The sequence below is a fragment of the Heptranchias perlo genome, chromosome 13 (genome assembly GCF_035084215.1).
Source record: "Heptranchias perlo isolate sHepPer1 chromosome 13, sHepPer1.hap1, whole genome shotgun sequence".
Lineage (NCBI taxonomy): Eukaryota > Metazoa > Chordata > Chondrichthyes > Hexanchiformes > Hexanchidae > Heptranchias > Heptranchias perlo.
Genome location: NC_090337.1, coordinates 46,892,121 through 47,036,299, shown reverse-complemented (window position 1 = coordinate 47,036,299; position 144,179 = coordinate 46,892,121). Strand labels below are relative to the sequence as shown.

The 144,179-nt window shown below is 41.1% G+C and overlaps 1 protein-coding gene across 1 annotated transcript; it reads right to left on the bottom strand.

The window, feature by feature from the left end:
- Window positions 1–31,027: 31,027 nt before the first annotated feature.
- On the bottom strand, window positions 31,028–124,959 carry LOC137331556 (ephrin type-A receptor 4-like). Its single transcript, XM_067995422.1, has 18 exons — window positions 124,761–124,959; window positions 122,735–122,802; window positions 118,697–119,360; window positions 84,845–85,000; window positions 76,745–77,080; window positions 56,583–56,707; window positions 55,871–56,030; window positions 55,136–55,247; window positions 48,757–48,821; window positions 46,704–46,817; window positions 45,993–46,178; window positions 43,804–43,865; window positions 43,466–43,675; window positions 43,202–43,351; window positions 40,501–40,697; window positions 37,894–38,049; window positions 35,440–36,307; window positions 31,028–32,015 (listed from the first exon to the last, which is right to left on the bottom strand). Exons 1-17 carry the CDS (start codon window positions 124,849–124,851, stop codon window positions 36,193–36,195), a joined length of 2,967 nt encoding a protein of 988 aa, XP_067851523.1. The 5' UTR covers window positions 124,852–124,959; the 3' UTR covers window positions 31,028–32,015; window positions 35,440–36,192.
- Between the last annotated feature and the right edge of the window lie 19,220 nt (window positions 124,960–144,179).

Below are 144,179 nucleotides of genomic sequence, written 5' to 3'. Positions count from 1 at the left end.
GGGAATATGCAGTCAATGGAAGGATGCTGAAGAATATCAATAAACAGAAAGACCTAAGGATTCAAATCCAGATTGTGCTGTTTGTAGAGGAATTGGTGATTCAAACAATATTTGATTTAATTTGTAAATTGTGAAAGATTAATGTGCATTGCCAGCAATGTTGTATTTTTGTTTTCTCCATTGCTGGCAGTTTCTTCCAGAAATCCTGCCAGTTATAGCTCCTGGACGGCCAGCTGTAACTACATCTGAGTGAAACAGGTGTACTTGCCGTACAGGGCTGAATGTGGGCCCCACATTGCAGCGTTCAAACTGAACTCAGCTGAACCCAGTGAAATCACTTGCCATATGGATTGGGGGAGGGCTCCCAGGGAGGGAAGGTCAGCAAGAAAGATTGCAGGTCTTCAGATGTTGGGCTAGACTGGCCTGTGGCCCCTCAAAAGACCAGCAAGGTGTCAATCTGATGTCCTAAGTCTACTAGGTGGGTGCCTCTGCAATGCTAGTACTGATGCAAGTGCCAGCCCCAATATGTAAAAGACCCTTGTCCCTCGGATTCAGAACAGGGTTAATGGAGCACAGAGCAACAGGCAAAAGTTCCACCCTGAACCGCTGCACTTATGGAAAAAACATTTTTATTCCTGGTATTCAAACTGTACAGATTTTTTGTTTAGTCAGCCGGTCTAAAAGGTGTGGAAAGCCATTACCATGTTTAACAATTTCCCAAGCCAAGGTACTGAGAAATCTGTGCAGCTAGAGTTTCAGTTTACTCAATATAGAGTATCTTTTTTCCTGTAGGAATACACCTTACTTAGGCCAGAGATCTTAGGTGCAGATTGTCAACAGCCAAAACTTGGGGGTCCCCATGTGTGCACATCAATACTGCTGGAGTTTAGAAGGAAAGAAAGTCTTGCATTTATATAACACCTTTCATGACTTCAGGATGTCCCAAAGGGTTTTACAGCCAATTAAATACTTTTGAAGTGTAGTCACTGTTGTAATGTAGGAAACTCGGCAGCCAATTTGCACACAGCAAGATCCCACAAACAGCAATGTAATAATGACCAGATATTCTGTTTTTAGGTGTTGCTTGAGGGATAAATATTTGCCAGCACGCTCCTGCTCTTCAAAATAGTGCCATGGGGTCTTTTACGTCCACCTGAGAGGGCAGGCAGGACCTCGGTTTAACTAGCTAACACCACACAGTTTACCAACACACAATACTGGTAAGGTTCCTACTGCATGTTTAGCTAGGACTGCTCTATTCATTAGAGCATTGGCTGGCAGGATTATGTAGAGATGAGTTGAAAGAGTCTTAGCACCTAGTGATAAATTTACCCCTCCAGGTTTCATTAATTAGCCAAGCTGACTAGTCTATCATCAACAGGACCCTGAAGTATGACAGACCTGGCTGGCTCAGGTATCAGATTTAACAAATCTGTCACAGAGGGTTGAATCGGTTCCAATCTTCTGTCGCCAGGCATGTCATCATGGAGCCAAAGTGCACAGACAACAGTTTCTTTTTTATAGGTGACATCTGTGTCTGAAGTGTTTACAGTTTACATCCCACCATTAGAGGATAATTGCAGGTTACTCTGTGGGAACCCACCCCTGCATCCTGACTCTGCATAGCAATGGTAAAGGTATGGCTTGATTCAGAAGAAAAGCAGAGCCAGAACATTTTGTTTCATTTCAGTTGTGGGTGGAGGGGAGGGGAAAACAAATGGGGCAACTTTTCCTAGATCAGGTAAATCTGGACAATGGCTATCTCCCTATATAATCCAGACTTTTCTTTCTGGTATTAGGTGGGCATGATTGATCTAATCCTGTAAATAATTGTCCCATTGTAGTCAGGTCTTCCAGGCCCTTTAGCACATGAAATAAGAATGCGCTTTAACAAACTTGGAATGTGGGCATGCTTAAATCAGGAATCCAGGGTCACAAACAGCTGCTGAGGGTAAGTGGTCATTCAGTGTTTAAAAGCGTATGGTAGTCAGGAATTTCAGCTTTGCAAGCTATAAATTTCTTGTTGCTAAATCCCCCACTCAGATGATTACACAATGTCAGTCTGGTGGCACATTAAATATTGTCATTATTGTCGAGGTCCAACTCATGAATATAAAACATTCTGTACTACAGGAATGGCTTATTGTTAATCATTTTCATTATACCACAGGTAAAATACAATAAAGCAAAATTACATTTTCTTACAATATTGGTTGCACTTCATCCAGACTGTAATAAAGGTGCAAGATGCTCCAATACCTCTTAGTCCTTTATGTGAAGTGGCTCTTGCCTCTCCTGAAGGTGTTGGCTGCTAGTTTTAAAATTTAGGAATTCTTAACACTGTGCTAATAATTTATCTGTGCATGGTCCTGAAGATGGATGAGTCTTTTAAAAGCTGCATTGTGTACGAACAGCATGGCAAGACAAAACCTGCTAATATTTAAACATTTTAAAAATTCTCTGAGTTTTTATTCTGACCCACTGGGCTGGAATTTCCTTTTCTCACCCCTATAAGGTTGGGACTGGATGTATGTCCACCATCAGACCCCACCTTGACCTGAGCCTAGTTTCCAAAGTTAGGCATCATTATGTATTTGTGGTGAACTCCTGGTGGGTTTCTCCCCAGCAAACAGGAGACCACCATTGGTCCCCCAGGAAGATCCAGGCTGTGCTCAGCGAGACCACTGCTGCAGCACTAGAAGTGGTGGGAGACAAGATTAAAGGGGCCACAGAGCTTTGAATACTGCACCAATTCTTTTACTGATGGTCTCGGTGAAATGGAGGGAAAAGGAGGCCACTACTAGGCCCTCTACCTCAATTTACAACATTTGGGGCTGTTACCACCTTTCACCTAGCAGTCGTGAGCAGCGATGGTAAGGGTGCAGATGGCAGTTTAAAACAAAAACAGAAAATGCTGAATACATTCAGCAGGTCAGGCAGCATCTGTGTGGAAAGGAAGAAAGTTAATTTGTGTTAAAGTTATAAATTATGAGCCGATTCAACTCTAACAATTTGAACTTTTCAATTTGTCGTAGAGATGGCGCTGACTTTTTGGCACTCTGAATTGGTGTAAGCAAGATGAAGTAATTAGTGCCAATATGCACCCTTACTACCAATCGGAAGTAACAGGGACAGTTACTTCTTCAATTCCTCACCAAACATCATCAGTGCTCATGTTTCACAAAGATGGAAACTTAAATTAGAGCTGAGCCAAATATAGGAATATAAGCAGAAGTCAAAGACAATTATAGGCCATTTTGCCCATTGAGCTCACCCCTCTAGTCTTCCAATTCACCCAGCTATGCATCCAGTTGCATTGTGAACTTCTCCAATGTCTGGTACTTCACTACCTCACCGTTATTAATATATCTTTTATATATCAACTGAGGACTGAATTTTTAAAAATAGTCCTCGCCCTTGCATAAATTATGCAAATGAAATTGTTGAATAACAAAAATGTGTTCAGTTGTTCCACTCCTGAGTCACTAATCAGCTTTTGGGCCAGATTTTGCTCTGAGTGGTGAACGAATGGCGCCTGCCATTCATTAGACTTGGACTTGCCCATAGACTTTTCATGAGCTTTTGCACTGCAAGTTCCTCTTATCGGGCCTTCAATCCAGCGCGACGCCCTCTCCCGAGCATCTAGGACCTGTGTGAATGGGGCAAGCTGCTGCGTATCCCCTTAACCAATGTTAATAAGCAGCGCAGACACAGAACCAGGAAGTGTAAGTTAGAATAGCAAATTCAATATAAAATCAGGTGCAGAAAGTGAAATAAAGAGAGGGTAAGAAATATTGACTTGAAAGACACAGATAAAAGAGACAGAAAGAAAAAGTTTTTAAAAAGACCATAAGAACATAAGAAATAGGAGCAGGAGTAGGTCATATGGCCCCTCAAGACTGCTCCACCATTCAATAAGATCATGGCTGATCTTTCACCTCAACTCCACTTTCGCATCAGATCCCCATATCCCTTGATTCCCTTAGAGTCCAAAAATCTATCGATCTCAGTCTTGAATATACTCAACGACTGAACATCCACAACCCTCTGGGGTAGAGAATGCCAAAGATTCACAACCCTCTGAGTGAAGAAATTTCTTCTCATCTCAGTCCTAAATGGTCAACCCCTTATCCTGAGACTATGACCCCTAGTTCCAGACTCTCCAGCCAGGGGAAACAACCTTACAGCATCTACCCTTTCAAGCCCTCTCAGAATCTTATATGTTTCAATGAGATCACTTCTCATTCCTCTAATCCCCAGAGAGTATAGGCCCATTCTACTCAATCTCTCCTCATAGGACAATCCTCTCTTCCCTCTCATCCCATGAATCAATCTAATGAACTTTCATTGCACCACCTCTAAGGCAAGTATATCCTTCCTTAGGTAAGGAGACCAAAACTGTACACAGTACTCCAGATGTGGTCTCACCAAAGCCCTGTGCAATTGCAGCAAGACTTCCTTACTCTCGTATTCCAACTCCCTTGCAATAAAGGCCAACATACCATTTGCCTTCCTAATTGCTTGCTGTACCTGCATGTTGACTTTCTGTGTTTCGTGTGCAAGGATACCCAAATCCCTCTCAACACCAACATTTAATAGTTTCTCACCATTTAAAAAATATTCTGTGTTTCTATTCTTCCTACCAAAGTGAATAACCTCACATTTCCCCACATTATACTCCATCTGCCTCCTTCTTGCCCACTAACTTAACCTGTCCATATCCCTTTGCAGACTCTTTGTGTTTTCCTCACGACTTACTTTCTCACCTAGCTTTGTATCGCCAGCAAACTTGGATACATTACTCTCGGTCCCTTCATCTAAGTCATTAATATAGATTGTAAATAACTGAGGCCCAAGCACTGATCCTTGTGGCACCCCGTTAGTTACAGCCCGCCAACCTGAAAATGACCCATTTATTCCTACTCTCTATTTTCTGTCCATTAACCAATCCTCGATCCATGCTAATATATTACACCAACCCCATGAGCCCTGATCTTATGTAACAACCTTTTGTGTGGCACCTTATCGAATGCCTTTTGAAAATCTAAATATGCTACATCCACTGCTTCCCCTTTATCTACCCTGCTAGTTAGATCCACAAAAAACTCTAATAGATTTGTCAATCATGATTTCCCTTTCATAAAACCGTGTTGACTCTGCCTAACCATATTATGATTTTCTAAGTGCCCCGTTACCAATTCCTTAATAATAGATTCCAGCATTTTCCTGACTATTGATATCAGGCTAATAGGCCTGTAGTCCCCTTGGTCCCCCACTTTTTCTGGTATGTTTTTTGTGCCTTCTACTGTGAAGAGAGATACAAAATATTTGTTTAATGTCTCTGCCATTTCCTTATTCCCCATCGTAATTTCTCCTGTCTCAGCCTCTAAGGGATTCACGTTTACTTTCGCTACTCTCTTCCTTTTTACATACTTGTAGAAGCTCTTACAATCTGTTTTTATATTTCTTGCTAGTTTACTCTCATATTCTATTTTCTCCCTCTTAATCCATTTTTTGGTCATCCTTTGCTTGTTTCTAAAAGTCTCCCAATCCTCAAGCTTATCACTCTTCTTGGCAACATTATAAGCTGCTTCTTTTAATCTAATACTATCCTTAACTTCTTTAGTTAGTCACAGATGGATCAATTTTCCCATGGAGTTTTTATTCCTCAATGGAATGTATATTCATTGAGAATTATGAAATATTTCTTTAAATGTTCACCATCATATCCTTTAATCTAATTTCTGAATCAACCTTAGCCAACTCGTGTCTCATACCTATGGAATTGGCTTTGTTTAAGTTTAAGACTCTAGTTTCGGATTTAAGTACGTCACTTTTGAACTCGATGTGAAATTCTATCATATTATGCTCACTCTTCCCCAGAGGATCTCTTACTCTGAGATTACTAATTAACCCTGTCTCATTACACAAGACAAGATCTAAAATAGCCTGTCCCCTGGTCGGTTCCACAATGTATTATTCTAGCAAACTAGAATGCATTCCATGAACTCATCCTCCAAACTACTTTTGCCAATTTGATTTGCCCAGTCTATGTGAAGATCAAAGTCCCCCATGATTATTGCATTACCTTTGTTAAAGTTCCTCTTACTTCTTGATTAATACTCTGTCCAACAGTATAACTACTATTAGGGGGCCTATAAATTATTCCCACCAGTGTTTTCTGGCCCTTGTTTTTTCTTATCTCCACCCATACTAATTCTACTTCCTGATCTTCTGAGTCAAGATCCTTTCTCACCTATGTCTTTATGTCATCCTTTATTATTAGGGCTACCCCCCCCCCCCACCCTTTTCCATTTTGTCTGTCTTTTCGAAAAGTCAAGTAACCTGGGATATTTAGTTCCTAACCTTGGTCACCTTGCAACCATGTCTCAGTAATGGCTACTAGATCAAACCCATTTATCTCTATTTGTGCCATTAATTCATGTATCGTGTTACGAATGCTTTGTGCATTCAGGTAAAGCGCCTTTAATTTTAACTTTTTACTATTTTTCCTTGATTTGACCTTATGATGCACTATTACTGTTAAACGCTCTGGGCGCTATATTGGGCCGCATAGCGCCCGTTGTTTCGGCACTACATGGACTCTTCGACATCCAAGATGGCATCTTGGATGCGCATGCACGTTTCCTGCTTGACATGCACCAGACGCCATCTTGGTATAGGAATTTGCGCAGGCGCAGATAACAAATGGCTTCAATCAGTATGCAACGCTGATTTACAGTGATAGACACCATTTTGGGACTTAACGTTCAACTCAACGCACAGTCTTAACTCCGACCATCTGACCGTGTCTTAGAGTGCCTGGAGGACCCCTCACGGTGCTATTTAAAGGGACCATGCAGGATTTACAGGTTAGTGGCTGGATTATCGCCTCTGGCTCCCGAGACATTTGTAGTTATTTTTGGAGGTCTCCTACACTTGAATACTAGGATGTGGGGACGTAGCCTAACATTTAAAGCCGGGATGTGCAGGAGTGAATTTAGGAAATGGTTCTACATGCAAAGGGTGGGAGACGTTTGGAAAGCTCTTCTGCAGACGACAGTTGATGCTAGCTCACTCGTGAATGTTAAGACCATAAAACCATAAGAGATAGGAGCAGGAGGAGGCTATTCAGCCCCTCGAGCCTGCTCCACCATTTAATGAGATCATGGCTGATCTGATGTTTACCTCAACTCCACTTTCCCGCCCTTTTCCCATATCCTTTGACTCCCTTGCTGATCAAAAATTTGACTAATTCAGCCTTGAATCTGAGATTGATAGATTTCTGTGAACCAAGGGTATTAAAGGATATGGGGCTAAGACAGGTATATGGAGTTAGGTCACAGGTCCACCATGATCTCATTGAATGGTGGAACAGGCTTGAGGGGCTAAATGCCATGGCCACTTGCTGCCTCTTGATATGCGCCACCTTTTCCTGCAAGAAAGCGGAATGTGTGTCTGGGTCATGTGCCTGTCAAGGTTGAACAGGTGCCAGTGTGTGGCCTGTGAGTTGTGGGTGGGCGGCTTGAAACAGTGGTAATGTGTAAGGATGAGAGGAAGCATCTGATTGGAAGAGTTGAGTACTGATGGAAAGAGTTTATTGGTATGTGGGTGATGGGGGGTGTAGTGTGTGGTGCAGTTGGTAGGAGACGCCACTTGATAGTTGACCTCACTCACCTTGACCACTCATGTCAAAGCATTGAACTTCTTCCTGCACTGCATCCATGTTCATGATGCTGTGTGCCTGGCATTGACTTCATTCCCCGCTGCCTCCCACTGTTTTTTGAGCATATATCTGGAGGGCCTCATGCACCACCCCCCCCCCCACACCACCCCTCCCTGCGGATATAGGATGTCCCTCCTTCTGTCCACCTCTTGCACCCAAGGTCTCGAGTGCATCAGCAGAGAACCTTGGTGCATGCACTCTCGCAGGCCTGGTACCAACTCAGATCTGCAGATTGGTGAGGTTTGGTGTGTAGATTGGAGGATGTGGGATTTAGTAGTGCGCAACCTTTATTCAATGTTTTAACATAACTCATCAGTGTGTAAACATGGGGATGGAATCTGCACCTGTGTTTTACATGTGAGATGTCTGATCTCCGTTCAGACTCCGTGCAGACAATAGACTGTTATTTTCAGCAAATAACAGGTACCAGCTACCTTTAAGAGATTTCTAAGAAACATCCTCCCTTTAAGAGATTGAGCTCCCTCTGGTGGTGGAAAGTATGAATTGCATTGATTCCACGTGCAAGGCCTGGAAAGGAAGGCTGATTGCAGGTAAGTGCTCCCTTGGGTCCAAACTTGCGCCTTGCCTGCCCAGGGTCTGTCAGGCGCGGGATGTTAGTGCTAACACCGCCCAAAATGAACCCTTATTGAATTTTTCCCCCTCCGACCCTTCCTGACACACTCTGCTTATCTTTACCCAAATCGCTACACTGATTTATGGCCTTGACTTTTCTCTTTAGATTTATAAATTTACTCTTATCTGAACCGTCTCCCCTACTTTTTAGTTTAAAGCCCTATCTACCGCCCTACTTATTCGATTCACCAGAACACTGGTCCCAGCCCAGTGGTAATGTGTAAGGTTGAGAGGAAGCATCTGATTAAGTGGAGCCCATCCCAGCAGAACAGCTCCCCCTTTTCCCAGTACTGGTGCCAGTGCCCCACGAATTGAAACCTCTGTCTCCCACATCACTCTTTGAGCCATGCATTTAACTCTTTGATCTGTTTGACCCTATGGAACTGAAAGTCGATAAATCCCCAGGGTCTGATAATCCGCATCCCAGAGTACTAAAAGAGGTAGCCATGGAAATATTGGATGCATTGGTTGTCATCTTCCAAAAGTCGATAGATTATGGAACAGTTCCTGCAGATTGGAGGGTGGCAAATGTAACCCCACTATTTAAAAAAGGAGGGAGAGAGAAAACAGGGAACTACAGACTGGTTAGCCTAACATCAGTAGTAGGGAAAATGCTAGAGTCTATTATAAAGGATGTGATAACAGGACACTTAGAAAATATCAATGGGATTAGACAAAGTCAATGTGGATTTATGAAAGGGAAATCGTGTTTGACAAACCTACTGGAGTTTTTTGAGGATGTAACCGGTAGAATAGATAAGGGAGAACCAGTGGATGTGGTATATTTGGATTTTCAGAAGGCCTTTGATAAAGTCCCACATAAGAATTAAGTGTGCAAAATTAAAGCACATGGGATTGGTGGTAATATACTGGAATGGATTGAAAATTGGTTAACAGACAGGAAACCGAGAGTAGGAATAAATGGGTCTTTTTCGGGGTGGCAGGCAGTGACTAGTGGGGTACCGCAGGGATCAGTGCTTGGGCCCCAGCTATTCACAATATATATCAATGATTTGGATGAGGGAACCAAATGTAACATTTCCAAGTTTGCTGATGACACAAAGCTAGGTGGGATCGTGAGTTGTGAGGAGGATGCAAAAAGGCTTCAAGGCAATTTAGACAAGTTGAGTGAGTGGGCAAATACATGGCAGATGCAGTATAATGTGGATAAATGTGAAGTTATCCACATCGGAAAGAAAAACAGAAAGGCAGCGTATTATTTAAATGTTGATAAATTGGGAAATGTTGATGTACAAAGGGACCTGGGTGTCCTTGCACACCAGTCACTGAAAGCAAACATGCAGGTATAGCAAGCAGTTAGGGAGGCAAATGGTATGTTGGCCTTCATTGCAAAAGGATTTGAGTACGGGAGCAAGGATGTCTTACTGCAGTTATACAGGGCCTTGGTGAGACCACACTTGGAGTATTGTGTGCAGTTTTGGTCTCCTTGCCTAAGAAAGGATATACTTGTCATAGAGGGAGTGCAGTGAAGGTTCACCAGACTGATTCCTGGGATGGCAGGACTGTTGTATGAGAAGAGATTGGGTCGACTCGGCCTGTATTCACTCAAGTTTAGAAGAATGAGAGGGGATAAGAACATAAGAAATAGGAGCAGGAGGAGGCCAATCGGCCCTTCGAGCCTGCTCCGCCATTTAATAAGATCATGGCTGATCTGATCCTAACCTCAAATCTAAATTCATGTCCAATTTCCTGCCCGCTCCCCGTAACCCCTAATTACATAAGAACATAAGAACATAAGAAATAGGAGCAGGAGTAGGCCAATCGGCCCCTCGAGCCTGCTCCGCCATTCAATAAGATCATGGCTGATCTGATCCCAACCATAAAACTAAAGAACACACGAAGTAGTAGCAGGACCCGGCCACTCAGCCCCTGGGCCCTCTCCGCCACCCACAGGGCATTGACCGATCCGAACTCAGCTTCATGTCCAATTTCCTGCCCGCTCCCCATAACTCCTAATTCCCTTTACTTCTAGGAAACTGTCTATTTCTGTTTTAAATTTATTCAATGATGTAGCTTCCACAGCTTCCTGGGGCAGCAAATTCCACAGACCTACCACCCTCTGAGTGAAAAAGTTTCCCCTCATCTCAGTTTTGAAGGAGCAGCCCCTTATTCTAAGATTATGCCACCTAGTTCTAGTTTCACCCATCCTTGGGAACATCCTCACAGCATCCACCCGATCAAGCCCCTTCACAATCTTATATATTTCAATAAGATCGCCTCTCATTCTTCTGAACTCCAATGAGTAGAGTCCCAATCTACTCAACCTCTCCTCATATGTCCGCCCCCTCATCCCCGGGATTAACCGAGTGAACCTTCTTTGTACTGCCTCGAGAGCAAGTATGTCTTTTCTTAAGTATGGAGACCAAAACTGTATGCAGTATTCCAGGTGCAGTCTCACCAATACCTTATATAACCGCAGCAATACCTCCCTGTTTTTATATTCTATCCCCCTAGCAATAAACGCCAACATTCCGTTGGCCTTCTTGATCACCTACTGCACCTGCATACTCATTGAATCTCATTGAATCATACTCATTGGATCTCATTGAAACATATAAAATTCTGACAGGGCTAGACAGACTGGATGCAGGGAGGATGTTTCCCCTGCCTGGGGTCTAGAACAAGGTGGTCACAGTCTCAGGATATGGGGTAGGACATTTAGGACTGAGATGAGGAGAAATTTCTCCACTCAGAGGGTGGTGAACCTGTGGAATTCTCTACCACAGAAGGCCAAGTCACTGAATATATTTAAGAAGGAGCTAGATAGATTTCTAGACACAAAAGGCATCAAGGGGTGTGGGGAGAGAGCGGGAATATAGTTTTGAGATGGAGGATCAGCCATGATCATGTTGAATGGCGGAGCAGGCTCGAAGGGCCGAATGGCCTACGCCTGCTCCTATTTTCTATGTTTCTATGCCAAATCGCATGTGGCTCAGAGATTATTACCTTTGAGGATCTGATTATTTATTTGGACCCAAGCTCCTCAAACTACATCAGCAGAACCTCATTCCTAATTCTACCTATGTCGTTGGTTGCTACGTGGACCAACAAAAACTGGATCCTCCCCCTCATGCTCCAAGTTTTTCTCCAGCTGTGAGGAGATATCCTTAACCCTGGCACCGGGCAGGCCACACAACCTTCGGGAGTCCCGGCCGTGGCCGCAGAAAACAGTGTCTGACTATACTATCCCCTACCACTACCACATTCCTTTTAAATCCCCCCACTTGAATGGCCTCCTCTACCATGGTGCCGTGGCAAATTGACCATCCTCCCTGCAGTCTTTGTTCTCATCCACACAGGTAGCAAGTACCTCGACCTGTTCGATACGATCAAAGGTTGAGGCTCCTCCATCGCTGCATCCTGGGTCCCCATACCTGCCTGACTCGCAGCCATATCCTCCTGTCCCTGACCACTGACCAAATCTAAACCATTACCTAACCTGGGACGTAGGGGTTCAGGTACATAGATCATTGAAGTGTCATGAACAGGTGCAGAAAATAATCAAGAAGGCAAATGGAATGCTGGCCTTTATATCTAGAGGACTAGAGTACAAGGGGGCAGAAGTTATGCTGCAGCTATACAAAACCCTGGTTAGACCGCACCTGGAGTACTGTGAGCAGTTCTGGGCACCGCAACTTCGGAAGGACATATTGGCCTTGGAGGGAGTGCAGCGTAGGTTTACTAGAATGATACCCGGACTTCAAGGGTTAAGTTACGAGGAGAGATTACACAAATTGGGGTTGTATTCTCTAGAGTTTAGAAGGTTAAGGGGTGATCTGATCGAAGTTTATAAGATATTAAGGGGAAAGGATAGGATGGATAGAGAGAAACTATTTCCGCTGATTGGGGATTTTAGGAGTAGGGGGCACAGTCTAAAAATTAGAGCCAGACCTTTCAGGAGCGAGATTAGAAAACATTTCTACACACAAAGGGTGGTAGAAGTTTGGAACTCTCTTCCGCAAATGGCAATTGATACGAGCTCAATTGCTAAATTTAAATGTGAGATAGATAGCTTTTTGGCAACCAAAGGTATTAAGGGATATGGGCCAAAGGCAGGTATATGGAGTTAGATCACAGATCAGCCATGATCTTATCAAATGGCGGAGCAGGCACGAGGGGCTGAATGGCCTACTCCTGTTCCTATGTTCCTATATTCCTATGTGTGACCGCTTCCAGGATCAAAGCGTCCTGATAACTCTCCCCCTCCCTGATGCATCGCAATATCTGCATCTCGGACTCCAGCTCAACAACTCTGAGCCGAAGTTAGACGAGTTGCAGACACTTCCTCCAGATATGGTTACTCGGGATCTCGCTGGTCTCCACAAACTCCCACATGCTGCAGTTACTACACACCACCTGCCCTGCCATCCCTATCTAACCTTGTCTTATATCTTTAATTAGTTAAAGTTTTTATTAACTCGATATTTTTAGTTTTATTAACTAATTAGTTGATATATTTTAAGTTATTAATTTAATAAAGTACTAGTTAAAGTTTCTCAGCACGTTGTTTAACCCACTGCCCTAGCTTAAAGAGCAAAACAAAATTGTAATACCTGCCAGCCAATCACCTACCTGCTGTCCTGTAACGTCACCTTTTGACTTTTTTTTTGATTTACCAGGTCCGTTCCTGCCTCTCTCCCCTCCCGCTTAATGTGTGGGCCGCTCGCCTCTCACACTCAGGTCCGCCCCTGCCTCTCTCCCCTCCCGCTTAATGTGTGGGCCGCTCGCCTCTCACACTCAGGTCCGTTCCTGCCTCTCTCCCCTCCCGCTTAATGTGTGGGCCGCTCGCCTCTCACACTCAGGTCCGTTCCTGCCTCTCTCCCCTCCCGCTTAATGTGTGGGCCGCTCGCCTCTCACACCCAGGTCCGTTCCTGCCTCTCTCCCCTCCCGCTTAATGTGTGGGCCGCTCGCCTCTCACACTCAGGTCCGTTCCTGCCTCTCTCCCCTCCCGCTTTATGTGTGGGCCGCTCGCCTCTCACACTCAGGTCCGTTCCTGCCTCTCTCCCCTCCCGCTTTATATGCGGGCCGCTCGCCTCTCACACTCAGGTCCGCCCCTGCCTCTCTCCCCTCCCGCTTAATGTGTGGGCCGCTCGCCTCTCACACTCAGGTCCGCCCCTGCCTCTCTCCCCTCCCGCTTAATGTGTGGGCCGCTCGCCTCTCACACTCAGGTCCGTTCCTGCCTCTCTCCGCTCCCGCTTTATGTGTGGGCCGCTCGCCTCTCACACTCAGGTCCGTTCCTGCCTCTCTCCCCTCCCGCTTAATGTGTGGGCCGCTCGCCTCTCACACTCAGGTCCGTTCCTGCCTCTCTCCCCTCCCGCTTAATGTGTGGGCCGCTCGCCTCTCACACTCAGGTCCGTTCCTGCCTCTCTCCCCTCCCGCTTAATGTGTGGGCCGCTCGCCTCTCACACTCAGGTCCACCCCTGCCTCTCTCCCCTCCCGCTTAATGTGTGGGCCGCTCGCCTCTCACACTCAGGTCCGTTCCTGCCTCTCTCCGCTCCCGCTTTATATGCGGGCCGCTCGCCTCTCACACTCAGGTCCGTTCCTGCCTCTCTCCGCTCCCGCTTTATGTGTGGGCCGCTCGCCTCTCACACCCAGGTCCGTTCCTGCCACTCTCCGCTCCCGCTTTATGTGTGGGCCGCTCGCCTCTCACATCCAGGTCCGCTCCTGCCATTCTCCACTCCCGCTTTATATGCGGGCCGCTCGCCTCTCACACTCAGGTCCGTTCCTGCCTCTCTCCGCTCCCGCTTTATGTGTGGGCCGCTCGCCTCTCACACTCAGGTCCACCCCTGCCTCTCTCCACTCCCGCTTTATGTGTGGGCCGCTCGCCTCTCACATCCAGGTCCGCTCCTGCCATTCTCCACTCCCGCTTTATATGCGGGCCGCTCGCCTCTCACACTCAGGTCCGTTCCTGCCTCTCTCCGCTCCCGCTTTATGTGTGGGCCGCTCGCCTCTCACACTCAGGTCCGCCCCTGCCTCTCTCCCCTCCCGCTTTATGTGTGGGCCGCTCGCCTCTCACACTCAGGTCCGTTCCTGCCTCTCTCCACTCCCGCTTTATGTGTGGGCCGCTCGCCTCTCACACTCAGGTCCGTTCCTGCCTCTCTCCGCTCCCGCTTTATGTGTGGGCCGCTCGCCTCTCACACTCAGGTCCGTTCCTGCCATTCTCCACTCCCGCTTTATGTGTGGGCCGCGCGCCTCTCACACCCAGGTCCGTTCCTGCCACTCTCCGCTCCCGCTTTATGTGTGGGCCGCTCGCCTCTCACACTCAGGTCCGTTCCTGCCATTCTCCACTCCCGCTTTATGTGTGGGACGCTCGCCTCTCACACTCAGGAACATAGGAACAGGAGTAGGCCATTCAGCCCCTCGTGCCTGCTCCGCCATTTGATAAGATCATAGCTGATCTGTGATCTAGCTTCATATACCTGCCTTTGGCCCATATCCCTTAATACCTTTGGTTGCTAAAAACCTATCTATCTCACATTTAAATTTAGTAATTGAGCTAGTATCAATTGCCGTTTGCGGAAGAGAGTTCCAAACTTCTACCATCCTTTGTGTGTAGAAATGTTTTCTAATCTCGCTCCTGAAAGATCTGGCTCTAATTTTTTGACTGTGCCCCCTACTCCTAAAATCCCCAATCAGCGGAAATAGTTTCTCTCTATCCACCCTATCTGTTCCCTTATAAACTTCGATCAGATCACCCCTTAACCTTCTAAACTCTAGAGAATACAACCCCAATTTGTGTAATCTCTCCTCGTAACTTAACCCTTGAAGTCCGGGTATCATTTGAGTAAACCTATGCTGCACTCCCTCCAAGGCCAAGATGTCCTTCCGAAGGTGCGGTGCCCAGAACTGCTCACAGTACTCCAGGTGCGGTCTAACCAGGGTTTTGTATAGCTGCAGCACAACCTCTGCCCCCTTGTACTCTAGTCCTCTAGATATAAAGGCCAGCATTCCATTAGCCTTCTTGATTATTTTCTGCACCCGTTCATGACACTTCAATGATCTATGTACTCGAACCCCTAAGTCCCTTTGGACATCCACTGTTTTTAACTTTTTACCATTTAGAAAGTACCCTGTTCTATCCTTTTTTGATCCAAAATGGATGACCTCACATTTGTTTACATTGAATTCCATTTGCCACAGTTTTGCCCATTCACCTAATCTATCAATATCGCTTTGTAATTTTATGTTTTCATCTACACTGCTTACAATGCCACCAATCTTTGTGTCATTTGCAAACTTAGATATGAGACTTTCTATGCCTTCATCTAAGTCGCCAATAAATATTGTGAATAATTGAGGCCCCAAGACAGATCCCTGCGGGACTCCACTAGTCACATCCTGCCAATGTGAATACTTACCCATTATCCCTACTCTCTGTCGCCTTTCGCTCAGCCAATTTCCTGACCAAGTCTGTACTTTTCCCTCGATTCCATGGGCTTATATCTTAGCTAACAGTCTCTTATGTGGGACCTTATCAAATGCCTTCTGGAAGTCCATATAAATAACATCCATTGACATTCCCCTGTCCACTACTTTAGTCACCTCTTCAAAAATTTCAATCAGGTTTGTCAGGCACGACCTACCTTTCACAAATCCATGTTGGCTCTCCCTGATTAACTGAAAATTCTCGAGGTGTTCAGTCACCCTATCCTTAATTATCGACTCCAGCAATTTCCCCACAACAGATGTTAGGCTAACTGGTCTATAATTCCCCGGTTTCCCTCTCTCTCCTTTCTTAAAAAGCGGAGTGACATGTGCAATTTTCCAATCCAGAGGGACAGTTCCTGAATCTAGAGAACTTTGAAAGATTATAGTTAGGGCATCTGCAATGTGCTCACCTACTTCCTTTAAAACTCTGGGATGGAAACCATCTGGTCCTGGGGATTTGTCACTCTTTAGTGCTATTATTTTCTTCATTACTGTTGCTTTACTTATGTTAATTTTATCGAGTCCCTGTCCCCGATTCAATATTAGTTTTCTTGGGATTTCCGGCATGCTATCCTCTTTTTCTACTGTAAATACTGACACAAAGTAATCGTTCAACATGTCCGCCATTTCCCCATTGTCAATGACAATATCCCCACTTTCAGTTTTTAAGGGGCCAACACTGCTCCTGACCACCCTCTTTTTCCTAATGTAACTATAAAAGTTCTTCGTATTGGTTTTGATATCCCTTGCAAGTTTCTTTTCATACTCTCTTTTTGTAGCTCTTACTATCTGTTTTGTGACCCTTTGTTGATCTTTGTATCTTTCCCATTCGCCAGGATCTGTGCCATTTTTTGCCTTTTTGTATGCCCTTTCCTTATGTCTTATACTGTCCCTTACCTCTTTAGTTGTCCATGGCTGTTTTTTTTCAGCAAGTAGAGCTCTTGCCCCTCGGGTATAAACCGATTCTGTATCACGTTAAATGTTTCTTTAAACATTTCCCACTGATCATCAGTTGTTTTACCCATTAACAGATTTGCCCAGTTTACTGTGGACAGTCTCTGTCTCATCGCATTGAAGTCGGCCTTACCCAAGTCGAGAATCTTAGCAGCTGACTCACTTTTTTCCCTTTCAAACACTACATTGAACTCGATCATGTTATGATCGCTATTGGATAGATGTTCACGCACAGTTAAGCTGTTAACTAAATCTGGTTCATTACTCATTACTAAATCTAGTATGGCTTGCCCCCTTGTTGCCTCCAGGACATACTGCTGTAGAAAACTATCCCGGACACACTCAAGAAATTCACTACCTTTCTGACAGTTGCTAGTCTGCTTTCCCCAATCTATGTGAAGGTTAAAGTCCCCCATTAAGACCACTATGCCTTTCTTACACGCTTGTCTAATCTCTGCATTTATACAATCTAGCACTTCAGAGCTGCTGCCAAGGGTCCTATACACAACTCCCACTATAATCTTCGATCCTTTCCTATTCCTCAATTCAACCCATAAGGTCTCTGTTGGCTGCTTAGCTCTCGTTATATCCTCCTTTATCATTGAATCGATTTCATCTCTCCGCTCCCATTTTATGTGTGGGCCGCTCGCCTCTCACACCCAGGTCCGCCCCTGCCTCTCTCCGCTCCCGCTTTATGTGTGGGCTGCTCGCCTCTCACACCCAGGTCCGCCCCTGCCTCTCTCCACTCCCGTTTTATGCGTGGGACGCTCGCCTCTCACATCCAGGTCCGCCCCTGCCTCTCTCCGCTCCCGCTTTATGTGTGGGCTGCTCGCCTCTCACACCCAGGTCCGCCCCTGCCTCTCTCCACTCCCGTTTTATGCGTGGGACGCTCGCCTCTCACATCCAGGTCCGCTCCTGCCACTCTCCGCTCCCATTTTATGTGTGGGCTGCTCGCCTCTCACATCCAGGTCCGCTCCTGCCACTCTCCGCTCCCATTTTATGTGTGGGCTGCTCGCCTCTCACACCCAGGTCTGTCCCTGCTCTCTCCACTCCAGCTTTATGTGTGGGCCGCTCGCCTCTCACACCCAGGTCCATCCCTACTCTCTCCACTCCTGCTTTATGAGTGGGCCACTTGCCTCTCACAACAGGTCTGCTCCTGTCCTCTCCGCTCCCGCTTCATGTGTAATTTTTTTTACATGTCCAACAATAATTAAAATGTGAAGGAATGAGATTCCACACTTGTAAAAGTAAATTTTCAGTGCCAGAAAGTTTGTGTGGCAGTCATTAAGACTTACCACGTCATTAAAATTTTGGTCAGATAAAAAAATTTGACTTATCTTTTTCTGGCGATATCACTTCATTTCCATGAGGGCAGAAGAGGAGCTTTGCGCTGTTGCAGGCATTCAACGTTGAATCAGCTGGCAAGACGTCCTTCCCATGAAGCTTCTGGAGGAGCAGGACATCTGGTAGAGGAACTTCCAGATTTACACGTTTAACTGCACATATGCGGACGCCGGAAATTGCTCTACCATTTGTGCTGAAATAACAGTGAGCGCTGTTAGGCTCGCCGTTATTTTTAGAGCAAAATCCGGCCCATTAATTTTTATTGTCATAACAGTGTTGGTTTAAGAATGTCATATAAGATGGCTTTAATTAAAAATATTCCAGCAAACTAATAATGAAGTATCTGAATCCATCAGTACAGAATCACCTTCACTCGCCTTTTTGTGGCAGCATTTAATCACTAGTCACACCTGATCAAGTTACAGATACAGATGTTACAGGTATTTTCATAATATAGTAAAAAAAATAAAGACTTGTATTTATTTATCACCTTTCACAACCACAGGAAGCCCCAAAGCACTTTACAAGCAATTAAGTACTTTTGAAGTGTAGGCACTGTTGTAATTTAGGAATGAACTGTACACTGAACTATGGAATGAATGCATCTAGAACCAATTATCCTAGCAAATTAACAATAACATACATTTGTATAGCATTCATTACACACAGAGAGATATCTCAAGAGCACTCATTACATACAGAGAAGTCTCAGGGTACTCATCACATACAGGGAGATGTCTGTGAGTGCTCATTATATAGAGATGTCTGAGCACCCGTCACATAAAAAGAGATGTCTTGAGTGTTCATTATGCACAGAGAGACATCTCAGAGTGCTCATTACATACAGAAAGATGTCTGACTGCTTATTACATATAGAGAGATGTCTCAGAGTGCTCATTACATACAGAGAGACATCTCTGTGCTCCTTACATACAGAGACATCCCTGGGCTCATTACATACAGAGGCATCTCTGGGCTCATTACATGCAGAGACATCTCTGGCCTCATTACATACAGAGACATCTCTGGGCTCATTACATACAGAGGCATCTCTGGGCTCATTACATACAGAGACATCTCTGGGCTCATTACATACAGAGACATCTCTGGGCTCATTACATACAGAGACATCTCTGGGCTCATTACATACAGAGACATCTCTGGCCTCATTACATACAGAGAAATCTCTGGCCTCATTACATACAGAGAAATCTCTGGCCTCATTACATACAGAGAAATCTCTGGCCTCATTACATACAGAGACATCTCTGGGCTCATTACATACAGAGGCATCTCTGTATTCCTTACATACAGAGGCATCTCTGTACTCCTTACATACAGAGGCGTCTCTCTGCTCCTTACATACAGAGACATCTCTGTGCTCCTTACATACAGAGGCATCTCAGTGGGCTCATTACATACAGAGACATCTCTGGGCTCATTACATACAGTGACATCTCAGTGGGCTCATTACATACAGAGACATCTCTGGGCTCATTACATTACAGAGGCATCTCTGGGCTCCTTACACACAGAGGTATCTCTGTGCTCCTTACATACAGAGGCATCTCTGTGCTCATTACATACAGAGACATCTCTGGGCTTATTACATACAGAGACATATTACGGTGCTCATTACATGCAGAGAGACATCTCTGGGTAATCATTACATACAGAGAGACATCTCAGGGTGCTCATTACATAAAGAGCCATTTCAGGATGCTCATTACATGAAGAGCCATCTCAGAGGGCTCATTACATACAGAAACATATTACGGTGCTCATTACATACAGAGAGCCATCTCGGGGTAGTCATTACATACAGAGAGACATCTCGGGGTAGTCATTACATACAGTGAGACATCTCTTGGTAGCCGTTACATACAGAGAGCCATCTCGGGGTAGTCATTACATATACAGATGTCTAAGATCACTCATTATGTCTCAAAATGTCAGCTTGGCTCAGTGGTAGCACTTTTGTCTTACAGTCAAAAGTTTATTGGTTCAATTCTCACTCCAGGACCGAAGTGCTTAATTGCGGGAGGTGCTGTGTTGCAGATGAGATGCTAAACAAAGGTCCTGTCTGTCTGTTCAGGATCTCATGGCACTATTTGAAGATGTGCAGGAAGTTCCACCATTTCCTGACCAATATTCATTCCTGAACCATCAAGACCAAAACAAATAATTTGGTTATTTATCGCATTTGCTGTTTGTGGGACTTTGCTGTGTGCAAAGTGGCTGTCAGCCTACATAACAGAAGAGAATTAACTTCAAAACGAATTAATTAGTCAGTGAAGGGATTTGGGGCATCCTGAGGATGTGAAAGCTAAATCTTTCTTTCTTTACAGGGCAATGGGTAGCAAGTGGGCATCAGTTTATTTACAGATTTCAGCCTCGGTTTTCCTTACCTGATTTTCAGGTGGTATTGTGACAGCTTTGTGCCTTGACAAGTTTTCCACTGGGTGGGACCAGTGGCAGTAGAAGTACCTGCCTCAAACAACTGTGCACTGTGCACTGTGCCATTGCTCGCAGTTCTGGCTTGCAGGACACCTGGCATTTGAGGTAGGCATACAAGGTTGCACGTTGGTGGTTAATATCTTGGAGCTCATGTAAAGGATACAATGGGGTAGATCTTGACTTTGTGCGATAGTGTAAAACGGGTGATTGTGAGTCAGCAGTCCATTTTACATCTCTCCCGATTTTTATTTCCACTGAAGTCAAGATCTACCCCAATGATATAAATCTGAGTGCATTGTAGCCATTTTTTCCCTTTTATTTCTATTGGCAATTAAGTTTTTTGACCTTTGAGATAATTGATATAGGCTATTTATATTTTCCCCTAGCATCACTATGGGCACCAATGGTTTCCCAACGGGAATCCCCCATCTGAAATGTGTGACTGAGGATGACTTACTGAAGGATGGAAGCAGGTCTCCATGCCCAGCAGATGTTGTGCCACCCGCTTATACCCGCACACTTACATCTGCCGACAAAGGTGAAAATAACTTATGTTAGGTGATTAGTGCCAGCCAAGCTTCCTCTTCCCAAAGCATGCTGGGACAGCAGACCCAATGCCATCATGAGATATGTGAATGCCTGACTAATTGTAATTCTTCAGAAATATTCCGATCACATTATGTCATGCTTTCAGTGCCACTGCATGAAAGAAGTCCTGCCCAGGTAATGAAGAGCCTACGTTCCTGACGGCTGTACCCACCAAGATGCTACCAACTATTTCTGTTGGCCCTGACACTCCAACCTGGTAATGGCCACGGGGATAATTTGTCTCAGGATCTGGGTCAGCAGAGAGGCAGGTTCAAAGTTGTGCCATCTGCTGCAAGGACACTTGCAGATACTGAGCAGCAAGGTGCTTGCATATCCAGTGACAGCAATGGCTAACTGTGGTCTTAAGTTTGGCTCCACCTCCCTGCAGGCCATGTTGCAGTGCTAACCTATAGAGATGGTACCATGCAGCAGCACATAGAGCAAACTTTCTCACCGTCACCTCACGCAGCACCACCTCCATTTCATCACCTATCAAACAGGGAGTTAGCTGTTTCGCTGCTCCGTCATGTGCCTGCAGATTCAAGCCTTGGCAAGAGCTGACAATGGGCTGTGATGCCTTCTGATGCTCTCCAAAACCTTTCAGAATTTTTGTCCCCTTATTATGACATTCTCCTTTAATTATCCCCATTTATTTAAAGTTCACTTAGACTTAATTTCTCTCTCCCATTCGTATGAGCTGACCTCAGGAAATTGGGTGTAAACAACCCACCTTTGAAAACTCATCGATAGCCAATCTGGTGGAAAATCTAGGCCTTTGAATCTTCAAGTCATATTCCATACTGCAAGGATTAACTATCTAATATCCAAGATAATATAAAACCCCCAAGGTGCAAGAATTGGAGTGCAATGTTATTTTGGATTTAATCTTTGTGATTTGGTAATTGTACAGCTAAAGCACATGATGCTACAGGGAACCAAGTGATCATCAGTATCATTGGGTTAGTCACTGACTACCATCCAGGCAGCTTCAATAATGAGGTCAGTTTATTTGTTCTAGAAGTGGATGTTTACCTCAGAGACAGCTGCTGGTAACCAATCAATGTCTTAATCATGTTTTTAAGCAACCACAAAATCCTACAATTATCCAAACACAGGAGAGTTGTAATGGATGCAAATGGGGAAAATGGTAAGACAGCATTAACTGAAAGGGAGAGCCTTTAACACAAAAACCAGCTTGTTTTCAATCTGCTCAACATTGATGCAGTTAGATCAGGGCATGCAGTCAGTTGAATCTATATTATCTATTCCACCTAAATAAACCTGGTGATTATGCACCCATTTTGTCGTTATTGCATTAACTAAAAAGTGACCGTTGACGTTTAGTGGGAGGGCCACAGTCTGTGCATGATAGCAATACCAAATTGTGTTCTGGCTAAGTTCCCTGCTGAAGGGAGAAAGGGTTGCGTCAATAGGAAGTTTTCAGTTCTGGGCAAAAGGCCACGAATAGCCTGGAGTGAAAGCTCTGCTATAATGTTGGCCCTCTGGGAAAATTTGCATTGCTATCAGTGTTTTTACACTCCCCCACCCAGTTCCTCCATTTTCTATCCTTGTCTGTTGAAAGTGCTGGAACATTCTAGATTATACTTCTGGGGGGTGGGGGGGGGACCTGTAGCTCTCTAGGACTGCACCAAAGTGACCACACTTCATGTGCGAGCTTAAAGGAGTGGTGATTGGCGATTCGGCTCCGGTCACTGTTCTGGTTAAGCCACTCAATGTCGGGCTACATTGGGGGCAGGGGGGTAACTTTCACTTTCGGTGAGGGGTGGAAATCTGGCGGTAGCCGATCAGCTGCCATTATACACCCCGCCCGATTTTTCCTTTCCGTTTTCTTCAACGGAAAGGAAGATCAGTTGGGGTGTAGAATGGGCAGTCGATCCACGAGCGCCCGTTATTTGCCATCATTGAAAGTGAATTTGGCCCCATGGACAGAGCATGTGTGGCACACACTCTGCCCACCTGAAAATTGCAGTCAGGATCCTAACTACGTCATAGGAACCCAATTTGGAAAATGAAAAAGCCTAATTCCTGAAACAGACACACACTCATGCTGCTCAAGGGACGGCCTCTTTAAAAATGGCAGCAGCCGAAGCAACGATGTTGACAGGGCAATAAGTCCACCGATCCCACTTTGACTTGACTGCCCTGTTAACGTTGATTTTGCTGGAGCTCCATGCTCTGCCTAGCACACCAGGAGCGAACAGTTCTTATGAGCCAGAACACAAGCTAATTAACAAATGCGAGAAAATAACCATCAGTATGGAGTCTTCTATTACCATAGAATGTGGATTTGCCTGAATTTATTACTCCGCAATGACTGCAGTTTAGCCAGACTTTAGGCTGAGTGGTCTCGTATCTAGCTTACACTCAGTCCCAATACACAGTTTAACATTGACATCTGCTGCTGCCTCTCTACGGGGAACCTTCAAGTAAAATTATTAATTCATTTTTGGCAGAAGACGTCTTACACATAGATCAAAGAGTTAGGAGGGAGTGACAAAGCATTGACACAGTTCCAGGTTTTCTCCTAGTAAACTGGTTATTTTATATAATACTGTATTTACCGAATAACTTTTATGGTGTAAATTTATTCCTAGTGACTTGCTGTTGTAGACGATATTTAGAAATAGTGACATAATTGAGCAGACGTGAAAAACTTTTTTTTCCCATCAATTTTCTTTCTTTCCTGAAGGCATTGATTCTTTTCTGGGGCACAGTTCCACAGACACCCTCCTCTATCTCACACAAGTAAGCTTTGACAGTGAGTACTGGCAAATTATTCAACTACAGGGGGCATCACAGCCAAGCCCAAACCTGCTCTTACCACTTGTCCACACATGTGGATGATGATTAGGAGTAGGAGTCCTGGCCAGTTTTGTGTGTGAGAGCCACTGGAGCTGCAAATAAAGGGGCTCTCAACTCAGTTCAGTGGGTCAGAGGATCTTTTTGCTGCCAGGCCGACGACGTTATGGGGGCTTCCCATCTCCCGCTCGTCCGATTCAAGCCTGAGTTAAAATCGGCCGTTTGGAAGTTCTTTTTGTTAATGATTTCATTTTAGCAGGGTACTGTGTAAAATTAGGCAGTCAGGACCAGGAAGATGTGTATTTATTGTGGTTACAGTATGCTAGTTCACGTATGTGAGGCCAAGTATTCAAATCTGAACAAACACACCATCAAGTTCATTACCCCGAGATTAGGGCTTTTATGGTAACATTTTAAACTTTCTTGCAAGCAGAAAGTTTTACGGTGATGTTAAACAGAAGTGTTTTGCTTGTGGGCAGATTTTATGCCTACTGGATCAGTCTGCAATCTTCTGAAAATTAAGACCTTTTTCTTTTGGAGGAGTGGGCACAGAAAGCTGATTTATTTATTTAATGTATGTGGCTCCCTGTAGAACACTCTAACAAGCCAGTTAGGAAAATTATTGAAAGCTTGCAGGTTAGAAGGTTTGAAATCATATTGAAAGCTCTGTTTGATTTAAGTAGATGCAGAGAAAAGCTCCCTCTACTCTGCCCCAACAATTTACCTCAATCCCAACTTCAGAACAGCACTTTCTACTGCACCAGTGTGATAGTTTCCACTTTTCACACCAGCCACCCTGTGGCTTCGGACTGAGATTGCTAATTTAGTATTAATTGATGCTTTCCAATTGATTACTTTCCTGTTCAACATCAAGTCCTGGATGAGCCAAAGCTTTCTTTAAGAAAGGACATAATTGCTTTGGAGGCGGTTCACTCGACTAATTACTGGGATGAGGGAGTTTTCTTATGAGGAAAGGTTGGACAAGTTGGGCCTGTATACACTGGAGTTTAGAAGAATGAGAGGTGATCTTATTGAAACATATAAGATCCTGAGGGGACTAGAAGGGGTAGATGCTGAGAGGATGTTACCCCTTGTGGGAGAGACTAGAACTAGGGGCCACATTTTAAAAATAAGGGGTCTCCCATTTAGGATGGAGATGAGTAGAATTTTTTTCTCTCAGAGGGTCGTGAGTCTGTGGAACTCCCTTCCCCAGAGAGCATTGGAGGCAGGGTCATTGAATATTTTTAAGTTAGATAGATTCCTGAGTTAGATAGATTCCTGATTAACAAGGAAGTCAAAGGTTATAGTAGGTGGACGGGAAAGTAGGGTTGAGGTCACAATCAGATCAACCATGATCTTATCAAATGGCAGATCAGGCTTGAGGGGCCGAATGGCCTACTCCTGCTCTTAATTCGTGTGTTCGTATGTATGTTTAACTCAATCTTAAGGAATCTTACAACACCAGGTTATAGTCCAACAGTTTTATTTGAAAATCGCAAGCTTTCGGAAGCTTGTGATTTTCAAATAAAACTGTTGGACTATAACCTGGTGTTGTAAGATTCCTTACATTTGTCCACCCCAGTCCATCACCGGCATCTCCACATCATAACTCAATCGTGGCAAACCTGAAGCCATGCTTTGTGGGTCCTACAAGGATTTGCGCAGCTCTGGCCCTGATGCAATCAAACTGCCCGACTGTCTCTTTCAAGCAAAATCCAGCGATTTAAACCTTGACATCCTGCTTCAAGATAGAGTTGTATTTTCAACCTCATATCCAGTCAATTGCCAAGATCGCATTCTTCCACCTCGACAACATTGCCTGCTCATGCCTCTACACCTCCCCCATCACCGCTCCCCTCCCCCGCCCCCCCCCCCCCTCCCCCCACCACCACCCCACAGCTGCTGAAATTCTATTCCACACATTTCAACACTCAGGATTTCAACACTCTCCTCATTGGCCACCCTGTTACACCCTTCATAAATTCCAGCAATTCTGGATCTCTGCCACCCAATGTCCTCTCCCACACAAAGTCCTACATGCTCATCCTTGCCAAGCTCCACTGCCTCCTTGTATCCTAGGGAATTGATTTGAAGATCCTTTTCTTATCTGCAAATCTCTCCATGGCTTCACTCCATCCTGCTTGAGTAATCTGCTCCAGTCATACAGCTCTGGCAGGACTCTCCACTGACTGCAAGAGTTTGCTTGTTCCCTGCCATCTCTGCTTCACCATTAGGGGCTGATACTTCAGTAACGATGACCCTGTGCTCCAGAATTCTCTCCCAACCCTAGTTCAATACATTACCTCCCATCCTGACTTCAAAAGCCTCTTAAAACATTCCTTTTTGACTGTGCATTAAGTCCTCTTCCCACCCACCCCACCCCCATACAAATATAAGTTGTTGTTGAATTAAAGGCAATTCTGTGCTGTGAGCCAAACCCACAAGGGACTGGATTGCGAATAATCAAACTTGTTTTACATAAGACCCTTACCAGCCAGCAGAAGAGACTTTCATTTGAACCGAGAAATGAAAAGCCCTTTTAACCATTGCACAGCTATATTTTCAGTTGCTGCATACCCTTCATCATTATAGTTCTGCAGATCAGTGAAAGGTTTTAAAGCTGAATGAAGCACAGCATTACTCATCACGGGTTTAATATTTTACCTGGCAGCAATTGTAAATTGCTTTTGTTACTGGCAGTCATCAGTTACTGCTGAACTGTCAGAATTGGGTGTGGGGTTTGGCAGAATTATCTACCCAGCATCTAGAGCTCACATCGGCTCCATTTTGATGAAAGCATAGCCAATAAAATACAAATGGATTTTGCCTTGAAATAAAGAAATACTGATTAAAACCAAATTCCTATTTTAATGTTATCAACAATCACTCAACTAAGAATGCCACTAAATTATAGAGGAAGTATAGCTGGGTGGGACTGCTCTCGTCTGGTTCCATTCCTGTCTATCCAATTGTAGCCAGAGAATCACCAGAATCACTTCTGGGAGACTCCAGAAGTAATAGTGCAGAAGTGGGAAGAGAATCACTCTGTGCATTTGTTACCTCTAGACTTGACTATTCCAATATTCTTCTGACTGGCCTCCCATCTTCCACCTTCCATAAACTTCAGCTCATCCAAAACTCTGCTGCCTGTATCCTAACTCGCATCAAGTCCCGTTCATCCATCACCCCTATGCTCGCTGACCTAAATTGGTTCCTGGTCTGGCAACGCCTCAATTTTAAAATTCTCATCCTTGTTTACAAATCCCTCCATGGCTTTGCCCCTCCATATCTCTGTAACCTCCCCCAGCCCTACAAACCTCCGAGATCTCTGTGCTCCTCCAATTCTGGCCTCTGTGCATCCCTGATTATCATTGCTGCACCATTGACGGCTGTGCCTTCACCTGCCTAGGCCCTAAGCTCTGGAATTCCCTCCCTAAACCTGTCCACCTCTCTACCTCTCTCCTCCTTTAAACCTCTTTGGCCAAGCTATTGGTCACCTGTTCTAATATCTAATGTGGCTCCGTGTCAGATTTTGTTTGATAATGCCCCTGTGAAGCACCTTGGGACATTTTACTACATTAAAGGCGCTATATAAATGCAAGTTGTTGTTGTTGTTGTTGAATGAGTGTTATAGTTGCCCGCTTATTAAATGTGGATAAAGATTTCCTCTGTGCGCTAGCTGCAGTGAAATCCTAAATCTGTTTATAAAATACGTGTTTACGATTTTACACTTTACCCAGAGGAAATCTCCCCCAGTAATACTCCTATTGTATATGTTATTCATTGGATTGTTTCCATAATTAGCATATAGCCAGTACAATGTCTATTAAAAAAATTCAAGAATGCTGCAGTTTAATTTTGCCACAGTTATATAATATAAATTGTTTGCTATTAAGGTTACAGTATACCTTCAATTGATATGGTTCATTTATCAAATAATCACGGCAATCGATTCAAAATGGTTAAAGAATTCAGACAGAGGGAATAATTTTAACCTTTATCTCCTGGCAAATAACAGGCAAATCGACTGGTTGTTTTAGATTCCCCCCAATTTTTTTTCCATTAAAAATGATGGTCGGGCAGGGTGTAAAATGGGCGGCCATTTTTCACCCAGCGATAAAAGTTAAAAATTGTCTCCGGACATTTTTTTTCTATTTTTTCTATTTCAGTATAGGCTTGATAAGTTCCCTGCAAATAAAATAGAAAGAAAAGAAAGACTTGCTTTTATATAATGCTTTTCACAACCTCAGGATGTCCCAAAGCATTTTATAGCCAATGAAGTATTTTTGAAATGTAATCACTGTTGCAATGTAGGAAACGTGGCAACCAAATTGCACACAGCAAGATCTCACAAACAGCAATGAAATAAATGACCAAATGTATAACTCTTTAGCAATTTTGGCTCCCCAATGGCTCACCTAGATTATTCACGGACTAATTGAATCGTACAGATCAGAAGGTCCCAGGTTTGATTCCTACTCTTGTAACCTTAGCTAATCTCAGCCAGGGTAGTGGTAGGGGTTGGGGTGCTACAATTGTCCTCAGTGCCCTTAGATTAGGGAGAGGACAATTGTCCAGGGATTTCTTCCTAATTACTGTTCGACGACCCTTATTGGAGTGCACCTGTCTGGAAGTTAGCTGTGAGGCTCCCTACAAGAAAACAGCCTGCTGACACAGTCAAGGATCACACATGAATAATGGCCACTTGACAACGTACTACACCATAGTACAAGTACAAAATACTAGGACCTACACAATTTATTTCCCAATAAGTAGTCAGCACTTTAGGAGAGGAAGGAGATTGCAGGAAGCAGGTGGAAAAAGGATGAAAATATATTTTACAAAAATCTATTCAGCTGTGAATTGTTAGGAGATAAGTAGAAAAGGAATTAGTTCTGAAAAAATTCGTAGAACTCAATGGAGTCACGGGCCCTGATAGCAAGCACATTGAGTATGTGGTTGAATGAAGTCAGAGAGGAGGAGGCAAAAACAGAAAGCGCTGAAAACACTCAGCAGGTCAGGCAGCATCTGTGGAGAGAGAAACAGAGTTAACATTTCAGGTCAATAACCGTTCACCAGAACTGGAAGAAGTTAGAGATTTAACAGCTTATAAACAAATACCGAGCCAGGGAAAAGGAGCGGGGGGAGGAGGAAAGAACAAAAGGGAAGATCTGTGATCGGGTGGAGCGCAGGAGTGATTAAATGATCAAAGGGATGATGGTGCAAGGTAAGAAGGGTGGTAATGGGACAAGTAAAGAAACAAAAGATGGGTCCAGAGGAAGTGTAAATGGTAACAGCAGAACCATTATCAGCACCTGCTGTCCGAGAAAGTGGGAGCAGTGCTTACGACCTGAAGTTGTTGAACTCAATGTTCAGGTCGCAAGGTTATAAAGTGCCTAATCGAAAGAAGTGGCGCGTTCCTCGAGCTTGCGTTGAGCTTTGTTGGAACAGTGTAGGAGACCAAGGACAGAGAGGTCAGAGTGAAAGTGGGATGGAGAATTAAAATGGCAAGCGATCAGAAGCTCAGGGTCACATTTGCGGATTGAATGGAGGTGTTCAACAAAGCGGAGGAGGAGGGAGCAGAAGGTAACTGATGTAACCATGATGTCTCAATCCTCCTTAGCTATGCAAAATGTGCTAACGAATTGGAGGGTAACCAATGTAACACCTCTGTTCAAGAAAGCAGAGAAGGATACATCGGGTAACTATAGACCAGTTAGTTTAAAGTCACATGAGTAAATTTGTAGAATCCACCATTTGAGATCAAATTAGTGAGCATTTAGAGATGTATGAGATAATCAAGGATAGCCAGCATGGATTTGATAAAACCAAATTTTGTTTGAATAAGTGATAAAGGGAATGCAGTAGTTGTACTGTGTATATAGACTTTTAGAAAGCAGTCAATAATGTGTCTCAAAGAAAGCTTGTTATGAAAATTCATAAAGGAAAACATAGGCATGTTAGCGGAGTTGATAGACAAGTGGCAGATGCAATTTAATGTGGAGAAGTGTGAGGTAATCCACTTTGGCAGGAAAACTGAGAAATGGGAGTATAAAATCAATGCAAACCTGCTGAAGGTGTGAACGCACAGAGAGCTATGGGTACAAATGCATAGTTCCTTGAAAATCTGACTGCAGGTAAAGCCATAAAAAAGGCCATTTTTGGATGTCATAAACAGAGGCCTAGAATACAAGAGCAAAAGGGGTTATGATAAATTGTAAAAGGCAATAGTTAGGCCACAGTTAGAATGCTGAGTACAGTGTTGAGCACTCAGTTATACAAAGGGCATTAAAGCCATAGAGAATATATCGTTTACCTTCACCAGGCTGATGCCAGGATTACGCTGCTGAAGCAGAGAAAGCTAAGAGGAGATTTAATAGAGGTTTTAAAAATTTTGAAGGGTTTTGACAGTGATTAAGCAAAAACTATTTCCTCTCATTGGGGAGCGAGTGATAAGGAGTCATCAATTTAAAATTGTCACTGAGTGAAGAGAGAGGTTAGAAGAAATTTCCTTATGCAGAAAGCTGTTGGAACATGTAATGCTTTGCCATGGAGTGGTTGAGGCAGAGATCATTGCATCTTTTAAGGGAAAAGTGGATAAATATTTGAAGCTGGGGCGATACAGGGCCGTGGGGAAAGAGATGGGCTATGGGATTAGCTTTGGATTGCTGTACCAAAGAGCCAGCAGAGATGTGATAGGACGAATTGTTCTCTGTGCTGTAAACTTCAATGGTTCCTTTGTTTTCCCTCTTTTTATGTTTATCTGTGCCATACAAAGTACCCTGAGTGGGCAGGTAACCTGTTCCCAGACTTTAGCCAGTGTCACTCTTGTGCTGATCTTGAGGTGCACAAGAATAGTGAAAGTAACCCATCCCTGATACGTTTTCCTCCCTCATCTTTACCCGTCAATACCTGCCCTCTCCCCCCACACCACCAGTAGCCCAGAAGGGACTGGAAACTTGACCTGCAAGGAATCAAAGTGCAGAAACCAATATTGTACCAATCTTTGTGTTAATCATTCTCCCAAGCCAAGTATTGTGCTGTAACTACTTTATTTTGAATGCACTTTCTGTGCACTTTTTGTAACTATTATTTTACAATGTACAAACTAGGTACAAAAAGATTCTCAAGACCATAAATAAATGACATAAGTTACATGTACCTAAAATTCAAATAAAAAAAATACAAATTAAAACAGCAAAAAAAATTAATCTATGCCTAACTCATCAAAAAAGGGTACAAAAGAAAATATTGGACTGTTAGAAGAATTCCAGTTTGAACTAAATTAAAATACGCTGTACATTTTTATTCAGAAGACCACAGTCTTGCATATACCCAATCAGGTCCAAGCAGGAATACAAAAAATAGATCTATGTCATTTGTTTAAAATTAGCATTTAAGAAGAACACTGCTCAGGACAGAAGGATGTGAAATGAAAATGTCAATTACAGTTTATGATAACTTTGAAAGAATGATGACATATTGTCATATCTTAGAACAAAAATGTGCACCAAGCTGTTAAGTTTCTAGAAAAATGGTCTGAAAAGAAAATGATCAAGACTGTTGAATGACTGAGAATTTTCTGACATTATCAAATGTATATAAAACAATGGTAAATTCCAATGGCACAATTTGAAATGCTACTTCAGTAAAATACACGTGTACAGTTCAGTGAAAGGTCCAGGGATCTGTTCCTATATAACAGATTCCATACATTATTAATACCTAATAGTATTTTGAACAGGTTGTCACACTAGGCGCAGCAGTGACATGCAGAAGTCCACAAAGGTTAGTTATCTTACACAGTACATTCCTCTAGTGATTTTCCAGAACAGATGCTGAACTTTATATACTTAAGTCGTGAGATTTTAACATTTTTTTTGCTTTGAATTTGGGCTTGTCTGAAGCCGGTGTTTTTGGAGCTGAAGTTCCTTCCCTGGATCTGATCTTAATGGGACTAGGTCCTGTGGGATTTTCCATGTTCATTGTTGTTCTGAGTTCCCAGCGGCTGCATGCTGAGGTTGATTAGGCAGTTGAGACAGTTCTAAAGCAAAGTAATGGATAATTGATTTATTTTAATTGTTGTATAATATAGTAATGATGATTACACAGCATATATAAAGATTAAATCAACTTTGTTTAGTTTAGCATGAATTCTCTTTCATATCAATCTGCATTTATAGAACATTATTCGTTAGAAACAATTTTATCAGCTACATATGATCCCCAGTTTATCGTCAAAGTCGCCACTGTTAATCACAATGGGCACAAGTCACATGATTTTTGTTTTAGTTTTTCCGTAATGGCAACAATAACAGTTTTGGATTATTGTAAGCAACTCCTTAAAGGGGATTTAAAAAAAACAGTATTTCCTAGTTGTGAAGAACAATCTTCTAACAAATTCAGTCACTAGGCTGCCAGGAGAATGGTATTTATATAGAATGCACAGCACAGAAACAGCCCATTCGGCCCAACAGGTCCATGCCATTGTTTATGCTCCACACGAACCTCCTCCCACCCTTCTTCAACCAACCTCATCAACATATCCTTCTATTCCTTTCTCCCTCATGCTTATCTAGCTTCCCCTTAAATGTATCTATGCTAGTCGCTTCAACTACTCCTCGTAGTAACGAGTTCCACATTCTAACCACTCTCTGAGTAAAGAAGTTTTACCTGAATTCCCTATTGGATTTATTCGTGACCATCTTGTATTTATGGTCCCTAGTTCTTGCCTCCCCCGCAAGTGGAAACATCTTCTCTACATCTACCCTATCAAACCCTTTCAGAATCTTAAAGACCTCATCAGGTCACCCCTCAGTCTTTTCTTTTCTAGAGAAAAGAGCTCCAGCCTGTTCAATCTTTCCTGATAGGTATAACCTTTAAGTTCTGGTATCATCCTAGTAAATCTTTTTTGCACCTTCTCCAGTGCCTCCAGAGCCTTTTTATTATATGGAGACCAGAACTGTTCACAGTACTCCAAATGTGGTCTAACCAAGGTTCTATACAAGTTTAATATAACTTCCCTGCTTTTCAATTCTATCCCTCTGAAGATGAACCCCAGTGCTTTGTTTGCCTATTTATGGCCTTATTAACCTACGTTGCTACTTTTAGTGATTTGTGTATCTGTACCCATCAATCCCTCTGCTCCTAATCGCGTTTCTATTGCTAAAGGGATCAAGGGATATGGGGAAAAAGCAGGAACAGGATATTGAGTTAGACAATCAGCCATGATCATTTTGAATGGCGGAGCAGGCTCGAAGGGCCGAATGGCCTACTCTTGCTCCTATTTTCTATGTTTCTATGTTTTTCCTCTACCCCATTTAGACCCTTATATTCCAAGGCGTATGTGGCCTCCTTATTCTTCCTACCAAAATGTACCACCTCACACTTATCTATATTGAAATTAATTTGCCAATTACACGCCCATTCTGCAAGTTTATTAATGTTCTCCTGTATTTTGGCTCAGTCCGCCTCAGTATTAACTATAGCTGTCTGGCAGTCCTCTGGCACTATATTCCCTTTTCTAATGAATTTATATATAAATGCAATAGTGCCTCTGGTATCTCTTCCCTAACTTCTTTAGTGAGAGGCCATGTTATAGAGGTGGAAATCGGCAGCATCTTTTGATGGACATGACTTGGAGTTTATTCAGCTCAGGTGCAACAGGACATTGAGGGTTGTGCAACATCAAGCCTAGCCTGAACAAATATCTGGAGAGGGGGATGGAACTGGGGGCTAGGTTGCAGAGTTTCTAGAACTTCAGTTAGGTTAAAAGCAAGGCGGGAAATGGAGAGAGGATAGAGAAATATTTTACACAGAAATGATTCCTTCCCTCCCTCCCAGTAACGATCTCCAAATTTGAAAATCACAGTTCTACAGCTAATATTTTTAATGTAATACACTGAATAATACATTTGGTTTAATCAGGGTTTTTACAGTTCGGGTGAGCCATTTACTTTTAAGGAATACATCCAGCCCTAATTCCTCTGAACAGTTACCGCTCTTAAAACTGCTAAGATGTCTTGCTCGTAACTGAAATCCAAGTTTTGAGATCTGTTAAAATGTTTTGCAATTTATTTCTCCATTGAAAATGACCAAAACACCAGCTCCAACACTTCTTTTCTCAAATGTAAATAGCTGGTTCCACTGATGGCTCAGCTGGTAAAAACAGGGAGTAGCTGAGCCATACAGACCAGGAGGCTGTGGGTTTGATTTCTGGTCTGTGCTTTGTTAGTTGATCTCAGCCAAGGTGGCAATTAGCCTCAACGTACTTTGACTATGAAGCAGAAATGTAAGCTGCTTTTGATCATCATCCAGCGATCCCTTCTGGAATGTATTTATGTTGTCTCCCCTTCCCCTCCTCCCCCCTGAAGAGCCTGCTAATGCTCAGATATGAAGAATGGCCATTGGGTGTAGCGCTGGAAGGCACCAGATGTCAATGAAGCCATACCGCAGTAAAGAATCAATGCCTTTGGGAGAAGGAGGAGAACAAATTGACTTCATGGACCTATCTAACTGATTCATTGAGTTTGTATGGGTTTGTGTTGGGTGACCTGTATTTGTTCCCATGTAAGTAATATTTTTTCTCTCAAATATTTTTGTGCGAAGGAAAAGGATACAATGTATTTGTAAAACTAGGCAAAATTATGGATAGAATTTCATAACTTATTATCTAACAGTTCCATAAAAAACAAATGGGAAATGATGCTGTTATTACATAAAGAAATCGGACTTAATTTTGACAGACATTTAATTTGCAAAAATATAATGGGCTCAGTGCTTAAACGAGATTCCATCAAATTAGGAATGATCACCTTTTCGCTGGTGCTTTGTGTTTATTACACAAAGGTTAGTTACATAGCACTTAGTTCAGGCTGGTGTGATGCCCAGCTCTACCTGCTGAGATGGCCTGATGTTGTTGACAAGGTACAGCACCATGTAATGTGGAGAGCATATGTGGCTAGTGGGATGCAGCTGTATGATTTCATAGTATGAAAATAGGCTGCTTTTCTAAATATCACCACAGATATTAAAATTGGCTCCAGAAATATGTTAGAGCAACAGACCAACTCTTAAACATAGATCTCAGAGCACAGCACTGCTTCCAGGGAAGCAAACAATCCAATAGGTTTAAATCTTTCTTATCACTATTTGCAACCAGCTCAATGGGCTTTTTGGATTATCATGCCCCTCCCTCTTGTCCCTTGGTCAAGTAGCCTGCCAGTACTTACTGCCACTTGGATGAGGTACCACGGGGCTGCTGCGAACTTGTGGAACCATATCCAGCATGAATCAGAATCTTCAGCAGAGGAGTAGGGGGAGAAAATTGTTTTTTTGGTGGTGGGGTGGGGGGCGGGGAAGAGATCTATGTTGTGGCATCATTCAAAGCAATTTACCACATAACATTAATTTCAAATGATCACACTTGTGTGATGACTCAGTTAGAGTTTGACCGAGTTTCTATTTACCTTGTCGTCTTTTGTAGTTGGTTGCAGCAATTTCCCTTCAACATTCAAAGGGACTGAAAATTGGTAGTTCCTTAGCCAAAGTTTGGTGGTCTTCCATTCCAAAAATCTACCTAGACATTTCTTGATGGAAGGAATCTCCACAATGTTTGTGTAGGGAACCACTGTTAGTCACTACCAGAAGTTACATTACATTAAAAGTCATTACTGTTCAATAATGGGAATCCACAAGGCTGCCTGCTCATTTCAGCAAAAAATTGGAAGAACATAGTGGCAGTTTACAGAAACTTCTATAGGATGCAGTCATTAGAAGGGCTTCATCGTTCATCAAATCATTGCTCAAATCAAGACTGTGTCAACTGGAATGTCTTGGAGAGCTTCAAATCAACTTGTACGATTCCTTCATTAGCAAGCCCAAAAATGAAAAGTAACCTTCAATCCAGTGATTATTTAAAAAACATGAAATCTGATAGTAATTATGAAATTAATAGATTGGCTCCTTCATGAGAGTTCATCCAAGAGATGCAGGATTTTGAAAACAAATATATATGTGATCCAGTTTCCTCTTATTTAGATGAAGGTCTATGCATATGTCATACAGTGGTCATAAAGTTCAGCACTCTGTCCTCAAATCAGGCAAAACCACTGACAAAATATCCTTATATCAAAGGGCAAGAATGAAGTAAAAAGTGCAGTTTTTTTCCTGTTAAAGTGCATGGATGAGGTAAACTAATTTCATTGAGTTTTTGCACTGGCTCAGACAGGAACCATTCTTCCCTGCATCTGTTGCATCTGGGTCCTCATTCCCTGGACACTGCTCAGGAACTTGCTCTGATGCACCACTGTTGTGATTCCAATTCGGGCCAGGTCACTATGGTAACAAATAATGGATGATAAAAGTCAGAACCTTAGTCATGTCAAAAGCATATGTACTATTCATAAAACACAAGACATCTGGATATCCTAATTCTCCCCAAGCAAATCAGGTCCAGGGGTCTACCATATATTTTCATTTAGAACTTCGGTGACGGTGGTCTTTAAAATTACAGACCCAGGTTTTGTACTGTTAGACATTGTTGGGAATTGTGACAAACTTGCAAGTAAGCTTACTCTCATAACATTCTTTAATCTCAAAGTACTGGATTTTCTGTCCATTCATACTCTAAATAGAAAATTCAGTCCATGTACTCAGATTCTGCATCATAAGTATCAGAAATAACTGGAGGAGAAAGGCTATTCTCCTCACCTCACCTCAGCACTATAAGAAGCGCCTTCAGTTGTCAGCCCACCCATTGATTCTGGGAAAGGAGGAATTGGAAAATACCGTACACTAGATAACTGTAAGATGGTTGCAACACAAATGTGATCAGGTCAGTATATTTTACATGAAATTTTGAGCTGAAGTGTCGGCCTTGGCTCAGTGGCAGTATTCTCAATTTTGAATCCCTACTCCAGGTAGTTGAGCGCATAATCTCGCTGACATTTCAATGCACTACTGAGAGTGTGTTGCGTTGTCAGAAGTACTGTCTTTCAGATGCGATGTTAAACCAAGGCCCTGTCTATCCTCTCAGGTGGACATAAAAGATGCCATGGCAGTAAATGAACAAGAGCTGGAGAGTTCTTCTGGTGTCTTGTGCAAACATTTATCCCTTAACCAACACCATCAAAAACAGATTAACTGGTAATTTATCTCTGATGTTTGTGGGACCTTAGTGTGTGCAATTTAGCTGCCACGTTTGCTGACATTACAAGAGCGACTACACTTCAAAAAGTACTTCATTGGATGTGAAGCACTTTGGGATGTCCCAGGACATAAAAGAAGCTATATAAATGCAAATTCTTTCTTTCTTATCAAGCTGAGGGATATTAGTGCTGGGGAATGGAACTTGCCCATTTCTAATGACTAGTGTTAGGACCAAATGCTTCCAGATTAGATATTGAACAACTAGAGGCAGAAATATGTCCTGTTTACTCTGTCCAAAATAGAATAGCGGACACACCAGCCACCCTTATGGCCTCTGAGTGAGATTGCCTATTAGCATCAAATTAGAGTAGTTTGTGCTCCGAACCTATACCCACTATGAACTGGATTAAGGCTGCGCAAACATATTTCATGTGGGATCTTTACTCCCAACATTCAGGGGCCTTGCTATTCTATCGGTCTGAACTGGATTCAAACCCATGCCCAAATGGTGTATCCTTGACCACACAATCACACATGCTAAATTCTTATTTGCATGTGTACAGTAGGAGAGACTTAATTGGGCACTCTTAACGTGAACAAAATTATACGTGGATATTCACTGGTGCGATTTAAGTGACTTAAATTTAAGTACAACACATTTGCCAGTGCTTAGGTTGTAGCATTTTAAAATTTATTGGACAGTAGTTGTGAAACTCTAACAGCAAATACATAAGTGATTCATTCCGATCTTTATATAACATCTCGGTACTTACTCTTGGTTCATGTGGACCACTGCCTCTAGGGAGGTGTATCCTGCTGCTGTAAAGTTATCTTTGTATCTGTCCATCTTAATAACTTGAAGCCAATCACCAACGGAACCCAAAGCAGAGAAGTCAGGTGTGCCTGGGTCTAACAATGCAGTGGAAGGTCTGTATTTAAAAAAAATGAAACATCTTAGCTAAAATAGTTCAGCGAAGTACATTAGTGCACTGTATTTATCTATAATCTATACTATAGGGGATGTAAAATGATAAACAGCAGCAGCAAATAGTGAGTATGCTGCAGTAGCAGATGTATGGGACAAATTGCCAACTTATGCAGTGAATGTTCATTTGCTGCATACCTTCAAAAGAGAGCTGGATTAGTTCCTGGCTGGGGCGGAGATCACATCATACAAAAGGTAGGTGGAAAACTAAGTAAATCAGGGTCGATGTTCACTCCTGGACTAGTTTTGATTGGCTAAGGGGGTTGGAGAGGAATTTTCCAGATTTTTTCCCCCTAAATTAGCCTTGAATTTTTTATCTGTTTTTATGCCTCTGCCAGGAGATTGCATGTGGGTGGGCATTTTGCAAATCATGGTGCTTAAGGCATCATAACAGTGTGGGGCGGGCTCGATGGACCAGCTGGTCTTTGCCGATCCATCACTTTTGTAAATTCGGAAGGTAGCAACAGTCCTGTAATCATGGCTATTTGCCGAGTCATGTTCTATGAATTGAATTACACCCTTGCTCCTGTATCATTGCATAATTCTTCCTGACATGGTTACCAATGATTTGAATATCAAAGAAAATGGCCAGAAAACATTCTGTAATTTTATAACAGTGCATTCTATAAAATTAAACTTCTAATATTATCTGACACCTACTGCCAATTGTTTAGTGACAGCAAAGGATCAGGTCAGAAGACAAAAAGCAGGTAGAAGGCATGAAGGTATAGACAATGCAGACAGGCTATGGAGCAACTGGAGTATTAAACTTCAATAGACTAAAAAGCCCCATTATATTCTCTGTATGCATAATGAAAGACACTGGGAGTGAAATTCAACTTCAGTGAAGGCACAAAACAGGCGGTAGCAGATCGGCCGCCCGTTATAAACCCTGCCTGATTTTCCTTTCCATCGAAGTCAGTGGAATCAGGTCGGAGTTATAACGGGCAGCTGATCCGCTGTCGCCCGTTTTGCACCTCTGCCAAAATTGAATTTCATGCCAATTGTTTTAAATTATGTGCTAAAGCCAAAATCCATAAATTATAATATCAGCATTAAAACATATTGTATTAAGTGATTTAGTCATACTTATAATCCTTCATGACACTCAATAAAATTAACATTATAATATTAACCTTTGCAATCCATAATCACAACAGCCCATATCCTCCTAACTGTAATGATGTGGAGATGCCGGTGATGGACTGGGGTTGACAATTGTAAACAATTTTACAACACCAAGTTATAGTCCAGCAATTTTATTTTAAATTCACAAGCTTTCGGAGATTTTCTCCTTCCTCAGGCAAACATCTTGAAACATTTGCCTGAGGAAGGAGAAAATCTCCGAAAGCTTGTGAATTTAAAATAAAATTGCTGGACTATAACTTGGTGTTGTAAAATTGTTTACAACTCCTAACTGTAGACATACTTTAAATGGTTATGATGAAAGAAAGGTTATAAATTTACTCGTGCTTCTATTGATGATATTCTGTCATATTTAGTGTCTGGAAGCAGAAATGTAGGAATTCTAAGGCAAAAATCTATTCAGTTAAATAATGCACAGTGATATTAAATATTTATTATTTGTACTCTGAGTTGGGATTTAGGGCAGGCTTACAGGTTTAAGTATTTGACTGGATAACTTATTTAGTCTCTCTGAATAATTAACTTGCATCATGTGGACGGAAGCATGTAGGGCCTCTGCTCCGCCACAATTAAATCAGTTTGAAGGAAGATGTGCCAGCTAATGGCCCCAAGGTGGTTGTTACCTGTTCAAATCATGTAAAGGTCAATAATGGCCTCATCGAGCTAGTAATGATATGTGACTGCTATGTAAAATGACAGCGTCAGCACAAATAGTCTGCCTAGTGGCATTTCTCACTGTGCATTTGTGTACTGTAAGGATATCCATTAAGATCTGAGTTGATAATTACCCCAATCATTTCACTGGGTACGAAGTGAATTTAAATGATAATGCCCACTAAAACATTAATACAAGACAAACAACAGCCCCTACACTAATTAAATGCTGAAGCTTTTGTTGAATTGTTGAATTAATTCTGGATAAGTGGAAGTTATCAATATTGTAACATCTTACGAATTAAGGATTTAATTTAAGAGTATCTGAAGGATTGAGGAGGTGGTGATTTAGCTCACAACAGGTTAGTGGCTGTAGGAATGAAAATTACTGGTAATCTTATGTCAGTCCCATGACTAAACATTTTGATTTAGTAGAAAGTCTAATTTTTAAAATTAAATACACAGCGGCAATCCCAATGTATACAAGTGTGGTGAAACAATAATAAATGATTTGCAGAGAGGAATTTTAAATCTGTCTTTGTACTCGGATATACCTACAACATGTAACACTATCCAAAGCTTCTTAAATACTCGCCTTGTACTCTCGTTGACTGCTGTTCTTTTCAGGCTGCTTGGGTTTCGAATCAGTTTGTCCAGCATGTTTACAATCTGCACAAATTTGGGTCTGTCATTGCGCTCTTTTTGCCAGCAGTCCAGCATTAACTGGTGGAGGGAGACTGGACAGTCCATGGGAGGAGGTAATCGGTAACCTTCCTCAATCGCTTTAATCACCTGAAATAATGGATATGATTTAGATCCATCTTTCCCACATTACAGTCATGTTCTTTGATTTTAACTAAGACTAATTTCATATGAAAACAATTTAGCAGATGTCAAGTTACCTTCTTGCAATTTAAATTACTTTATTCTTGATTTCACCTGTTATCCCTACCTTCTTGAAGTCAATGACATATAATGTAATATGTCTTCATGTGCACTAACTGATCAGTAGTACCTCACCCAAGTATACGTGAGCATAGACCAGGAGTGCCAACAGGCTATTCCACTGCGGGGGAATTGAAGGCATCATAGCCAAGCCTGATCCTGCCCTCTGATACGCACAGGTATGCACTTTGCAACTAGAGTCACTGAATAGCGATCAGGAGTAAGAACAACAACTACTTGCATTTATATAGTGCCTTTAATGCAGAAAAACTTCCAAGACATTATCAGACAAAAATGAACATTAAACCAAAAGAAGGATATATTAGGAGGGGCAATTAAAAGCTTGGTCAAAGAGGTGGGTTTTAAGGAGGATCTTGAAGGAAGAAAGGGAAGCGGAGAGGTCTAGGGAGGAAATTCCAGGGTGTAGGGCCAGGACGGCTGAAGGCATAGCTACGAATGGTGGGACAAAAGGAGCAAGGGATGCACATGAGGCCAGAGTTGGTGGAAGACACAATTCTTGGAGAGTTGTAGGGCTGGAGGAGGTTACAGAGATAGGAAGGAACGTGGCCATGGAGGGATTTAAACACAATGATGAGAATTTTAAATTTGAGGCTGGGTTCTCTTCCTCCTTCCCCAGCCCAGGAACACCGAGGCCAAATATTGCATCCCCTTCATCACAGAGATCAACTAGTTCAGCACAGACCAATAATCAACACTGGATCTTACCTGGTCTGTGTAGCTCAATACCATCCCATGCAATCCATTTACCCAGTCAATCACTGAAGTAAGGAAAAACTATTTCCATTGGTCTGAGTCAGTAACTCGGCGATATAAATTTAAGAGATTGGGAGAAAAGTTTTGTTACAAAGAGGGTCGTTCGGACATGGCATGGCTTTGACACCAAGGCAGCATTTGACCGAGTGTGGCACCAAGGAGCCCTAGTAAAATTGAAGTCAATGGAAATCAGGGGGAAAACTCTCCAGTGGCTGGAGTCATACCTAGCACAAAGGAAGATGGTAGTGGTTGTTGGACGCCAATCATCTCAGCCCCAGGGCATTGCTGCAGGAGTTCCTCAGGGCAGTATCCTAGGCCCAACCATCTGCAGCTGCTTCATCAATGACCTTCCCTTCATCATAAGGTCAGAAATGGGGATGTTCGCTGATGATTGCACAGTGTTCAGTTCCATCGCAACCCCTCAGATAATGAAGCAGTCCGTGCCCGCATGCAGCAAGACCTGGACAACATCCAGGCTTGGGCCGATAAGTGGCAAGTAACATTCGCGCCAGACAAGTGCCAGGCAATGGCCATCTCCAACAAGAAAGAGTCTAACCACCTCCCTTGACATTCAATGGCATTGCCATCGCCAAACCCCCCACCATCAACATCCTGGGGGCCAGCATTGACCAGAAACTTAACTGGATCAGCCACATAAATACTGTGGCTACTAGAGCAGGTCAGGGGCTGGGTATTTTGCTGTGAGTGACTCACCTCCTGACTCCCCAAAGCCTTTCCACCATCTACAAGGCACAAGTCAGTGATGGAATACTCTCCACTTGCCTGGATTTGTGCAGCTCCAACAACACTCAAGAAGCTCGACACCATCCAGGGCAAAGCAGCCCGCTTGTTTGGTACCCCATCCACCACCCTAAACATTCACTCCCTTCACCACCGGCACACCGTGGCTGTAGTGTGTATCATCTGCAGGATGTACTGCAGCAACTTGCCAAGGCTTCTTCGACAGCACCTCCCAAACCCGCAACCTCTACCACCTAGAAGGACAAGGGCAGCAGACACATGGGAACAACACCACCTGCACGTTCCCCTCCAAGTCACACCATCCCGACTTGGAAATATATCGTCGTTCCTTCATTGTTGCTGGGTCAAAATCCTGGAACACCCTACCTAACACCACACGGACTGCAGTGGTTCATGAAGGCGGCTTACCACCACCTTCTCAAGGGCAATTAGGGATGGGCAATAAATGCTGGCCTTGCCAGCGACGCCCACATCCCATGAATGAATTTTTAAAAATTAGCAGCAGTGATGGAAGCAGAATCCATAATAACTTTTCAAAGGGAAGCTGATAAGCAATTGAAAAAGAAAAAAAATTACAATTAAAAGGTTTTGGGAAAAGGGCATGGGGATGGGCCTAAGTGGATAGCTTTTTCAGAGAACATGCACGATGGGCCGAATGGCTTTCTGTTCTGTAAATTTCTATGAAGGGAGGCTGCAATTTTAAGAGATTACAATTGAAGAAGAAAAATGATCAGTGTTGAGCACTTTTTAAGCATTTAAATTCATGGGCTATTGAGTCACAAATTAAACAATGGGATTATGCGAAATAAACTTACATCCTGATTGGACATATCCCAGTAAGGCCGTTCTCCATATGACATTACTTCCCACATAACGATTCCATAACTCCAAACATCACTTGCTGAGGTAAACTTGCGGTAAGCAATTGCTTCAGGTGCTGTCCATCTGATTGGGATCTTACCACCCTATAAACGAGAGTTCAGTTATCAGTGAGGAGCTGTCGGTGGACTCCGAAGATCTTACATTGGCTTCCAGCACAAAGTTCTAACTGGTAATTTCTCAAGTGTGAGCTGCCTTACCCGCGTGGTGTAAGCTGCCTCTGGATCATCTTCGAGAACTCGGGACATGCCAAAGTCCGAAACTTTGCAGACTAAATTACTGTTCACTAGAATATTTCGTGCAGCCAAATCTCGGTGCACGTAGCTCATATCAGAGAGATACTTCATTCCCGAGCCAATTCCTCGCAGCATTCCCACCAGCTGAATCACTGTAAACTGGCCATCATTCTTCTGTAAACAATACAAATCACATTCACTTTTGACATACAATGCAGCAAACTAGCAATTAAGATCCTACATTTTGGAAAGTGGTTGTTTCTGAAAAATGCACTTTCTTCGGAGTCTGATGGATGACTCACCCTGAGGAATGCATCCAAAGATCCATTTTCCATGTATTCAGTTATGATCATTACTGGTTTACCTAGAGTTTCAAACGAAAACAGAATTACTTGCCAAATGCATCCATTAATGAGATGAAAATGAGATATAGAGAATTACACTAGCTGTACCTTCATTCATCTTGAGAGATCTAATTTAATTAAAAATGTCAAAATCTATGCCCTAGATGCATAGTAGTCTGGATGATTTATGGAACAACACGTTAGACACCATCTGTCAGATTAACCGTTACTAGCCATGTATTTACAAGGTCTTGTGCAATTTGGAGACTGTCTCCAGGGTTTAGTTGCCTGAAGAAGCTCAGCTTTCCCTCCCTTACTTTACCCTGACTCCAGGGAGCATAATTGCACCTCTTTAGGACATGACATGTTGCCAAATTGATTCCACAAGTCCCCTTTGAAGCTGCTTCTATTCACTGGAGCCGATTTTCATTTTATGGCGCAGGCGGTAAACTGGCGATTACGGATCGGAAGGAAAATCGGGCGGGGGGCATACCAGATGGCCGATCCGCGACCGTCAGTAAACCACCCGCACCAAGAAGGAAAATTACCCCCAAGGGCAGAGGGAGAAATTGCAATGCAAACTTTTAGATGCCAGCGATTTTGATCAATGCGCATTTGCTGAGCCAAACTGCTTACATTCAAATTGAAACGTGATGTTGAACATTATACACATGCATGTAGTTCCTGATACCTTACTGAAGATATTTTTTAAATACACTTTTATTAAAAAGAATAATTTTTTTCTCGCTGACTCCAAATTTCTCTCCTCTTTTCACATCTTACTCGTGTTAGGGTATGGTTCAATAAGGACCAGCAGCCCTCCAGCACCTCATCCAAATGGCCATTCTTCATATGTGAGACCAGCCAGTGTGTGTCAGAAGGCTATTTGGCCATGGGGTGTATCACAGACGAGAGTAATCCTGCCATCACCTGATGCTCACACACCTGCACTTGTTCAGCAGAAGTCACTGGATGACAACTGGAACTAGGAACCCTGACTGAATTGGCTCCCCTTCCCCAGTTCAGGGGTGCTAAGGCCAACTGGAATATTCCCCACTACCACCCCAGCTGAGGCGGCAGAGATTAAGGATTGAACCTGAAACCTCCTTGGTCTATATGGCTCAGTACCACAGCAGGCAGTGCATTTAACAAACAAGCTTACTCTTAACCCCAATTACAAACTTCATCATAGGAATTTCCAAGAAAAGATTTACATTACTCAGGAGATTGATGCACAAGCAGCAGAATCTTTTCAGGGCAGTGAAAAAAAGGTGATTGCACATTTCAGCCTGGCACATGATCCTAGCTATGCAGACCAGGTTGGTATTCACGTCAGGAACAAAAGTTGCTGAAGCGACAGCTTGGAATCAAGTTTGAAAACAATGTTCTGCACTTCATTTGCATTTTCATTTTTGTTTACTAAATATTGTCATTTATCGTACCTATCAAAACCCAGACAGGAGCAGCTGAGATGAATGCTTTATTAAATGACAGTCATTAGAAAAGTGAGAGCTTAGGGAGACTCTGCTCATTACTGTTGGGCACTGTCTGCTGGGAATCAGGCAAAAAGACATAATAGGTCAGCTTTCACATACCGCAAATTTAAATGACAGTTTTTTTTAATTTACTGCCAACTACTTATGCTAATGAATCATTTTCTGTTACAAGTCATCTGTAAACATAGCAGTAATGTTTAATTATTGTAGGTTTTTCTGGATTTTCTGAAGCTCAGTGTATCAGTCGCTGGGGAAGAAAGGAATTCTCATGCAGAATATTTATACTTTCTCATTCTCTCACGGGCGGATAGTCTTAGGTATGGTTTACAAAAAAAAAGAATTGTTTTGCTACTTAATATCGAATTGCTTACCATCTGTTTTCACCTATCCTATGACACCCAGCCCAGTCTGTCATAGTTTCAAAAAATGTCCTGGCCTACGTAGACCTAGATATTAATTTCACTGCAAATCCTAGTACAAGCTGTCTAAGGATAGAATGTCAATTTACACCATAAACTCATTTAAATCTGCCACAAAGATTAATGACTTGTAGTCCAGGGCTTCTTTCTCGTTATTTATCAATACATGTCCATCTGTCATTTTTAGATGAATACATGCAACTTTTATGCTCAGCCCTATCACTGGACTTACATTTTGTGACTACCCCCTCCAGGTGGATGATGTTGGGGTGATCAAACTGGCCCATGATGCTTGCTTCACTCAGGAAATCTCGCCTCTGTTTATCAGTGTAGCCAGCTTTCAGGGTCTTGATGGCAACAGAGATCTCTCTCTTGCCTGGCATTTTCAAACGTCCACTACATACTTCACCAAATTCACCTATGAAGAAGAACGGGGTTAAAAAATTGAGTTATTTATCATAAAAACCTTAACTCAAATCCAGTCCAGACTAATGGGATGAAAGTCTCTTTTATTTGTAAGGCTCTTATGTGGAATGAAGTCGGGCAGTCTTATTCTGATATTTAGTAGGCCTGGGCTCACACTCTAACTGTCCCTACTTTGGCATTAATTGGCAACCTCACTCAGAAAGGTTGCAAGATGGCTGATGTGAGAGACAGAAAACATCTGACGCATGCATTGAGGTAGGTTGTTCTGGGATGAGCAAAGGAAGTTTTACTCTATATCTAAATGTGATATAGAATACCTGACCTTGGGGTGCTTGATCCTGAAACTGGGTGTGCGCTAAACTAAAGTTGTTCCAATCCCGAACATTAACATCCTGACTTTGATGAAGACAAACTTCACGAGAGTTTTTTTTCCCCAAAAATCTTAATTCTTATCGGAAAGCTGATCATAAGTATATTTTCTAGTTCCATTTTTAAATGACCTATCTCAATAACTTACCTACACCAATTACCCTTTCAATCTTTATGCACGATGCATCAATTTCTTTGGCAAATTCACGGACAGCTTGATTGGGATCCTCATAGGTGAAAGGGTCAACATACGTCCTTACTCCTTCAAAATATACAAAAGCATTTTTACTTTTATTACCTCAATTTGCATTATCAGCAGTAAACTATCAAAACTTTGTTATTTTTGCACTATTTTAAAATGTACAGCAAGGTCAACATTTTCCAGGTCATTGAAAGAGAAGAATCTCTCCTCCCTAAATTTCTCCTCTGTTCTCCCCTGCTCTCCTGAAGTACAGCTGCATGTCTCCAGTACCTCATTCCTCATATGTGAGTCCAGATGTGAATGCCAGCTAGCTATTCAACCACAGAAGGTTTATAGCAAGCCCAATCTTGTTTTCATGTGACATCTTGCAGCACGGGTAACTGGATAACAATTTGGAAAAGGAACCCTGGTTGATTTTTGTCCTTCCTTAGCCCAGGGGCCTGAGGTAAACTGTAGAGCCCCAAAACTGCCCTAGTTGAGGTCAGCTAACTCAACACAGGTCAGGCATCTAACCTGGGATCTTCTGATCTATATGCTTTAGTGCTAGGATGGGCAGTGTTTTTACCTACCACAACAACAACAACTTGCATTTATATAGCGCCTTTAAGATAGTAAAATATCCCAAGATGCTTCACAGAAGTGTTATCAAACAAAATTTGACACCAAGCCACGTAAGGAGATAGTAGGACAGGTGACCAAAAGCTTGGTCAAAGAGGTAGGTTTTAAAGAGCGTGTTGAAGGAGGAGAGAGAGGTGGAGAGGCAGAGAGGTTTAGGGAAGGAAGTCCAGAGTATAAGGTTTAGGCAACTGAAGGCACGGCCGCCAATGGTGGAGCGATTAAAATCGAGGATGCGCAAGAGGCCAGAATTGGAGGAGCACAGAGATTTCAGAGGGTTGTTGGGCTGGAGGAGGTTACAGAGATAGGGAGGTGCGTGGCCATGGAGGGATTTGAAAACAAGGATGAGAATTTTTAAATGGAGGCATTGCTGGACCGGGAGCCAACGTAGGTGAGTGAGCACAGGGGTGATGGGCAGAGCAGGAAGAATGATTTCTGGTCTCTATATCGAAAACATTCTTTGTTTTTTTCTTCTTTTACTATTTAACAATACCTTTGTTGAATAGATGTTATGTGTTATAAAGCAGATTTCGGTCTGATGTCGCTTGTGTGAGGCACCTTGGGAATTTTTTTACAATAAAGGTGCTATATAAATGCAAATTGTTGTTACAAAGCAGGCTGATAAAGAATTGAACTGTTGTGATATTACCTTATGATTTGAATGGACATCAGTAATGACATAAACTCGGTACCAATATTGTAACAGACAAAACCACTTGGATTGGAAGCAACACTCATACAGCTATTCTGACTGGACCGTCAAAAACAGTGGTATGCTATGTGTTAGTAATGCATTGGTTTTGGTGTAACACAACAGCCCAGAAACTGGCACGCAGTATGACACCCCATCCCAGAGAGCAGAATTCAGTGTGTGCAGCCTTAGGAAACAAGCTGATCGCTCAGACCACTCCAAATTTCTCCTAACCTCAGAGTACCATTGAATATATACGAGTATAACATGATGGATGCAAGTGAGGTGTCACTAACTTTTGTACTGTTTCAATTCAAATCCCGGGAAAATGGTGCCTGTGAGCCAACTACCTTACGCTGCTGAATCTGGCTCCCTTATCTGGCAGCAGACTCATAAATCCTATTTTTTTGTGGGTTTACAACCTGCCAATGGGACTAGGAAGCTGGATTTAGCACCAGGGACATCAGGAGGCGGGTTGTGGACATCTTCCAAAATAAAATGGCGCCAGTATAAAAGCAGCTATTGCCCTGTATGTTGCTATTATCTACTGTAGTAGAATTAGAACAAAGAGTTAATCTACAATAGCGTGCTCTGTAATATTTTTAACATAAATTGCATAAATGCAAAAAGGCTAATACCTGCATAGTCTTTCTACAAATGCAATAAACTAAAATGTTGCTGATTATCACATACCTTGTCCATTATGTAAATGCTTCTCTTCATCTGCTTCCTGCTTGGCTTTACTGTATTTTCTGCGCCTGCAGGAACAGGGAATAAAGCATGAAGATTAATGACAATGGGGGAAATTAAGAATTCAGGACCACCTGCTTAGTTGAGAATGCACCATATCTTGCTGTTCAAACATTCAATTGTACCTGATTGCCTCATAATTACAGGTCTGAGTCTCACCCTCCCCCCCAGTCCCTACCTGCATGACTGTCACCTGCTGAACTCTGCCTGGGGCATGACCGCTATCATTAACCACTGAGAAAGCTGCAGAACTCATTAGCCAGTCATTGAGCAAGGGAAATGAATGCTAATAGCCGGTTGGAGACTTGGAAAATAAATTGACATTTGGAGATGGCTTACCTGACTAAGCCTGAATGAAATAAGGAAGCCTTTGTAACGGTTTGAATTATGTAATTAGAAAGGTTTATGCGGAATGACAGGGCACAGGTAGAGAGTGCTTTGATAAGCAGCAGGGGTCAGAAAGGCCACTAGGTCTGGAGGTGAGACAGAGGGGGGCATTCTCTTCAGGCTACTGCAGCACAACACAAAAGGGCATTAACATGGTATTTGTGAATTCACTCAATGTGGCAGAGCTGTTGGGGTTTCAAGCTCCAACGCTTTGTTGTTGGTGCCATTATCATTCACAAAAGCAAAGATAATGAACAGAATAAAAGATACCGGGGATGGGTAAACAGTTAGCTGATAACATTGCCAAGCCTCCCACTTTTATCTGCTCTGCTAAAACAAAAAAAAAGGTAACTTTGATTACTGTTGCTTTGATTACTGTAGCATGTTGATGAAAGATTAATTACTGGGATACATTCTATAGCAGATAATTGCTGGTGAAAGGAGTTTTAAACCATAAATCAAGCTTCTACAAAATGAGGTTTATGTTGTTAATTTTGTCAATTTTGATGTAAAGAGACTTTTTCTCGTTCATTTGGGAATGAAGAGCCAAAATAGTTATATAGTATTTTTATACCCAAGGTTAAGAAGTGATGCATTTACATGAAGTCTTTGTTTGCATGTTCAAAAATTGGTTTCGCAAATATCTTTTCATGAAGCTGTTACTCTTTTAATTTATGTGAAGTAATTTACAACCATCAGACAGTACATGTGCTTTACTGATAGAATTCAGTGTGGATCAGATATTTTATTGGTTAAGCCATAAATACGAAGATAGCAATGGGAACAGAAATAAAAGTCACACCATCTAAGTGTGTTTTATGCTAACCAGAATTAATTCTCTGTACACCTGCCCCCCCCCCCCTCTTCCTGCAGTATAAACAGGGCACCTATCTTGAAGACAGTCGTGATTCAAACTGGGGCACAGTTCCAAAGGCATCAGCAGGCTTTGATTGCTCACTCAATTGGCCATCGTTCAAGTGTGAGTCTAGACAGTGAATGTCAGTCGGATATTTGAGTGTGCGGGGTATCACAATGGAGCCTGATTCTGTCCTCATCCACAGGAACCACTGGATAGCAATCAGGAGTGAGAAAACCTTGAGATGCTAAGGCCAGTTGGAGTAACCTACTGCTGAATTCGTTGCAAGTAGCTAATTCAACACAAGCTAGGAATCAAAGCTGGGCCCTTCTTGGTCTGTTTAGCCAAGTATCACACACATTGCTTTTTAAATTTGGATGCCACAGGAGACCATCTTTTAATTCCTACCAATTGAAAAGGACTGATTTGACCTGTCAACTATTCTGTCAGAAGAAGCTGAACTGAACCAGAAGCAGATAGTAGAGGGAGTATTTTAACCGCCCTCCCCCCACCCAGCAGGAACGGTGTGGATGGAAATTAAGGTGGTGGGGAAGTTCAAGCCATGTTCCTGCCCCCTCACCATTTTAACGAGCCTGAAATCAGGTATGGGGAGACTGTCCACCCCAGAGAAGCGGGGCCCAATTTAAATGGCAAAGTCGCATCCCAATGACCAAATGCTAGAGTCTATTATAAAGGATGTGATAATAGAACACTTGGAGTGCATTAACGGGATTGGACAAAGTCAGCATGGGTTTATGAAAGAGAAATCATGCTTAACAAATCTACTGGAGTTTTTTGAGGAGGTAACTAGAAGAATAGATAGGGGAGAACCAGTGGATGTGGTGTACTTGGATTTTCAGAAGGCTTTTGATAAGGTCCCACACAAGAGGTTAGTGTGCAAAATTAAAGCACATGGGATTGGGGGGAATATACTGGCATGGATTGAGAATTGGTTGACAGACAGGAAACAGAGAGTAGGAATAAACGGGTCTTTTTCCTGGTGGCAGGCAGTGACTAGTGGGGAGTATAGCAGGGATCAGTGCTTGGGCGCCAGCTATTCACAATATATATCAATGATTTGGATGAGGGAACTAAATGTAACATTTCCAAGTTTGCAGCCGACACAAAGCTGGGGTGGAATGTGAGCTGTGAGGAGGATGCAAAGAGGCTCCAATGTGATTTTGACAAGTTGGGTGAGTGGGCAAGAACATGGCAGATGCAGTATAACGTGGATAAATGTGAGGTTATCAAACTTTGGTTGTAAAAACAGAAAGGCAGATTATTATCTGAATGGTGATAGATTGGGAAAAGGAGAGGTGCAACGAGACCTGGGTGTCCTTGTACACCAGTCGCTGAAAGCGAGCATTCAGGTGCAGCAAGCAGTTAGGAAGGCGAATGGTATGTTGGCGTTCATTGCAAGAGGATTTGAGTACAGGAACAGGGATGTCTTACTGCAGTTGTACAGGGCCTTGGTGAGACGACATCTGGACTATTGTGTGCAGTTTTGGTCTCCTTATGTGAGGAAGGGTGTCCTTGACATGGAGGGAGTGCAACGAAGGTTTGCCAGACTGATTCCTGGGATGGTAGTGTTATCAGACATATGAGGAGAGAGTGGGTCGACTAGGCCTATATTCACTAGAGTTTAGAAGAATGAGAGGTGATCTCATCGAAACATATAAAATTCTAACAGGACTAGACAGACTAGATGCAAGGAGGATGTTCCCGATGGATGGGGAATCCATAACCAGGAGTCTCAGTCTCAGGATACGGGGTATGCCATTTAGAACCGAGATGAGGAGAAATTTCTTCACTCAGAGTGTGGTGAACCTGTGGAATTCTCTACCACAGAAGGCAGTGGAGGCCAAGTCATTAAATATATTCAAGAAGGTGATAGATATATTTCTTAATGCTAAAGGGATCAAGGGATATGGCGAAAAAGCGGGAACAGGGTACTGAGTTAGACGATCAGCCATGATCATTTTGAATAGCGGAGCAGGCCCGAAGGGCCGAATGGCCTACTGTTGCTCCTATTTTCTATGATTCTATGACGTCATCGTGACGCACTCTCATTTTAACTGCAGGCCCACCTTTCAGCCGCACAGTCTCAAGCCTGCCAGTGAAAGGTGGGAGGCAGCCAGGATCATGGCCATAGGAGGCCCAGGTGTGGAGTTCCTCATGTGTTATTGCTAACTAGGCTTAATTACTGCTTCTAAACTACCAATGCACAAGGGAGTTGAGTTTTATTTATAGTTTAGATTCCCACCCAGGAATGGTAAGGCCATTTGGAGTACCCCACAGCTGCTCAAGACCAGCTAACTCATGTCACACCAGGGATTAAACTGGGACCTTCTTGGCATGTGTAGTCTAGTATAACATTTGATGTATTTTATCTATAAGGAAAGAAAAAATATCAAAATGATACCAGTATGGCATAATGTCCAATACCCTTCTTGCATGATGCTCTTAATTAATCATCTCTAATATCTCCTACCTCTACCTGCAACCACCAGCTCATCACTCTACTGTTATATAGCTTAAGTTGCCCTATAACACTGCTTAGTGTTTTTCTAGGGTCAAGTGGAGATAGTACAAAAATTCCATATGCTCATCATTACAACCTACTGAAATTCTAGTGATAAATCATCAATATTTTCCATTGATCCTCAAATCCTCATCTTCAGTAATTTAAACATGAAAAAGCCACCAAAAAAAAATCAGAACTTAGTTCACACATTTCTTTTCATGCTCAGCTTTTTCTACATCACATCCTGTGTAGTAACAGCACATAGGACACCTGCCTGTAATTTAAAAAAAATTGAAAGTAGCTTTGGTTTATCTCCAGAGTGTCCCTGTCCAATGCTATTACTTATTCCACTATTGACTTGTCCCACAGCCTTGCATACATTTCCCATTTGTTTTTCCCCAGTTTATTACAGATTAGTGCTGCTGTCAATTTTTGGGTTTTGACAGATTAGTTGGCCCACCAGCAGGGAAACAACACTGAAGTTCTCTAAATACAAAGCAATCTTTAAAAGGCAAAGAGCAGAATTCAATTGATTTCTAATCCTTGATTTATTGCAATCCATAAGCATGGCTGTTATCACCAGATTTACGGCTCTTTTGCAGTAATATAAACAGTAGTTCACCTTTGAACACAAGGTAACTGAACCCAGAACAACAATTACTATCTGCACTGGCAAAGTTGCCCCTGACTGCTTGGTCCACCGCCAGTTTTCCTTTGACAATTTTCTGCCTGATACAAAAAAATCAATGAGAGGCCAAAGGTTGACACTTCATTTTCTAAAAGTGATCCATTGAGAGTCAATCGTCAGATCCTGTTTATCAGACACTGGAAATGACAGTATTTATAACACAGAATTATCATCTTCTACACCCAATGAATCTCAATGCACTTAGGTGGCGAATCGTAATTAGAATTCCAATGAATCATGCCATCAATCCTGACTTAAATAATAAAGCCATCAATTTGAATGGATGTGATATTAAGCTATCATGCTTGTCATTACTAGTTCCTATTACAGTGGCTTTTAATACAGATGTCTCACTGAATTATGCTGTCAGTTACTTTTTGCTTTTTTTCCAAAAAGAGCTTCAGGTTAGAATAGCTCTGTATAATTACTATTCACAGTACTATATTCTATATAATGGAACTGCCCGGACGTTTCAAGGTTAAACACAATGATATACAATCAGAGCCATAGCTTGGAAAATATATTTTATGTCAGTAAGCTGCAGAGTATTTTGGAAATTTTAAGAGATCGAGGTAAAATTGTGTTTTGTTTTGAGATGGTTTCCCTAGTGTATGGAAAGAATGTTTTTTTGGTATAGTCAGGCCTAGGGAATAATCGGAGATCTAGAGAATGCTGAAGTCATGAGGGTTTAGACGAGTTTTTCTTTGGTAACATTTTGAAATTTGCTATTTAAAACCTCACACAACCTGCTGTATCCTGGGCATAATATGTTATTACTTTCCAATTGTCTTCCCTCCTTTTCTCACCCTAGGTACAGCTCCAGAGGCACTGGTACCCCTTGCCCTTAGACTAACCCGTCAGTGTTATTGACTCTAATGGAAAAGAAAATCAGTCAGAGTGTAAACCGGGCTGCCGATTCGCTATCACCCATTTCACATGACCACCCAAGACGAATTTCACCCCCATTGTCTATAGAGACCCTCGTACATGAAGATTGGTCACAGCTGAGGGTGAAGAAGAATCATAGCCAAGTGTAATTATGTTCCTGATTTTACACAGACGCATTTTCCAACCAGGGTCTCTGGACAGTAATCCCAGGAGTTAGAAATTTGAGGCCAATTTTAATGCGCCCATGCTATGCTGGTTGAGATCAGCTAACTTAACATAGATCTGGCAATGAACATCCCTGGTGGAAACATCCTACATCTTTTGCAGCTGTGACCATTCTCCATTAGTCCAATGTACTTTTCATGCTCTGAAATCATATTCAATGTGAGTCAAGGTGATCTCAAACAGACAAGACCTTATAGTGTTTACACTCACCTCTATCCAGGATTCATCCTGAATAGTACTGCATTACTAGAACAACAAAAAAATGGTGGGTTTTTCTCAGAGCAGGAAGTGACCAGAGATTCAAGCACCCTTTATATTGTAACTTAGAGGTTCAGCCAACTTTCGACCAGCAGCATCAACAAGTATGAGTTTTTAGTGCTGACTAAAGACATTTTTACTTTGCAGTCCCAATTCAGGGGTAGTAGTGCTATATTGGCCTTCCAGTGCTGCTTTTGCCAGTGTGTACACCCACCCTGTGCCATCCTCCATCAGAAACTGTTCAAAAGCAAAGCTGGTGAATCCACTGGCAATTCACAAGGCCCATGAAAGAAGTAGGTATTCTCTGCTGCTGGAGTCAGTACTTTTATAGTTCCTAGTTCTGCTTGTAGAGGGAAAACAGGACTAATGTAAAGTGCCTTATGAATGGGTTCAGTAATGGCAATGTTTACACCAATAAATCTGTGGCAAGTCCAAATTTTCAGCTGTAGTGGATCTTTGTTCCCTGTGCATTTGCTTAAAGAGCATCAAATCTTACCTTCTGCTTATAACAAAGGCTGAGATCAATATCACCAGTAGAACCGCACTGCCAGCTACTGACACAAGCAAAACAGTGGGGCTGGCACCATCTCCAATGATTGCTGATGGAGCTAGAAATAAACGGAACAAGTACATTAGTTTATTAATCAGCAAATTGGATTTTATCATAGGACAGAAGTCAAAATACTAAAATAATCACAAAGAATACTTTGTTTTAATAAGTACGAGAGCATTGGCGATAAGAAGTTGAATTTAAATGAACATTTATATTATAGCTCCTCCCATGGCTCAGTTGAGAAATGCACTTTATAGGTCTGTCCCAGTTTGGTTCTGCGTCTGCAGTGAGCTACACTGATCTCAGCCAGGGCAAGGGTAGAGGTGTTGCAATTGGTCTCTGAACCCTTCAGCTGGGGAGATGAGAAAAATCAGTCAGAGTTCAGCTACTGATAGCTATCAAGTGATCCCTGCTGGAAAGTGCAGTTCTGCGTACTGGTTGAGGACAATTTCAGCTTCAGCTGTGATGCTGGCATAGTTGAATAGCCTGCTGGCACTCATTGTCTAGGCTGACGCATTAAATGAGGCTCTTGGGCAAGTATCTAGGGAGTGGTTGCTGCCTACAGATCTGTACCCAGCATGACTCAAAATAATATTTGAAATTTCAAAAGAAGCAACTTAAACTGGGAAAATCAATGGGAACAGAATTGACTGAAATGATTTCTAAACTGCTTAATACCTGAGTTTGTTATAAACTGAAATGGGGCACTGAACTCGCCATATCCAGCAGCTGTTCGTGCACGAACATGAAACATGTAGGCTGTCAAGGGGTTCAGGCCCTTGATTTCTGTGCTCCTCGCGAGAGTTTTAACAATCCTGTAACTGCGTTCATTCTGATCCTGTACAAAGATATAAACCACAAAGTGTGTTAGAAGGGGAACAGTTAAAACAATGGGCTGGCACTCAAACTGGAGTAAAAGGCATTAGCTTTGTCTTCAGGATGTGCGCATATTAGAGAAGAAAGGGGATGTCCTGTGTTTACTGCTTAGTGTGCTGTTAATGTTCCATTCATAAAGCCAAAGCAAGATAGGTTTGAAGACACGGTCTTTGCAAAGACTGCTTTTACAAGATGCACAGAATGGGCAACACAGAAAAGGTGGCTATAAGTAATCTGTATTATAACTGGAGTTGTTAAAGTGAGAAGCTGTTGTATTGTAAATTCTAATAGGAAGGATACTGACACAATCTTCAGCTTGTAGTGGAACTACAACTAGTAGAGATGAGCTTATTAAACACCTATCTATTGTTAGCTACTATTTTTATTATTAATCTACAGCCCTCCCTGGATCTTAAGGAGAACTTTGAATGGAAATTAATCATTTCAAAGACTGAGAGATCCTAACGGCACAAATATTAAATGTTGACAGTTTGAGATATCGACCACTACTAACCTTTTCATAGTATTTGATCTCGTATTCTAGAATTACACCATTTGGTCGCTCAGGTTCTTGCCAGACCAAAGAAACACCATGTCTTGTTATCTCCTTAGCTTGTATTATGCCAACTGAAGATGGAGCTGAAAGGAATAAATACACCAGTTTACTTTTATAACCTAACTGACAAGCTAAAGAAAAGACCTCAAATATAATTAACCCTTTTTACACGCTAATCATTGTGGAGACAAAAGAAGTTTCAAAATGACTGCTCTTTAGTGAAGGAAGAGACTTAAAAATCTTTTCTTATTGTATTGGGGAGTTTCCAGACAGGCTGTGTTCTTGGACAGGTATTTCTGAAAACTCCACACTGATCCAATGGTTTGCCATTTCCCAAATATTCATGTTTTGTAATCCATGAAGTTTTGTACATTATGAACCTAAAAACGTTTACACCAGGCTTCAAAACGGGAACAAAATAGTAGTCCCACCTTAAAGAGGAACGCCTGACCACAATGAGCTAGGCTTTCATTTTTAAGAATGTTGAGTATCTGAGCAGCCCATTCAAAGGTCAGTTGATTAACACAACCTTCTGTAGCTCATGGAAGTGAATTCTCATTGATTGCAGATTGATTCCTGGCTGTCAGAATAGGCCTAGCCCCTTGCTGTTATTTGCCAGTATCACTAGATGCAATGATGTACTGGAATCAACTACGTTTGTCTGGTAGAGCCTGTCTTTTCATCCAAAGCATGCTGCCATGCATTCCAACTTCTCTGACTAGAAAAAGTTCATCACATGCAGACAGAAGTAAACAGAGAACAATTGTCACAGCTTTCCACACCAAATATTCTCAGGACAGACTTATCAAAGAGCACAATGGTTAAAATGGTAGCTTAACAGGAATTATTAAGTTAATCAATAGGATTAATATTATAAATGGAATAATAGAAATCTGTAACGTTTGACAATTTTTGCTATGTATTGGAAACAATATTTTGTAGCTACTTAATTCCATTTCCAATATACTTATCATTAGTCAACTCAACAACCATTCACTTATCTCCATGTACTTTGGTGGATAACCTTCAAGCAAATATTTGAGACAGTTATAACAAAGGAACAACATGAGTATTCTGGTTTAGGGAAGAGAAGATCAGCTAGAGTTCCCAAACTTGATCGCTAGTTCACGGTACATGCTGGAACTGTCAGGTGAGGACAGTATATCAGGCTCAGCTGTGATGCCTCCATGTTTGAATAGCCTGCTTAAGCTCACTGATCGAAGTACCAAAGGCAACCAGCACCCAAAATGTCACACCCCAGTCAAGAGTCAATGCCTGGAGAAAGGGTGGGAAAAATTTGATGAAGAAAAACAAAAGCAAATCCAAAAAAGAGGCATTGACATCCTATATTTTACATCTGCTTATAGTACAGTACTTAATATTCTTTTTCTTCTAGTTTGCCCCCTATGGCCTGCATCATTACTGCTCTGAAAAGATTTGAAGTAAAATCTAAGCTGATGGTATGTTACAATGAAAAACATTAGCAGATGGCTGGAATATGTCTTTCTAGTATTTCATTTTAACAAAATGCAGCACAGACTGGAATTCTCACTTTGTTCCTTCCAAAACTCTCCCCATCTGCTTCTTGGACAGCGCTCCCTGCAGATGTGAACAAACTCATTTGGCTGCATCTACTTCCTCAATAACCTGCTATTCAACACCTCCAGCAGATTTATTGCTGCCCTTCTGAGCCCATGACTTCCATTTCCAATATAGGAGAGAAGAAGCAGCTTCATTCTCTGTGAGTGCTGTAAAGTAATTCTTCGAGCACCAATAAGTACAGAATCAGAACCAGTTGGAGCTGCCCCAGAGACCTAGATAACTGATCCATTAAAGAATCAAAGTAAGATAATTCTGTGACACATTTAAACTCCTGTTAGTTTTACTCTGTGTGGTTAATCATATTTGCCATGGTAAGAACATTGACAACAGTGGCAAGGGCGGACTGCCCACATGGGAAATCTCAAGATGTCCTGAGCGCCCACATTAATGGTTCCATATTATCAACACCTCCCCCCACCTTTCCGTGAGAAGCCCGAAAAATTCCACTTACTTTCGGAGGAGCCAGTCCACCCCTGATTGTAGGAGAGAGTGGATAGCCCCTGACTTTTGGAACAAGGTATACAGAATCAACCTTTTCTGATCTAAATGGGTGAGTCTTGGAGTAAGTAAAGCTGGACAGGTTTGTGTTATTAAAACATTCCCATGGGGCTCCTCTGATGGCTCAGTGGATAAATGCATCACCTGGTATGACATTTAGAAATACAAACAAGGAGGAATCCTGGTTCAATCCTTGGTTTGACCTTAGCCAGGGCAAAGGTGGGGGGCACTACAATTGGACTAAGTGTACATGGGTTAGGTAGGTGAGGGAGGTTAGGTAGGTGAAGGGGGTTAGAAGTTCCACCAGGATTCCCACTCCCGATCATGAACGAATGGCCCCTGCAGGAAATTCTGCCTCCAAGGACAATTGGTGAGGAAAGGATCAGACTGCACTGTGATGTACAGTATGATTGTATTTCTTGCTGTCGGATCTCACATATTGAGTGAGGAGAGGAACGCTGGCATCTGTCAATCAAATACGAGTCATTGCTTTCAAGCCAGAAGAGAGCAAGAGTGAAATTTGGGGGAGAGAAAAATGCTGCCACAGTGTTCAAATTTTGAAATGGGAGATGGAAGATATGGACAGGACCTAGCACTTCCCCTCAACTACTGATAGATAATTCACTTCAATTATATTGTATGGGAAATGTAAGGAATCTTACAACACCAGGTTATAGTCCAACTGTTTTATTTGAAAATCACAAGCTTTCGGAGGCTTTCTCCTTCGTCAGGTGAAGTGTGGGATTCCTTAAACGTTACCGCATTTATAGTCAGAAAACAATACCTGGTGATTACAGATAATCTTTCCAACTGCCCGTTGTCAAGGCAATCAAAGTGTTCAGACAGAGAGATGTTACCTACAGGACCACCGAATATACAAACGGCCAGAACAAAAGACAGAGTCTGGCCGTTTGTATATTCGGTGGTCCTGTAGGTAACATCTCTCTGTCTGAACACTTTGATTGCCTTGACAACGGGCAGTTGGAAAGATTATCTGTAATCACCAGGTATTGTTCTCTGACTATAAATGCGGAAACGTTCAAGGAATCCCACACTTCACCTGACGAAGGAGAAAGCCTCCGAAAGCTTGTGATTTTCAAATAAAACAGTTGGACTATAACCTGGTGTTGTAAGATTCCTTACATTTGTCAACCCCAGTCCATCACCGGCATCTCCACATCATTGTATGGGAAATTATAGGTAATGTGCATTGATACAGTATTTCTGGAATTAACATTAGATAGAGTGAGGCTTTGCAAAAATTATGCTACTGTATTTAACTGGAAATATATTAGCGCCCAAGTCGACTTTACAGTGACAATGACTTACAAAGCATATATTTTATATTGTGCACATCAGCAGCTTACTTGCAAGACGGAAAATGTAGAATTGATATTATTTTCAATTTCAGATATTAATCTTGAGGGGGTTTTCACATTCCTGCATTAAAATATACTTCTGCTAAGCAAAACATTGTTGGTTTGTTTCTGCCAATTCAGTCCATCAAATGCCAGTGTTTTCTTAAAATCTGGTAATGAAGACTTATGACCTGCCAAGAGAAACATGGCATGCTACTGCATACATTTCCTTCAGAGTTAGCCTTGATTCTAAACTAAACATCAAAACAAAGCATTCTGCTGGACAGCAATTTGCAAGTGACAAGTTTTTAAAGAAAAGCTGCATTTTCAATATTGTTTGAATGTTTCATGTTATTTTGTTACATAACTGCATGATTTTTGTTAATTGAGTTGCAAAAATAAAATCAAATAGCAAAGAAGGAAAATTTTTTTGTCGCTTAAAATCGAATCAAAACTCATTCACTTTTCCAGTTTTAAAAAATTACAATGCATTGAACAGAATCCTAATACAAACCAAGAGGGAAGGAGTTAATCTATTACTGAACCTTTCAGTCAAGAAATACAACCCATCGATCATTTTGCTGGAACTGCTGTTCTGTTCCAGTAAATAGATTTGGTCGAAATATGTCATCTGTACTTCTAATGTGTTATGGCTATCTTTAACAATTAAGCACTGCCATTTGTGTTCTCAAATCAATCATGTCAAAACAAATCAGCAAAAAATGAATTTGAGAACCTCAAGGGACATGGAAAGTATAGAACAATTTGGATTTTTACTCTTAAGTGAGCAGCACAAGGCTAGAAACAGCTGGTTTTAGCAATTTTCATGTTTCTTGACCTTTGTTCCTGACTGATGCCTTCCTCTGTATCTCATGTTAATTCCAGTAATTCTGTATCAACACACATTACATATTGTCTACATACAATTCTGTGTCGATATAGAGTTACTGCAGTTAATTAAAGGATATGGAATGATGGATAAATGGGGAGGAGTTGTAAAAAGGTAGTAGCATGACTGAAGGGCTCATATGACATAAAGCTTAAGGGTGAACCTGAAGCTATTTCTAAACATCATTTGAACCCCGCGCCCCCCCCACCCCCCACAACATTGATATCAATGATTTGGATGAGGGAACTAAATGTAACATTTCCAAGTTTACAGACGACACAAAGCTGGGGTGGAATGTGAGCTGTGAGGAGGATGCAAAGAGGCTCCAATGTGATTTTGACAAGTTGGGTGAGTGGGCAAGAACATGGCAGATGCAGTATAACATGGATAAATGTGAGGTTATCCAATTTGGTTGTAAAAACAGAAAGGCACATTATTATCTGAATGGTGATAGATTGGGAAAAGGGGAGGTGCAACATGACCTGGGTGTCCTTGTACACCAGTCACTGAAAGCGAGCATTCAGGTGCAGCAAGCAGTTAGGAAGGCGAATGGTGTGTTGGCCTTCATTGCAAGAGGATTTGAGTACAGGAACAGGGATGTCTTACTGCAGTTATACAGGGCCTTGGTGAGACCACATCTGGAGTATTGTGTGCAGTTTTGGTCTCCTTATCTGAGGAAGGATATCCTTGCCATGGAGGGACTGCAACAAAGGTTTACCAGACTGATTCCTGGGATGGCAGGACTGACATATGAGTAGAGATTGTGTCAACTAGGCCTATATTCACTAGTAAACAATTTTACAACACCAAGTTATAGTCCAGCAATTTTATTTTAAATTCACAAGCTTTCGGAGGCTTCCTCCTTCGTCAGGTGAACGATGTGAAAATGACGAAGGAGGAAGCCTCCGAAAGCTTGTGAATTTAAAATAAAATTGCTGGACTATAACTTGGTGTTGTAAAATTGTTTACAATTGTCAACCCCAGTCCATCACCGGCATATATTCACTAGAGTTTAGAAGAATGAGAGGTGATCTCATCGAAACATATAAAATTCTAACAGGACTAGACAGACTAGATGCAGGGAGGATTTTCCCGATGGCTGGGGAGTCCAGAACCAGGGGTCACAGTCTCAGAATACGGGTATGCCATTTAGAACCAAAATGAGGAGAAATTTCTTCACTCAGAGGGTGGTGAACCTGTGGAATTCTCTACCACAGAAGGCAGTGGAGGCCAAGTCATTAGATGTATTCAAGAAGGAGATAGATATATTTCTTAATGCTAAAGGGATCAAGGGATATGGGGAAAAAGTGGGAACAGGGTACTGAGTTAGACGATCAGCCATGATCATTTTGAATGGCAGAGTAGGCCCGAATGGCCTACTCTTGCTCCTATTTTCTATGTTTCTATGCAACCCGTGATTGGGACTAGCTTAGTGGTATAAACTGGGCGACATGGACATGTTGGGCCGAAGGGCCTGTTTCCATGTTGTAACTTCTTTGAGTCTATGTTGCTGCCTTTAACTCTTATTTAATCAGTTAATTCTTAAAATACCAATCAGTTTAATCTTATTCATAAAGATTGTCAATTCCCGTTAAGTTGCCTCATGGCTTGGGCAAGGGTGATGTCATTGAATGCATATTACAAGCCTTTGTGACATGAATAAAAGGTACTTTTATATTAAAGGAATTCAGCCGATAGCAGACACACTGTTCCCCCTACATTGGCTGCACTTCATGTGTAAGCACCCCAACCCAATAGCATTGTAGATCCACCAAAATGTGGTCTCTCAATCTGCCATCAGTTTAAGGTTGCCTTGGCCTTTAAAGTGTGAGAGTGAGTGAGTGTGGGAAAACACGAATGAGAATGAACTATTTTTCAGATAGTGGAAAAACCACTAACAATGTTTACAAAGCTGTGCTGAGTTAGTTGATCTTAGTTGGGGTGATGGGAGGCGCACTATAATCAGCTTCAGCACACATGGACTGGGGGGAGAGGGTGGGATGGTGAATCTGCCTTGCTTCCCATCCTTGATCACAATGCAGTGACTCCTGCTGGGAAATATGAATGTGGATTGCAGGTGAGGGCATGATTGGATATGCACTAGCCTGCTGGAAATCACTTTCTAAGCTCTCTTGTGAAAAATGGTCAGTTGAAATGGTCAAAATTCAAAATGTTAGGTTCAATTTCCGTCTCTAATTTAGGTCTCTAATTTAGTTACAAAGCTCTGTGTTTTAGTGAGAGCTGCTTGGTTATTTGTTGTATGTTTAGTTATTAGGTTTCACTGTCAGAAATTTATGCAATGAATTTGGTTTTTAAAATTTTATCACAGTAACTATACAATGACGTTTTCCTAAATTAGAGACAGAAATTGAACCTAACATTTTGAATTTTGACCATTTCAACTGACCATTTTTCACAGGAGAGCTTAGAAAGTGATTTCCAGCAGGCTAGTGCATATCCAATCATGCCCTCACCTGCAATCCACATTCATATTTCCCAGCAGGAGTCACTGCATTGTGATCAAGAATGGGAAGCAAGGCAGATTCACCATCCCACCCTCTCCCCCCAGTCCATGTGTGCTGAAGCTGATTATAGTGCGCCTCCCATCACCCCAACTAAGATCAACTAACTCAGCACAGACTGGGGATCAAACCTATGACTTTTCTGGTCTGTACGGCTCAATACCATGCTGATTGGGTGCAAAGAAAAGAAAAAAAAATGAATTGCATTTATTTTTTAAAAATTCGTTCATGGCATGTGGGCGTCGCTGGCAAGGCCAGCATTTATTGCCCATCCCTAATTGTCCTTGACAAGGTGGTGGTGAGCCGCCTTCTTGAACTGCTGCAGTCCGTGTGATGAAGGTTCTCCCACAGTGCTGTTAGGTAGGGAGTTCCAGGATATTGACCCAGCGTCAATGAAGGAACGGCGATATATTTCCAAGTTGGGACGATGTGTGACTTGGAGGGGAACGTGCAGGTGGTGTTGTTCCCATGTGCCTGCTGCCCTTGTCCTTCCAGGTGGTAGAGGTCGCGGGTTTGGGAGGAGCTGTTGAAGAAGCTTTGTGAGTTGCTGCAGTGCATCCTGTGGATGGTACACACTGCAGCCACGGGGCACTGGTGGTGATGGAAGTGAATGTTTAGAGTGGTGGATGGAGTGCCAATCAAGCGGGTTGCTTTGTCCTGGATGGTGTCGAGCTTGTTCAGTGTTGTTGGAGCTGCACTCATCCAGGCAAGTGGATAGTATTCCATCACACTCCTGACTTGTGCCTTGTAGATGGTGGAAAGGCTTTGGGGAGTCAGGAGGTGAGTCACTTGCCGCAGAATACCCAGCCTCTGACCTGCTCTTGTAGCCACAGTATTTATGTGGCTAGTCCAGTTAAGTTTCTGGTCAATGCTGACCCCCAGGATGTTGGTGGTGGGGGAGTCGGCGATGGTAATGCCGTTGAATGTCATGGGGAGATGGTTAGATTCTCTCTTGTTGGAGATGGTCATTGCCTGGCACTTGTCTGGCATGAATGTTACTTGCCACTTACGAGCCCAAGCCTGGATGTTGTCCAGATCTTGCTGCATACAGGCACGGACTGATTCATTATCTGAGGGGTTGCGAATGGAACTGAACACTGTGCAACCATCAGCGAACATCCCCATTTCTGAGCTTATGATGGAGGGAAGGTCATTGATGAAGCAGCTGAAGATGGTTGGGCCAAAGACATTGCCCTGAGAAGCTCCTGCAGCAATGTCCTGGGGCTGAGATGATTGGCCTCCAACAACCATTACCATCGTCTTTTGTGCTAGGTATGACTCCAGCCTCTGGAGAGTTTTCCCCCTGATTCCCATTGACTTCAATTTTACTAGGGCTCCGTGGTGCCACACTCGGTCAAATGCTGCCTTGATGTCAAGGGCAGTCACTCTCACCTCACCTCTGGAATTTAGCTCTTTTGTCCTTTTTTGGACAAAGGCTGTAATGAGGTCTGGAGCCGAGTGGTCCTGGTGGAACCCAAACTGAGCATCAATGAGCAGGTTATTGGTGAGTAAGAGACGTTTGATAGCACTGTCAACGACACCTTCCATCACTTTGCTGAGGATTGACAGTAGACTGATGGGGCGGTAATTGGCCAGATTGGATTTGTCCTGCTTTTTGTGGACAGGACATACCTTTCACCTTTCATATATAATGCCTTTCACGGCCTCAGGCCATCCAAAAGTGCTTTACAGCCAATTAGGTACTTTTGAATTGTAAGGCTCGATTTTAGCACCTGTGATAGGGTGCGTTGGTGGCGGGGGGGGGGGGGGGATTACGAAAATCGGGGATTCCCAGGGCAGGTTGGGAGCCCGGCTCCAACCCGCCCCATTTCCGGGTTCCCCAGTGACGCGCTGACATGCGCGCGCAGCCCCCACATGTGGGACTCCCGCCGGCAATTAAAGCCGGCGGGGTGCTACTTAAGGTAATTGAACAGGTACTTTTAGGTTGTTTATAGACCTGATTGACCTGTTATATTAGCAGGGATGGGATTTTGCAATGAACTGAGACTGTTTCCCGTACTGGGGGAAACACTCCAGTTCAAATGGACGTGTTGCAGCCATCAGCCTGTGGCAGCTGCAAAGGTCCATTTGACAGGTAGGGAGGGGGGGGGGGGGGGGAGACCCTCACTCATTGCAGGAGGCCACTCTGTCACTTTGGACAAAGTTTGGCCTCCACCACCCTCCTCCTGACAATCAAATTCACCAACCTGCACACTTACCCCGGTGTCCAGAGACATGTACCTACCTTGTGGACCCCCTCAGATGTACATCTTCCGGATGGGGGCCACCCTAGCTGCAGTCACGACCTCCTCGGAGGGCGAACAGCATCACCAGCCTCGCCGGCCACGCCGTCCACCTCTGACACGTGGAGCTCCACAACACAGTGCTGTGACACATCCACCTGCACAGCTGAGGGAGGGCAACCGCAGAGAGAGATGCCTCGCAGAGGGCACTACCCTCGCCACAGGGTCGACAGACCGAGGCTCAGCTTCCTGGACCTCTCTGAGCAGCAGAGCACACGGAGGCTCAGAGTCACTCGACATGTAGTCGTGGACATCTGCAGCCTCCTTCATGCCGAGCTGCTCCTGGCTGGCCCGAGCACCATCTTCTTACCTGTCGCTGTGAAAGTCACTACTGCCCTTAACAACTTCTCCTCCGCATCCTTCCAGGGTGGCACCGGGGACATTGTCGACGTCTCTCAGTCGTCTGCACAAAAGAGTCCTGCAAATACACCTACACCCACTCTGCAGTGACACAATGGGTGGCATCAGTTGTGGGTCATCATTGTGATCCTCAGGAAAGGGCATTATTGCAAAAACCAGACAAGATTCGCAAAGACGTGACAGTAGTGGTGCCAATATAATATGTAATGTGAGTTGATCAGAAATTAAATATAAGTAAAAACCACGACAAACCCTCAAACACCCTTGTGCATCCCCTTCATGCTCACGACACGTTTGTCTTACGCTTCCTACTACACATATGTGATGCATGCCCTGTGGCTGCAGCACAGGTAGTGGCAGGTTGGGTGCGGCTGACTGTGAAAGAGATGCATGAGAGGGTGAGTATGAGATAGAGCCATGAGATTGTATGAGGATTGGGTTGAGTGGTAGTGGCGGGATGAGTACTGGCGAGGTGAGTAAGTGCAGGTAAATTGAGGATGTGGTTTGAGTGGGTGTGAGGAGTGATGTGACAGAGTAGTGTTGGCTGTGCAGAAGGAGATGTGGGGTGGGGGCAGTGATGTGGCAGACGGAGTGTCGGGGAATGAATAAGTGTACTCACTTTGGCTGACCTACTTAGGTCATTGCAGCGCCTCCTGCACTGTATGCAGGTGGGCGATATGTTGGTGGTGCAGGTGACCTCCTCTGCCACCTCGAGCCAGGCCTTCTTGGTGGCAGAGGCAGGCTGCTTCCTCCCGTCCGCCGGGGGGAAGATGTCTGTCCTCCCCCTCTTCCTCACCCCATCCAATAATACCTGGAGTGAGGCATCATTAAACCTGGGAGCAGCCTTCCCCCTGGGCTGCTCCATGCTGTAATTTTTCCTATTTCTTGCAGCATCAGTCAGTGGAGGACTGCCCCTTTAAATAGAGCTCCTCCAGCTGACAGACCTTACTGCGCATGCGCAGTCCACCCGCCGCGCAGCTTAGCAGCGGGGAACCCGGAAAAACAGGTAAGTGGATCCAATCAGCCTGCGATTGCTCGTGGGGCAGACTGATTTCACCGGGCGCGTTACCTACGCGCCCAATCGACCCCCCCGCCGCCATGGTAATATCGGGCCCGTAGTCACCGTTGTAATGTAGGAAATGTGGCTGCCAAAATGCACATGGGTTTAACATTTCATCCAAAAGACGGCATCTCCGACAGTGCAGCACTCCCTCAGTTTTGCACTGAGGTGTCAGCCTAGATTATGTGCTCAACTCTCTGGAGTGGGACTTGAACCCATAACCTTCTGACTCAGAGACGAGAGTGCTACCATTGAACCAAGGTTGACACAATTTATTTATCAATTGAGCAGTTGGAGAGCAGCAGTGTAGATCATTTTTTTAAATAGGAAACCAGCTAAGTCAAATGTCCCTACTTGTTAAACATCAGCCCATGTGCATCTGTAATTCCTGAACTGCCTGAAAGTTCTTTGTGCATGTTGCAATGGCTCACACATCGCTAAAAAGAACCAGCACTGAATTTCTGTTGTGCTTACTGAATTTTTAAAAAATACCCTGGAAGTATTTCCAGAAAACATTGCTGAATATTCTGATTTAGAATCTCACCGCAAAAATAATTTTAAAGATTAAAAATAAAATAATTTTTGAATCCAAAACGAGAGTTCATTTTTGACTATCAATGTAATCATTTAAAAAATGAAAACCACAGGACTTAGTTCTAATTCACAAATTAAGAACACATCTGGGATATATGGAACTAAGTGCCTTGGGATGTTTTTCTATGTTAAAAGCATTATATAAATGTACTGTATTGTGCGAAGTGATAGGGGGTTATCGTTACCTCAGCCTTTATAAACAACCACCATTTTTTTTCTGCTTTGAGGTAAATATTTCCCAAAATATCTGGATGGAAACTAATTAGATTTTAACCTCCTTAGTCTTTTAAGTGTGGAACGTCTTATGGTTGTTTGGTTAGCCAGTTTTCCTATTTTGTTGTATGCAGGGTCATGTGGCTGCAAAAGGACACACCAGGCCAGACAAGCTGCTTGTAAAAACAAGCAAACCAAGTCAACCTTAAAAGGTGAATAGTTACCTGGGTTTCTGCATGCACACCTCAAACCTGTAAACCAATCTAAACAAGATTTCTTTACTTTGTCCACTTTAAACAGATGAGATACACCAATAACACTCATTCACAGGGAGTCCGAACAATTCATGTTAAACTTTTATCAGCATCACAAAGCACTAGTACCATTTCAGCACCATGCTGGTATGAATAAACTGTACACTTACAAAAGAAGTGGCTTTCTCCTCAGAGAAAATAATCATTTCTAAGAAATTGATACTCGTGGTAATAAGCTGTGGTTCACACAAAAAATCTGAAATGACAGATTTATTCGAATACAGAGATAATCATTGATTTCTCATCGCATTAAACCTTTCACAGGATCTAGGAAACATGTCTTTACTGTTGTTCAGTCTCAGGAAACGAGCAAAGCAGCTATTCTGCATAGCCGCGATATCTACATCAGGTATAGTTACTCAGCCAATGTAGGATAGTAATCGTAAAATCGGGAATGTTTCCCTGAGGAATACTAATTCAAGGCCAGATCTGTTTTGGAACACAGCCAATGAAATCACTGAAGCAAAAAACCGGCCTAAAATCCTCTTTTGGCAGTTAGTTAACACTGTTTCCCCGAGAAATGCCCAACACAAGAACAGTGACTGGAAAATAAACCACCTAGCCATGTCTAGTTCTTAAAAATACCAAGATTACACTCAGTGCACTAAGTCCATTTTTATCCTTCCTGTTCTTGCCCAAAGTAGGTTGTTTATTGCCTGAATAAAGTGAAAGGCTTAGAAATGTAAGTTTTTGCGAAAAAAGGACTTTAATTGAACTATTGTAAAAACAAATGAATTTTACCAAATATTATGTTCAGAGTAAATATAATCTTATCAGCAATAAATGATCATACAGTATAAATATGTGACGTGTTAAATTTGTAACTCATTTCCCTTAAAAAGGAAGTGCTCTCACTTGTTATGCTGTAAGGAAACCTCTGCTGTAATATAACTGTACACAAGCAAGTGGTTGTCGTCTTTTGTCCCAGGGTATGTTACATTTTTGGAGGAAAGGAAAAAAAGAATTTAGTCTTGGGAATGTATAACCTCCTCTTTAATGATGGCCTATGTACTTTGTGGAATGTGGTTACACTTCGCCTGAAACTATCTAGCCATCTGTTCTGTTTGTAGTCAAATGACACAAAGCCTTGTATGAGCAATAAAATTTCCATTACGCACCAGGAAAACAAAGCTATTTGGGATGACCACACGGTAAGATAAACTTGACTGCGAGCTAATTGTCTGGCTCCAGCCTGGTATGATGTGTTCACATAAGGAGGGGCTGGGGAACTCAAAAGATCATTAATTACATCAAGCACGATAGTCAAGAGGATTTTGCTCAAAAGATATTTTGATTCTCCAATCCAATGTTTGCTGCCATAAAATGAAAAGGAATTGGGAAGGCATTTTGTTCAAAATATTTCCTGGTTTAAAGTTCACTGTGATTTCCCAGCAGAATTCTTACTGATGCAGCAACAGCACCTTGCATGTGTAAAGTGCCTTTACTGTAGAAAAACATTCAAAAGTGCTTCACAGAGATGTAAGAAAAAAAATTGTATGACTAGCAAAAGGAGCTTTTAGGAGGGGTGACTGAAAATTTGGTCAAAAAGGTAGGTTTTAAAGAGAGTCCTAAAGGAGGACATGGGGATGGAGAAGTAGAGGGGTTTAGGGAAAGAATTCCAGAGCATGGGGCCCAGGCCGCTGAAGGCACGGCCACCAATGGGGGGAGGGGATAATGAAAATCTTCTGGTGACTGCAGTTAGCTTTAACTATTGACAATGTTCTCGGCCATTCAGCAGCAGTCAGTGGTAGCTGAGTTCATCAATCATGTTTTAGCATTTACTATCAATGTATTTTGTTTTATAATCTACCCCAATGCCTGAGAGAGTAAATGTTGCACATTGTGTGATACAATACAGAATAGGATGGTTTCAGGTCTGGGCTGAATTATGTGAACTTTGCTGGATCACTGGTAAGAGTGACTAGTTGGCTGCGGTATTTCTCTGCTTGAAGGGGAGGGAAGAGATTTCAGCCAGGATTTCTGCTTGTGATACCTATCCAGCGACGCCTGCTAGAAAGAGTGCTTGTGTGGGCAGTGAATAAGGACAGGATTATAATCTACCCCAATGTCTCAGCGAGTAAATGTTGCACATTGTGTGATACAATACAGAATAGGATGGTTTCAGGTCTGGGCTGAATTATGTGAACTTTGGGGGTGAAATTGGACCTCGCCCATGTCCAATTTCACCCCCAATGAATCTCTGTTTAAGAATCTCTCTTCAATCTCAAGATCTTCCTGTTTGTGTCATTGCCTTATTTTATTACAAAGGTCCATCGCTACTTTTAACAATGTCCAACGACCAACTCTGCTGTGCCAAGAACATTTATGGAGCCAAATATAATCAACAACACAAAAAAACCCTGGCAATTCTGGAAATGCGAAACAAAAACACACACTGGGTTAGTCAGCATTTGGAGAGAGAAGAGACAAGTGAACTTTTTGAGTGTGACCGATGAATGGTACCACAGTGAACGTTAATTTGCCTGTTCTCTGCACTGATGCTGACCTGCTGTGTGTTTCTAACATTTTCTATTTTTGTTTGTAATCAGCAACAGGTTTTCTTTCCTGATCTTTACGATAGGTGGATCCAAATATTTGCATTTTAACAGATATGTAATCTGCATACTTAGCACCTTACATCAACTTCCTGTGTCTTCCTTACCTAGCCGGCCATCTTGAAAGCTGATGAGTCGATTATGTTAAACACTTTGAGCTGCTTCAGTATTGGGTGCAAATGAATCATCTATGACGTGTTACAACCCCTGGACTGTTACTCATTGTAATAGAAACTGCTGTGTTCACATTATAGGTTGTTTCTATCGCAATCAGATCCACTTTAACTTGCAGATGTTTTAAAGCTGCAAACTGCAGGCATGTAGTTGATGCCAACCCTGTTCCTCCCAATGCATATGGGTCGTAGAATCATACAGCACAGAAGGAGGCCATTCAGCCCATCGTGCCTGTGCTGGCTCTTTGAAAGAGCTATCCAATTAGTCCTACTTCCCTGCTCTCTCCCCATACCCTTACAAATTTTTCCTTTCCAAGTATATATCCAATTCCCATTGAAACTGCCTCCACCACTCTGGGACGTGGGACTCAAACACAGACACAAACTGCACAAACACCAGCTCTCCCTTAGAGCTCTCCCACCCCTGTCCCCCACTGCTGCTGAAACAATGTTAATATAAATTTATCTGTGATTGCGTATATTGAACAAGCCTACTTACACCATTGACTGTGATTTTCCCATGGACTTCTATAATGGTTGCAGAAGTTCCATGCAGACCAACAGGAGCAGAACAATTTGAGTAGCCTGAATGGTGTTGGTGCCAATGCTTTGGTGACCATTAACATGGTGCCTCTGGCAATCTGCTTTGCATTTATGCTGCTGTTGGAGGGGCAGGCCTCTGGCAACATGAGAACTGCCCAATTACATGGCTCGTTTGCTACCAACAAGCCAGCAATGTAAACGTGCAGTAAAACGCTGGGCACCATGCAGCTGTAGCAGTTTAAATTGTTATGGATTCATCAAAGATAGAGCTAATGGTGCCGTTCAATTTTAATCCTTAATAACATGCATTTAAATGCAGCTAAATCGTGCTAAACAAGTTATCTCCATCCTGCAACCTTTTTAAGATTTAGTTATTAATTATTATTGATACTTTTAATTAGAATAAAAATGTATGGATTGTAAAGTATACCTAAACACTATAAATTTAACTTGCTGCCATTTCATAGTTTGCTATAAAAGTAATTTTATATATCATCTATACAACATGTTATAGAAAAAAAACAAAGATACATGTGCCGCCCCTTTTAAGGGCACAACTAATAAAAAGAAACATAAAATGTACTTTCAATAGAACAAAAAAAATTATAAACCTAAATCATAATATTATTGCTAGTGTCTATAAGACACTCTATTCCTTGTGGTGCTGACCGGTCGCACTAACAATAGGACACTTTTCAATCAGTTGCATCCCTGGGCGGGCTCGAACCACCAACCTTTCGGTTAACAGCCAAATGCGCCACAAAAACAGACACTACCCGCGACCTTGGTGTTGGATTGAAAACTTGACAGAAAAATCTGTTATCCCCTCAAGAAAATGTGATTTACTCTGTAAACCATTTCCAATACTGTTATAAATTTACTATAGTTTCCCGTCAGCTATCTGAAAGGCAGAATTTCAAGAATTTAATATTGTAAATCAGGATGTTTATTCTGTCGTCTGAAATAAATTTTACTTTATTAACTTCTTTAAAATCTACCACAAAGTTACATTTACCCATTTTATTACAATTACTGCAAATGTGTCTCAGCAAAATCAATTTTGCACAAAAGTCCCAATAATAGAATATTGTTTACAATAATATTTCTGGATTTATAATAATCCAAACAATTGTTGTAGTAATGAGGGGAGTTGTGGAAAAAAGAGATCTAACATTGAGTCGCTTTAAGACAGTTTTACTGGAGGAGAGTGACATTAATAACATTTTTTCGCTGTCAACAGCACTTGCAAGTACAAAGGATGCCAGTTAGTTCAGTAATTCCAAACAGCATTCTGAGTCTTACTTTTTTGAGAGACTTGTGACCTGCTGTCAGATTAGGCAATTCCTGCGCTATCCTACTAAATACATGAATCTAATTCCATGCGTCTATGTCACGATGCCTTAAAGCTGATTGTTTTCAATTTTACTTCATTCTGAGCTAATTCTATCATCTGAGACAACAATGATAAAAGTGCAATTTTCATCAGTAGGTACAATCATTTCAATTCCTAAGTAAGTGCTGAATTGTGCGCATAAAGTTAAACAGGTCTCACGTATGCGGTTACACAGGCCTTTTGTCCTAGGAACCAAACTCCAAATGGCCGACAGGAAAGTGGAAGCTGCACATGAAGGTTTACTCCCATGGGATCCAATCAATAATGTGAAAGTGCCTTTAATTCATACAAAAGCAGTGGATGGGTCTGAGGCGAATCCAAACACATTATTAACATGTTAACTGCTGTGTACGATGTGACAATCAGCACAATATGGGAATTCTGCACAAGAATCTGTCAAGAGCCAGTAACACTGCACACTCCATTTACTGTGAAAACGGATGTCAACGGTGTTTCTGCTGGCTGGGAGAACTCACTTGCTTAGGCCAGAGATCCTGTTCAGAACCAGTGGATAAAGAAAAAGACTATCACCATCCCCTCCCGCAACTCCATGCAACTCCCCCTCAAGCAGATTGGTGGTGAACTGACAAAATTAAGTTGAAGAAAGCATAATTCACATGCATGAACCTTTTTGCATTTATAGTATGATATAGTTAGTTGTTTACCATGATGCAGAGCTCGTGGATCTGAGTTATACTTCCAGCTCTGTATTGCTGAATTTTTTTTGAGTGTTAGCAAATGCTCACGGGACAGCTGGCTCTTTGCAAACATTAAAATGAGGTCTAAAAGGTTTCTAGGTGGTCCGTGCTTCTTCCAATTACAGCTGTGCTATGCCTTTTGTGAAGCCCGAACAGTGTGAAACTATTTCCTCGAGAACACCTAGTTTTGATTGGCATAACTTCCACTGATTTTTCATGTATGTGAAACTTAAACAGCTTCACATCTGGACAGAATAGCTGGCCTACAATAAAGATCACACCAAAAGCATGTAATGAAAGGGTTTGGGAGCTGCACTTCACTGGTGCCACAAGGGATGGTATAACTCACTGAGGTGCTGAACAATCACTCCAGTCCAAGGTAAGCAATAGCTTACTTATTTAAAACCAGCTACTGATAACTATTGAAATTATTATATTAGGCTTGGTTGGTAGGGATAGCAGGTGATGGGCAGCACAAGCTCATATATACATATGAATTATTTGCCTATTCAAATATACTTTGCTTTCACACTGTTTAGAAAACAGAGGAAAAACATATCTACAGGAAACAGTACATTAAGATATCTATCACTAAAATTTGTTCAAATTTTTGTTCAAAATTAGACCATGAAAATTGAAGTCGTACTAGATCCTGTCCAATGCCTCAATTGTATTGTGCAGTTACCTTTAGAAACACTTGAATTGTTATAACACTGTATCATGTCCTCAGAACGTCTGAAAGCACTTAACACAGTGAATTATTTTACTGCAGTACTATACCAAATATAACCATTTCTTCAACTGCCATTTGTTTAGTTTGGATTTTGGGAGATCAGAATCTGTGAGCCATTTCCTGGGATTTACAATACAAAAACTTGGTCCATGATTTTGTCACCAGTATAAAGGAACTGGCTTACGGCTTCTTGTCTCCCAGAATCCAACCTAAAAAAAAGTACCAGTATCAAAACAGCACAAGAGGCACATTATATCTCTTCCTATTTTTATTTGAAAATACATTATTGACTTGGCTTGGAGGTTAGCTGTGGAAAGCTGTGACTCAGTTTGAGGTCAGCCTGACCTAGAAAATCTTGGACTCCAGCATCTCTCAAACTCCACCGGAAGACTGTTGAAATAACTTCCTGTGGACACATTTTTATCAACGTGTTATAAAAGCTTAACAAAGTCATTCCCCATTGCTCTGCAGCAGCCTTGAAACACGACACAGGGGAACTCTCTAGTTCTTCTTGATAAGGGAAAATAAGCTAGAGCCCAAATTCATCAGTGACTTGATTCAGCATTGGGATTGTTGACGATATCTGGGTATACTTTAAATTTCAGTCACATTACTTCCTTTCATAGTTATAGTGTGCCATCATAAAATTGTAGGAAGTCAAAGCAGCCAAATTTATGAATTCCATTTTACCAAATGTCAACAGGAAGCAAACTCTGCAGAGAGCACAATACTTAAGTGGAAATGATTCAAATATTAAGTCTGCATCACAATATTTTTAGGCTAGTTGTCAAAGCATTTATACTTCTCAGCTATGATCAAAATCTTTCCCCTCCTCACATCTTACAGAAAGTACTTAACCAATCACTGTCAGATGATTTTTACTCACAACTCATCTGTGAGGCCAAACGATTAAAAAAAAGCCTTCAACTCGTTGCCAGAATGGCAGATGGACAGCTTTCTGCGGAGTTATGCTTGCTTCACTTTAGCAATGTCTAGCCATCTTAGAAAAGCACCTTTCAGTAAGATCCAATTGTCTGCTAACCAGTTTCTCGATCTCAAAAAAACTGTTTTGGTTCTTCAAAAAAATCAATCTGTTTCTGCACAGTTGTGTTTTAAAATAGATTGTGTTTTAAAGCAAGTTATTACTGTGTTTTAAACAATAATTATTGGCTGTATTCTGTAAATGGTAAACCACATCTAGTGACTGCAGCAGTCTAGGCAGTGTACAATCGATAAAAAATTGATGCTTGCATTACCAAGCTTGCATGAAAAGCCACAATCCCAGGACATGCTTGGAACTAGTATTTAAAATGATTACCTTGGCTTGAATTTTTTTTCTCTATGGAGGATGGAAGATAATTGGAGTGGTTCACAAATAAGCAGACTGATATCTTCATAGTGTTAGTCCTCATTCAAGTGAGGCATGGAGCCAATTCTACCAGTTTAATCTGTATTTGTGGTATTCATGCATGGTTTATTAAAGCAAAAGGAGAACTTCATGTCCATACACGCTACTTTAGAATGTGCTCATTTATTATTATCCACGAAGCTGTAACAGTGTCACTGGTGAGTGATTTAAAGCCTGAGCCACATTTTCAAGACTCTTAATATTGTGTATGTCATGATTCTTTACTGTATGTTTTGTTTGTATGCCAGGTTCGAAGATGATTTTGTTGAATTCCCAAATGAATCGCTTTTAGAATTTGCTCACATGGGGAGACTGTATGGCACAGTAGGTTTGACACTGCCCTTTGCCTCTGGAACCTGGGCTCAAATCCAACTCACACTGATGGATTAAATGTCTCGTCTGTCTACTGGCCAATGTAGAATGAGTTTGGGCAATGTCAATCAAGTTACTCACAGGTGTACAGTGCAAAACTGTTCCTAATTGGCAGTCTCACTCAAGATATACCACAGGATGGTTGGTGTGGGAAATGGAGAAAGATATCACACTGGCAAAGGAGGAGGTGCTCTTCCAAGGTTGGGGCTGAGGCATATTGATGGAACAGCACAGGAAAAGCCTTATTCTGCATCTGGCTGTGGCCAGATTCTGCATCTGGGAGTGCTTGATGCTGCCAGTGGGTAACTCAAATGGGAAGAGTCCCATTCCTCAGCACTAATATCCCTCACCTCGATGAACACAAAACTTAAAAACAAAGAATTTGGTTATGTTTTAAATGTCTCTAAAGTAACCTCTGACACAGTGCAGGTTTCTGGTGATAGCTTTTATAAGCCCTAAAAGCAATAATGTATAAAATGTCAAAGCATAAAGCACCAATTGCAGCACTTATTGTGTAATTTCACACTCTTACCTGCTTGATTGGTTGTCACAGTGACTAAGACAGATTGGTCGTGGCTAGGATTCTGGTTTGTGACTCCGTTTACTGCAAAAACTTCGAAGGTGTAATTGGTGTGAGCCTGAAGATCAGTGATAGACACCTTGGTATTTTTCAAGCCCGTCTGCTGGGGGACGAAATGAATCCCACTCCCACATGGCCGGCAACGGCTGAGATCATTGGTGCATTTCTTACAGATAACATTGTAGGTAACGTCGTGCCTGCCCCCGTTGCTGCGGGGAGGACTCCACTCCAGGATCACAGATGTCTCATTGATGTTGGAAATCAGGTTCAGTGGAGCAGAGGGTGGTCCTGGTTAGAGTGGAGAAATCCGGTGAAAATAACTTCATTATGTTTGAAAAATTCTTTTTAAGACATCTTAATGGCATTTGTTGAAAATAAATCACTGTCAAATATTTTAAAACAATGGACCGGATTTGGCTGTAAGCAGTGAACTAACAGTAGACACGCACTTGCTCATAAACATTCTATAAGCCACGTCAACTTCCTGTAAATTAGAGAGCAAAAAAGCACAGTGCCCTCTACAGGGCATCTGGGATCTGTGTGAACAGGGCAAGCAACTGTCCATCTTCTTAACCAATCAAATTGAAGCATGTTAATACACTGCGCAGAGACTGAACTAGGAAGTGTAAGTTAAAATAGTGAATTCAATGTTAAATGAGGTACAGAAAGTGAAAGGCAGGAAGCAAAGGGTAATGTCGAGGGGTGTTTATGTGACTGGAAGGCTGTTTCCAGTGGGGTTCCACAAGGCTCAGTACTAGGTCCCTTGCTTTTTGTGATATATATTAATGATTTGGATTTAAATGTAGGGGGCATGATTAAGAAGTTTGCAGATGATACAAAAATGGTCATGCAGTTGATAGTGAGGAGGAAGATATCAATGGACTGGTCAGGTGGGCAGAAAAGTGGCAAATAGAATTCAATCTGGAGAAGTGTGAGGTAATGCATTTGGGGAGGGCTAACAAGGCAAGGGAATACACAATAAATGGGAGGATACTGAGAGGTGTGGAGGAAGTGAGGGACCTTGGAGTGCATGCCCACAGATCCCTGAAGGTAGCAGGACAGGTAGATAAGGTGGTTAAGAAGGCATTTGGGGTACTTTCCTTTATTAGCCGAGGCATAGAATATTAGAGCAGGGAGGTTATGCTAGAACTGCATAAGACACTAGTTAGGCCACAGCTAGAGTACTGCGTACAGTTCTGGTCACCACATTACAGGAAAGATGTGATTGCACTAGAAAGGATGCAGAGGAGATTTAGGAGGATGTTACCTACACTGGAGAATTTTAGCTATGAGGAAAGATTAGATAGGCTGGGGTTGTTTTCTTTGGAAGAGAGGAGACTGACGGGTGATTTAATTGAGGTGTATAAAGTTATGAGGGGCCTAGATAGAGTGGGTAGGAAGGACCTAGTTCCCTTAGCAAAGTGGTCAATAACCAGGGGGCATAGACTTAAAGAAATTGGTAGAAGGATTAGAGGGGAGCTGATGAGAATTTTTTTCACCCAGAGGGTGGTGGGGGTCTGGAATTCACTGCCTGAAAGGATGGTAGAGGCAGAAACCCTCATTGCATTTAAAAAGTACTTGGATATGCACATGAAGTGCGGTAATCTGCAAGGCTACGGACCAAGAGCTGGAAAGCAGGATTAGGCTGGATAGCTCTTTATCGGCTGGCACGGACACGATGGGCCGAATGGCCTCCTTCTGTGCCGTAAATTTCTATGATTCTAAATTTCTGTGAAATACAGAGAGGTTAAGAAAGATTGAATTAAGAGACAGAGATAAAAGAGATAGAAAGGAAAAGTAAAAAAATAACAATTCATTTAAATTTAAAACAAAATTTCCAACAACAATTAGAATCTGAAGTAATGAAGACTCTACACTTTTAAAGTTAATTTTCAGTGCCAGAGAGGTTGTTTGGCAGTCATTGAGACTTACTACACTATTAAAAGGTACTTAAAAGGCGAGATTAGTCCGTATCTACGATATCAGTGCAGGAACCTCAAGCTGTCCCATTCATTTGAATGGGGAGCCAGCCGGCGAGATGCTGTTTTCGCTGAGCTTACGGAGGAAGCTCACGTCTGGTACGGCAACTTCCGGATTTCCGCGTTTAACTGCTCATGTGCGGTCGCCGGAAGTTACTGTCCGATTTGCACAGAAATAACAGTGAGCGCTGTTAACCTCACCACTATTTTTACAGCAAAATCCAGCCCATAAATATGAAGTTTTTTTTAGCATCTTGGTTGCCGTATTGCCTTCCAGTTCATTCACAGTAACCTGGTTATCTAGGATTTCCAATATTTTATGTAATGGCCATGGGCAAAAAGCAAAAAAAACAAAGCTGCCAAGAGCTGCTAATATAATCTGCTTCAGTGACACCAGCATAACTGGTGATATTCTGTGATGCAGCCTTACTGAACACTGGCAAAATTAACTATTTCTGTTTTGGATATCTTTGCAGCCTCCTATACAAAAGCGTAGCATAAATTACGACAAATCAATCTTTGTTCAGATACAACAATTGACTGCACTTGGTGAACTTTTCCCTTGCATTCTGAATTGTAAGCAATAAACCCTTTTAAGATGCTCAATGCACAACTGCAAGGATCACGCTTTCAAAAAAATAATCAGAGAAATAAACGTATAATTAAGAGGTTGGAAGAAAATATTTCTAGTTTATTAGAAGCTCATCTTGTGGATCGGACTCTTCAAACTGCATCACAACGGATCACTCTGTGTTCACGTGGGAAAATGTCCCGCGCTGAATAAGAGCTTTTTGGAAGCAAAAGTCAATAATTATTATGTGGGACAGGGCATGACAGTGTCTAAACAGGGAACCAGTGAGGCGTAAAACTGGGAAGCAGATGCTAGCAAGAGTCGAGGAGCATTGCACTAAAGAAGAGAGACATGGTTACATAACAAAGTGGAAGCATGAAGCTCACCAAAAGGAAAGACTGCATTATGCAGCGGCCTGCAGAGAAGTTAGCCATTTCCTTTCTAAACCAACTAGAGCTGTGTGTTTTGCATAGTTACAATCGTTTCATTATTAATTCAATTAAGTTTTTTAATATGCTGCAATTAAATTCTCTTTTTGGTGTTCTCACACAACAAAATGGTTTAATATTAAGTAAAATGATCATATTTTCCAAAATGTCTTTCACTCTGTTTGCTGAGCCCCTGGAAAAGCATAGTTTGCATTCCAAATAGCTTTGAAACTCCATTACCAAACCTCGCTAGTAGGCAGGAATACTTTGAAATGGGACAATGCAGTTAGTGTTGAACATTTATTTGGAAATGAAATGCAGTTAATGTAATATGTAACATAAGATTTAAAAACCTCAGTAGGAGAATGGTTTTCTTGGACTATTTTTGCTTATGGGGGGAATAGGGTTAATGCTCCACTGTACCATAATTACATTTTGTTCCAATCTACATTTACAAGCCTCACTATGAAAACATACCCTTTCAGAATGTGCCCATTTTAAAAAATCTCATTTTTTTCACTGGAGGAAATCAATACTGGTAATATGCAGTTTGTGTACTCAGATTTCTGGTCTCTGCATCTGATTCTGGGATTGTTAGCAACTGGGTTCAAAGAGCAAAGATCAGTGGCATCAGTGTGTCCTTATTGGGGGAAGAAACTAAAGGTAATTAAAATGGAATGATTTTAGAAAGAAATGGTTTGACAAGTAAGGAACTTGTGCTGGTACTTCCATAACTTGTTGAAGGGCAATAAAAAGCAGAACAAATCACTCATTGCTGGCCTGCACCTGCCAACTTGAGGCTTTACTTTCTTTTGTGTGCTATTTTTATCACACTGGTTAACGCATGTGCTTATTTTAAATGGATTAATATCTGTGTTAAAAAATGCAAATATGAATTTAACAAAAATGTATTAACCCATGCAGTAGAAGCAGCACACAGTTGAAATAAAGCCCTCTAATTTACTATGGGGAATAGTGTTACTGTTTGAAAAGATAACATCTACTAGGAATCAATCCAATTTTGATGTGGTATAATGGGCTTTAAAAATAATGCTTACTAGAGCTCCCTGATGGCCTCATTGGAAAAATAACTTGCATTTATATAGAGCCTTTCACAACCTCAGGATGTCCCACAGCCCTTTATAGCCAACAAAGTACTTTTGAAGTGTAGTCACTGTTGTAGGAAACGCGGCAATCAATTTAATCGGTAAATACTGAGTCACACATATGAATTGGGTTCAAAATTTAGTCCCTAGTTAGTAGTGAGCCATAGTTAGTGTTGAGTTAGCTACTTCCAGCTGATGTAATGGTAGGATGCTACAATTGGAGTCAGTGCTCTTGGCTTAGGGGGAAGAAACGGCCAGTTGTTGCGACTACCAATCCAGTAACCCGTGCTGGAAAGTGAATATGGACGTCTGGTGAGGACAGGGTCTGATAGGTCTATAAATGGCCTCATGACCAAATAGACTACCAACAGACAACTGCCCAGGCTCCAATATGAAGAATGGCCACTTGGTCAAGGTACTGGAGAGCTGTCTGCAGATGTGAAACAAAATCCAAATGAGTCATTGCCTATAGAAAAATAGTGGAAAGAGTTATGGGTGGGAGTAAGGGTGGGGAAGAAGGAAGAAAAAAATGTTACCCAAATCCCATTATTTCACGTTTGATCCATGCTTTATCTATGACAGCTGACTGGTGTGGAGGAGGAAGAGGTTCCAGTTCTGGAGAGGATTGAAGCCATATTATGCAAGGGAGATGAGAAAAATTTCAATTAAAAAAAAGTTTCCTGTTTGCCACGTCTCATTTCAAAACTGGTCTTGAAAGACCCAGTACTTGAGCTCGGTTTTGAAGTTGATTTTATGAATGGCTTCAGAACCTCCTTAGTTTCATCAATTTTGGCCAACATCCTACATACTCGACTGTGGGCTGATGTGGCCAGTACAATTAACTGATCAATCTTTGTCAACTCGTTAAAGCAGAAAGGCATGTTTCTGTGATAAACAGGAGAAATATGTTACTGTAATACTCTCAAAGGATAGCTGAATTTTTTGCTTCTTTCCTGATGGCTCCACATATCACCAGCACTAATAGATTTCTTTCAACAGATATGGAAAGTGTTTAGTTTGCTGGAGGCTGGTTTATTCAAACGATGGTGCTCAGATTACATTACCTGTTAGCAAAAGTTTCTTTGGCATTCTGCACCATTTATCATTCTATATGAGAGGCAGATTTAATGCTCAGTTCCAATTTCAGGCTGGAAAGGGGAAATAAATTTGTATCCAAATTTCTGTTGACAAACATTGTATGCATAAGGTCTTGCAGCCCACTTAGCAATAACAAAACTGGCTTTGAGCAGATCAAGTTTTCGACCATAAACGTTACAATTTTGAACAATCTTACCATGGAATTATTACACAAGGCGGAGGGATTTAGGGAGAAGGTCCAGAGGGTAGGGTGTAAGTGGCTGAGGGAAAGGTCACTGATGGTGGAAGGGAGAATAGGAAGTATTCCAGTGTCGGGAGAGCAGAGGGTACAGGCAAGATTGCAAACAATAAACTCCCCATAACAGACAACTTTCAGAAATGGTCTTGCCTTAACTCATGGTACATGAAAACAAAATTTAGTAGTTAATAAAATTAGGGAAAAAATAGTGTCAGAAAAACAGAGGTTAAAATCAATGAAATGGGTCTCTATGCTCTTGCTCGAAAGCCTGAGGCAATAGAAAGAATGCATAGTTTTAAAAAAAACATCAGCGCAGCCTTTGTTGTATGGAAAATATTTTGGAAGCAACTACTGTGATTGGGGCTAAAGGATTGGGCATACCATCTATCCAGCACTTCTAAAAGGACCCTGCGTTTTAACCCCAAATTGAGCTACCAACCCCATCTTCTCCATCACAAAGACCGCCTAATTCCATCTCTATAATATCGTCCACTTCGTCTCCTTTCTCTGCTGAAATCCTCATTCATGCCTTTGTCGCCTCCAGACTGTTCTATTACTTCAATGCTCTCCTGGCTGGCCATCCATCTTCCACCCTCCATAAACTTTAACTCATCCAAAACTCTGTTGCTTCTACCTTATTCTATATGAAGTCACACTTACCTATTACACCTGTCCTCGCTGACCTACATTGGGCTCAGTTGTGAGATCCCCCATAGTTGAATAGCTCATTCATTTATTTGCTATCTAGGCTCACACAGAAAGAATGGCAATGTGGACAAAGCACTAGAAAGTTTCCAGCATTATAACCTGTAACTCAGTAACAGTCAGTGCCTTTTCATTAAAAATTGGAGCAGGGGAATTTTTTTAAATTGTTCCTTTAAAAATATACAGGGGATCATTACTCTTTCAAATCCTCTCCTGATTACTGACATTAGCTTTATATGGCTCTTCGTATATACTCTGGGTCCAATTTTATGAATGTGTGCTACCCACTGCGTGTGTTGGAAAATCGTGGGTGCACTGTGGGTTCTTAAAATCGGATCTTCTGTGTTATGGTTACCACAATACTATTCCAAAATTTAAAAATCGAGAAATTATATTTAATAAACTTAAATGTTGAGAAAGTTGTATTTGCTGATGTCAGGTTAAGGAACATGTGCACGTTTTGACTGCTGCAAAGGATTGTTCAGGTTAATGTCGATCAAATTAATATTATGCCATTTCTCTATTGAGTTGAAAGTGTGATTAAAACATAGCATTGCATTCTATACTCTATTATCCAGTGTTAGTAACTCATTTCAAACTTGTTTGATAGGTTGATACTAATTCTATCCTCTTGCAATATGATAAACATATTGGCATTTCCTTTTTCATTTCTTTTTTTGTCAAAAGATGAAAATCCACGAGTATTTAAATTTCATTACTGTACAAATTATCATTCATTTTTAGATCTAATACTCATTCAGTGAGACTAATGAAGCAGTCTGATGTACTGCAAAACTCCAGTTTCTTTTACAATATCCCAGTCATGCTTCATTGAATTGTAAAATCTTAAGTTTACGGTCTAATCCCCAAGCAACTTTCAATGAGATCAAACTGATTTATTTTAAAAACATGATCCCTTTGGTACAGGAGGTCTATTGGTAATGAACTATCCTTCAGAGTTCACTTCCAGAGCCCAGGTAGAGTGTCCATCTTGGGAAACATACAAACAGCTTATTTCATTGGTTGATGTCCTTGGAGCTTCCAAATAGCTAAGAATTCCATTTGAGGGGAAAGGAGTCCAGTTTGTCATGCACTGCAACTAATGGATGCATTTTACAAACTAACCCTGTCAGCGTCTTCTACTGACTGAGTTCTTCACCACCTTCTTACCCATTCCTACATCTCAGCATGTGCCCTTCACCCTTCCAGCTCTAGCCTACTGATGCCTTCCCCCGCCCCCCTGCTCCACTATTCGTGACAAGTGTGATTGGTACTATAGTCACGAACACAGCAGGAATCCTAATAAGGACGATCTTAGAAAAATGCATCACAGTAGAGTATGCAGGCCTGCTCCATCAACCAGCTATGAAAGCCAGAAGCATTGTTAACCACCTTGGCCTTGAGCTCTGGAACTCCTTTCTCTTGTTAGTTCTTTCCCACTTTCAAATGCCTCCTCAAAATCCTTCATTGATCATGCTCTCAGTCATCTCCTGTGGTTCTTTTTCTACTACTTCAGTACTCAGCATCTGCTTCCCCCAGTCATCCTTTTTCTTGAATTGAAAGTGCAATTAAACATAGTGTAGCTTTCTTTGTTTACACCCCCTTTCCTCTACTAACACACTACTATCCAGTGTTGGCAACTCTTTTCAAACTAATCACTAGGCTGATACATATTCTATCCTAGTTTTGCTACAAAATTTAATTAAATATTTTGCATTCCTCTTTGTTGTTAAAAGATGAAAATCCACACATATTTAAACTCCATTAATGCACAACTGTTCATTCATTTTTAGATCTGAAATGCGCTTTGGGACATTTATTACATTAAAATTGCTTCATTGTTGGAATTGTAGGCAGAAGTAGGGACCTAATTGCGTTTCAAAAAACAAACCATTGAGACAAAATGTAAAACAAAAATGCGACTCACTTGTACAAGGCACAGACAAGGGATCATTTTCAGCTCTGAAGTAACCCCTTTCACAGATGCAGTATGTGGAAGCTTCCTGGGTGGAAGAGCTGTGTGGTGGACACTTTGAACAGCTTGGATCTGTCGACAGGGCCTTGTAGTATCCAATTTTACAAGCTAGAAGAAAGAATGGGAATGTCACTGTGTTATTTATATAGCTTTATATAGAAGTCCCCACAGTGGGATAACACTTGACTTTTAATGGAAGAGAAATGTAAATAACCAGAGGAGTAAAGGGATGGAATTCAAAACATTTACATGCCATCAGTTTTTGTGTCTCAGATTTAATAGTTCTGCTGGTCTGAATTTCATCACTTTGTCAACACTGGACTGTGTTTCCCCTAAAACAGGCAGAGTTTTGAATGAAAGTGAAAAGGGAGAGATAAGACATTTATGTCACCTGAAGGTTGTAAACTCATCTCTTATACTTGCTCATCCTCCCTGATGGTTACAAAATATCTAGAGTTTTATTGGTACAATAAACTTCTTCCAATTGTACAAAAATAAAACATTAACTGATACTATCAATCTACCCTGGGCCTGGTTTCGAATCCATAACTGAGATGATTTAAAATTTATGGGACCAGCATTGTTGTCAAATCATAATTACAAAAGGTTGCAAGATGCTTTTGGCTATAGTTCAGCAGCTTTGGGATTCTGCTGAAAAAAATCACAGCAAAGTACAAAGTATAAGGGTCAAAGCCTCCCCTTCACATCAAACAACACTAACCTAAGCAATCCCAAAAACAAATAATACAGTTCAAGTGGGCAAGGAAGGCTGTCAGATTAAACAAACGGAGAGTGTGAAGCGCATTGTCCTGTTAGCATTGAGCATTCCAATGCACTGATTTTAACAGCTGTATTGCAACACTATAGTCACAGTTGCTTATACATTCTTCATCATTCATTTGGGTGGTTCTCAAGAAAATAATGCAGAAGTGTAAGTTGATATAGTAAAATCTCATGTGAAACATCTTTACTAATTGAGTCAAATGTTGTATCCTACTGCTAAACTACTTTGACTAGACAAGCTTTATTAGTTTTTCTCCTGTATATGAGTTTGACTATTGAGCAAGTTTAAACTAAACATACAAAGGTATATAAAGTTTAACAAAAAGGTTATTATCCTAATCCTGAAAATTCTAATTGAATTATCTTTTAATCAATGAAACAGAAGAAAAAACTGCAAAAGCTGGAATCTGGAATAGAAAATGTTGGGAGTACACAGCAGGGCAGTCAGCATCTGTGAAGAGAAAAACAGGTTAATGTTTTGGGTGTAAAACTTCATCAGAACTGATTACCTGTCATATCTGCTCAAAGATGTTGACTGACCTGCTGTGTATTTCCAGCATTTTCTATTTTTTTTGTATTTTACATTTTTTAATACCAGTAATGTGCTTATCCTAAGAGATATATGAGTTCCAAACTAACATATTCCTTAGGGAAATATCTGCTTCAACTTTATTTCAACGGTAACAGGAAAATCGCACTGGTTTTCCGTTTTAATGGAAACTGGCAGTAGACCACTGAAGAAACCAAGCCAGACTTCTTCTGAAGAACTTCGCAATTATGCTGTTCTTCAGAAACTGGAAAAAGTAGTCTGATTTCCATGGGACAGTACAAATGGGGAAACTTCAGTGTGTAATGTGCTAACCAAGAAAACAAAAAAAATCAGGGTTTTTCCTTTCCTGGAGGTACTGATTCGTGTAGTGTACAGTTTCATTGGATCTGACCACCCTTAGAACTGCCACAGTCAGAATTTGTCAGCCAAGACAGTGAGTGTTGGTGGGCTACTTAATCATAGCGGCTATTGTGAAAATATGGATTCTATTTTGACCAGATGCTCACTCATGCGTACTTTCCAGCATCAGTCACTAGATAGTGATCAGGAGTGGCTGATTATCCTCACACAAGGGTATCAAGGCCAAATTGCAATGCTACAACTGTTACCTGGCTAAAATCAGCTACCTGGGATTGAACCAATGATCTTTCTGGCCTGCATAGTTTGCTACTACACCAAATAGGGCATTTGCCCACCAAGCCATCAGGGAGCCTACCTAAACATTTTAACAAAAGTCCTAAGACTGGAATAAAGAAACTCAATGTACAATTAAATATATTGGGATGGATTTTGCAGTCATTAGACTTGCGCTTGCCCATAGACTTTCGATGGGCTTTTGCAAAACAAGTTGCTGTCAGCCAAACATCTAAACAGTGCAGCACCCTCGCCAAGGCATCTCGGACCTGTGTGAACAAGCAACTTTGTATCTCCTTAACCAATCAGATTAACCAATCAGATTGAAGAATTGTTAATGAGCAGCGCAGAGTCTGAACCAGGAAGTGTAAGTTAGAATAGTAAATTCAATGTCAAATCAGGTACAGAAAATGAAATAAAGAGAGAGAAAGAAAGATTGGATGAAGAGAGAGAGAAAAAGAGACAGAAATTTAAAAAAAATCTCCAACAATAATTAAAAGCTGAAGGAATGAGACTCGACACATGTAAAAGTTAATTTTCAGTGTCAGAGAGGTTATTTGACAGTAATTAAGACATGCCACGCCATTAAAAGGGTACTTAGACAAGAATGGACAAGCCCTAACTTTTTGTGATGAGTTTAGTCCGTATCTATAATGTCAGTACATGAACTTCACACTGCTCAATATATTTGAATGGGGAGCCAGACGGCGAGATGGTGTTTTCACGCAGCTTACAGAGAGGCAGCACATCTCAGACAGCAACTCTCAGATTTTCGCATTTAACTGTGCATGTCCGCTCGCCTATTTGCTGTCCTATTTGCGCATAAAGAACGGTGAGCACCGTTAGCCTGACCGTTACTTTCACAGCCAAATCCGGCCTAATGTAAAACACTGACTAGTTAAATACATAATAAGGAAAATGTACTTCCTAACATAGACTGTCCAGGAGTTTCAGCGACAGTTCTCTTTAATAGACTGGGTAGAGTTGTTACTCACCATCCTCTTTTAATAACATTTCAATTTAGATAAGAAACTTCAAATGGATCATTAGCATAGCCTTTCAACGCATTTTTTTAAAAGTGCTTTGATTTCCCATTATATTAATAATAAAACTAGTTAATCTAGTAATCAAAAGCAATCACTAATTATGCAATCTTGTAATCCCTAAGCAACAAACACCTGGCCTAAACAGTAAACACAGTCCCACCCTCCCATAGCAGCAGCTCTTTGGCCACTCTGGATAACCCATCAGTTCCAAAGATGAATCACATAGCGCTTCGTCATGACGCTTAGATAACTATCTTATATCATGTCACAGGAATAAAACAGGAAATTGGTTAGCACCACACTGTAAAAGCAGTACTGTTCCAGTCTCTCAGTCTTTTAAAATGTTACAATAAAACCTTAACAGCTTTAGGTCGGCGGATTCAATAAGCATCATTGCAATGAAAAATTAGGAAGCTGAATAATCTTAGCCGTTCTGCTGGACTACCGCTGGAACTCTGGGAGAAGTTTGGTGGAACACCGTGTAAAATGGCCAGGACCTGGGTATGCTAAGTGCTGACCTCATTCGGGAAATCTCGCTCAGCCTTGTAAGGGGCAGAGCCTCCACCCACCTTTATACGGCCAGCTTTGTCAGAGTGGATGGGGTGGAAGGCAGGGACTCCCTACATTGGGAATTCCTGCTTCCCTGGCCCATAAGGGAATCCAGCATTATGCTTAGTCAGATAAGACATACCAGCCTTTAGGAGGACCCAATGGGCACCATCCGGGTGAGGCGTAATGGCCAGGGAAGTAGCCTAGACCCAGAAGATGGTAACATTTTTTAGGGAAAAGAAATGTTAGTTTGGCTCTTTTACACAGGAGCCGAAAGGAGCACAGAATGGGGTCTTGGGGACAGGCACTTCTGGATAGCTGACAGGTGACAAAGTTTCTAGCAGCATAGGACAGGTGGGAACTTATGATGTCCCTGTGGTTGAGTGGGCATCTGTCAGACCCACGCAAATGAGGTCCCCTCTCACTAACCCCACAAAGTCTGATGGGGTCAGTGCTGGAGTGCACCAACAGGCACATTCGTAACCCCTGGATTTTTGACGCCCATATATATGATGGCCATTTTAAACTTGTACATCCACACTTCAACATATAGATTGAGTCTGAAAGATCTAAATGTTCACCAAGGCTTTTTTAGCTTAGTTTTCTCAAAGACCCTAATGCTCAGCCACGATTGGACATCGAGTTCTGGGACAGCTGTACAATCAGGCTTTCAGATTGTCCAGCTGTCCCAGGGACAAATACTTTCCCCAGAGAAGCTTCCAGCCTGTGTCTCATGTTTAAATAGAACAGGCAGGGCTTGTACCCTCCCTCACATTAATGAGCAAAGTACTTATGGGGCACTGCTAGTACAAGATTAAATACGTTTTTTGGACGGAGAAAGAAAAATGGGAAGATTTAAACTAATGGAATTAATAGGCATGCCAGAGTTTAGGCATTCTGTTTGCTAATGTAAATAACTTTAAGACACAGAAAAAAAGCCCTACAAGTATAGAAGCTGGTGATCAGTGTAGTGTGTGTTAGGACCACACATTACAGTAGGTTAAGAAGTATGAGCATCTTCATTGTTTAAACAGTTCTCCCCTCCTGACTGGTTTGGCATCTTTGCAAAATAAAAGAAACTGAAGCTGAACATAAATTGAACAGGAATCTTTGATTAATAAAATACTGTCCAATAACAAAGTTGTGCAATAATAAATAATCACTATAAGGAACTACACTGATCTCACACTTGCAACAGGAGAATCATTTACATGTCTCCTGGAACAATGAAAAGTGAAATAAGTGAAGGAAGCATAGATCCATATCTTAAAGAGCTGGCTAGTCTGCCTGGGATTATCTCTGATCTTTTAAGCTTTACTGATCTTCAAAAAGCCATTTAACTCCCAAATTCAGAAAGTAGCTGGGATCAACCCGAGTAGCTGGGTTATTGAAACAAAGAACAATTATTATTCAATGATCGAGTTAGCACCGCTCCCAGTCTCGGTCCGTAAGTCCTTAAAAACTCAAGAGGGATCATCTTTGAAGTGCAGCAAGTATTTTTTTATATTACACACACACGTGCACACAGGTGCACTAATGAATCAGTGATGCTGCTTGATATACACTAGCTGCAACTGTGAGAAGGTAAATGGGGAGAAGGTGAAGGCCTAGATAGTAATGGTGCTCATTTGCCTATTTCTATTTATGTAACATTTTTTCCCTGCTGTAAAAGTGAACAAGACAAGAGATAAAGAATTATATACACTGGCTATTCTTCTCTCAGTTAAAAGCATAGTATCTTGACACCAAAGGTTAAATATGCTCTACCCCTCCACCCCTAACTAAAATCAAACACTAAAATAGTATTAGGTCACCCACTAAGTATACAAATTACAACACAAGGGACTTGTTACTTGTGTAATTGATGGTTAAACTAATAGACTTTGTTAACTTTTAGAATAAAATGGACAATCATGAGCTAATGAATTATCCTTCAACAACAGCAGGAAACATTCAATTTAGGCAGTACCTTAAATCAGTATGCTCACTTTATTTTATAACTCAGCCAAACTGTTTATATTTGATGCTAAAAGTTGGAATTAATCACCGTGAGATTGAAATGTCAGCTCTGTGATTGGCTGGCACAGCATTGTAAAAACCGGATTATAGCCACAATTTCCATTAACAGGAATGATTTTAAGTGTGTGTGGACAGTGAGGTATGCAGGAACTTTATTGTGAACATCCCAATTAGGAAAGTCATGTATGTGTAACTGCTTCGGTAGAGTGACCTACAGAATCTTGCAGCAAAAATAAATGCAGGGAATGTGTGACCTATAGAAAATCAGGTGGAATGCAGCATTAATTTCTAAATGCTAACAACAAATAATTCAAGTGAAGTAAAACTTATTGGCACCTCACATATTTGTGGCTAATATGAACAATGAGCAGCTGGGTTAAGCACAGGGGAATGTCTGTCATTGGCAGAACCATATTCTAGGATAAGTCATCACCTTCAGAAGAAGAGGGTAGAAAGTTGAGAGAATTTTTTTTAAAAAGAAGTTCTCTCAACTTCAACTATATTTTAATCTTATCTTTCTGCTCCAACCGCAAAGCTAGGGCTGGTGCGCAATTATTGTATGAAGAGATCTGATATAATTCTGAACAGCTGTAAACTAGAAATGTTTTCGGTACCATATATTTATCTAAAACCAATTATTATTTTCTTCAATTAATTTGAGAATAAACAAAAATTCATCTCAACATCTCTTGCCATTTTGAGCAGTATAATTAACTAACTCTAAATTAAAAGTAAATCTTGAAATAATTTTTTAAAAAGCACTGAACTTAAATATATTTTCTGTTAGGCATACACAGAAGAAAATTTCACACAGCATAAAATAGATGACAATAGTAAATTACAAGATATGCTCCCCTTCATGAATTAACATAATGGCAGCAATTTTAAAGGAACATGTGTGCACCTATAGACGATGAAGGTCTCTGTCAGTGGAAAATCATTTGGAATTTCTGCTGATCAAATTTGTGGCTATTAAGTTGAGGGACATCAGAGTTGGGGAACTCTTTTCACCAAGTGTCAACAGTATGAATGTAGGGGAAACTTCCCTTAATCTATCCCAACAATGCACTTTGGCTTCAACCCCAGTAAAACGCCTCCTACTGCATAGTGTGACATTTCCATTACCCACACCAGCCATCCTTGTTTTATCTTTGAGTGAGACAAGTAATGTAGTACCAATTAGTGCTGAAGTATAGCAGTTTTGTTTGGTGGGCTCACACCAAGCAAATGTTGAGAACAGACAAACTCATTTCACTCAGGAGCCTTAAACCAGCAGAGAAAAACTTACACTTATTAATCAGGCCTGGATTTAACTGCTGGTTCCAAAAGTTATGGAGCAGTGTGTACACCCTTTCTTCAGAAAATAATTTGAAGAAATTCTAATTTTGCTTCCAGTATTGCAAAATGATGTAGCAGAACAGGTTAAGTGCTTTTAGGTTCCTGTTGTAAGTTATTCGTAACTGATATCTGAAGTGTTTTGATTTTTCACCTTAGGGCTAAATAAGGATATGTTTTTTTTGGCAGGTTTACATAGCTCTCTGTATTGAAACAACTCCCTGGGAATGGGCCCCTGGCCAATATCGGCAGCAGGTAAATTCCAAATCTATGATAATCCTTTGATTTATACTGTGCTGACTGAAACAACTTTATCTGCCTTCTTAAAGAGTTCATTAACCACCCCTCATGTTATGCGATGAGTCGTTTCACTGTTTCCCAATTGTGTGACTGTAATCTCCTATGCTGATAATAAAATGCCCTAGAAACTACAATTAAAATTCCTCCACACTGACATTTCTGCCAGGCTAAAGTACATCAACAATCTGGCAGATTTTTAATTGTTCTACAGGATCCCATTAGATTACATAAAACTCAATTAAAAATACTTTTTTCCACTTCCTCTTCACTTGGCTTAGGACCACTTTCCAAAGTACAGTTCCCATCTTGCTACCCAACTATATATAGCTCTCTGTGTATCATACATCTCTGGATGCATCTGTTAGTGCTATATGACTTTATATGTAAGATGACTCCTCTTAATTTTGAAATTCTGTAATTTAAAAAATTGTATTTTTTGGTAGGAATATTCAGCGTTTAAATAAAATACTCTCTCTTATTGCAATATTGTTTTAAAATATTTTAACATGAGAAAAGTATTAATCGTTTTGATTCATGTGAATTCTTTATTGGCTGACTGATGTACAATTAATTTACTGAAGCTATTTAGGCATCATGTCACAAATGGCTTGATTGTAGCAAAAGTCTTTGAAAGGTTAGTAGAGTATAGCTTCAACATATCAATAACAGGGTCACCTTACCACCTGAAAAATAAATAAGAAAGCTCTTCTGCACAAAAGAGGGAATCATAAAAGAGCTGTGCATTCCACCTTTAACTACACAAAGCGATTAATTGTGCTCCAGACACACAACTCTAGGTTAAATTCTTGAATGTCTTGCTATTTTAGACTTGTCCAGATCCTGTACAATTGAATTTAAGCAGTACTTGGAGTTAGTTATAGAAGTTGTGCTGAATGAATGCTTTTGTCTCAGAATGTAATTTCACATTACTGTAAACATAACTGCTTGCCTAACAGATTGGATCGTGAATGTAATTTTGTCTTTTGCACACAATCGTTCTAAAATGTGAAGTTGAACAACATTATATCATCAGGAAGATATTGTGAAATTAGGGAAACATTGCGTCAAACCACCGAATGTATGTTAGTGATTCAGGCTAAAACCTGCACCATCTGAGAGAACAACTGGTGAGTTCTAAAGAGTGTTGTTATGGTCCAGTATCACTGTACTTACAAAGAAAGAAAATCATTTATACAGTCTGTTTATCAAGTTAATGACATGTCTCAAAACACTTCACACAATTAATTATTTTTGTTGTTGTGCAGTGACTTCTCATTATGTAGGGAAAAAGAGAACCTGTCCATGCTAAATTTGCTGAATTTAGACTGGTCAGATATCTTATGAATCCCCTCAAGGAATCAAGCAGAAGTATCAGAACAAACATGAGCAGTCTCATCAAATGCTATTGTATTAAAACAGTGAAACTGGTCCATCGGCTTTTTTATCTTATCAGTTCCAGGGAAAACGACACCAGAACAACCTACATATACTTTCCTCCTACATTTATAGTGTCCACCGACACAAGTCTGTAGACTGATTGGAGGCTAATTCAGTAGACTGGAGCCTGCTCTTTCACATGTGCCAGTGTTGTTATAGCACAATGGGTTAAAATGATGATGTGTTGTTGCAGGGAGATACAACCTTTCATTATCTGTCACTGTCTTTAAATAGAAATCAGATAACCTGCCAGATGAGCAACTTCCCTGACAATAGTTTACTAGGAATAATCAGTTTATAATTATCTCTGAGAATCTTTTGATCAATCAGCGTGACATATTTAGCATCAATTGTGTCCAAGGTGTCTGTCTCTATGTCTTCCTGACCAATGATAAAAAATGGTGGAGACAGGCTTCTTTGCATATAGCTTATGTATTATAGGTTGTAGAGTTAGTGGGTAAGTTTCCAGTTAGCTTATCATCTAACATAATGGAAAAGTGTCATTTAAAGAATGATGATGAATCAGAATCAAGAATTTACATGGCCTTTCAGATGAAATATTCACTACGGGCAACTGGATTATGGATTTTTAAACTATTATATCATAATAACATTGTTCATTGGACATTAATCCAGTCATACTGAAAGATTCTTGTATATTATTATTTATTTTACTAATCATTTTAGAAAAGAACCTTCATTCTATATGCTAATCTGTAATCAACCCTCCTTAATTATTCTGTTTCCTTCTTCCTGCATCTTCACTCCCCTAGAAATTACGCAACCTAAAGTGAATCTACTTAGTCATAGAACCATCCTGGAATACATTATATTTTCTATCTCATATGCATAACTGAGTTGGAAAAATTAATATAACTTCTTTCAACAATAGTTCTAATATAACTGTAAACTGGAATCAGATTTTATACCAAGTGAACAGGTTTTATGACAATGAATCAGCACCTCTTTGGAAAAGTGAGATTAGGACATAGCCTATGGCATTATTTTGCATGACACGCAACCAAGCTAACATATTGACCGAGCTCAAGGCCGAATGGAAACCCCACAAAAAGCATGGATCTGTGCTGCCGTCACATCCACGAAGGGTGGATTGTTTATCTTTAGGAATGCTATTGATGAAAAGAGAGCTCTGCTTCAGCAATTTAGATAAAACCCCTTTCAAATGGCCCTCATTCGGCCTGACTGCAGGTGATCTTTACAGACAGGTTAACTCTTAATATAGGTTGAAGTCTAAATTATCACATTGGTAGGACTATCATAAGATGGTCGCTACTGGCGGGTGATCTTTAACATTGTGCTTAGACCCCTTCTACTTGAAGCAGTTCTGCAATGTGTTTCAGTTTCTGGTGCCCTGGAGTCTTCCCATTCACACTGTGGGACAGATATTGTGTAGCAGATTTCAAAACATCAGGAATGACACTACTGTGCATATACAATTGGCATTTTAGTTTTCTGGTCATAGACCATTCCAGATTTTGGAGGAAGGCATGCACAGGCCAGCAATGTATTGTTGATCTGTATAGGTGTGGTAAGAGCCCACAGAAAGGCTGTTTATTTTTACTGGCACTGTCGCTACGTTTCAGGTGTTACAGGTAACGGCAATTATTTCTGGAGCTGTAACCCAATGTCACTGAGAGTATTATGCCCACTTCACGTATATTATGGCTCTATTGGCAGCACTATACTATAAATGCAGTATATGTCTGTATCAATTTACCATGAGTGTCACTGAGCTAAATGCACTTAGTACCTTGCCTAACAATCCACATTGTCGTATTGTTGCAGACCTCAAAACTTACAAATTCTGGTTACACAGTGTGGTATAAGGATGTCAATGTTGCACCATCTGATCAAAATTCTTTCTTGCCTGGAAAGACACAAGGAAATCAAAGACTAGACTTGTGCCTATGCTATGAGGAAAATAGCACAAGGTGAAGCATAGAACCTTCATCCACATAGTATGCGAATGCAGGAGATTTATTTTTCTTGAGTTCGTAACAGAGTGGATGCCATATCTGATTAATTTCAATACAAATTGGGAGATATAACTTGGGTATTACTACATCAGCTCTGCTTATGGTGCAACACCAATATGTGAACAGTTTTAGAACATATTGCCAAGAATAGTGGTCATCCCATGTAGCTCAAATGGAATTCTATCCATGGGTCGACCTAACTGCTGACATTAAGAGAAGATATTGTCAGTCCTGGCAGGATCAAACAAACACTTGCCCAATCTATGTGTGTGATTTTCACTTGTCAAAGGATACAGTTTATTGTTTCAAAGTTAAAGGTATAAGTACCCTTGATGGCATGGTGGGTAAAGGTAACTGCCTGATGTAGTACTAAGCCATATAGATCAAAAGGTCTCAAGTTCGATTTCAAGTCTGCACTAAATTAGCTAATCACGATGAAGGCAGGAGTTGAGGGATTACAATTGGTCATAATATCCCTAGGTGTCCTGCTCCTAATCGTTATCCAGTGACCACTGCTGGAAAGCAAACACGTAGATGTCGAGTGAGAATTAGATCAGGTTTGGTCATGATGTTCTCCATGGTTGAATAGGCCCAGAGTCTCGGATCACAGCTAAAGAATGGCCAGTTAGGCAAGATTTAGTTCAATAAACAATCATTAATACAGTGAAGTAATTAAAAATGCACAAGATATCAGGAGACTTGGTGGTGCAGTGCACTGGTGTGCCAATCAGTGTAGGTGTACAGTGGAGCAGCACTCCATGAGTTCCAGGGCTCAGTTGGGCTGTTGTAGAAGAAGCCAAACGGAAGTTAGTATCTGTCTACTGGGGAGGGAAAAAAATAAGTTCAACGCGTGAAACAACTTTGGCCATTCCTGCCCATTTCATTGGAACTGGCTGTACAGCAGCATTAACAGAAGCCTAGGAGAAAGCTGCCACCTTACCTTTTTGCTATGGAATGATGCGCTAGTGAATGGAAGGGGGAGGGAGAATAAATACATGACAATGAGCCAAACCTTTCTAGTTTGTACTTAATAGACTTCTAAGAAAAAAATTTAGTATTCATCCATCTTGTTTAGGAGATCAATTTTTGTGCTGAGTCTCATTGCTTTTCTCTTTCCGGCCATGTTTGCTGCTGCAATCAGTGGTGTTAGTGCAAATTGTGTCCCGACACTAATGATGGGGGATTAAGTATCCATAGTAATCGTACCTTAACGGGGTGCAAACAGTTGATTGAACAGCTGCGTCTTCTCGAAATAGCCGGAACATTTAATACAATTATCATTGTCATTTATGAGAATGGCAAATGGCTAACGTTAATTGCTCGGTATAATTGGCTGCCCACAATAACCACAGATGGGATAAGTGACGAGGACTGTATATTAACAAAATGTGCAATATCCTGAAACTCTGCAACGTTAGTACATGGCTTCCCACTCGACCTGTACAGTCTGCTCTGTGGATGTTTTGAGCTGGCTGAGCTAACAGTGATGAACATAGGAAGGAACATAGTAACAGGAGTAGGACATTTAGCCCCTAGAGTCTGTTCTGCCATTCAGTTAGATCATGGCTAATCTGTATCTTAACTCCATCTACCCGCCTTGGTTCCGTAACCCTAAATACCCATGCCTAACAAAAATCTATCAATCTCACTTTTGAAATTATCAATTGATCTGGCCTCAATGGCTTTTTGGGGGAGATAGTTCCAGATTTCCACTACCCTTTGCATGAAGAAGTGCTTTCTGACATCACCCCTGAACAGCCTAGCTCAAATTTTAAGGCTTTTCCCCCTTGTTCTGGACTACCCCACCAGAGGAAATAGTTTCTCTCTATGCACCCTATCAACTCCTTTGATCATCTTAAACACCTCAATTAGATCACCCCTTAATCTTCTATATTCAAGGGAATACAAGCCTAGTCTATGCAATCTGTCCTCATAATTTAACCTTTTAGCCCCGTTATCATTCTGGTGAATCTGCACTGCATCCTCTTCAAGGCCATTATATCCTTCCTGAGGTGCGGTGTCTAGGACTGAACACAGTACTCTAAATGGGGTCTAACCAGAGCTCTACAGCTGCAACATAACTTCCACTCCTTTGTATTCCAGCCCTCTTGAGATAAAGGCAAACATTCCAATAGCCTTTTCAATTATTTTTGTACCTGTCCACTAGCTTTTAGTGATTTCTGTATTTGGACCCCTAAACCTCTCTGCTCATCCACAGTTCCTAACTTCTCACCATTTAGAAATACTCTGATCTATCTTTCTTAGGTCCAAAGTGGATGACCTCACATTTTCCCACATTGAACTCCATGTCCTACAGTTTTGCCCACTCAATTAATCTATCAATGTCCCTTTGCAACTGTTGCAGAGTTCCCATCTACACTACTTACTTTGCCACCTAACTTAGATATATGGCTCTTCCTTCATCCAAGTCATTTATAGATATAGTGAAAAGCTGGGACTCTAGTATAGATGAGAACCTGACCATTTACAGAATAAATCTAGACAAACTAGAAAAATCAGCTACAACTTGGATTTTGTACAGTTATAAAATAGGGATAAAAAAACTTACAAAAATGGCTTTTAAAATAAATGAGTAAAGAACATTTAAAAAAAAATTCAATGGTGAAGACCCATTTAACAAACAGAGAAAGGAAAATAAAAGCAAAATACTGCAGATGCTGGAAATCTGAAATAAAAGCAGAAAATGCTGGAAATACTCAGCATGTCAGACAGCATCTATGGAGAAAGAAACAGAGTTAACGTTTTAGGTCGATGACCCTTCATCAGAACTGAAAGAAGTTGAATATTAAACAGAAAGGAAAAGAAAGGAAAACCATCTTCTTCCTTGTCTGGTGGAGATTCTGCAATAAGTTCTAATCTGTATGTTAAGACAGATTCAATTATATTTCTGGAGCTCCTGTAGGACAGGTTCTGGGAGTACTCAACATAATGATGTTCCATGTATCTTCAGAGTCCCTCCAAACATATGAAGGATTCCGGTTTGCTCGTCTTTATTCTGGGTGCCGATCCACCTCTTGGCAACTTTCCTTTTCACAAGGTAGTGCACAACTCTTTGGAATAATTCTCATAATGCTGGCGATTCATGTAGGCTAGCAGTGTTTCTCCATAATGAACTGCTACTCAATTATCATTCCTCTGGAAGATGTTCACAATTTTGAAAATTGTTAAAAGCTCCCTCAATGCATCAACTGGTTAAGGTAATGAGTAGTTGAGCCTTAGACCAGGGAGGTCCCAGGTTTAGTCCCAGTCTCTAGTGAGTTAGCAGATTATCGTCAGAGCAATGGCAAGGTGCTGCAATTACCATCATTAGCCCTGGGTTAGGGAGGCTAGGTTTCCTGTTCCTGATTGGTATCCAGTGATACTGTGTGTACATCAGGTGAGAACAGGATCTAGCCTTTTATGTGTTGCCCACTTGGGTGAAGAGCCCCTATTCAAAAAATGGAGAGGGATAAATCTGGTAACCACAGGCCAATCATACTTATGTCAGTGGTGGGAAAGTTACTAGGGTCCACTGTCAAGGACAAAATTATTTCTTACTTGGAGAAGCATGGGTTAATAAGGGACAGCCAGCATGAATTTGTTAAAGGCAAATCATGTCTGACTAACCTGATTGAGGTCTTTGATGTAGTAACAGAGAGGGTTGATGAAGGTAAAGGTTGTATATGGACTTTCAAAAGGCATTTCACAAAGTGCCACATAACAGACTTATTCGGAAAATAGAAGCACATGGGATTAAAGGGACAGTGGTAACTTGGGTACGTAATTGGCTGAGGCATAGGAGGCAGAAAGTAGTGGTGAACGGATGCTTTTCTGACTGCAGAAAATTATGCAGTGGGGTCCCCTGGGGATCGGTATTAGGACCATTGCTATTCTTGTATATTTTTATGACCTGGACTTGGGTATAGGTAGTACAATTTCGAAGTTTGCAGATGATACAAAGCTTTACTATTTACTAGTAAATAGCAAAGAGGATAGTAGCACACTTCAGGAGGACATAGACAGACTGGTGAAATAGGCAGACACATGGCAGATGTAATTTAATGAGGATAATTGTGAATTGATGCACTTTGGGAGGAACAACATAGAGAGGCAGTATAATCTAAATGGTACTATTTTGAGGGGAGTGCAAGAGCTGAGGGACCTTCGAGTGCAGAGTTACAAATCTTTGATGTTGACAGGGCAAGTTGATAAGGTGGTTAAGAAAGCATATGGGATACTTGGCTTTGTAAATAGGGGCATATTTGTAAATAGTCATGTTAAACCATTACAAATCACTGGTTAGGCCTCAGCTGGAGTATTGTGTACATTTCTGGGCACCACACTTTAGGAAGGATGTAAAGGCCTTGGAGAGGGTAGAGAGGAAGTTTACCAGGATGATACCAGGAATGGGGGACTTCAGTTATGTGGAGAGATTGGAGAAGCTGGGATTGTTCTCCTTAGAGCAGCAACGGTTAAGGGGAGACCTAATAGAGGTGTTCAAAATAATGAGGGGTTTTGATAGATCAAGTAGGGAGAAACTGTTTCCTCTGGCAAGTGGGTCGGTAACCAAAGGTCACAGATTTAAAATAATTGGCCAAAGAACTAGAGGGGCAATGAGGAGAAATGTTTTCATACAGAGGGTTGTAAAGATCTGGAATACACTATCTGAAAGGGTGGTGGAAGCAGATTGCATAGGAACTTTCAAAAGGCAATTGGACATGTACTTGAAGTGGACTAATTTGCAGGGTTATTGGGAAAAAGCTGGGGTGTGGGACTAAATTGGACAACTCTTTCGAAGAGCCAACACAGGCAGGACGGGCCAAATGGCCTCCTTCTGTGCTGTATCATTCTATGATTCTATGAAACTCACAGTCTGGGCTCATACATCAAGATGGCCACTTGGGCAAGATACTGGAGCACAACCACTGCCTGTGAAATCATACTCCTGCAGGAGATTGTTTGGGTGGTGCACCCTCAAATCAATTAGTCCTTCTGGATTGTCACTGAGTCCAGCACAATGATCGACATGATGGTAAGAAGTCTGCCGAGTCCATTCCTGTAACTCAGGTTGCAGGGGGATCTAGGTTAGCTTGTAGTTGATGGAAGAAATATGTATTGTACCGTGCTCCACGACCTCCCATATTAAAAATAGTGACTATAATAGGGTATTATGATTTTCCCTCTGCTCTTCATCAAACATTAACAGCAAGCAGTTTAAATATTAAATTTAAATTATATAATTAGTTTAACAATACTAGCAATCACAATATTTGAAATTCTATTACAGTACTAGCAATTTGCTGCTCCTTTGATACCATAATCATGTCAACTATCCACACATAAATTCCAGCTTTACAGGACTAATGTGATGTGATCTGAACAAACACTTAGCATGTCTATGAGGAAGGAAGCCAGACAGCAGGAAGTATCAAAAGAAGACAATGACTATTATTTGGCACGTCCAAGTTGTGGGATCTGACTGTTCACTCCTCATGCCAAAGCTGTTAAGGTAAGTTTTGATTATAGTTTGCATTCCTCATATAAGTCAAATCTGCAATTATCTACAGGTAATTTGCATGCATCACTTGAAACCCTCATGTCTCCTATATGGTTTGGCCCTAATTTGGCAGTTGCTAATTTAGTAAAATGTAACTGGGGTAAGATTTCTATTGAAAATATCTTTATGTTATAGACTCCACCAATAAACAAATCTGAATCCAAAGAAATTAAACACTTATTTGAAAACAGCACAACAAAAAGAAACATCTAATTGCATTTCTCTTTTGAACACTTAATAAAAGTTAATAGAAACTGTACTGAATCCTGAGTCTAAACCTAGGATTCCACGTATAATACAGCTTGATTTAACAACTGTACAGAGCATTCAAAACTGGTGACAAAAAGCATCTATTTCAGGTGCCACCCATGTATGCCTTTCAAAGGAAAGGCTTTCAAGTTATCACAACTAAAGTCTTATCTGTTTGCCAGACTGTAATTGCAAGACAAGCTCCACCTGGTACTTTATTGCTTCATAATTTGAGTGGTATTCTTGGAAGATGACAGAAACTCTGCAACAGACTTTAACAATCTGAATTCTGAAGCAATTATTGAATACTGTAATCAAGGATACATAATGGTGTGTGGGGCCTCGGGGTATTTGAAGAATGATACTTGGTTAATATGTGATACTTAAGAATTAATATGTTAAGTTAAAAATCAGACTACCTTAACCATCCTTCTGAAATACCTGGTGTTTTATATGAAGCTGGCAAATGGATATTACAGATTTTGATTGATGCAATGATAACCCATTGAAAAAAAATCTGAACAAAATTACAATTCACAAATTTGCCATTTTTCATTAAATCGTAAGAACAAGGAAGATAAATGTTGGCCAGAACACCAAGAAAATTCCCCTACTTTTCTTCATAATAACACAAGATTTTTACACACACATAAGTGGGAGACGGATTAACTTATCCGGAAGATGGCATTTTCAACAGTGCAGCTCTCCCTCTGACCTGGCTAATATTTATCCCTCAACCAACATCACTAAAACAGATTATCTGGTCCTTATTTCATTGCTGTTTGTGGGAGCATGCTGTGTACAAATTGGCTGCCGCATTTCCTACTTTACAATAGTGACTACATTTCATTGGCAGTAAAGCATTTTGGGATGTCCTGAGGTCATGAAAGGCGCTATATAAATGCAAGTTCTTTCTTTTTTTACTGCACTGAAGTGTTTGCCTAGATTCTGTGCCTAGTCTCTAGTGTTGGGCTTGAACCCATGACCTTCTGACTCAGAGGCAAAAGTACTACCACTGAGCCAATCTGGCAGCACTCTCATCTCTGTGATTAGATTATGAGGTGGCAAAATTTGGGGACGTATCAAAGCTGGTTTTCCTCTTCTAACACTTCAGTGCAAAGGATCGCCTGGATGACGCGCATAGAGGGAAATGATCACACACCTCTAATGAAGCCTACCCAATTTTCCACCCATCTGAACTCCTGAAGTTAATAATTTTAAAAGCGTCATTTCCTTTTGCCACTTTTAATTTACAGAAAATTGCTTCTTGCCACTAAAAGGATCTGTAGCCCAAACAGGAAAAAAAATCTTTCTGAAGTATCCTATTTTTTACTCCTATTTGAGGATGTTTCAGGAAGTGTGAAGGCTTCATAAAATGCTTTTGATACCCTTGCCTTATCTATTCTTGTATCATGCTTTGCAGACAATGCTATCTTTGCCCTCTACATTACAACAGTGACTAACTTCAAAAGTACATTGTTGCCTGTAAAGCGCTTTGGAACTACAGGCCAGTCAGTTTACCCTCGGTGAGGAAGCTTTTAGAAATGATAATCCGGGACAAAATTAATAGTCACTTGGACAAGTGTGGATTAATAAAGAAAAGCCAGCATGGATTAGTTAAAGGCAAATCGTGTTTAACTAATTTGATTGAGTTTTTTGATGAACTAAGAGAGGGTTGATGAGGGCAATGTGATTGATGTGTGTATGGACTTCCAAAAGGCGTTTGATAAAGTGCCACATAATAGGCTTGTCAGCAAAATTGAAGCCCATGGAATAAAAGGGGCAGTGGCAGCATGGATATGAAATTGGCTAAGTGACAGGAAACATAGAGTAGTGGTGAACAGTTGTTTTTCGGACTGGAGGAAGGTATTCATTGGTTTTCCCCGGGGTCGATACTAGGACCACTTCTTTTTTTGGACTTGGACTTGGGTGTACAGGGCAAAATTTGCAGAGGATACAAAACTTGGAAGTGTGGTAAACAGTGAGGAGGATAGTAATAGACTTCAAGAAGACATAGAAAGGAATGGGAGGACGTATGACAGATGAAATTTAATGCAGAGAAGAGTGAAGTGATACATTTTGGCAGGAAGAATGAGGAGAGGCAATATAAACTAAATGGCACAATTCTAAAGGGGATGCAGGAACAGAGAGATCTGGGGGTATATATGCACAAATCTTTGAGGGTGACAGGACAGGTTGAGAAAGCAGTTAAAAAAGCATATGGGATCCTGGGCTTTATAAGTAAAGGCATAGAGTACAAAAGCAAGGAAGTTATGTTGAACTTTTATAAAACACTGGTTCGGCCACAACTGAAGTATTGTGTCCAATTCTGGGCACCGCACTTTAGGAAGGATGTAAAGGCCTTTGAGAGGGTGCAGAAAAGATTTACTAGAATGGTTCCAGGGTTGAGGGATTTCAGTTACGTGGATAGACTGGAGAAGCTGGGGTTGTTCTCCTTAAAGCGAGAAGGTTGAGAGGAGATTTGATAGAAATGTTCAAAATCATGAAGGGTTTAGATAAAGTAAATAAAGAGAAACTGTTCCCATTGGCAGAAGGATCGAGAACCAGAGGACACAGATTTAAGGTGACTGGCAAAAGAACCAAAGGCGACGTGAGGAAAAACTTTTTTACGCAGCAAATAGTTATGATCTGGAATGCATTGCCTGAAAGGCCGGTGGATGCAGATTCAATCGTGGCTTTCAAGAAGGAATTGGGAAAAAATTTGCAGTGCTACGGGGAAAGAGCGGGGGAATGGGACTAATTGGATTGCTCTTACAAAAAGCCGGCACAGACTCGATGGGCAGAATGGCCTCCTTCTATGTGTAACAATTCTATGATTCTATCCTGATGTTGTGAAAGGTGCTATATAAATGCACATTCTTTCTTTCTCTGCTTTCTCCAGAAGTGTATTAATACGTATTTGCATACAAGCCACCTGCTGCAGAAAATCACACTATTAAATCAGTATTCTGTACATTTGCCCAGTCTTCGATAAAACAGCAGTCGACTTACATTGGCAAATGCCAAAAGATTAAATCACTATCCAATATGAAAAAAAACAAATAATTTAATCTCTGGGCAAATCATCCTGATGTCTTATTTCAGGTAGTATTTTTTCAATGAAGTCTGAAAGGGAAACCTGATATACTTTAATCACAACAAAAGCTCCAGTAGCTTCATCCTGTTGCAGGAGCCTGCTGAGTCTATTTGTTTTGCATTGAATTTTTAGCAACTAGATCCAGAGTCAAGTGTCCTAATCATGTACCTCAACTCCAATCTCGTAAAAGCACTACTTTCTGCACCAATGTAGATTTTTCCAATTACAGTATTAGCCATCTTTACGTCCTCCTTAAGACTGTTAATTTGTGGACTTTTTTTTTGCTGTTGCCAATGCACACTGAGAACTGGGATGAGACTACTACTTCAAATAATTTCAATGTGGACCCTTGCAGCTGGTAAAATGAGGTGGCTTTCACTTCTTTCAGTCTGTGCTGCATTCAAAAGGGCAGTGTATTAAAACACTGCTATTAGGTTGAGAAGCCTTTTCAGGCTCTCCCAAGATTTTCAAGACTTTGTCCCCCTATTGTGACACTAACTTTAATTGTCTGCATCATTTGAATTCCAGTTACACTCAATTTTCTGCTTCCATCACTCGTGTGCTAATAAGCTGATCTAAGAAAATTGGCTGTAAACAGCACACTTCCATTTGAGGTTGTCTAAAACCCACCACTAACCATTCTACCATAAACAATGCTAATGTTAAATATCTAATCCTAAGGGGAAAAGCATTGCAGTACAGCAACACCCATCACAAGATGCTGCATATCTTCCAATCAAACTTCATGCTACCTCAACCATGCAACGATGCTCAGCATGCTGGAATGACAGAATGATTAACTTTATACTATTCAGTATTACTGTGTATTATATCAAAACCAATAAATATCTGGGGAATAGTTGACGGCTATAATCCATTTTCAGGGTTCAAATGACATCCACAAACCAATCAAGCTGCATTTGTGTAATCTATGATATATTTGAACCACTCCATTTGGATGACTGCCAAAGCACTGACTCCCTCCCACATTTCAACGTGTACCTTCATTTAGAAAATGCAAGTACGCTGTAAACTATATATTAATTTGGTTTGTTGCCATGGATGCATGATTACAATTGGAGACAAGTTAAGTTAAGCATGAGATTTTAATTTTGATGTGGCTTACATGACCAATGCAAAGTTAGGAATTTACTTCAATTTATCTCCAACTCAAATACTTTTTCCATAACCTTTTGGATTTGTTTATCAACAGCTGGCAATAATACTGTTCGTGTAAGTCTGGATGAGGAATCAGTTAAATTAAAGCCAGAGATAAAGTCTGATGTTGTTTAGCAGAAGGATGTGATACTTAAATACCAAACTGAAGTTATTCACATCACTGCATACCACAGCAATTAAAATTTATTCTACCAATACAATTTTTTTTAAAAAGAGTTGTCTTGGTAACTACTCCTTTTTGAGGCTATCAGAGGCTGTAAACTATGTATTGATTTCCATTACAAATAGCACTTATAGTGTAAAGCCTAATGGGAGGTTATATTTAGCCTGTGTCCCAATCCTCACTGGCACAGTATCTGGAATGTTTCACTTTTCATATAAACCCATTTACAACCAGTTTATTGATTTCTGTGCAAGGGCTCCGACTTCGACAAGGAAATAGTTGTATAAAGATATCTGTGGATTGTCACCCACTAACCTTTCACACTGATTTGACCACATGACACCATTAAGAACCAATTACTGATTACATCTTTTGAGTGCAGTTGCTATCTATGGTTCCAAAGGTGACTTTGAAGGCGTCCTAGAGTGCAGTATATTTGGAAGACCTAAAACTTCCCAAAACTAAAGCAGTTTATCAGTTGCAGAACACATTACGTCATTGACTTAAGAAATCTGGGGATACTTACAAAACTGAAATTAATTCTGATTTTCCTGGTAATTTCTTTTTGTTTCTTTGGTTCAAAACATGATACTGTGGTATAGAATTATGACACCAATAAAAGAAGCTAATCTGATATTGTGTGGGGATAATGTCAACAAAGGGTCCATTAATCCTCTCTCACTGAACAATAACTTCCTTACAAAAAAAATCTCAAAAATGTGGTGCAAAGTGCAGAATCACAGGTAAATAGGGTCACACATAAAAGAAGAAACAATGATAAACGCTTCTTTCTATTGTATAATATGCACAGAATTCCTCAAAGCTTGATCAGATACTGTAATTTTCCTATCTTAAAGGAAAATATATTCTTTTTTATTCTTGTTTGTAGTTCATTGATATTGAAGGACAATGTATTAGTTACTGCAGAAAAAAAAAGAAATGGAGCTGTAATTACTCTATAAGACTCATATTACAAGATCCCCTTCCACAATACATTGAATAGCAAACAAGAATATACTCTGCGCTATCATACTGTTGTTTATAAATGGAACTGTGAATGGCATAAATCTTGTTTGCATTTCAGAGGGCAGATCGCAGGCCTAACAAAAGACAATTTACCAAATGGCAACCTCTGGCCTTTACAAATCTCTGAGCAACTACACATAAGCAACACTAAAGAGTATGCAGTAAAGCTACACCACTTACAAAATGGGGGCTTGAGATAGCAACCAACTATCTCCCACTCACAACTATTTTCTTAGAACTTCGTGAGGTACAAAACACATCACTTATTTGCATAGTATTTGTTTCTACTTTGAAGCCTTTTCACTTGATTTAAAAGGGCACAGTCCTTATGAAAAAGTAGTTGGCAAACTTATTTTTACAAACACAAGACCTAATGGTGTAAACTGTATCAAAACACATCATCTGAACACTTCCCAATGACACCATTGTTTCAAATGACATACAACTCTTCCATCTCCTCCCTCTGGAAACAGAAAAATGGTTTGCAAAACACTTTTTATGAAGACAATGCTCCTTAAGAATTCTAACATTCTTTTCTATGTGGCTCAGTCACTTTGTTATATCAGAAAATGAGCAGTGTCCTTCGATGAAGCAGTATCAGCCCAAATTTCCCTGCTTCCACCCAAATAAATGAGGAACACAAAACCTTTACCAATGCACCTTTACCTTTATCTTTACCAGAGCTGCCTAAGCCCCAAGCTCTGGAATTCCCTCCCTAAACCTCTCCGCCTCTCTACTTAACTTTCCTCCTTTAAGATGCCCCTTAAAACCTACCTCTTTGGCCAAGCCTTTGGTCACCTGTCCTAATATCTCTATGTGGCTCGGTGTCAAATTTTGTTTAATAATCACTCCTGTGAAGCGCCTTGGGAGGTTTTACTACGTTAAAGATGCTATATAAATGCAAGTTGTTGTTGTTGTTTTTCCTCCAATATCAACCCAAAATACTTCACAATAATAACATATCGTAGAGGTTGTTTTAAACATTTAAATTTCAGCAGATTTAAATTATACGCTAGAGAAAGCAATGAAAAAAAGATCTGTTTTTAAAAACACAAAAGCTAAGTTACAACAAATACACATGCTTATTAGTAAAAATGATTACAATATTATCCTAGCTTTTAGATTGGATTATAATATCAGTAATTCAATTCTTAACGTACTTTACAACTGCCTTCATATCAAACTCATCTGAAATTAGCTTCTCTACCAACAAGTAATTCTCTAAAGATAAACATGCTTATTAGAAAGTGCTTCTAGTAACCATTACTGATTAAATCAGGTGTTTGTTTTGAATCTATAGTATGTCACAGCATGCTATAAAGTAACATTGCTTTCCCCATACAAAACGGCAGAAATATTGACCTCTCCAAGATTCAACATTAAAGTATAATTGACAAGATCTAGTTAAGTTGCAGCATTTGCTAACTACTGTGTATTATTCTTATCATAAGCCAGTTTTGACAGGCAGTCTGATAAGAGCACGCAGGAATTGTGTTTCTAGCACTGTGTACTTTACATGCTGATATTTGTCTGCTTGCCACTGTTTATTCCAGTTGTTTGAAGGAAAATGGGAAACTTAAATTGTGGCGCACTGGTGCTTTGCAGAATAGAGAATACGGAGGGCTAGTTTTAACTCTGGATGGACTGGATTTACAATCTTTCAATTGTTTATATGCACCAGACTCCCCAGAGTCCATTGCTCCATTTGCACAGTCAGTAGGGAATATATTTGCATCCAGCTGATGCACTTTGAAATTGTCTGCTGTGAATTGGTGCATTTAAATGCAGCAAGCTCAAGACAACGAAGAACTGGTACAAGTGAATAAAGTCTATATGGGCATCCAGAAGCAGCAATTGAAAATGAAAAACTTTGTAATGTTGCAGATTTTAGCAACTGCACAGTTACAAATATTGTCACCAGAATTATTAGAACCAATAAACTGTAGGCGATTTTTTAAAATCATACTCAAGCCACTAAGGATCAATATTATGCCAAAACGTTTCCTGTGTGCTGCTCTTCAGGCAATTTTAGTTTGCGCTGATGCCACTGGGACACCCGAATCTTGGGTCCTGCACAGCTGGTTGCAAATCACATATAATGCAACAGGAGTTTTACATTTGGCTTGCAATGGCTGTGCAGGACCTGTGCTTGGGGAAACCAGCAGCATTCTCACAGGTCTCGTGCAATATAAATGCACCCCTTTATTTATCACCACAAATAACTCCTACCATTACCACATCCAGTGACAGGCCTGTAACCACCAATACTTCAGCTTTGTGTTATACAACTGTTAACTTCATGCTCAAAACACAGCCCAGGTTCGGAAGGACAAAATCCATAATTATATTGCCAGGTGTTTTTCCACAGTGCAAGTGAACATAGTATGAACATTTTGCACATCCACTATTATACTTTACTGAAATCCTAGTGATAATACTGCAAATATATTTCAAGATGGAATTTGATTTTTTTTTTAAAGAGTTTTATGGGCTGAACTGGCCATTTCTCATTCCAGATTTCTTCTGTTTTGATAAATTTTGCAGCACAAAATTTACATGGGCCAAATCTAGATTATCAAACCTGGCAGAAGCCATAGTAATGTTCACAATAAAATAAGTTATCTTTACGAATGGGCTGAAAGATGCAATCTGGATCTATATGGAAAGTGTTCAAAGATTTTGTTACAGTGAACTCAGTGACCAGTACCATGTTGAATCCTTACAATTTATCCCAGTGCTCTTTTCAACACAGAAGATACATTTTCAAAAAACACAAATTTAAATGAACTTTTTCCTTCAACTTCACAGGTATCACTGGCTCAATGACACAGTCACTACTCCAGTAAACTCTGTGGACACATTGTTCAGTTCAAGCAGTATACAACAACAACGACAGCAACAACTTGCATCGATATAGCAACTGTAACATAGTAAAACGTGCCAAAGCGCGTCACAGGAGCGTAATCAGACAAAAATTGACACCGAGCCAAAGGAGATATTAGGCCAGGTGACCAAAAGCTTGGTCAGAGGGGTAGGTTTTAAGAAGTGTCGTAAAAGAGAAGAGAGATAGGGGGACTAGGGAGGGAATTCCAGAGCTTGGGGCCGAGATGGCTGAAGGCATGGCTGGCAATGGTGAAGGAAGTGGGGGAAGCACAAGCAACCAGAATTGAGCTCTCAGAGGGTTGTAGGGCTGGAGAAGATTACAGAGATAGGTAGGGGCAAGGCCATGGAGGGATTTGAACACGAGGATGGGTATTTTAAAATTGAGGCTTTGATGGACCCGGAGCCAATGTAGGACAGCGAGCAAAGGGCCTATGTGCCCATTGTCCAAGTTACTTTGCTGAGGAGGCTAACTGAGTCTGTACCAATAAGTGAAGCATTTAGCTCACAAAAAGCTTGCAGGAGAGGCAGTTTTGCGATATTATGTATGCCATAATAAAATGAAAGTTAGCTGCAGCCAACTAAATGAGGTATACTTGACTCAACTGAAAAGAACAGTTTGGTGCAGCATTGTGGTACAAATGCATGGCCATCAGCAAAAGAAAGTATCAGCAAATCAAATTTGTAAGATATCTCAAAAATGATTTTTCAGTCATTTACAAAAATAAATCTGTGCCTAAATGTTGTCTGTTAGACCTAGGCAGATTTATAAATTCAGGTTCAGGCTCAATCTGAAATATAAGAATTGAATATTGGCCCATTTCCAGAATTATAATACCTCAAAACATCAATACATCAAGTTCACTAATACATCTAGATCTTTGTTGAGGATTGGTCTTGTTTAATTCTTTCTACACGACAAAAGATGGGTGGAGTAAATATTTAATAGAACGTATATCTGGTGTTGGCTATATACTGATCACCAATTGTTTTCTACACTGTTCTCAATGTCTCCACCTTGCGCTGTTGAGGCAATTAGGTTCTTTGAAGTAGTTTTCAACTAATCTGCTCTAGTCGTTTTTTGGGATTAGCCTCGCTGCTAGATCAAGCTTTCCATGTCTGCATCACCATCGACAGCCTCTTTTGCACATTGGCACAGCTGTCAAGAGCTTCCTGGTGCTTCTCAGGCTTTTCCCGCTGCATCTAGCACAAAAAGTACTGGTATTGATTCAAAGCTTTTGACATGCTAATTTGCTTAGCGACTGCTTTAATCACTTTCCCATTCTGGCACGCTTCAAAATGAGACATTTTTCAAAGCTAGGATGTCTTTTTCAACGAGAGTACACTTATTTTCAAACAAACACATTCTACTGTCAAGTTCACTGGCTAGAATCTTTTAGACAATTAGTTTACAAATCATCATTTTTTGGATTAATACTCACGAAAGCAAAAAAGGGTAAGACTTTTGTTTTATTTTATAACATCTTTCAATGTCGAGCAGAACAGCCCCTTGAGACTTAAAAGTACAGAAATAGCTATTTTAAATGGGAGCCTGTTAAAAATACATCACTTATGATAAGGAGCTATTCAATGCAATATTAATTATAATTAGGTTTTGTATATTTAAGAAAGTCTGAGGTTGCGATGGAAATCAATTAAGTTAGGCACAACAAGAACCTTAATTGCAGCAATCTGTTAATCAAAATTAGCAGGAACAATGCCATCATTAACCCACAAAGGAGCAAAATGGATCTATGTTAATTTCATAACATAATGACCACTCAATTCTGGAATCAAATCCTAATTAAAAAATCAGATTTGTAAGATATAAAAAAAAAGATTTTACAGTCACGACAAAAATAAATTTGTGCCTAAACATTATCTGTCAAATCTAGATGGATTTTTAAGTTTGAGTTCCGGCTCAATTAAATCTGAAATATATTTGCCCATTTCCAGAATTATCATCGGTGGAGGGGGGGAATGAGTTTTCTGTTGGCCCCGACCCCTTTAGCTGAAAGAAACAAAGAGACGATCTGGAGCCATGTCAGAACATAGTCAAATGGCAAACGGCAGGGGATCAGACTGTCAAAACAACACTTGGCACTCTATACTGGACAGTCTCTGTGATGCTCCTGCTATTCACGGAAACAAACCATGAAAAATGGTCTGGAAAAACCCAGGCAAAAACAACATTAGTGGCACTTGTTTTTGTTGCTGAAACCTCACATTTATTCACTTTCAAACTTTATTCTGGATATTAATAGATACTAAACTACGAGTGAGAAACAGTTTGCAGCTAGGTTCATTATATTTTTTTCATGTACTGTATATGGTTGACATATTTAATCTTCCATTGCCCATAAATTAAAGTAACCATTAACAAGAATGTTTTATAATCCTCAAGGAGCATGGTTGTTAGTTATTGCATTTAACTTGGAACCAATAACACAAATTGGATTATTTGCATCATTAAAGTAAGCATTAACACTGGCCTTTGTCTTCCAAATATACAGCAGCAAAATAAAATTAAGACTTATTTATAGGGTTATTAGGGTTTTGCTTGCCTCATTTTAGTCCTTGTCTTTACCATAGTTTATATTGATTAACATATCTAATGTTCAAAATGCATGAAGTTAACCTAAACTCTTCATGGAGACTGTTCATAGATGAAAATTGTAATGTTAATAATTAAGACCCAACACATGAGCAGTTCACATGAAACTCTGTATATCTGTCACACATAGACAGCCAAACAAGTAATACCTCTAGCAACAAGTGTGCAGAATGATAGTCTGGACAGGAAATCAAATTTACACAAATGGCCTACGCAGAAAAGAGCAGGTAAATTTTGGCTGCAGTGCAAATGAAAGTGTTCAGCATTGCAGAAACAATGGGGCCAATTTTAACTGCCCTCGCCCGGCAGGAACAGTGCAAGGAAGGAGTTTGCATCCTCCGAATCAACTTACCGATTCGAGGCTACTCCATTCCCACTCAGCGACATTTTATCTTCCCGGACTTTTAAATTAGCCGAGGCTCCCGTTGCAAGCAAGTAGGTGCCTCATGAATACCATGTAAATCAGGCACCTATAATGTAATTAGGATGCTGATGCCATTTTAATGCAAAAAACAGAAGTTCCATCCATCAGCCAGCCTGTTAGAGGAAACCTGTCAAGATTGGCCACAGGATTTAAAGTGGCCACAAGCTGCAGGCGCTCAAATCAGTTTCATCTGAATGTATCTGCGCTTGTTGGCTTTGGACTGCATGAGCAGTTGACTAATTGTTCATTTTGGGCACGTTAGTTTAGAATTGAAGGGGCTTCTGACAACTCACCCTCAAGAAGCTGGAAAAAACAAAGATGGGCACTGCTCTAGGTGCACTGAACTGGGTGTAGGAAGAGGAGGAGGAAGAAGAGCAGGAGCAACAGCAGCTCTCAACGTGCAAGAGCAGCTGCACTTGGACCTCTCCAAAGGCAGCAGGTGAAGGCACCAGCTTGTAGAAGGACTTACTCACCCAATAGGGTCTATAGGCCAAGGGTCACCTTTTTCGACCTGTCTGAGGAGCGGTGCTAGAGGAGACTGCGCTTGTCCAAGCAGGTGGTGTCTGCCCTCTGCAGCCTCCTACAGCAAGACCTGCTGCCTGGTGGACCAGAGGGTCATGCAATGCCAGTGGTTGTCAGGGTTACCACTGCCCTTAATTCTTATGCCTCAAGATCCTTCCAGGCTGCTACTGGGGACATCTCAAGGATCTCGCAGTCGGCCGTCCACAAGTGCATCAAACAAGTCACCAATTAACTATTTTCAAAAGCGAGCCAGTACATTTCCTTTCCAGTAGATGACAGTGGTCACAGTGAGAGGGCTGTGGGATTCGTAGCAATGGCACACCTCCCCCAAGCGTAGGGTGCAGAGTGGAAATGTGAGAGAACTCCGCACATACTGGAGGCAGAGTCCTCCATACTATCAGACATGGTACTCTTCTCCTGCCGATGAGAGAAGCGAGTTACGTGTGGTTACTGATAAGACAAGAGGAGATGTGTGTGTGACTTGTGCATGTACTAGAGAAGCTGAGAGGGGAAAGAAGCAAGATGCTAGGAGAATGGGGTTGTGTCGAGTGTGAATTGAGGAAGCAGTGCTGAGAGGAGATGCAGTTTCTGCAATTGAGAGCTGGTGAGAAGAGCAATGAAGACAGCAAGCAGCAGGTGAGTGTATGTTAGGAGACGTGGTGATTGGTCTGAATGGTGGAGGAGGGAGGAGACAAGGGAGGAGGTGTACTGACCAATCCTGAACTAGCGATGTCATTGAATCTCTTGAGGCACTGTATCCAGATCCTTGGGGTGTTGCCCCTGGTGCAAACTTCCTCTGCCATCTCCAACCAGGCAATCCTGGTGTCGCTGTTGGACATTCTTTTGCCGCTTTGTGGAAACAGCACTTCCCACCTAGCCCTCACTGCTGCGAGTAGCACCTGCAGGAGGCATCAGAAAACCTGAAGGCAAACTTACTCCACTTTTGCAACCATATCGAAGAAGCAGAAAATGAATTGTGCAAGTCAGTAACAGGGCTCACATTGAGTGAATGCAATGATCCTTTAAATAGTGGGCCGGGATTCCCAACGGAAATTGCGCAGTATAGATGGGTGCACAACCTGCTGCTGACTCAATCGTCCAACCTGCTCTCCAATCAAATGTATAAATGAGGCCCAGCTGATTTTAACGGCCGGACCTCACGATCTTTCACAATTCCAGGTGTGTCGCCTGTTTCAGGCCCCCCATGTGCTGATCCCGCCCCGAGTTAAAATCAACCCCAATGTGTCTAAATACAGATGGTCTCTAAGTTGTATTCATCTTCGGTGTGAGCATCTTGGCCACAATTTGCAAAGGAAGCTCATCTCCTTTGTGAGAAAGGAAATGGGATGTATTATTTTGCATAATGCGGTGTAAAAAATTTGCAAATGTTGATGCTAATATATGCAAAGGAGAGCTGGCTGGCCGGTTGACAATGTTCATTCATCAGAATAGATGAATGGGGGAGGAGGGAGGGTTCATTATGATGATGACATTGAGAAAGATCATGTTGATCTTTCAGCATTGACTGACAGTAAAACACAAGTGTTCTACATTTGAATCCCACGTACTAAGTTCAGAAGGATCTTTTCCAGCTTCCAGCATTTTAAAATTGCAGTCAGTCACAGCACAAGCTTGGTTATGAAATCTGACAAACATCCTGAATCCTGAACAGCCTTCATTCGGTAATTACGGGCAGTTTCAATGACCAACATTTCTATATATTTTTCTTACTCCAAAGTTACAGTGATAATATAATTAAACTCTGCTCGCTTCAGATCATGTATTTTATAAGCACAAATAAATATCTTTGATTCACAACTTAAAAATGCTTATATTCTGTGTGGTTAACGCTTAAATCTGAGTGGTAGGTAGAGACGTTGAACTGTTTATAAAATATTATCTCAATGTTTCAAAAGCAGGTTTTTAAAAGCCAGAATAGTGCAAGTATAGCTACTATAGTGGAGCTGTAGTGATAATGCAAGAACAAGTGCAGGTGCCTTTAAAGAAACACCATTTTCATGAAAAAGTATTTGTATCCAGTGAGTAGCTAGGCCATGGACCAGAAAGGCTGCAGGTTCCAGGCAGACCTCGAGAGCTGCAACTTACTTTCATCATAATACTGAACATAAGTTATACGTGATCATTTCAAAAGGATTTACATCAGCTGCAAACATGACTTTGTAAATACAAAAAAGATTTGCTGAACATTTTTGATAGAGACAGTGCCCCTTTAAGACAGCTGGAATATTAAATTGAAGACTGCATTTACTGTCTTTTTATATAAGTGTTATTTACAAAACCTGTTCACAATCGATTACACATTTTGTAATTTGACTGTAATTATATGTTATGGTACAGTGGTACCATTCTATTGCTGTGCAGAAATGATGCAGGCACACATTTGTGGCTTGCTCAATTTCATTTTAGATGATTTGAAGTTGCTTCCTAACATGTCAAAACAAGTAGTAAACATGCCCCTAAAAAACAGGTTTGTTTTCCTCAAGGTTACACAGCCCAGCTCTCTCTTGACAAAAGACAATTATGACGCCATCACTACAACTTTTATCATTTTTTCTTTGGATTAATAAAACACACACAACGCAGCATCATAATTAAGAGATTGTCTTCAACCTGAGGGGCAATAATTAAAGAGAGATCAATGGGGAGTTTCTGAACTGGCTCGACATTTTGCAATAAATCAAGTAGAATTCTGCTCTGTAAACTGCATCAAAATATCACCAGGTTAACTTCCAGGGAACATTTGTGTTGTAGCAAATGCTAAATCTGTGAGATTTTGCAATGCAATTTTGAGTTATTTTCTTAGCTTTTGTTTAGAAAAAATGTGATTAGTTTTCAGTAACACGTGATCAGTGATATCATGGGCTCTCTTCTATTTGCTGTCTTGCAAGGCAGTCTGTCAGACATCATTGCCCCTTTCATATGAACTTGCAGGTGGCACAGACAATACCCGTCTGTCACTTTGAAACCTCAGATACGTCCCTTCCAATCTTTCAATTCTTTTAAGTATTAACACATTCTGCTGAAGGTGGCAACTGGAAGAGGAAATGTAATTCTGTCCCATGTGGTCCCAGGCCCCAGCAGATGACCAGCGTTGGTGACTGCACTGACAATAAGCACCCACCACTGCTGATTGCCAGGCCTTTGTCACACCATGAGATCTTAATCAATCTAACGCTGACCCCCAATGACAGGAGGAAGATGGATGAGGAAGTAAGTGACCCTTGACCCCTGCTCCATAATTGTCCCGTCAGTGTTCTCCCATGCAAAAACAATAGGGGCCGTTCCTATTCACAAAGACTCAAACGCAGCCAGTGTTACTTGAATCATATGGGGGGGGGGGGGGTGGAATCCTGGTTCCCTACTGTGACACCTTGTCAGTTCTGTCACAGCAAAGGTGGATTTTTACATTTGCAAAAGGCGATAATCTATTTACTTTATAAAAAAAATGAACTTCAGATTCAAGATAGAAGATAAGAAAGTGACCCTTAGCCTTTCAGGAATGTGCATCGTTTATTTCACTGCACTTAACCTAGATGACTTATCTTGACCAAACAAATGCAGCTGCAATGCTATAAAAGTGATTACAATTTGAATAAAATCATAAAATATTGAATAATGCCCTCAGTGACACTTCTTAATTTAACTTATTTTATTGCTATTTATTTAGTAAGAACTGGAATGAATGTTCTGAAAATGGGGAACAATTTATCATTAGTTCGCCAAAAGAATCACACTATTCTGATCCATCCTTTTTAAATGATAATGTGGTTACAAAAAAAAATGGATCAAATGACTAATTTTGGTTGTGCTAGAGCTGCACCAAGAATTACGAGTAACCTGGACTTGGTCACTCACCGAGGCTTTATTCTAAGGATTTGCAAGAGGGCTGTCCTACCATCTCTGCTGTTCATCAGTCTATCCTATCAAAAAGCTCTTTTTTGCACAATGCAATGTAATTAGCTGCACCAAACTTGGACACAAAGCTAAAAAAAGAGAATAACTGTGTTATTCTGCCATTAATCAGGACAACAACCCAATGAGGAGCCATTTTGTTTCACATCTTGAACTCCTGAGTACCCTTGGTATGACCAAACCAAACACATCACATAAAGGCTAGAAATATACAAAAGATAGCTTGCTTTTCTTTAATCACACTGAAAATGCAGAGGGATTAGCATAATACTGCCTTTGGGAAAGGGGAACGAAGGAATGTTTAAAGGCAAGAAGTACATAAGAAAATACAATACTTGTAGTTAACACTGTTAAACTAATTCAACAGACACTTCACTTTGCGATTTCATAATTTTCCAGCTTCTTTTTAAAGTGTAATTTTACCATATACAATGAGTTATGCTCTACCCAAGCACCATTAGCAGTTCACAATCTAAAAGTAATCTCCAAGGATTCCTAAAATTAGATTATTCCCAGTAAAAATTGTGTTTCATGCCAGTTCTTATCAATTTTCAGGTCACATCCTGTATGTTTTTTATTTAGCAGAAACCAGATTACTTTCTGCTGAATTGAGTGTAAAAATTGCCCAATTTACAGCCTCTATTAAAACTGAATCAATATCATGTTTACTTTACTGCTTCCAATAGGAAGTCACTTTGGTTTTATACTTACCTTTAGATGCATTAACTACAATGAAAACTCATCAGCAAGTTGCAACAATAGTTCCTTACCAATTTAACAGCAGTTGATTTTGGAAAATTTAAACAGTATTGGGGCATTCCACCTTGACTGCAGTCTAACAATGAGACATTGTGGCAATTTGAAAATAAATCACTTGTAAAGCTCTTCCATTCTAGTCTTATTTTGGCAATTGCTTCAGCTTAAATTGTCAGCGTTACAAAAATATAGAGGTACTAAAACGTCATTATAAGATGTGCTCTTTAGAATGTTGTGATGTGGGGGCAGAAGTCAGTATAACATCATCGAGACCAATGAAGGCTTGTTTACAAATAACACAGGGTTACATCAAGGGATAGAATGTAGGCCCCATGGCATTATCATTGGCATTGAAATAGGTATTCAATACAAGTTCTAAATATTAATTATGTAGGGGTGTACTATATTAAATTATTTATAAGACAATTGAGGCACGTTTGACTTAGATTTCTTTATGAAATAATTAAATATGATTTTTTAAATCTCTAATTTTTGATGGGCAGAATGAAGTCCTCAAAATTATTTGTAAACAAGTCATTTGCTGTCTGTACTTTCGCCTGTTCTGTTACATTACGGTGTTAAAGAAACACCACCTGGAACTGACAGTATTGTTAATCACATTGTTGTGTCCTATAATGTCCCACTGGACCAGCTAATTATTCTTGTTTACACCATATTGTCCAATCACTCTAATTAAATTACTTATGTATAAAGCCTAAATGGAAACTGTCCAAATACACAGAATTGTATCCTACCTTGGCACTCTCCATTCCGTTCTTCATAGCCAGTGTTGCACAGGCAGTTGCCAATGGGCACCAGCCATTCTCCATCCGCACCACAATACATTTTTGGCACATCTTTCTCCTCAGAGTTGTTCACACAGGAACCACGCACTTCCACAAGGGACGAGGTGTCGGCGCCTGTGATGGTGTCAGGGAACTGTGCCAAATTGTGTACTGTCAGTGGGCACTTCTTGTAAAAAACTCGGACAGATACCAAGGCAATGCAGGCACCTACATCTTGGAATGCCAAGTAGAAGCCTTTCTTAGTCAGAGGCCCTACATCCCGCACCTCAGTATTCAGTTTCATCACCCGGTCACCAATGTCCACTTGCGTAAAACTCTCATCAGCTGCAATGGTGTCAATCTTTATGTACCGGTTTTCTGAGATATACCACTCATTATCATTATTTGACTCAAAGTAAAACAGGTTAAAGGTCTCTTTGCATGTTCCCATGACACCTGGCAGACTGTTGCAGTCCCTAAGGGTAAATTTAATCTCCATGTAAACTCTCTGGGCTCCCTCACGAGGGATCCAATCAGTCCGTAGCCAGTTATTCTGATTTGCCTCCATCACATTGCAAACCTGGTAGGTACGGATCGGAGTATTCTTCTCATCCATGATACTCACTTCCTCCCACTGTTAAAATAAAACACACACATCTTTCACTTCCATGTGCACATATTATTGTGGAATGCAGTTTAACTTCATTGATCAATATAAAATGTACATTTTTGAAAGAATTTCTGCATTAAGTAATGCATTTATCTGCATCCCCCAAGGCTTGTCTAATTCCGTTTTGTCTATATACAGTAAAGATGGATGATAAAAAGGAGTTGGTTGGTTAAAGTGGGCATTTTAACAACTACATGCATTTGTATAGTGCCTTTAATGAAGTAAACATCCCAAGATGCTTTGTGGAGGACAGATGCCAAGCAGCAATAAAGAATTAAGGGAGATGACTGATGGCCAGAGAGAGGATTTCAGAAGGCTCTAGAAGATGGGGAGAGAAGTAATGATGCAGGGGGATTAGGGAGAGAGTTCCTGAGGGCCAGGTGTTTGGTGAAGCAGAAAGGGGGCAATGTGTAAGAGGCCTGAGTTGGAACCAGGCATTGTTCTGTGATTTTCAAATACGAAGGATTCGAAAATTTCATTTCCACACCGTTCACCTGGCGAAGGAGGAAGCCTCCGAAAGCTTGTGGAATTTAAAATAAATTTGTTGGACTGTAACTTGGTGTTGTAAAATTGTTTACAATTGAGTTGGAACAGTGGAGAATGTAAGCTGGGACATAGTGCTGAAGAGGGCTGCAGAGGTCGAGTGGAATGGATTTGTAAAAGAGAACAAGGATTTTGGGGAACTATGAGCCAATGGCAAAAACAGGGGTGAGGGGGACAGGATACAAACAGATGATTTATGGACGAGTTGTCGTTTATGTAGGATGGAACCTTTTGGATGATGTACTGAACAATGACTTGCTCCCTCTCTGTAAAATTTGGATCTTAAACTAGTTATAAATGTGTATAGTTGAATTATTTTCACGGGGAATAAAAAAATCCTGCAATGTAATTGAAAAATATTGCCTAATTACTCGACATGATACAGACGTTTACATTCAAAATCACTCTACACACATTTATTTCAAATGGGAAAATATGAGTTAGTTGTGTAGTATCGAGTGAAGGAGGGAGTTCGGCCGTATTTAACTGTGGGCTAAGTATAAAACCTTTCATTCCACATTTGTCAATGTGGCTGGTTACGTTTAATTAGAGAAAGTGGAGACCATGGCACCAGGAGCTGCACCTGCTGTCAAACGAGCTCGCCAGTCAAGCCCATAATATCTCGGTCATTACCTTGACTTGCTTGGGAATTAATAAAGATTCACTGGCCATCGCGTCATCCTGAACTCCCGGGAGATTGGGTTCCAGGATTTAATTTATCAGCGCAATGTGTTAAACCTTGTTAGTGACAAAAAGATAAACTCTATTTAGAAGCTGGCTTTAAATGAAGCTACACGTCAGGATTGTGTCTTTGTCTCTCGTCCATCACTATCATCAACCGCTCCGTGTGGAATTCAAGTCACTGTAGTGCCTCGCCGTCCCACGTAAATTAATTTTAAGCACTATCTTCAAAATGTGCAATCGTAACTCCATCCAGTTTTGTTTACTGTAAATTCTGCCTTTCAGTGTATACACTGCCTTGTGTGTTCATTGTTGCAAATGATGTGAGCATGTTATTACAGCTTTTATTTCAAAATAAAAGCAGGTCCAGAATATTTCCCATACTGTAATAAAACATTGACCAAGAGGAACCTAAATAAATGCTTGAAGTGCACTTTGTGCGGCGGAGAAGCAAGGGGCTGTTTAATTTTTCACAACGGTTTATAAATAGAACTCAAGTGCATGTTATGAAAGCAACTAACCTTCCAATTAAATGGGAAGCGTTTCAACATTAAACTCAGTTTTGTAAATACAAGTGTCTTCCTCGCCGCCAGATATCGCCCCGGACAGGTTTAATTGAATGGCTCATCAATCAAACCCATCACCCTCACTCTTGGTATCAGTTCACTCAAGACTACCGTCATTTGCAGACTACACTCTAGTCCCCCGCGGGATGCTTGTAGATGGGATGAGAAAGCCTGTCTCTGCAATCAGTGACCTTCCCTGGGTACTGGGTTTGAGGGGAAGCCTGGCTGCCACTGAGATGAAGCTGCTGTACCTTCCCCAATAGTCAATGAACGGAGGACAATTGCAGGCAATCGGTGCTGGGTGTACGCACTCTCCAGTCTACCAGCAAGCTGTCAATCACTCTGTACCCAAGGAAATGGCCCGAGTGCAAATGCTCACAGTGCAAAGGAGATATATATTCCAAGTTCAGTTCACACCAGCCATCCAATCCCTATCAAACTTTCCCTCAATGTGTATTATTTTGTGAAGGTAAATGAATTCGAACTGAATTACTCAGTAATGCAATCTCTATGATAAATACAAGGTATCCAGTGCAAGTTTTTTTTAGTTTAGTTACAACAAAAGCACCTTGACTGACGAGTCTTCATACATTTCTACTTCGAAAGAACCGGGCAATTACCAAGATGCAAACAGTTGTTTTGAGACAATCATCGTCAGTGATTTTTTTTTAAAGTTATGGGAAAATTCAAAAGAAAATACGTTGGGTTTTTTTTAGGCGCCAGGACCAGGCGGTTGATTGCATGGAGCGTGTCTTGTTTAAAGTTACAATTGCTGGTTAGCGACCCTGGGAAGATGGCTTGTCACTGGCAGGAAATCTCAGCCGCGCATTTCCTTGTGTTTTGACATTTTTCACTTATCTGGAAATGGAGACTCGTGCTCATCCCGCCCGCTGCACCAGGCTCCCATTCCATCTCCAACAGCAGATCAGCTTTCCCGTTAATCCTCAAAAGCAGCCACTTTTCTGACCTCTCTCAGATCTTACTCCTTAGCCCGGCCGCATCCTGAGGGATCGCTCTATCCCTGTTTGGGTATGGAATCCCTTTCACACCCAATCGGTCCCCGCACCTAACGCCTGGTTGGCTAGACATCTTTTGCTAATTGTAATCCTTCCTAAATCCTCCACTAAACCGTGGAAATAACAACTCAGTATGTTCTGTTTATGAAAGGACTTTTCCTGGGAGTTCTGACACAGTTTCAATAATCGAAGCATTGCACCTTGTACCCTGACACCGGCCGCCCCAAGTTTTTGCACAATAGTTCGCTGTATTTGTTGCTCTTGACAGTCAAAGTGCGTTTCTGAGCCATGTGATCACTAAAAATGATCTTATCCGTTTTCTACTTAACTATCTCCTCTTTACCCTTGCCCTTTCGGTTTCCAATTCTGCTTGCAGGGACTTATTCCGATGGGAGTATATAGTTTCCCCTCACAAAGAGCAATTCAGTTCATGGGAGCATTTCGGAAACCTGACCTTCCCGCCGCAATCTGCTGAAAATTCTCCCATTAGCTCGGAATCGAATAACGTGAGATTTCAAATTTTAATACTTACTCCGGCTTCGGAAGGGAAGGCCTCCCAGTCCAGCTCGCCATGAACAGACCGGGAATCCAAAAGAATAACTGTTGGAATAAAAGCAGCATATTAGGAGAAAAAGTGCAGCAGTATATAATGGCTTTCGAACTTTCCCCCAGACGTAAAATGTATCTGCATAGTTCCAACTTGCTTTAGCCAAAATTGCTTAATAGCCAATAGACCTTGTAAAACCTTTCAAAGGAAATTAAGCGGTCAACCCAATGCGCTACATTGTAATATTCGAACTCAGTTTTACCGTCGCTATTTAATATCACGCCTGATTATTGGAGCGGGCCATGAATCTGCTGATATTGCTGGAGATATACTTATATTATATTTGAAATGGAATTCAATTGGCATTCAGAGCAATTACTGCACTCGCTATAGACCCGAGACTTCGATTGTATTAGTGTCCAGCAACATTGAGGGGAAATAATCTATAAAGTCGGCGCGTTTGGAATGGTGTTTTTTATGAATGAAAGCAAAATAATAAGGCAGACACGAAAGCAGCTTTATTGGGTTTGTTTTAGAGGCAATGCGGGAGCTGTACAGACAGGCGATGGAGCGGTTTCAGTGCTGACTGTGCATTCGTTTGGACACTCATTCAGGTATAGATAAGCGCACAGCACTCGCCTCCTTTACTGCCGGCTGGGAAGGGGATGGGGGGGGGGGGGAGGGGAAGGACATTTAAAGAGGAGCATTATCCCCTGCAAACGTTCCCTGCGAAAGATCAGCTCGCTTTCAAAAACCCGAATTATGTAGACTTTTGCGGAGGGGGGACTCGCTGGGAATGCGGTCAAAATCAGCAGTGTTTTCACAAGTGCTAACTGGCTTTGAATGTTATCCGCGATGGTTATCAGGTTGTGTTAGAGAGCCCGAAACAAACTAATAAATCTTATTTAAGGATTTGTTGGAAAGTATCCACAAACTTCTGGTGAGTGGCATCTCATTCCGATTTAGAGGCGAGATAAATAGCTGGACGTCAGGCATTTTTTTTCTCCTCTGCACTAAAGGCGTATTGCGAATTGCACGCCAAATCCATTTGGATGAATCTAACGTGGATTACACTGCGGGAGGACAATGAAGACTCAATCGCAGGCTCAGAAAGGAGAAAATACGTGGTTTGAATGTTAAGAACCGTCGGCACACACCTCGTTGCCAACTTAAGCCTTTTGTACCAGTTCTCACAACTAAACTACTTCACTAAAGTTAACCCGGTTTTGCTGCAATCATCCGAGGACATTGGTTTTAAAAGTGCATATTTAAAAAGTAAATTAAAATCACCAATCGATTCCCATTCAGATTACAATCTGTGCGTGACCCAGTTACAATGCTAAATTACAATATCTGCTAAAACTGACACAATTTTTCTCATTCCACCGCGAGTCCCATTCTTTATTTAAAATCTTCATTATTTGTTATCACAGCTTCACCCGTCGAGTGTTCAATTTGTTAACTGCGGTAACTAAAGACGATTAAACTGGGCACGGGTCTGCGCTGTAATTGTAGGCTGTCACACACATTGTGGGAACTGGGTATTTTAGGGCAATCGGTCATGATTCATAGCTGTTCGCGGAGATGGGAGCAGCTTAACGTTTGAACTAAAAGGGGTTGGGAACATTTTTTAACGCTTAAAATGCAAGTCAGTAGAATTGACCAGATACACTAGCTTGTGGCAGGAAAGTGCATTTCTAAACATGTTAGTCTGTCACAGATACTTAGAAACAAGGCGAGGTACGAAACAGTGAGGATCAGGTCTCGGCGGTGAGCAGCTCACGTCCACAGAGCAGATCGGAAAGACTTTCCCATCCAGACTTTAACATCTCCCTGTTACTGTACCGCTGATTCTCTCCAACCTTCAATCAGTGTATCCTATTGCCGATCGTACTTTTAGTCTAGTTAGGGTGGAAACCCGTGCCTTTTGATACAAGTTAGCTGATCCCAAGTTGTGCTCAGAGCTCGTTCACTCCGGGGGACTCACAACACGCTTTCATCGCAAACTTACCTTGGTTGGGCGGATGGACCTTTGAATTATAAAATGCTGTAGCAATCCCGAGAACTAGAGCACAGGCGGATAACTGTACGGTCCAGGCCATTTTTTTTTCCTTTTTGTTATAACCCCTGCGAATGGAGCTTCACTTTAGATCGGTCTTTCCCGGTGGAATAGTGGCTGGAGTTTGGGAGCTGCAGCTCGTAGACATTGCCGAGGGGGCGGTGCCAGTGCCTGACGTCAGGTGTCAATCAATGGGAATCAGTGCAAATACTACCATTGGAATATAATACATTCCCCCTGCATAACCTTCAGTCAATCTAGAGCAGTTCTCAGTCTCAAACTATATGTATCCAGCCCTCCCCCTGAAGTCAATCATTAACCAACAAAATTCAACATTGTACCAGTAACACACATGACAGAATGCAGGAAATCTCCTTTAATTCTGACATGTAGTTTTGTTGGAGATCCGCAAGGAACTTCAGCGTCACCTCCAACAAGAATGGACCTTTCTGGCCTCTCCAGACTGTGTGAACACATCACACGAAACCCTCAGCACAAGCTCGGAAGTTTCTGCGCTGTTTATAAAAGATCTTTTTGGGCAACCAAGGGCTCAGACTTAGTATTGCAAATGGTTTGAAAGTTTGCATGAAGATTTTGGTCATTTGTTAAAGTAGGACGTGGGAAATATGAGGACTTTGTTAAAAAGGGATTCATGTCTGTAAAATCCCACGTTTCAATGTCTCTGTGTTCCCTCTCACCTTTTAAAGTTTTAATATATCAGCTTGACTTGTGATTTTATTTACTCATCATAAACTAATGGATCATAGTTAAACGCAGTAAAAAGATCATTCAACGCTCTCTGTTCGCAGGTACTCAGCAAGTAAGGACATTCAACCATTGTTTTTATCTTGCAAAGGTTATTCAAACTGACTATTAACTCACGAGGATTACTGCATTCATCGCCGGCCTGTCAGCGATGAATGCAGCAATTCTTGTAGTTGCGCCTTATAAATATTTCAGTAAAGTCTGTGTCATTGAAGCATCTGAACACCAACCCTCTTGATACAAGAACTGTACAATATTACAGTGCCCTCTCTGGTTATTGCCATTCTGGTCTGACTGTTGGAATACAGGTCCAGAACACATTTCCGTACTGGTGATGCTATTGGAATATATTTTTGTTTTATTTGATTGGGAGCTGGGACTAGAACAAAAAGCTTTAGAATCTCAACTGGTGCATATATACTAGGCTTTCGTGTAACTTTTCAGAAGGTGTTACAAAAAAATTATTAAACTCAGGTCCAGACGGCTGGAGCTAACGTCTGTTTCTCATCTCGCTTATCTGTGTCTTCTCAAATTGTTTTCTTGCGTCTTTTCAATCTACGTGACGACTGATTTCGGGCCGCTAAGTACAAAACGGACTCAGCTTTGCTTAATTAGTTGGAACCAGAGGACGAGCAGGTTTTATCGGCTTACAACTGACCCGCCAGCGCCACCCAGTGGAATCGTTACGGTGATTCATGTTCAATACATTTCGCGGATCTCTGGAGAATGTGTGTGATTTAAGACGAAGTCTTAACGCCCACGGCAGGATTAGAACTTTGGATTCATCTGATGACAGTGAGAGCTGTGAGCAAAAGTTTGCGGATGACTCGATATGAGCTTCTCTTACAGCAGAGTGTGAAGACAAAGAAACAAAACTTGCATGTTATTGAATAACTGTTAATTGACAGAATGCTAATGAGTTGTGTAACAATACAGACGTAAACTGTATCACACTTTCTATTAAGTATTGTCTAATCATTTGTGGAATTAATTTTATTCATTAACTAGTTACACAACTGCCGATGCATTTGAGGTCAGCTGATATAAGAGGCTGTTTCTTCCTTATGTAAAGAGTGAGGTTACCAAGCTGCAGAAAATAAAAACAACGTGGTATTATGATTATAGAAAGGCTGTTATAATTTAATACTGGAAGTAGTCAGCTCGGATGTAAAAAAAATACAATTTTTATGGGAATGTATTAATTCATAGGGATTGATTGCAAATAAAGGTTTTGCAACATGCTGTGTATTGGGAATGGTATTTACTGGCTGTGTTGCCATATAAAAAAAGCACGACTGACAAATCCAAACAAGTAAACTACTAATAAATTAAATAGCCAGTTTAAAATATAGTATCACTTACCATTTAAAGTTACTATATGACTGTATCGATGTCATGTTGGATGCGTTGGTAGCACTCTTGCTTCTGAGCCTGAAGGTTGTGGGTTTAAGAACTAACCTAGAATTTAAACCCTAAAATCTGTGTTGATGGTCCAAAGGATTGCTGGATTATCTGAGGTGCTGTCCTCTGGATGAAAGGTTAAATTGAGGCCCCCTCTGCTGGTTCAGGTGGATGTTAAAGATCCCATGGCACTATTCAAGGAAAAGCAGGGAAGTGTCCTGGACAACATCTCCTCCTCAACCAACACCCCACAAAATCAGATTTATTGGTCATTCAACTCAATGCTGTATTTTGGATGCTGTTGTGCACAATATGGCTGTTTAACAGTCAATGGAATTAAAAGTAATTAATTGATTGTGAAATTCTTTGGACTGTTTCTGGAAATGTGATATGGGACTGCATACATGCAAGACTATATTTATTGGTTTGTTCAAGCAAATTCTGTTGCTAAAATTTGTATTCCAATTACCACTGAACTGTAATTGCTGCAGTGGACACCTCCCTTTTATTTATTAGAATATCCCTGAAATTAAATGTGACAGGTTTTGGGTATTTGTGGGAGGGAATTGATTGAAGATTATTAGGTAAATAGTAGAAAGATGCATTCTTATTTTGCAGTGTTGCTTAAGGCTCTATGTTACTGCAAGTTGAATTAAAAGTAGTGTTGATGCATGCTTTTTAAAAAATCTTCTTTCAGTTACTTACTCTTCTAAATGTTACTAACGTCCTCCTACTCACATCTTTACATCTCCCCAGCAGCTCTGTGCTGTCAGCCAATGACAGGCACCAGCCCAGCGGGAGCCTTTGTGTATGCACAAGCCTCCCCCAGGCCCATTCCTGTATATGGATGAAAAGAGACACAGAAGTGTTTGCCTCAATATGCAATCTCACAAACTCCAATGTGTCAAAGCAGTCACTTTATTCACTCCATTTTGTGCCCACTTGGTTATTTTACCACCTACACACTTTGACCCTGTAGAGGTTTTATTCCTCAAATACATTCCAACGCCCAATGAATGCAAGTACAGTTGTCCCATTACACAATAGCTCTAATCTCATCAGATTTGCTGGTGAAAAGTTAGTTCCACTTCGAGACTGTCTCAGTTTTTCCCCTTACTTATAGAGTAAAAGGTTTTTTTAAACAAAAAACACAATGACAACAGGAGTGAACAATCATCTCTTTGCATTCATTTTAAAAATATTTAGCCTGTTATAAATTTGTATAATGCTATAACAATATCACGGTTACTCAGCTGCATTTATAAATTATTAATGATAAAAGCTTCACACTGCAGTTTTGTAACATGTTCCCAACACAAAATAAAACATAGAACTGTTAAAAATAGATAATTTAATCAAAAAGCATGATTTTTTTGTCAACTTTCAGTTCTGCTTTCCTTCCTCCTCAACAAAAAGCATGCATTGGGTTTTTAAAAATAAAAATATTGGGTTCCTTTTTTAACTGCTTGATAATGATTTTTTTTACCATACTACAGTGAGAACTGGTAAATTGATTGCATTTACTCCTTAGTGTCCTTCCAACAGTGCTGTACTAAAACAAATCCATGCAAAATTGCTTTTTGCATAATTCTTTTTTCAATCACTTGCCAGTAAATTGTGATAATATAGGAGGTCCATAATGACGAGTAGGTCCATTTATAAGAATGTATGGAAGGACAGAATGAGAAAAGACTGCTTGATCAACTATTCCCAATCCTTACATGGACCGCATACAATGTGTCCTACCATGGACTCTATCCAACCAATTTAATCTCTCTAATATGATCAGTTAAATTGCCTATAACAGCTTATTGCTGTAAAGTTTGTTTATGATATTGGAATGGATACAACACAGTCAACAAATCATATAATTGGTTAGAAAAGAAACATTTGTGGAATCCGAAAACAATGATGAATTAATACCATGATCTTTTTGTCTGAAGTTTACAGTTGTCTAAAGTGCTATGTTTATAAATAAATAATGTGAAAGTAAGCTTTTGCTATTTAGTATTAATACAATTTACATTAGCACTTTGTTTAAGCGAGTGGAGCCTTGCTGGGTCTGAGATCCCACAAAATATAATCTGGGTGGGTGATCAGGATCTGTCAGGGTCAACAGACGTTGATAGATCTCAGCTGGGTGCTTCGGTAAATTTGCTACTGTGCATATTTCAATTTGGATCAACACTCTCTGGCAACTTGTATGTCTCACTATTTGAAAATATGCCTTTAGGTAACTTAATGTGTAACTGCCAAGACCTTTAATCATGCAGCCCTTCATTCATGCACTAAAGGGCAATTGTTTCAGAAAAATCTCCTCCTAATTTACTGTAGCCCCCTCCATCTGCCCTATATCCACACTATCTTTCAAATCATTCAAACATATCATTATCTTGAGATGTTGAAAGATCACTCTCTCTCTCTCTCTCTCTCTCACTCACTCTCACTTCCTCTCTCCTGGGTCCCATGGCCCAATTTTAGCCTTGGAAATAGTACTTTGAAAGTTTTCTTTATATTTAAATTTCTGGGTATGATTTCCCAAATTCATTTTGTAAATTTGAATTCTAAAGAACTTAAAATATGAAATGGTGATTTTTCTGCATGGAGTACCTTTTACAAACATTATTATATGTTTGAAACATTGGTTGTTAAAAAAGAAGCCGTAACAATTTTTTAAACATGTACAACTTCAGATTTTTTTTCTGTAATTGCCAAATCATAGATCAACTGGTAGGTACAGATATTTTAGTATAGTTGTGCCAGGTTTGAACCAGAGAGAGTAATAAGTAGGCAATGAGTTTCTCACCCACATATTTACTGTAGGTGATACTAATACCAACATTTCCAGTGTGTTGTACTGTACTAAATGTTGAAAAGAAAACATACAAACATATTTTATTTATGCTCCTTTATTGTGTTGAAAATAAAGACTAGAGGGTAGAATGGTGCCATCATTTGTGTTTTGACAATCATAAGATAAATGTGGCTAAAACGTTTTTTAGTGAATGGAGTTTTTGTTATGCTCATAATCCCCATCAGGCAGTCTATTAATTTGAAAAAAAAGTGCATTAAGGAATAGAAACCATATGTAGCTTTGTTTGGTAAAGCAACACAGATAAGTTTGACATGCCAATTTGTTATTTCAGATAATCAGCTTGACATGTCTCCAGGAAAAATTAAGCTTTATTTATTTTTGATTCGTAACATTTTAGCTCTTTATGTTTCACAATCATACAAAACCACTCCACAATATATGATTGCATTGTAAACAACATATGTAAAAGTTAAGTGTCTTCTTGGACATTTTAAGTTTAATTTAGTACCTTTAAAATAACAAACTGGAATATTGCCACTTTAGAATGTGGCCTAACTTTGCAGGCCTCTGCAATTTCTCTTTTTCTGTCTCCAGCGGGATTTTTGAAACCAAACCAAAGTATTAAAAATCTTTCACTTATTTCACTTTAATTTTCTCATTATTTCTCCCTGACTCAGTCCTCCTTCATCTCCCGGCTATATTCCTATGATTTCCAGGTGTTTAGTCAATTAACCAACACACAACAGCTGCTGCCACTCCTACTACTACTAAAATAGCCTTAAGATTCAAACTTTATCACTTTTATGTTATGTCAAAAAAATGACTGAAGTTTCCAAAACATATCCAATTTTTAAAAATCACGCATTGAACCCACATTTGGAACTTTTAAAGTCAATTATTTACATAAGTTGAAATTACTACAGACAAATGATATGCAGACAGACAGTTGGCTTAATGGGTAGTTTATTCTGGTTTGCAAATAGCTTGGAAAAAAACTGTGTGAACAGGAGCTAAGTATCTGCCAAGTATATAATTCAAAAAGTATGTTGGGCATGTGTAATAATGGCAGGAATAGCCTAAGAATTAGGCCATTGGGATGACTGTAGTGGGAAATGGACATAGTAGTGGCTATTCTTCGGAGGTTGGGGTTGATATGCATTGCTAGGGCAGTGCTGAGTTTTACACTGCATGCTGTTAGTAAGTACTTGTTGCTGATATTGTTGAAGATACAATTAAAAACTTATTTCCTCTGGATTGACCACATGAAATTCAGAAAAAGTGAAAAATTTGCTTTTTTAAGGCACATATATTCACAGCTTTTTTCTTAGAAAGCAGAAAAACAACTTTGGATTGAGTTTTTCACATTTCTTCAAGGTTCTGTTTAGGATTAGGAATTAACCATATTTTGACACTACAGCAGATATATTTCTGATATTTGGTGCAATCAGTGCAGGTTGTTAGCCTAATCTTAAATCATTTTTCAGATGGTCACAGGTCAGTGACTAGAGAATGTTGAGGAAATTTATAAATATTTTTTTAAATCAGTCCTGACGTTCCTAGTAAATGCTGGATCTGAACTCGAAGTTGGTGTTTACAGTTTCTAATGCTACACCACACCAACATTTTCATCATTCACATTTGAAGCTCTGTATGATTTATTTAAGGTTGTTAAATTGAACTGCATTAATCTATTTACGAATTGTTCCACAGTTAGATCAGTTACAAGTACAGAGCAATCAGTGGTGGGTTGTTTTTGAAATTGATAAAATTGACAAGCAGTCAGTTGGAAAAGAGAGACTGTTTTAAGGACAAAATGTCAGAATCTGGTGACTGATACACGGGACTCCAAAATTAGAGCAGAATCTGCAATCACCAAACGTAGCCTGAAAGAATAACGATCTAATCTTTGGCATTGGCACAGAACAAAAGCATGGTTTCCAGTATATTGTTATCCCTGTGGTTCTTGTCTATATTTCTCTATGGAGCCACGCAACATTGAACATTCTTTTTTCACTTTGGAGGATGGGAAATATTTAATCCATGGACTTGTCCTGACCACACCATCAAGAGCTCATTGATTTGCATTCAAGAAGTGGGATCAGATATGATACAGAGATATTTCTCTTTTTTTGGATTTCATCATCCTATTATTTTATTTTAAAATACATCTCTCCTTTATGTTGAAACAGTAGAATTCAAGCTATTTTTTTATTGCACGAACAAAGCTCACAAATGCTTTCTGATGTGGGTAACAGTTAAATAGTATGGCAGTATAATTGCCTTGAATGTTCTTGGTTTGCATCGCAGATTTTTTTTTTGACTATTTTGGTGCTAAATATTTTGTGAAAGTTGTCACAATTGCATTTTCCTTGAAAAAAAACTAAGAAATTAAAACTTTAGTCAAGAAGAAAAGCTTCAGGCAAATTTGAGAAAAATGCGTATTGTTTCAGTTGCTGCGTTTTTTTGGCGTTCTATTGTACTTATGATTCATCTGTATTGTTGTGAGATTGTTGCTCCGTTGAAATAATCCCTACATAATTGTGGGACCATGCAACATCTGGTGGATTCAGCATCTTCCTTACAAGGGACTGTCAACGTTGGTCAAAAGATAAATGTGCTCAAGCACGTAAGGCTGCGCAATTATAAAGATCGTGTTAGGAGGCGCAAGAAAAAGCAGCAATGCTTAGTTGCATGGGCCAATGGAAGTGAACTTTGCTTAATATCAGGGGTGCAATACATAAAGCAAAGGTACCCTGGGGATTGACACGCTGCAGGCGATGCTGACATCTGGGACATCTTGTCGCATCAGCGCTGTTGTGTTTCACCATTTATGTCACTGCCCTGATTGATTACTTTCAGTCCTTTACTATTATATTATATCTCTGAGAAATTCTCTTCTTCCCCACCTTTTTTGTTTCACTTACGTCTGTGCTGCAGATGGCATCAGCCCACACATCTGCATTGTTTGCAGCCCACATAACATGCCACTAGGCTGTTAGTCAGCCTCCATGCTCCCATTGGTGTCAGCAAGATTCCTAATATGCTTAAACTTTTCTGTCATTCAAATTAGCGCACACAACTTGAAAATACGGAATTAAAGTGACTGAGTTACCCTAAATCGACTTTGTGATGTGTTTGGTATCAAAGAGATTTTTAATTTTCTTTTCCTTATAGATCAATGTTCCTCTTGCAGACCTCTGATTACAAGTTTCAGTCTTGCAACACTAGTTCCTCCAATACGTGGAACCAGTGCCTAATGTTACAGTTGTAAACAATTTTACAACACCAAGTTATAGTCCAGCAATTTTATTTTAAATTCACAAGCTTTCGGAGGCTACCCCCTTCCTCAGGTGAACGATGTGGAACATCGTTCACCTGAGGAAGGGGGTAGCCTCCGAAAGCTTGTGAATTTAAAATAAAATTGCTGGACTATAACTTGGTGTTGTAAAATTGTTTACAATTGTCAACCCCAGTCCATCACCGGCATCTCCACATAATGTTACAGTAGTAGGGTAACTAAAACGTATAAACCAAACCGCTTAAGAGAAGTAGTGATTCCATTCAGAAAAGCTAAAACGTCTTTAAAACCAAATTCATTACACATGTGTTTTGGGGTAAGTCTGCTGCTTTAATTACATATGCTAAATGTATTGGATATATTTCTGGAGCAAAATGACTTTTAAGATCTGTCTTGTAATACTTGGAAAAGATGTATCTGTAAAACCACCCCAAATGTTTCTTTTTTTTTACCAATAGTAATTATACTAAGTGAAATATTTCACTATTGTGCTGTGCAGCACAAAAATTCTGCCTTCACTAGAAGATAGTTAGTTCACATTCCCTTTGATTGCATTGCTTACTCAAAGTTTTGTATCTTTATAATGTAGATGTATAATGTTTCTAGCATGTTTTAACATGAGAACAAGCCTTGAGATAAGATCAGGGAGTAACACTGGATAACACAATGCTTCTCAGCAAAACAGATACATAACATTCTGTCCCTTTTAATAAAAAAAATTAAAACAATAAGTATTTCAAAAGCAGATTTATGGAAACAAGGGATGTGATTGGCAATATCTACCTCCTGAAGATTAAACACAGTACTAACTAAATGAACAGGCAGAGTCAATATGCAGTGGTTTAAGAAATGTCACTGTACTTCATCTGTTTAATTGAATTGGAATTGAAGGGCAGCAGTCGCAGCAGACAGAACAAAAATTATGTGTGTCTATCCTTGATTCTATTTGGTATTGATTTATCCAGATTGTGATTTGAATGTGAAATCTTGGAGTGATGTTGTGGTACTGTAAATACTGCTTTGTGCTTTGAAAACTGCAGGAAAAAAAGACAGTCTAAAATCATCCTGGTCCCAGTCATTAACCCTCTAGTATTCTAACTATGTTAGGTCTGAAGGTGCTTTCAAGTCATTAGACTGTCAATGTGCAGGTCTCATGCAGTCGATAGCACTCCCAAACTTAAGTGACCTGACCTACCTTGCTGTGGTAGCTGTGGAGATGCACATTCTTTTGGATTTCCAGATCAGAGCAACAAATTCCTCTTGTGACCTGGTAATCATGCTGAGCTGCCCCAAGACATTCATGATATAAAAAGGCATCATGACAAAATCACACTGATGCATGGGACTGGCTCAACATCAAAATTGGTAATTGCTGATTGGACTCTGATTTGGAAGCCTTTTTTAAAAAAAATTAAATGTTAAAGAAATGATTATACTGTCAATATTATGGAAAATATAATGATTCTGGACTCCATGCTTGCACGGATGGGACAGTCTGCGCATGGACCCATGCACCCACCTGATCTCCAATGCACCTCCAGGAGACTGGCAGAAGATTTCAAATATAAAAAGGGGAGAGTGCGCCAAATGTTAATCTATCGGGATCCAAACGGCACAAAATTATAGTGTAAAGGGACTTTTCCTTCAGTGCTGAGGGCTGGAGCAAGCAACACTTGTGCTCTTGTGTTGGCATCAGTGCAGAGTTGTTGTCTCAGCCTGTCTCTGCGAGGAGGCACTGAATGGAGGCTAGGCATCTCACCCAGGATGGAAACTAAAGGAAGAGCCATCCTCTGAGCTACTATTGCACAGATCAGAATAGCCAATTCAAAAGAGCATTCAGAAGATTTACCTGAGTTTTCCCTCCCTAACTCAGGGGCAATAAGCCAATTGAAGGGCTCCTACTGTAAACTCAGCTGAGATGACCTAGCTCAGCACAGACCAGAGATTGAACCTGTGACTGTTCTGACCTTTATGGCTCAGCTACTCAGTGAATAAACTGGACAAGAACTTTGGTGAAGTGCAAGAAAATAATTTCTTTATTAGAACGTAGACAGTGGGCCAGTTGATATGGGGGGAGTATTCTTGCTTCCTGCCATCCAGTTTTCCTTTTTTTTGGATGATGCAAAATCAAACTAATTATGCAGGACAAAAGATCAATAAAAAACTAATGTGCAAGTGTTTTGTTTCAGTTGATTATTTTCTTCTTTCCCAATCATTTTACATGACATGCCATTCCTGTCCAAGATGGCAGGTAAATGATCTGCTCCCAGTCTCCACTGATTCTCCTATACATCAGCTGCTAGGCGTTGTGTGAGAGTACCCTGAGGCCATTTGATTTCCATTATTTCCTGTGAGAAGGTGTCTAATCTCCATTTAGCTTCTTGCGAAAACACTGCAGCTAGGATTGGATAACTAAACGTGTAAGGAATTGCAAGTTTGTACCTGCATTCTACTGCTCCACGCACAAGACAGTTTAGCTCCAACGCTCTGTGTTACTTTATTTCAAACAAAGTAAGATTTCAAAAGAATATTCTAGCTGATTTCTTTTTAATGTCAGAATGAAAAGTACCTCATTGAGTCAGACATCGCACAGCAGATAAACGTGAATGTGTTTTCCAGGGAAACTAACATTGCAACTCTGGCTGTAATATTACCGCTTTCATTCATAATTAATTTGGGAAAGCTCCACCTATAAACATTTGGGTGGAAAGCACATGGACCTTAAGGGCACTGTTGACATCCTCATTTACTGTACACAGTAAATCCTTCACTGTCTCTGAGCAGATTCGCTCAAGTTACCATGGGTGCAAGGCATTGGATTCCCTTATCTTTACACAGCACCCCGCCCCACCCAGCATGGCTTTCCTATGCTCATTGATGAGATGATGTGACAGAGAATGGTATGGAAAAGATAGTGTAATTTGCCATCTGTGGGCTTTTCTCAGCTCTGGACAAACTATACAAGCAGACAAGACTTGGCCTCTCTTGTGCAGAGGTTTTATAATGTAATAAAATCCTTGCAATTTAGTTTGGGTCCAAGGTCACTTGAAAAAATTAAAGCCTTTTGCAAAGCTAGTAATGGTTGTAATGCTGAATCTCTCCATGTGTTTATTTCCTGCCATAAACAATGACAACAGTGACAGACAGCAATCTTCACTCTGCATGCACCTACAGTAGAATAATAGAAAGGTTACAGCACGGAAGGAGGCCATTCGGCCTATCGAGTCCGCGCCAGCTCTATGCAAGAGCAATCCAGCTAGTCCCACTCCCCTGCCCTATCCCCGTAGCCCTACAATTTTTTTCCTTTCAAGTACTTATCCAGTTCCCATTTGAAGGCCATGATTGAATCTGCCTCCACCATCCCCTCTGCCAGTGCAGTCCAGATCCTAACTACTCGCTGTGTAAAAAAGTTTTTCCTCATGTCACCTTTGGTTCTTTTGCCAATCACCTTAAATTTATGTCCTCTGGTTCTTGACCCTTCTGCCAATGGGAACAGTTTCTCTCTATCTACTCTGTCTAGATCCTTCATGATTTTGAATACCTCTATCAAATCTCCTCTCAACCTTCTCTGTTCTAAGGAGAATAACCCCAGCTTCTCCAGTCTATTCACGTAACTAAAGTCCCTCAGCTCTGGAATTATTCTAGCAAATCTCTTCTGCACCCTCTCTAAGGCCGTCACATCTTTCTTAAAATGCAGTGCCCAGAACTGGACACAATACTCCAGTTGTGGTTGAACCAGTGTTTTATAAAGGTTCATCATGACTTTCTTGCTTTTGTACTCTATGCCTCTATTTATAAAGCCCAGGATCCTGCAGGCTTTTTTAACCACTTTCTCAACTTGATCTGCCACCTTCAACCATTTGTGTACATACACCCCCAGATCTCTCTGTTCCTGTACCCCTTTTAGAATTGTGCCCTTCTTTGCTTATTTGCCGACTATTAATTTGCAGCCTCCAGAGGTCCACGCAAAGATCATGGGCTCCATTTTAGGACCCGCTATCAGGTGCTATCCCGGCGGGGGGGGCTCCAAAAATCGGGGAATCCCGGAGCGGGTCAGGAGCCCGGCTCCAACCCGCCCACTTCCGGGTTCCCCACAGACGCGCCGACGTGCACGCACAGCCCCCGCAGGTGGGACTCCCACAGGCAATTAAAGCCGGCGGGGTACCACTTGAGAGTATTTATTCTGCTATTTCAGGTCGTTAACAGACCTGATTAAGGGAATATGTCAGGAGGGGTGGGATTTTAGAAACAACTGGGACTGTTTCCCATACTGGGGGAAACACTCCCAGTTGAAATGGACGTGTTGCAGCTGTCAGCCTGTGGCAGCTGCAAAGGTCCATTTGACAGGTGTTGGGGGGAGACCCTCACTCATTGCAGGAGGCCACTCTGTCACTTGGGACAAAGTTTGGCCTCCACCACCCTCCTCCTGACAATCAAATTCACCAACTTGCACACTTACCCCAGGGTCCAGAGACATGTATCTACCTTGCGGACCCCCTCAGATGTACATCTTCCGGAGGGGGTCACCGTAGCTGCAGTCATGACCTCCTCAGAGGGCGAACAGCATCACCAGCCTCGCCGGCCAAGCTGTCCACCTCTGACACGTGGAGCTCCACAACACAGTGCTGTGACACATCCACCTGCACAGCAGGAGGAAGGGCAACCGCAGAGAGAGATGCGTCACAGGGGGCACTACCCTCGCCACAGGGTCCACAGACCGAAGCTCAGCTTCCTGGACCTCTCTGAGCAGCAGTGCACACAGAGGCTCAGAGTCACTCGACATGTAGTCGTGGACATCTGCAGCCTCCTTCATGCCGAGCTGCTCCCGGCTGGCCCGAGCACCATCTTCTTACCTGTCGCTGTCAGAGTCACCACTGCCCTCAACAACTTCTCCTCCGCATCCTTCCAGGGTGCCACCGGGGACATCGCCAACGTCTCTCGGTCGTCTGCACAAAAGAGCCCTGCAAATACACCTACACCCACTCTGCAGTGACACAATGGGTGGCATCAGTTGTGGGTCTTCATTGTGATCCTCAGGAAAGGGCATTATTGCACAAACCAGACAAGATTCACAAAGACGTGGCAGTAGTGGTGCCAATATAATATGTGATGTGAGTTGGTCAGAAATTAAATATAAGTAAAAACCATGACAAACCCTCAAACACCCTTGCGCATCCCCTTCATGCTCACGACACGTTTGCCTTACGCTTCCTACTGCACATATGTGATGCATGCCCTGTGGCTGCAGCACAGGTAGTGGCAGGTTGAGTGAGGCTGACTGTGAAAGAGATGCACGAGAGGGTGAGTATGAGATAGAGCCATGAGATTGTATGAGGATTGGGTTGAGTGGTAGTGGCGGGATGAGTACTGGCGAGGTGAGTAAGTGCAGGTAAGATGAGGATGAGGTTTGAGTGGGTGTGAGGGGTGATGTGACAGAGTTGTGTTGGCAGTGCAGAAGGAGATGTGAGGTGGGGGCGGTAATGTGGCAGACGGAGTGCAGGGGAATGAGTAAATGTACTCACTTTGGCTGACCTACTTAGGTCATTGCAGCGCCTCCTGCACTGTATGCAGGTGGGCGATATGTTGGTGGTGCAGGTGACCTCCTCTGCCACCTCGAGCCAGGCCTTCCTGGTGGCAGAGGCAGGCCGCTTCCTCCCGCCCGCCGGGGGGAAGATCTCTGTCCTCCCCCTCCTCCTCACCCCATCTAATGATACCTGGAGTGAGGCATCATTAAACTGGGAGCAGCCTTCCCCCTGGGCTGCTCCATGCTGTAATTTTTGCCATTTGTTGCAGCATCTGTTAGTGGAGGACTGCCCCTTTAAATAGAGCTCCTCCAGCTGACAGACCTTACTGTGCATGCGCAGTCCGCCCGACGCGCAGTTCAGTAGTGGGGAACCCGGAAGACCAGGTAAGTGGATCCAATTAGGCTGCAATCGCGCGCGGGGCAGACTGATTTCACCGGGCACATTACCCACGCGCCCAATAGTCTCCCCCCGCCGCGAACCCCCCGCCATGGTAATATCGAGCCCCATATTTCAGCGCATGCATGTAAATCCAAACTCCTTGTCCCTATGTTTACATCTATAGATCCAAATGGATTCAGAAATAAATTAAAATTGTCATCTCTTTATGCTCTATATTCCGTGGCTGCCAAAATGGCCTCGTGTATGACACAACAATACGAATATAATTGGAAATGCTGCATCCTCATGCCAGGGGAAAGTAGCAAGAAGTAGCAAGTATGCCCTAAAGAGGCACATAGAATTATATAGAATGTATAGCACAGAAATAGGCCATTCGGCCCAACAGGTCCATGTTTATGCTCCACGTGAGTCTCCTCCCTCCCTACCTCATCTAACCCTATCAGCATATCCTTCTATTCCTTTCTCCCTCGTGTTTACCTAGCTTCCCCTTAAATGCATCAATGCTAGTCGCCTCAACTACTCCTTGTGGTAGTGAGTTCCACATTCTAACCACTCTCTGGGTAATGAATTTTCTCCTGAATCCCTATTGGATTTGTTAATGATTATCTTATATTTATGGCCCCTAGTTCTGGTCTCTCCTGCAAGTGGAAACTTCTTCTCTACTTCTACCCTATCAAAGCCTTTCATAATCTTAAAGACCTCTATCAGATCACCCCTCCGTCTTCTCTTTTCTAGAGAAAAGAGCCCCAGCCTGTTCAATCTTTCCTGATAGGTATAACCTCTCAGTTCTGGTATCATCCTTGTAAATCTTTTTTGCACCTTCTCCAGTGCTTCCATATCCTTGTTATAATATGGAGACCAGAACTGTTCACATAGATACGATCATATGAAATTGACGGGCAGGAAAGACCAGCTGGACAATCAAGCCTGCCCCACACCATGATGGCTGGAGCATCACGACTAGAAACTTCCTTACACTTCCAACCCCCCTGCAGCTGTGTAATCTCCTGGGAGAGGCAAAGAAAACAGAGAAAAAATCCAGGGCTAGTAAGGGAAAAAACACTCTGGAAAATTCCTCTCCGACCCTCTCAGGCGATCGAAACCTGTCCAGGAGATACAAAGCTTACAACTGTTCTCCTAGTTTTGCATTAATGATAGAGGGTCAAAATTGTTCTGGTGACTATGTGTAAAAGCATTTTGGGATAAACCTTCATCTTCATCACCTGGACAGTAATCTGGTGGAGCCGATCACCTGCCTGTTGTAGAACCCACACAATTTACATTCCAATGATTTGGGCAATCCGCTCTGCCAGATTATCACCCAGGTGGTGAAGATAAGTTTATCCCTTTAAATGCATTAAAAAAATACATGTTTATAGTGTTGCTACATATAGAGTAATTCTCCTCTGTGCTGAAAAGGGAAATCAGGGTCATAGTATTAAGAGTCTGAATGGTGTTAAGCATGACACCTTGCACAAACTCAAATTAACATTCAAAACTTAAGCACCAGGGGTCCATGTTCCATTTACGCTACCAATTTCCACTCCCTCATACTTTTTCTTCAGCAATTAGAGGATTGCCTTTTAAAAAGCATTATGGTGACGACATTTTTTTAAAAAGTCATAAAATTTGAAGGCTTCACACAACAGAAAAAAAGAGACCTGAAAATGAATATTTGTTTTCCAGTTTGGTAAGTAATGTGATTAAAATGTTGGAGTCATAGCAAAGGTGTCCCAATGCTCCCTGACAGCTGTCAGAGCTATTGAACAGCACCGTGCAGCTGAGGAAAGCTTTATTGGTAAACTGCTCCGTTGTGTCATGGAGGCAATTTCTCCATTTCACCCAAGCATCTGTTGCCATATTTGCAGCCGTTTTTCTTTCAGCATTGACAGCAGCAAAGATTTTGTGACACAGGCAATAGTTTCAAAAAAAATATATAAATAAGAACATGTGGTCCGTGATTTTTTTTCTCTCTGTTAAATGGGTGCTTTTGTTTCAGAGCAAATGAAGTAGAAAATACATTATTCAATGGGTGTCGGCAGCTAAGAGTGGTTGGGATTTTTCCCTGTGGTATTACAGTCCTCAAACAGCTCATTTCATATTCAGGTTAGGAGCAGAGCACCATTTTTGATAGTTTTTTCTGCAGCAAAACACGATTTTTAATCTAGTTTTTATTTATCTGCTAGATGTTTTACTGCAGACATTAGATAAGTGATAAACCATCCGTTTTTATAGCCAAGAGTGACATCCAGCAAGTACATTTTTTCTGTGAATATTTGGTTGTTAAAAATGATGCTACAAAAGAGAGGTTGAATTTAATTGAAAAAATGTTTGCATTGTAGTTAACTGCTGACTCTTTGGGTAGTCTATACTGGGCTATCCATTTCGGGGGAGAGGGAAAACTTCTATTTGTATACTGCCTTATTATGTCTCCTGAAGAGATTACTTTGAAGTGCTGTTGTTGTTTTGTAAGTGAATGCAACAGACATTTTGCATGCAGTGAGATCCAATAAACAACAATGAGTTGAATGATTAATTAATCTATTTTTGGTAGTGTTCATTGAAAAAGCAGTGATGTCCAGGGCTCCTGCTTTAATTTGAACATCACCATGGGATTTTTAATATCCACCCGAACCACCATAACAGGCAGATGGGGCCTTGATTCAACGTCTAATCTGAAGGGTGGCACCTCCAACAATGCGGTACTCCCTCAATTTAAGTGCAATGATGAAGGAACCTACAATATTGAGGGGGATGCACAGCTGAAATGAATAAAAAGAAGCAGATCAGCAAAAAATTGAAAAAATTATTTAGTAATACTTTGGGGGTTACTCTGGTGTCATAACTTTGGCAGAACTTAAGCAGAAACCTTGTTTATGCATGTGAACTCAATTTCCACCAAACGTCTGCCAAAGTTATGATGGCGGAGTGGGAGAACCCCCGAGGAAATTCACCCCCTTTTTTCTCTTAGACTGTGGTCATTTTTGCTGCATTTTAGGGTGTACCCACAGGATAGAATTTTTGATGGCATTACTTTAATTTATTTTTAGGGATATGTGAATGTGTCTAATTTAATACCCCTGACAGACACATCAGTGATCCTCTAAGGGTACTTCAGCCAGTGTATCACACAAAGTACCTTGCATTGCCATGATGCCAGCACAGAACAACAGGTAGTGACAGCACCAGCTGATTGCAGGAATTCCTCTGACTTCTATTTCATGGGCCTTGCAATGCAACCATAACACTTACCTAAAAATAATTATTTTAAAGAATTTATATCCCCCCCCCCCACCCCCAAGAGCCATGCTATAAAAAGTAAAGACAAAGCAGTAAATATATCCAGCCAATGGGCCTGACTGATCACTTTTGTGTTATTTGTTTGGGTAATTCTTGGGTAAGTATCAGATTCAACTGAGTATCTTCTACAGAAAGTAGCTTCTTTCTTGAAGGTGCTGACTTATCATGGGATGTGCTTCCATATATGCTGGATGCCCTTCAGCACCTTGTCCAACTGAGCAGTCTTCGTATTGGAACCTAGAGAGTGTCAGCAGACTATTGTGGGAGCATCACAGTCAGGTTTGATCCTGTCCTCATCCAATGACCACCCCACCCGGCACATTTTTCAACAGGAATCATTAGATTGGAATCCTGCCTTATTCCACCCCCCTCACATCCCGTGCCAAGGGTGTTGAGGCCAGCTGTTGCGCCCCTACCACTGCTTGTCTTTTTTTCCCTGAACCAATTTTCTCCCCACTTTCCCTCTCCTGAAGGTATGAGTATGGTTCCATGAGTGCCTGTTGGATTTCACTATCATACCCAAGTGACCATGATTCATGTGTCAGTCTTGATGATGAGTGTTGGCATGCTTTTGCTGTGGCTCAGTGGTAGCATTCTCACCTCTGGGTCAGAAAGTTATGGGTTCCACTCCAGAGACTTGAGCACAAAATCTAGGCTGACACCTAGATGTCAGATCTGCACTGTCAGATCTGCCATCTTTCAGAGGAGATGTTAAACTGAGACCCTGTCTGCCCTCTCAGGTGGACGCAAAAGATCTCACGACACCATTCAAAGAAGAGCAGGGTAGTTCTCCCCAGTGCCCTGGTCAATATTTATCCCTCAACCAACATCACTAAAACAGATTATGTGGTCATTATCACATTGCTGTTTGTGGGACCTTGCTGTGCACAAATTGGCTGCCATGTTTTCTACATTACAACAGTGACTACACTTCAAAAAGGTACTTCATCGGCTGTGAAACGCTTTGGGATTTCCCGAGGTTGTGAAAGGCACTACGCAAATGCAAACCTTTTTTTTTCTTCAACTGCTATGTGTTATAACTTGGATAACCAGGTGGTGAAGGATAGAATACTAGAGCCTGGTCTTCAGTTGCTTCCAAGCCTTTATTCACAGAACTCCACATTACACCCACCCCACACCCCATATCAGCTCCCATTTCAATGGATACAAGAGAGTTCCCAATTGATACATACCACCTAAATACAATTAACACTGATTGATATAAATCATATGGATACAATTAACACTATGGGTATCACAGCCAAACTTGATCCTGTCCTCACTAAGTATCTACACATGAGCAGTTGCAACAAAGGTCACTGGATAGCAATCAGGAGTGGGAACACTAGGTGTTTTTCAAATCTTAAATCCAAGGACAATGACACCCTTATCGCCGCCCCACTGACATCAGTAGAAAACAATGAAACTGAAATTTTGCAATTGTATTCTCCTAGTAGAGAATTAGTCGACCTGAAACCTGCATTAAAATCTTTGCTGGATGTAAACAGATAAATCATATTTTGAATAAAAAAAACGATGATCACTGCCAATATCACAGCACTGAAAATGAGTGGTGGCTGAAATGGGCTGTGTTCAGGACCAGGAAGCTGGAAAATAAGTAATTAAGCAAGAAATCACCATGAAAAGCCTATACAGACAATCGATAGCTGCAACTGATCAACTATTTCTCAAATGTAGCAGCTACCCTGTGGTGATGTGCTTAGCAAGCAATACTGATGTGGTTTAAGTGCTGCAGCAGTCGTTTTTCATCGGTATCAGTTACCAAACAGTTATCATAATGCATAAGGTACGATCAATTTTTAAAACGCAGGCAGACGCTGCTATTTATTGTATTTAAAAAGATGAAT

Coding starts and splice junctions, on each gene's coding strand:
- LOC137331556 (XM_067995422.1), bottom strand. CDS start 124,851: ATGGCCTGGACCGTACAGTTATCCGCCTGTGCTCTAGTTCTCGGGATT. Junction 77,081..84,844: donor CTTGTCTGTGCCTTGTACAA/GTGAGTCGCATT, acceptor CACTCTAACCAG/GACCACCCTCTGCTCCACTG. Junction 56,708..76,744: donor TGTGACAACCAATCAAGCAG/GTAAGAGTGTGA, acceptor TATTCCTTTCAG/CTCCATCTTCAGTTGGCATA.